This window comes from Dermacentor albipictus, chromosome 6, assembly GCF_038994185.2.
Source record: "Dermacentor albipictus isolate Rhodes 1998 colony chromosome 6, USDA_Dalb.pri_finalv2, whole genome shotgun sequence".
In the NCBI taxonomy this organism is placed as follows: domain Eukaryota; kingdom Metazoa; phylum Arthropoda; class Arachnida; order Ixodida; family Ixodidae; genus Dermacentor; species Dermacentor albipictus.
The window spans coordinates 53,341,808-53,484,307 of NC_091826.1; the positions used below are offsets into that span (position 1 = coordinate 53,341,808).

The following is a 142,500-nucleotide window of genomic DNA, read 5'->3' on the forward strand; positions in this document are numbered from 1 at the left end:
CGCAAGGGTGACGTGAGAGATGACGCAGTGTTTTATAACTCTTTCCTTCGATGGCTTTATATGTGTGGATTATTCTTTTCATCATGAAGTGAAGCGGCAGAACTGCTTTGCCCGGTGTATTTGTCAGGAAAAAGCACAGTATCAGAAACAAACCTGACGATCTATATATGCACACGTTAGTGCCGAAACATCCATATACACTTCAAGTAGAGTCACCGGTAGTCGAGAGAAAATTGGTGAAAGAATAAGAATAAAAGGAATGCGTGTAAAGAAGCGGCCTGTACAGCACGCATTCAAGCGCACATTTGATTGAGACAGGTTACCAGTTACTCGCCATGGTGGGGTAGTGGCTTAGGCGTTGCTCTACTGAGCCCGAGGTCACGGGATCGAATCCCGGCCGCGCCGGCCGTATTTTGGTAGGTGCTTAATGCAAGATACGCCCATGTGCCCTGCATCGGGTGGACGTTAAAGAGCCCTAGGTAGTCTCCCCCAGTGCGGCGTGCTTAATAATGATATCGATATTTTGGCACGCAAACCCTACAATATTCTTAGGCGACAAGTTATGCGTATTAAGGTTCGTAACAGCGTAACATAAGAGAACACAAGAAGGCATATAATGACGACACAGCGCTGATTGGAGCCGTTTTATACCTTCTTGTGTCCTTGTCTTGTATTGCGCTGTAACGAACCTTCTTATAAATCCCAACCAACTGGCCCAACTTGCCGTTTTGATGCAGTATATGACTAGTCATGCAGCGGCCTGGGTGAATCTACGAGTATAAATATTCATTGGAGAACGACTTTGTCTGTATAATAACGCATTCGAATCCGTGATTCGTTTTTTTCGATGCTTGTAACATGACTTCGAATTGATTATTATTTGCGTCCTTTTGTTGTATTGATATTTATTCTTGTGTGTTGGCATGCGTAATAAATGCTTTAATAATGGATATCTCTCCCCTCCATCGCCTCTCGACGCAACGATAAATTAAACAAGTGGAAGCTGCTCGCGTTTGAGAAAACTTCGTATAACTAGCTTCCTTTTAGTTTCTTGCCACGCGCGCAGATTTATTATTATAAGAATGAACATTTAAATCGATGTACAAAGGATCGCTAGTAATAGCCGCCCTAATAGGTGCACTGTGACTCAACGTTGTTACGTAGTTTTGTTGAGCCGTATTTGGGAAAGGTATGACAGCCATATTGTGCCCTCCCTAGCCTGACTTAATGCTCTGCCTGAGTAGTTTACACTGAAGAAAGTTTGAACGAAAGCTCAAAACGAGACACTCAGAACATGGTGCACGTAACAAAAACATTGGCTTGAAACAATGCTTACTATAATGCAGACTGAGATTGTATGACAGTCCTCATTATTACACCAGCCCGGATTAGCAACGTTGAAATATATCAAAGTCATTCCCGCAAATATATTTCCCTTTTTCGCGCCAAACAAATGCTTTTGAGTGGCATTGCCAGAATAGCACTACTGTGGTAGAAGCGGGAGTGTGTTTGTGCCTTGTGCGTGCATTTTATACATACCCAATAAGTGCTTCGTGTCACCTGCGTGTGTGTTGTCTTTCAGCTGATTCAGATGATCTACGCCTGCTCCGGAGCTGCGATATTCTCTTTTGTAAGCTCACTAACTTATTTTATAGATGCACATTGGCAGTCTATAAATTCGAAGTTAATATGTTACGACCAGTCGGGAGGTTAGCATACAAAAGCAGCTCGTTTCGGTCCGCCAACACCTGCTGCATATATATATATATATATATATATATATATATATATATATATATATATATATATATATATATATATATATATATATAATTTATTGTTCCGAGATACACAACGATGTTCTGCAACTTCGACACTAGCAAAGTACTTCGCCGCACCCTATATTAGCACTGTGCGCTGTAGTCCAGACTCAAAGTACGAGCTCAGAAGAATAATGCGCCACAACTGCGCGTAGTGCTGCGCCTTGTTCTGTCTCACATAACATTTTGAGCTTGGTTTTTATTTATTTATTTATTTATTTATTTATTGTTCTACCGAGATGCACAATGATGTTCTACAACCTCGACATTAGCAAAGGACTTCGTCACACTGTACATTAGCACTGTACATTGCAGCACCAACCCAAAGTATGAGCTCACGAGAAAAATAAGCATAGTACTTTTATCGGTGGTGTAAACTTGCAAACATTCGCTTACTAACTAAATGCCTAAGCGTGACTCAAGGCGGACGTAGAAAAGAAGAGGCATACAGGGACAGCACTGTCTTTGTGCGTTGGCTTCTTTCTACGTCTTTGTTCCGTCACGCTTACACATTCTATATTGATTCAAACCAACTATCCCGCCAACGTGATTTAACTAAATTAACCAGCATGGTGTCACGCGCGCACTGGTAAACGTGAACGCATCTCGCTCGGCGAGCGCACAAACTCGCAGTCAGAATTCAGGCTGGAGTAAGGAATCGCGGTAGCAGTAAGTGAATTGGCCTTTGTCCGTCTGTCGCTTCAGCGTGAACGAAACGTCGAAAGCACAGCGCATACGAAGTTACCGGCACCGCACGCACAATCAAGAGCATGAACAACTAGGCCACCGGATTTGCAGGTTTATTGTCCCAACTTTACGAACGCCACAAACCTGCATTTTGCTCTCCTTTCTTCTATTTATAATTTCCTTAAAGCGCCAGCTTTGAGGCCGAACCCGAAAGGTGCGCGAGCGGTCGCCCGCCCTTTCGCTTTGCCGTTATAAGCAAACTGTAACGTGTGTTCTGGACGCGCATGAGACCGCAGCCACGAGCAAAACGGGGCCGAACGGATGTGTCAAGTGAGCGCACTCTCGCCACCGGTCAGGCACAAGCGAAAGACAAAGACGAGCAGTCAAATCGAGCTGTTCCCCAGCTATCGTAAGCAGCCGCGAACATGCCGAGATAACAGAGCCCAACACTTCGCGGCGCTGGCGTCAGTCCAAGCCGGTCTAGGCCACGCTGCGGAGCGTTCGGGCACATTCACACCGGCGACTTGAGGAGGTCGCGCGACCATTTGCGACTCGCAATCAAAAAGTGACTGAAGGCGACTGATGTTCACACCGGCAAGCCCGGCTGAGCGCCACCCGCAAGTCGCAATCCCGGAGATTATCGTTCTCAGCGAGAACTCTCGGAATCTACGCGGAATTTGAATGCGACGCCGGAGGAGGCCGGATGTGGACACACGAAAGATCCGTTTCGGTGCGCCGCTGATTGGTTTATCAGTTTTGCTACCACGGTCGCGCGACTGAAGAATCGCGCAGAGAGCGACTCGCCCAAAATGGTCGCTTTTCGAGAAAGGCGACCGCTTGCGACCATTTGCGACGGGTCGCAAAGCGACCAACTTGGTCGCGCGACCTCCTCAAGTCGCCGGTGTGAATGTGCCCTTCGTGTTATGGCTCATTTGCACCGGCGACTTGAAGAGGCCGCGCGCCCATTTGCGACTCGCGATCAAAAAGCGGCTGAGCGCGACCCGCAAGTCGCAATCCCGGAGATTATCGTTCTCAGCGAGAACTCTCGGAATTTACGCGGAATTTCGCCGTGACGCGCGAGGAGACCAGATGTAGACATTGAAAGATCAATTCCGGTGCGCCACTGATTGGTTTAGCAGTTTTGCGACCGCGGTCGCGCGACTGAAAAATCGCGCAGAGAGTGACTAACCGTAACGCTTTTCGAGAAAAGCGACCGTATGCGACCATTTGCAACTGGTCGCTTGGCGACCAACTTGGTCGCGCGACCACTGTCAATCGCCGGTGAGAATGAGCCCTTAAGCGTGCTGCCGACTGGACGCGCATGCCTCGTACAGAGGATCGCGTGTACGAATAAAGAAATGGCTTAATTCGCATATAAACGTAAGCTGAGCTGCAACCGAGTAGCGGCGGCATGCAAGTAGATAAATGAATGAACTAATGAATGAGTATTGTTGCTGTACCCAGTACATCGTCATCGACACGCAACTCATCACGGGCGGCGCAAATCGGGCCTACTCACTATCGCCAGAGGATTACATCGCGGGCGCCCTGATGCTCTACGTCGACGCCATCAACTTGTTCCTCTACATCCTGAGAATAATCGATCAGTTGAAAGGCGACAACTGAATTGGATGTGGGTGCTGCGGCCTTTGTCGCCGTCTCCACCTCCGTGCGCTTTGCGGCAGGCAGGACTCACTGCAGTGCCCAACGAGGGGGCGAAGCGTTTGTGACGCCCAGTCGTCGTCAGCGCCTCCTACGATAAAGAAAATTTTAGAACTGCTTCGGTGCAAAAGACGCCCGTGATTTTAGTGAATAATTAGAAACCCCCATAGCCCCTCGCCAACTAAAGTTTCCCTCAAAGCACGCGCTCGGTTTGATTACCTGATCCACTCACGTTCTCCCTGCGGAAATATTGTACGCGATACATTGACGCGGAGTTTACGCGGTTCTGCGGTTTCCGCGAAAGTCGCACGCTAAGCGGTGATCCTCTCCTCCGCTCCAGCTTGGTCGCGGCGGAAGGAAAGGCTTACCGCAAGGCAATTTTGCCTTTGCGTGTAGCTAAAATTCTCCGATCCGATGTCCTTCCCGCTTTCGTCAGTCGTAGATGATGTTGAACTGATACAGTCCACATGATTTTCCCGAGAAATTTTATGCGAGCAGCATTTGGAAATAATAGGGTGCAATTAAACTATATATAGTATGCGTCCGAATCTGTGCCGTCGTAATACCGAATAGAAATTTTTGGATTGATACCACAAGTGGAAGCAGCTAGGGTTCGCTGCTTCATCAACACGCTTGTTAGTGTTACTCAGCTTGACTGGAAAATTTCATAGTGCGCAGTGAGTGCTGTGGCACTTATTATACAGGAGGGATGAGATAAGGACGTTGGCAGGTAGGAAGGCATCAGGCCGTTTGCATAAATGACTACAGAATCGGTAAAGCTTTCTTGTGCGCCGCCCAACTTCCTTTAGGCATCAGGGACAGCTGAATGGTGGAAGTTAAAGCTCTAGACGTCGTAATGTTAAAATGCATCGTAGCATTGTCAAAGGTGGGCATACATCCAGTATTAGTAAGTGCTTTGAAGGAGCGTTGGTTGTTTCGGAATAGTGTTGCGTACCAAAAATTAGTGCACATCGCATCCTTAAAGGGGCCCTGAAACACTTCTCGAGCATAGTGAGAAAATGTTGCCGATCGGTCGCAGAGGCTGCATACAGCACGGAATTTACAATCCGCTGTCAAACACAGCGAGAAATCGCTTGCTCTCGCTTCCTCGCTGTCGTCACGTGGCGTCGTCTAAAGCAGCCAGCCCACCAACGCTATCGCCTTATCTCGTGATCGCGAGAGCATTCCCAAGTAATGTACAATTGCTTAACTGGAATTAAATAAATGAAAAATGTTGACGTGTGCAATCGCAAAAAGAAAGGAAAATCGTTTCGTCTCTGTATATTGCGCTTAGCTGCGTCGGATGTGTGCGGCCTCCGAGATGGCCGCGGCGCATAAGTCTACCGCGGCTGCCATGGGGTGTCGCGACCATCGTAACGTGGCGTCATCTAAAGCAGCCGGCCCACCAACGCTATCACCTTATCTCGTGATCGCGAGAGCACTCCCCAGTAATGTATAATTGCTAATTTGGAAATAAATAAATGAAAAATGTTGACGTGTGCAATCGCACAAAGATAGGAAAATCGTTTCGTCTCTGTATATTGCGCTTAGCTGCGTCGGATGAGTGCGGCCTCCGAGATGGGCGCGGCGCATAAGTCTACCGCGGCTGCCATGGGGTGTCGCGACGGGTCATTTTGCTGCCCCGACACTCACCTTTCGGCTGGTGCTTTGGCCTCTCTTGGCTTCTCCGCTTCCAACCTACTATAGCGGAGACGAAGTGAAAGCTGTGCGATAAGTGCACTTATAGTGGAAGGATCTGAAAAATTTTTGCGGCATGAGGCTCGTGATATGACGTCCTTTATTAGTGGTTTCATTCTATATTTATAAGAGTATTTGAAAGCCTCTTTTAGAGAAATAGTTATCTCGGGGGCTCCTGTCTTGATATATGGCAGCAGAGAAATCATTTTCCCTGGCAACCACTGCCCTGATTTTGGAGATTTGTCGCATTTAGAAGAACAATGCTAAATGTAGTGACTGTAGGAAGCTGAATCTTTATTTAGGCGGGTATACGTTCAGCAAAAATTGTTGGAAATTGCAAATTTTTGGAGAACAAAACTATCGAATGTAAACCATGCAGCTCTGCAATGAAAACTGTGACGTGGTTCTACCAGCGCATGGACACGATCCGAAAGAGACAGACTTAATGTTCAAATCAGAAAGGCCTCCAAGCAAGCCCTCGGCATTGAAACCAGCACCAGCAACGAGAAGCTGGGGCACCTGGGCATGCACAACACCCTGGAAGAAATTGCCGAAGCCCAGCAGCGCGCCAAGCTTGCTAGGCTTTCGACGACGCCTCCGGGGCGCACGATCCTAGGGAAGCTAGGCCTTGCTCAAGGAAACAAAGAAAAAGACATTGCGGACCTCCCACGGGACATCCGTGCCAAGATCACGGTCCGCCCTATACCCAGAAACGTACACCCCGAAAACAACGGGGGCAGACGACAAGCGAGAGGACAATTCCTTCTTAACCATGCCTTGGCGAACTGTGAACGCTCAGCTTTTGTGGACGCTGCTGCATACGCGGGAAACAAAGCTTTCGCAGTGGCGGTTGTGGACGGCCGCGGATCCACAAGACATGCAGTCACTGTAATCGCAAGGAAGCCTGAACAGGCCGAACAGGTTGCGATCGCTGTTGCGCTCACCGACGACAATCTTTGCCATATCTACAGCGACTCCATAGCCGCTATCAGAGCTTTCCGAGAGGGCACGGTCTGCGCACAAGCTCTCAGAATTGTTACAAAGAAAGAGATTAAGAAACACGTCATATACTGGTTCCCGTCACACTTAGGACCAAAGATCGGCGACGTCCCCAACCTTAACGAGGCGGCACACGAGGCTACGCGCGCGCTTACAGACCGCGCGGCTTCACCCGACCACTTGGAGAACAAGGACGCCCACACTACATACAATGAAATCACTAAACACTACTACCTACAACGTAGAGAGTATAGCACGCCACACCGCACGCTCACTCGAGCTCAAGCGGTTACACTTACAAGGACACGAATAACATGTACACATTCGAAAGGTTTTGAAACAGGCTAGCGAGCCGTCCTCAAATTCAAGAAATGATCTCTGTGGTGCGCCATCGCAGTTTCGCTGAAATTCCGGCGAAATACTTCGATTCGTGCCGCTAGCGGACCCAGGGTTTGCAGCTTAGTTGAAAAATAAAGTTGTTTTTGTGTTTTGCCAAAGTGCCGGTCCCATGCCAACTTCCCCGTTAGGGTCAGGTGCTTCCAAACGTCTCGAACTCCCGCAGTTGCCGAGCACCCGGCCAGGAGCGCGCTTGCACCTTTCTTTTTTTTTCTTTTTACCGACAGATACCCGGCGGAGGATGCTCGCCTATTTCACCGAAACTGTTAGAGACAAGGGGCGCCCAGAGACCTTCGCAAATCTCTGTAGGTCCGCTCCCGCCCCCCCTTTTTTTAGATGAAAACCAACGTAAACAAACGAGCGCCTGGTCGTGGTACGTCTCAACCATTAGAAAAAAAATGCGGTGTTTTCGGCGGCACCAAGATTCCAACCTAGTACTTTCCGCCTACGAAGTGGATGCTCTACCATTTCATCACCACTTTTTTTCTTTGGTGGAATTCATTACAGTACCATGAAACACGATAAAACCTTCACCAATTGTGCATAGTCATAGAACGGCACGCACAATGACAGTACCACGCAGAAGAGGTGCAAGCACAAGCGAACGAGGTCCTCAACGTGGGACCGGTTGTAGGTACAAGGGTGCATTTCATACAGATGGCTGTGCTCCTAAAACGTCTTTAAGATGAATGTGATATTCAAGCATACTGGTACCCCATTTTGAGGAGGTGCTTATCCTTAACACCCTTCTAAAGCGGAACCACCCCTGCGCCACCACTGCGGTGGACGGGAAAGCGGTTGGAGACCCAACTCGACAAGCAGATAACCCTGTAAATGTGCGTGAGGTTCCGAAATTATGCTGATTTCTATAAAAAGGGAAATTCATGAGCCATTCCACTCTGCGAAGGTGGATGACCAGCGAAGCTGTGTAGCACATGACAAAGAGGTGACACGGAATTTTGAGGAACGATACGAGCACATTTATTGTCTTGATCGGTGGCCATTGTGACGAGCGGTACGCTCACACATTTATTTTTACACATCCGCGTTCATTCGCGCTATACATTCGCTATGTACGTTCGTGTTTCGATTTCGCGATATATTGAGCCAAACAATTTGAGACCAAGATTATCGCACCGACTGGCAGTGGTCCAGTGCCGTCAGCGCCTTATCAGAGGGAGGGACACTATGGGAACGCTGGCATAATGAGCCAGCGTTCCCAGCGTTCCCAACGTTCCCAAATGGAATCAGCTGTGGAAGACGACGACGACGACGACGACGACGAACGTGCGAGCAGTAGCACGACCCGCTACTGATGATGATAGTTATTGCTCACACATATTTCTTGATTCACCGTGAAATACAATCCCTACTGCGACAGTAGCGACCACAGCGCCACATTTCCCCGGAGTAATCTTGGCATGAAATTCTGCAGTGGGTGTGTGCGATGAATAGAATTCGGGAGCAGAGAGGAAGACAAAGAGACGCCGGCTGCCTAGTCCCACTGTTCCACCAGCGGATTGCAGCGTCCGTGTACCGACTTTATCAGGTGAGGCGTTTCCGCTTTCCCTTCCTCCAGTGTAGGTTAGCAAGCCAGAATCTTATCTGCGGTTAACCTCCCTTCCTTCCCGATCACGTTTATCTCTCAAGGACGCTGGGCGCTGGCGTGGTTTCGCAATGAATGCGCGTTGTCCATCACTACACTCCGCTCAGCGAGTGTACAGAGGGCTTGTAACCGTTTCTGGTGGAAGACTATAGGATGTCTATGGACAGCCTGAAAACGTACGATCTTGCAATTTATATAGACTGACATCTGCAGCTATTCCGAAGGGAATCTCGAAAGAGTACCCTTCGACAGTCTTAGTATCGAACCGAATCTACTTAATCGATGCAATTAAGACCAACAGTATCGTGGAACCCGTCGCGGCATCGCCGTATTGCTCTCGTCACATGATTATGAAGTTTATTAAATCACCAGTTGGATACAACCCGCTAGTCTTCGCCACAAGATAGCTAGTCGATTTTTCCTTCAGAGATAATATAGTAATTCTTCAAATCGCACACAGAAAATTATTTACGCTCCCAGCCCACACACCACGTGGGTTCTTCAACTCTTAGGCCTTTCAGCAGAATAATGGTTCAGGTTGTAATTTTAATCAATCATTTTAATGTACTGGTGCAGAATAAATAAATAAATGTCGATTATTGTCAGGGGAACATTTAGTGATAGAGAGTATGATCGCGACTGAACGAGGACGTAGAAAGAAACACACACAGAGACAGCGCTTCACTTTCAACTATAGATTTTATTTTCACCCGCATCGATGTATATATACCGTGGGAGCGGAAACAAGCCTGACAGAAAACATTCAGTGGTGCATATCGATGAACCGTACATGTGTGCAAGGCATGGCGAAAACACACACTGCAATGGTTACAAAGATAAACCGAGGAACCATATCTCCTTTTCAGATAGCAAAACTGAAGGCTTGCTCACGCACTTTTCCTGCAATTTAGCAATTTCGTAAGCATCCACAATCTCCCTTATCATCCTGCTTTGAGCCTTATACAGAATAGTAGTACTTTCAAACAATAGTTTGCAAGAACAATCTCGGCAATGAATACCCAAAGGACCCGAGATTACCCTAGCGACATTATATAGATGCTCCTTTATTTCAACTGCCGGTTTGACCAACATACGTTCTTCCACACGAAAGTAAAGGCACAGACAACGTTGTGAGTGAAGGTCACAAATTGTTTGCGATGTTCAGTAGAACATGCGTGCCCTTTGTTATCCTCTGTATTAACCTGTTTGCATAGCTTCTGAAGACGCTCAGGGGCAGCCAAAACCACGTCCACCCCCAATTTGCTGCTATTCTTCTCAAATTATGTGAAATGCAATGACAGTATTGTACCACAGCAACATTCTTAGTTCCAGCAGTGGCACTGCTTCCATTCGATGCGTTTTTACACTTCCTGCTTACGCCCTCCGCGACAGAGGTGAGCATACGCATCGGGTAACCAGAACCTGTCAGGCGCTTGGCCTGATCTCTGAAACCGGTTTCCACTTTCTGGTCACATGACTTCGTCAGTGCCACTGCTGGAGCTAAGAAAGTTGCTGTGGTACCATACATTCATTGCATTTGTCACATTTCATGTTAGTTTGGCCGTTGACTGTCTTATAAAGCACCATGAGATGGTGTAACTTACGGCGCTCATACAATGTTGGGAGACTAGACCTTGAACGGAGATCAGACAGTGACACTTGTCTTCAGAAGGCATTAAAAATAAACCTTAGTGTTCCTTTTTGACTATTTTCAGTTTATCTGTATCAGTTTTTGTATGTGCGTCCAATACGACATGAACGATGTTTAAGTAGAGGACGCACCATCGACGTACAAGCAACTAGTTTTGCATTACTCGTACAATGTTCCAGACGTTGCCGAAGCAACCGGAATCTTTTTGAGGCTGAGAAACTGTGTTTCAAGCACAAAATGCTCTTAGCCCATTGTCAGCGACCTTAAAATGACCTTGAGCCAAACGCCGGAGCATTCATCATGCAGTGTCACTCAAACGAGAATATCCGGGCAAGTTGCGAGAACAAAGTGAGATGAGCCGGGCAACCAGTCAAGACCACATTACATACGCTAGCTGCTTCCTAAACAAGTTGCAACAAATGTTGCTTCCGAGTTATTCCGAATGTTTGTTTACAATATCACTCAAGCTGTAACTTCTAGCACGCTGAAGATTTATTCGTCATTTCCAATAGGGCGACGTTCAAAATGCAGATACAGGGCACTGTACCCTTGACTGTCATCTTTTGGCACTGAGACAGAGTTGCCTGTGCTCCTTTCAACGCCAGTGGTGCGTGATTTCCGCGGTGCGTCCGGCAGCGTTCAAGCCGGTAGCGACCAGCCCACCGCGGATGGCTGTTTGACCGAGGCGAGACTTGTAATGAGGCTCTGCCTGTGAACGGAAGTTATTGAGTCCATGTGGACCAGTGCACAGTATGGCGGGGTACGACGTGGTGTGGTGGGGCGTGCCGTTGTAAAAGTGACCCATTTTAAGATTGTGGCTAGTATCATCTCCGACCAATCTGCTTTACCGGCAGCCATTTCATGCTTACATCTACTCTCTATTACGGGAGAGGCAGTCTTTTTTAATTATATTTAAGCCTGTCGACACGTGTAACGACGACGATAATAATTATATATGCACGCGATAGCGGATTCCTTATTATTTCTATTTCTTCGTTATGGTCACATTGGAGCACTTAGGGATATTAAGGTCTGGCACCGGTTATAAATTGTGTTAGAGAATTGCTTAACAGCAATTGATCCTCTTTCTATGCAATGGCCTGATATACGATGGACGATTCGTTTAGGAGTTTTGCAACGGCGCCCACAGAGCTGAGGAATGAAAAGCAACAAGCGATCGCTTGACTACAGTAGCTTTTACACAACAGCTCGCCTTCTCCACACAATCCGCCATTCCATGCTCAATAATCTGTTTGTCGTCCAATCACGTAAGCTTGGCAGCATTGGGCTCAGTCAGTACTCGGAAGTGAGACCGTTTAGGATCACCGAGTGCTGATGACGACCGTCTTGTACCCGCCACGATATATATATATATATATATATATATATATATATATATATATATACTGCGCAAACATTGGGGCTGCCCGACCTTCCCAACTTAGCTGTACTATAGCGCCTTATAGCTTGCGTACAGAATGCCGCACAGGCTAACCTGAATGCACAATTATAAGTTTTCCTTGCTGTAAATTTAATGTGGATGACTCGGTAATTCGAAGCAATCCCTACTTTGTTCGAGTGGCCGGCAATGATTCTAATGGCCTCCAATATATCTGCAGTGTTAGAGAGCACAAAAAGTGCAGAAGGCTATGCACATAGTTAAAGGCTGCGTTGGGCAAAAACCTCAGCTTGGCAATTATGAAGCTGGTAACGATGGTACGATGCCCAGATTGCGTACTTCGTCGAAAGTATGAAACAAGGAAGGAATCGCAGTTTAACCTGACCTGTTGGCACTTGTGTACCGATGCAGTTTCTTTCTCCGGGATTAGGGTAGAGCATCATGGGGACGAGAAGAGGGTGCAGACAAGGAAGGTTGTAGATATACACGCAACGGGTCCTGCTGCCTCTGAGTTCGGGGGGCCCCCGTTGCGTATTGCATGCTTGCCGTCTTGATTTTTGCCGGGAAAAGCTTGTTGCCACAATACAATAGTGACACGTTATGGCGACCACACGCCACTAAGACGTCAACGGCTTCTCGTATGCTCCGAAATCACGTTGCAGTATCCTTTCCCTAAATCTCACGTCGGCGAATTGGTGTGCGAACCCAAACGCGGTCACCGGGTCCGTATTACACAAAGCGCCGTCAAAGATCGTAGTGTTGAGTACTCGGTCGCATGCTCATTCGTGATACGCCAGTCGTCAAGTTGTCAAGCTTCTTCGGCGCTGGAGTTCGGCGAGAACATTCGGCTAAGTCCCTATACGTGACGACAGCTCTTGCGCAAAGCGGCATCACTGTAGTTCTTAGCTGGCGAAAAACAACCACTGTAAAAAAAAGCATACGCCTGATGCAGTGCTCTTTTTCGTTACCGCATAGTCATGGTACACAATGACGTCTTCTGTTTTGCCCGCGTACATTACAGATTCGTCGCCTAGGACACTTCTCTAAATTTTGTAGCAAGATGAGACAGCCAGTCCCCACCTACGGCCGCGCCCCTGGCCCCGGCCCCGCCCCTGGCCCCGGCCCCGCCCCTGGCCCCGGCTTCGCCCCTGGCCCCGGCAACGCCCCTGGCCCCGGCAACGCCCCTGGTCCAGGCTACGCCCCTGGCCCAGGCTACGCCCCTGGCCCCGGCTACGCCCCTGGCCCCGGCTACGCACCTGGCCCCGTCTACGTCCCTGTCCCCGGCTACGCCCCTTGGCCCGGCTACGCCCCTGGCCCCGGCTACGCCCCTGGCCCCGGCTACGTCCCTTGCCCCGGCTATGCCCCGAGTATGCGGAGGGCATCTCATGTCGAGGCGGGCAAACCTCCCGCCGAGTCCCCCATGGAAAACCCATTCGCCGACAAATACGTACGAATAGGTGAGTTCGTGACCATCGCTCCTCTCACAAGTCGTTCTTAGTTCCAACTACACCCGAAGACTTTTCGTAGGCGGAGCGCTGGTGGGCGAGAAGTGCTCACGAAAACGTTCGGCCCTCGTCTTGCGGTTCGCAGCACCCATTTGCCCATCACGCTTGTCCGTATGCAGCAAGCAAGCAGGCGATGCGCCTAGTAGGTGCGTGCCTACAAGATGTTGCGTAAATAAGACTCACAGATATACCGGACGATGAGCAAAACGAGAACAAGGTGAGAGCAGGAGCCAACATTTTGACAAGTGGACTTGTCTTCTTGCGCCTCGAAGAAAAGTCCACTTGTCGAAACGTTGGCTTCTGCTTTCGCCCTCTCCTTTTGATCATCGTCTTGAATTTCCATCTCCCGCCTTCCACGTGTTTTTCCTAGATAGACCGGAGTACGTTGTCATAGCGCTAGATCTCTCAGACTAAAATTTTGGGCATTTCGTGACATTTCGTGGTGGATTGATCGCAACGCCACATTTGGGTTCCTTGCTTGCCTGTTTTGCGAGAATAATTAAGCAAATGTACTTGTGGCGATGCCAAACGGGGAGTGGGGAATTGCCACAGACACTTGAGCGCACATTCTTGCTTTTTATTTTTTAACGCGACCCAAGGCCACTCTTGGCGGCGGTAGAGAGTCCCTTTGCATATACACGAATCAACAGCAAAGGGACGGTGCTCTGCGCTCCTCTGTGACGCCTGCATGACCATAACGTTCCTGCATACCACCTGCACTTACTGCTACTGTGCCGGCCCCCGCAGGGGCGTCTGCGTCAGCAGGCGTTTGGTGTGTTGCGACAACACGTACCCGAGCACACGAGGGTTGGACCCGTCCGCGTGTAGCCGTGCGCGGCTTAGCCGTGTACGGGGAAAGGGGGATCCTGGGGGTTGAGCCGATGCTGGGTGTTCGGACCTTTAAGGCCCCCCGGTGGAGGCAACACACGTCTTTGGCCTCTGATTCACTTAGACGGCAACCCCGGACTGACCCACCCGTAGGAAATTGGTAGTTGCCTTTTCCTGTGTCTCTCTCCCTCCAGCCTTCGTCTTTCTCTCACTTTTCATCTTTCCTGTCCTCTCCTAGCTTCTGCTTACTTGCAATTTTTCCAGGCAGCAAGGGTTAACCTCGTGTGAATAGTGAACCTAGGTTATTTCATATTTGGTTATAGTGGTAATGTACAGCTGGCGTTTGCAGGCCATGTTTCACAGGTCCTGCAGCGTCTCCTTGTAGGACTCCACGGTGAGTGGCTGGCATTACTGCCGAAATCTCACAATGTCTTTATGTATAGCTCCTTTCCTTCACTCCCTGATGCCCTCAGAAAAGAGGGCGCCCCGATGAAGTTTTTCAGTTTTCCGGACGCCAAGTCCACAACTTCCCACATTTCCATGTAGTTCACTCGGAAAAAACCCGGCAAACCAGTGCGCACCATTTCACGGTTCCTTGTATTAAAGAATTTGATTTATGTTTTTGGAGCCGGTTATACAGCAACCAGGATGGCAAGCGGTGATCTCCTCTATGAGCTCCGCGATAAGAAGCAATACGAGAAACTACCGAAACTAGTGTCATTTGGGGAGACCCATCTAACAGTAACCCCGCACCGTACTATGAACACCACCCGCGGCGTTGTGTCGGACGATGACTTGCTGGAGCTCACTGAGGCTCAATTCTTGGAGGGCTTCAGTGAACATAATGTAATAAAAAAAAGAATTAAGATTAGGCGATATGGCAAAGAAATCCAAACCAAGCACTTGATAATCAGCTTCGGATCAAGTGTCCTGCCCGAGTCAATCGAGGCAGGGTAAATTAAGCTCCGTATTAGGCCATCTGTGCCCAATCCGCTCAGATGTTTCAAATGCCGACGTTTCGGTCACAGTTCGCAAAGCTGCCGAGGCCGTCAAACCTGTGCGAAGTGCAGTGCCCATGAACATACTGCTGAAGCTTGCGAGAACACTCTTCATTTTGTAAACTGTGAAGGAGAGCACGCCGCATTCTCGCGGTCGTGCGCACCCTGGAAAAAATGAAAAAGAAATTGTGACGACAAAAGTAAAGGAAAATATAAATTTCGGGGAAGCAGGCAGGTGGTTTTCATACCTACCCGAAAAATCTTTGCCGATGTGACGCGTCAGGGGGCAGCGACACAACGGCTTCCGATGGCTGGCCGACCATCAAGCAATGAGTCGGCAGTTATGCCATCTGCCCCCGCGGCGGTTGCAGCTAGCGCTGCTCCGTCAACCCAGAAGAAGGGACCATCGACCCCGAAGGTGGGCGCAGCCAAGGCTGCCTCACCCTCCGAGGCCCCTTCCAGCGCTGGCAACAGCAGGCGTAGCCCAATCCCACAGGCAGCCCCATCGACATCCGGGCTGGTGGGCGCAGGGGTCTTGCCCTCCAAGGCGGGACCTTCCCTGGTAACTTCTCGCTCACAAGAGCACGTGTCCGGCGCCTCACAAGAGGCAATGGACACTACACCTATCCTCAAGGCGCACCAAGCGCCTAAGGAGCAGCGAGGCTCCCTCGAACGCTCCAAAAAGGGCGAAATTCCCGTTACAGGGCCTGGAAAGAGCTCTGTAATCTGAGGCATCACTTCTGTTCCTGTACACACAGCACCAATTTACTTTAAATATGAATACACAAATCATTCAATGGAACGTCTAAGGTCTACTTAGAAACCTCGGCGACGTACAAGAACTCATCCACAAACACAATCCAAAAGTGCTGTGTTTACAGAAAACAAACTTAAAATCCAAACACACAAACTTTCTCCGAATGTATGTTACGTTTCGCAAAGATTGCAATGATGCAGTCGCATCATCAGGTGGTGTTGCCACTGTCACTCATAAAAGTATAACGTGTCAACCTTTACAGCTACAAACGCCTAGCCCAACTGGCACGGAATCTTACGCCCACTCTATCGCCAACGTGTCAATAAGTGGATGGGCGCACTTTTTAATATATGCGCACCACATACGCACATTACGGACTACACCGATAGCGCACGAATGGTGGAGGCTGAATGTGTCGTGGTGGTCAACAAGAGTAATCAAATTACTAGACCCGCCGTGGTTGCTCAGTGGCTATGGTGTTGGGCTGCTGAGCACGAGGTCGCGGGATCGAATCCCGGCCACGGCGGCCGCATTTCGATGGGGGCGGAATGCGGAAACGCCCGTGTACTTAGATTTAGGTGCACGTTTAAGAACCGCAGGTGGTCAAAATTTTCGGAGCCCTCCACTACGGCGTGTCTCATAACCAGAAAGTGGTTTTGGCACGTAAAACCCCATATACTATTATTATTACGTGCTTCACTGCCATCGGCCATTATTTATTCCGTATACGTAGACGATATACAAATAGGCTTCAAATCCTACAACCTCACAGTATGCGAAAGACAGGTACAGCAGGGCTTAAACAAGGTGTCCAAATGGACAGACCAAAATGGATTTAAAGTCAATCCCCACAAACGTTCTTGTGTTCGCTTCACAAGAAAGAGAGGCCTGGTCCCAGATCCTTGTGTAGAACTGGGCGGACAACAAATTCCTGTCAACAAAGAGCACAAATTTCTTCGGGTTATACTTGACTACAGGCTTACTTTCAATCCTCACATAAAATATCTTTAAAAAAATGTCTTAGAACAATGAACCTGCTTAAAATCCAATCCCACACAACGTGAAGTAGCGACAGACAGTGTTTATTGAATATTTACAGGAGCCTAGTTCGATCACGACTGGACTATGGTGCCGTGGTTTATCACTCTGCCGCACCAAGCGCGCTAAAGATGTTAGACCCCGTTCATCATCTGGATATCCGCCAGGCCACTGGCGCCTTCAGAACAAGCCCTGTCGAAAGTCTATACGTAGAGTCAGATGAGTGGTCACTTCATTTTCAGAGAACGTACATCACTTTCCCTATTTTCCTAAAGTTCGCTAAAATAAGGAACATTCGTGTTTCAACACCGCTAACGACTTGCCATTTGAGAAACTGTTTCCTTATAAACCCTCCATGAGAGCACCTTTGTCACTGCGTGTAAGAGAGCTTAGCGAAGAAATGTATGTCCCAATTCTCGAACATCGCTTAATGCCTCCAGCTAAGCCATTACTCCCATGGGAGTGGCAGGTGATAGATTGTGACGTGTCCTTTGTAGAAGTCACAAAACACGCACCTGACCTCGAAATCGCCATGCACTTCCGGGAAACTTCAATGGAAGTACTCGTGCTCAGAATTCTACACAGACGAGTCAAAATCACATTCTGGCGTATCTATTGCTGCTGTTGGTCCCTCATTTTCTAAATCTGACGTCTTGAATCCCTTAACAAGTATCCTCACTGCAGAAGCCTATGCAGTACTGTCTGCAGTAAAACATAAATAAATTAAACCTCGACGGAGCAATAGCATTGAAAGACTCGTTAAGTCTTGTAAAAGCGTTAATTTCTTCACAAAAACATAGAAGTCCTGTCTTCAATGAACTCTACTCTCTCTTATGAAATATTTATCTATCACATAAACATGTAGTAATATACTGGGTGCCTGGCCATAGAGGCATCAAGGGTTAAGTACTAGCTGATAAAATTTCTGCATCACTGCCATCACTAACCACCTTGACTACGGCTGCTGTCCCTGTCACAGATCTTAAGCCTTTCTTAAGAAAGAAACTGCGACAACACGGGCAACGCATGAGGAACGCAGAGACAAATAATAAACTGCACGTTATAAAGCCACAGTTACGTTTTTAGCCCTCCCCAACAAAATATCGGCGAACAGATGTCCTACTCTGTCACCTCAGAATAGGGCACACCTTTTGTACCAACAATTTTCTGCTTGCTGGAAATGAACCGCCAACCTGTGGTCGATGTGGGGAGAGGCTGACCGTTCTCCACGTCCTCTTGTAGTGTCGCAAAGCCGAATCTGAACGAAACCATTTCCTCTTGCATGTCATTTTTGCGTCTCTTTCCACCCAGCTATGTTTCCTGGTAAAGAACCGGTTTTCAACACTAAAGCAGTCCTAAATTATTTAAATGATGTCGTCCTACATGTTATCAGCCCATTAAATTCCTAGCACATTCTCTTTCCAGAGGATACCGCTGTGATAGTTGATTTGTATAGCGCATGCCTCCAGTCCCTTGTCTCTCAAGGGCTCTAACGAGGCAGTGGTGCTCTAGTGAATTTTATCATCTCACATATTTTTTATATCATATCGTCATTTAGCAATGCACCTTAATGCTCATAGTACACGTCATTGGTCATCGCCATAATCTTATTACGCGTACATTTTACACACTTCACAGCGACTATTTTTAAGCCCCTTTACAGCCACGTCACACCAACTTCATAGAACCCATCACTCCAACGCGAAATCATTAACATTTGCGTGGCGCTCTTTGGCCATACCTGGCCCTTGCGCCAATAAAAACCCCACATTCATTCGTGCAACCGTGGCGACCGCCTGCCAGCTTAGAGCGCGCTAGCCAATCCATGCCAAGTCCGTCCCAGTCCGTAAGCTAGCTTCTTCTGCCCTCTGCGAGCTTTGAGCGCGTTAACTGTTCCACGTTAGATGCATCAACCTGGCGTAGATCACCTGGTGCATGCAAAGTAGGGATGTAGACGATCCTGTAACGGTAGAGGGATAGGGGTCGTAAACGTAAGCGAAAGGTCGCTATTGAAGATGCACTGTTGAGTAATATATGCTCACTTCCATTGGTATAAGCCCCTCTAGAAGGTCCCGCTACATCCACTGTTATCTTGGCGGGAACATTGATAACTGCGAAAACAAGTGTATCTTCAAAAGATGAGCCGCGAAGGCTCCTTGAAGTTCCCCCACCAGGTCGTCATGACGTCACATATATTCATAGCGTCTGCTCAAGCCTGCATAATTTCCTGTACATAAAGATCGACAAGGCTGCATCCTAAAGAAGCGAATAATTGGGCCGCTGCCACGACGACCCAATTACAAGAATGTAGTTCGATATTCGTGTCTTCACGGCGACGTAACAGAGATGAGGTTTCGGTGCAAAGTAAAAAAAATGTTTTGTCTTTATTTTCCAATTCCGTATGCTAAATCCGGGCACAAAATTAACAAACACGAACTTTTCAGAAAATATCTTCTCGGAATGAAATGATTTTGTTTTTTTATGAATAGTGTGTGGAAAGTTCCAAGGCTGCCTTTCAGTCGTGATAGCACACTTGGTCACGATATTCTTCACTCTCACCAAGCGGCGAATCACGGCAATGACCTATGCTTGTACACGTCCCTCTTGAAGACGGAATGTCAATCACAGATGTGTGAAAAGTCTGTACCAGATAACGTATGAGACAAAGCGGTAAGTTTTGCAGATAACCTTCAACAACGTTGCGGACAAAATTTTGCGCGGAAATTTTCTAGGCAATAGCTAATTTAAATCAATACATAATTGCTTAAAGATGGACATAAGAGACATGTCATGGTAGAGCTGATTTGATACACTGCTCAATGCATAGCCATTTGCTACTAATTACATTCCCATGCCATTTTTTGCTAATAGCCACAAGAAACGTGCTGCGAAATTCATTTATGTGCCATATAACTGTTTTCTTCGGTGCACTTCTTTTTCTCCAGAGCGAGAAGATCATTACCGGAAGGGCAGTGTGCGAAATGTTTGACTGTGGATCTCGAGTTCCCCGCAGGGGCGTCTGCGTCAGCAGGCGTTTGGTGTGTTGTGACACCACGTACCCGAGCACACGAGGGTTGGACCCTGCCGCGTTTAACCGTGCGTGGCTTAGCCGTGTCCGGGGAAAAGGGGATCCTGGGGGTTGTGCCGATGCTGGGTGTTTGGACCTTTAAGGCCCCCCGGCGGAGGCAACACACCCCTTTGGCCTCTGCTTCACATAGACGGCACCCCCGGACTGACCCACCCGGGGGAAATCGGTAGTTGCCTTTTCCTGTCTCTCTCTCCCTATTAGCTTCCTCTTTCTCTTACTTTCCACCTTTCCTGTCTCCTGCTCTCTTCTTTTTACTTCTTTTTTCCTGGCGGCAAGGGTTAACCCTGTGTGGATAGCCAACCTTGGGTATTTCATATTTGGTTATAGTAGTAACGTACAGCTGGCGTTTGCAGGCCGTGTTTCACAGGTCCTGCAGCGTCCCCTTGTAGGACTCCACGGTGGGTGGCTGGCGTTACTGCCGAAATCTCACATATGTTTATGGCTACCTCCTTCCCTCCACTCCCTGATCGCCCTCAGAAAAGAGGGCGCACCGATGAAGTATTCAAATTTTTTGGTCGGCAAAAAGAATCTTTCCCTCGTTTCCACGTTATCCATTCTGAAACACCAGCTAAACCAGTGCGAACAATTTCTCCATTTCTTGTATCGAAGTCCCTTACCGAAGTTTTTGGTCCAGGATATAAGGCGTCGAGGATGGCTAGCGGTGACCTCCTCCTGGAGCTCCGCGATCACAAACAATTTGAAAAACTGCCTAAACTTGTATCATTTGGGGAGACCCAAATAGTAGTAACCCCGCACCGCACGATGAATACCTCCCGCGGCGTTGTCTCAGACGATGATTTGCTGCAGCTCTCTGAGGCTGAACTCTTGGAGGGCTTCAGTGATCAAAATGTTATAAATGTCAACAGAATCAAGATGAGGCGAGATGGTAAGGAACTTGCGACCAAACACCTAATACTCACCTTTAACTCAAGTGTCCTGCCCGAGTCCATCGAGGCCGGGTATATCAAGCTCCGTGTTCGTCCATACATCCCTAATCCCCTGCGTTGCTTCAAATGCCAGCGTTTCGGTCACAGCTCGCAGAGCTGCCGAGGCCGCCAAACCTGCGCTAAATGCAGTGCTAATGAGCACACTTCTGAATCGTGTGAAAACTCTCTCCACTGCGTAAACTGTGAAGGCTAGCACGCTGCATACTCGCGGTCGTGCCCGTCTTGGAAGAAAGAAAAGGAAATAGTTACGATTAAAGTAAAAGAAAACATAAGTTTCAAAGAAGCACGCAGGCGGGTATCTTTCCTGCCAAAGCACACCTTTGCCGAAGTGGCGCGTCAGGGGGCAGCGCCACAACGGCCTCCGGCGGCTGTCCGTCCCACACCCAGTGAGGCGGCAGTGACGCCATCCGCCCCCTCGGCGACTGCAGCTAACGCTGCTACGCCACCACAGCAGGCGGGGCCAACGACCACGAAGGTGGGCGCAGCCGAGGCTACCCCAACCTCCCCGGCCCCGTCTAGCGCTGGCAACAACCGGCGCAGTCAGATCCCTCAGGGAGCCCCACCGACCTCCGGGCTGGTGGGCGCAGGGGTCTTGCCTTCCGAGGCAGGACCCTCACAGAAAACTTCTCGCTCGCAAGAGCATGTGTCCGGCGCCTCGCAAGAGGCAATGGACACTTCACATGTCCTCACGGCGCGCCACGCGCCCAAGGAGCGGCGAGGCTCCCTCGAACGCTCCAGAAAGGGCAAAACCCCGATTACAGGGCCTCGAAAGAGCTCTGTAATCTAAGGCATAAGATCCGTTTCCTGACACACAGCACCTATTCACTTCCAATATGGATACACAAATTTTTCAATGGAACATCAGAGGTCTTCTTAGAAACCTAGATGATATGCAGGAACTCATTCAAAAACACAATCCAAAAGTGCTGTGTTTACAGGAAACACACCTAAAATCCAAGCATACAAAGTTTCTCCGACAGTACATAACTTATCGCAAAGATCGCGATGATGCTGTCGCATCATCGGGCGGTGTCGCCATTGTTATCCATAAGAGCATTGCGTGTCAACGTTTACAGCTACAAACGCCTCTCGAAGCAGTGGCGGTTCGAGCTGTTCTCCTAAACAAACTCATCACCATTAGCTTTCTTTACATACCCCCACATTACAAATTAACGAAACATGAATTTCAATCCTATGTAGATCAATTGCCAGAACCTTATGTTGTTCTTGGCGATTTCAATGCGCATAGCACCTTGTGGGGAGACTCTCGCATCGATGCGCGAGGTCGTCTCGTTGAAGAGTTCCTTTTTTCTTCTGGAGCGTGCCTTCTAAATAAGAAAGAACCCACATATTACTCTCTTGCGAACAGATCCTTTTCGTCAATAGATCTTAGTATTGTTTCCCCATCTATACTGCCTGAACTCAAATGGGAAGTTACGAGCAATCCTTACGGGAGCGATCACTTCCCCGTACTGGTAAGAACATCTAAAGAAAATGAATTTCCCCCACAAGTTCCCTAGGTGGAAGATAGATACAGCCGACTGGGAGAAATTTCGAAATCTATCTAGACTCTCATGGGCTGATATGTCTTCTCTAGAAATCGATGCCGCTGTGGAGTATTTTACAGCGTTCATAATAGATGCCGCATCTAAATGCATATCTGAAGGAAGCGGTTTGGGATGCAGACGGCGTGTCCCGTGGTGGAACGAGGAATGTAGGATTGCTCGTAGGAAACAGAACAAAGCGTGGGGGTTGCTACGCACTTCCCCCACTGCAGAGAATCTTATCAACTTTAAGAAAGTAAAATCTCAAGGCAGGAGAACCCGCAGGCAGGCCAGAAGAGAAAGTTGGCAGAACTTTTTATCAAGTATTAACTCGTTTACAGATGAGGCGAAAGTCTGGAACCGCGTAAATAAAATTAGAGAGCGGCAAACATATTCACTCCCACTAGTAAATACACAGGGCGATACACTGAAAGACCAAGCCGACTCACTGGGGGAACACTTTGAGAGTGTATCAAGCTCAAATCATTATTCACAATCCTTCCTAAAATATAAACAAATAGAAGAATGCAAGCCACTCACCAATAAATGCCGACAGAATGAACCGTACAATTGCCCTTTTAGTGCTGCCGAGTTGAAAGCTGCCTTGAGCGCATGCAAGACCTCTGCACCGGGATCCGATAGAATCATGTATGCAATGCTCAAAAACTTACACAATGACACACAAGTAACACTACTTACACTCTTCAACACTATCTGGGACGCAGGGTACCTTCCAACGGCATGGAAAGAAGCCATTGTGGTCCCTGTTTTGAAAAAAGGGAAAGACCCTTCTTCAGTGGCAAGTTACCGCCCGATAGCCCTCACAAGCTGCATGTGTAAGGTATTTGAAAAAATGATAAATCGGCGACTCATCCATTTCCTTGAACAAAACAAAATGCTTGATCCCTTTCAGTGTGGCTTCCGAGAAGGGCGCTGCACAACCGACCATCTTGTACGTATTGAAGGACATATTCGTGACGCGTTTGCACACAAACAGTTCTTCTTATCGATATTCCTCGATATGGAGAAGGCGTACGATACGACCTGGCGCTATGGAATCTTGAGAGATTTGTCAGAAATAGGCATTCATGGTAATATGCTAAACGTAATAAAAAGCTACCTGTCCAATCGTACCTTCCGGGTGAAAGTAGGCAATGTGCTGTCACGTCCTTTTGCACAAGAAACCGGTGTACCCCAGGGTGGCGTGCTCAGTTGCACACTCTTTATTGTTAAGATGACAACACTTCGTGCTTCCTTACCACCTGCCATCTTTTACTCTGTCTACGTGGACGACATTCAAATAGGTTTCAAAACCTGTAACCTCGCAGTGTGCCAAAGACAGGTACAGCATGGTTTGAACAAGGTGTCAGGGTGGGCAGAGAAAAATGGATTCAAAATCAATCCCCATAAGAGTTCTTGTGTTTTGTTTACAAGGAAGAGAGGCCTGGTTCCGGATCCCTGCTTAGAAGTGTGTGGACAACAGATACCTGTAAACAAAGAACACAAATTTCTAGGTGTCATACTTGACTACAGACTGACTTTCATCCCCCACATTAAACATCTTAAAGAAAAATGTCTGAAAACAATGAACATAATGAAACTTCTATCCCAGACTACGTGGGGTAGTGACAGGAAGTGTTTAATGAATCTATATAAAAGCCTCATTCGATCGCGACTAGACAATGGTGCCGTCATTTATCACTCTGCCGCCCCGAGCGCACTAAAGATGCTAGACCCTGTTCACCATCTGGGTATCCGTTTAGCCACAGGAGCTTTCAGAACGAGTCCCGTACAAAGTTTATATGCAGAATCGAATGAGTGGTCACTTCATATCCAGAGAACATACATCAGCCAAACATATTTTTTGAAAGTCCACTCTAATCCCGAACATCTCTGTTTTAACACCATTAATGATATGACATATGCTACACTATTTCGTAATCGTCCTTCCGTAATACAGCCTTTCTCGCTGCGTGTGAGGGAGCTTAGTCATGAAATGCATGTTCCAATCCTCGAACTTCGCCTAATGCATCTAGCCAAGCAGCTACCTCCTTGGGAGTGGCAGTTGATACAATGCGATACATCTTTCATGGAAGTTACAAAAAACGCTCCAGAGATTGAAATCCAGATGCATTTCCGGGAACTCCAGCACAAACACTCCTGCACGGAGTTCTACACAGACGCATCGAAGTCACACGACGGGGTGTCCTATGCAGCCGTCGGGCCATCCTTCTCGGAAACCGATGTACTGCATGCGGAAACTAGTATCTTTACGGCTGAGGCTTACGCACTATTGTCGGCTGTGAAGCATATAAGGAAATCAAAACTCCAGAAAGCAGTCATATATACGGATTCCCTTAGTGTTGTGAAGGCCTTGATGCTTTCTCTAACCACAAAAATCCAGTAATTAACGAACTTTATTCTGCTCTGTGTAAAGCGTATATAGGTAATCAGCATGTCATCATATGATGGGTGCCAGGTCATAGGGGCATCGAAGGTAACGTTCTTGCGGACCAGATGGCCACGTCAGTTACATCGTATTCTGCTAATCCCACCGCTGCAGTTCCTGTCACAGACCTGAAGCCCTTCTTACGGAGGAAACTACGGAACCAGTGGCAACGGCTATGGGACGCGGAAACAAATAATAAGCTCCACGTGATAAAGCCACAGTTGGGTTTCTGGCCTTCAGTAACAAAATCACGCCGGACAGATGTCCTATTCTATCGTCTAAGAATAGGACACACATTTGGCACACATAACTTTTTACTCACCGGAAATGAGCCTCCAACCTGTGGTAGATGCGGGGAGAGGCTGACCGTCCTCCACGTCCTCCTGGAGTGTCGGGAAGCCGAACATGAAAGAAAGAAGCATTTTCCCTTAGCATATCGGCAGCACATCCCCCTTCATCCAGTAATGGTACTAGGCCCAGAACCACTGTTTGACTCCAGCGCAGTCCTGGGCTTCCTGAAAGATGTTGTATTACATGTTATAAGCCCCACACACTCATAGCGTCTCCTCTTTCCAGAGGATGCCACTGTGATAATTTCTTTTATGTAGCACATGCCTCTAGGCCCTTGTGTCTCAAGGGCTCTAACGAGGCAGTGGTGCTCTAGTGAATTTTAGAATCTTATATATTTTCTATTTTGCATCATTCTTTTACGATGGATTTTAATGTACATAGTATCCGTCATTAGTCATCGCCATAATTTTATAGCACTCGGATTTTACGCACTTTACAGCGACTATTTTTAGGCCACTTTACAGCCAAGTCACATCTCCCATAATACATCGTTAACACTACCACTTTTCATGGCGCTCTTTGGCCAAACCTGGCTCTTGCGCCATAAAACACTACACATCATCATCATCCAGCGCTGGCAACAACCGGCGCAGCCAGATCCCTCAGGGAGCCCCACCGACCTCCGGGCTGGTGGGCGCAGGGGTCTTGCCTTCCGAGGCAGGACCCTCACAGAAAACCTCTCGCTCGCAAGAGCATGTGTCCGGCGCCTCGCAAGAGGAAATGGACACTTCACATGTCCTCACGGCGCGCCACGCGCCTAAGGAGCGGCTAGGCTCCCTCGAACGCTCCAGAAAGGGCAAAACCCCAATTACAGGGCCTCGAAAGAGCTCTGTAATTTAAGGCATAATTTTCATTTCCGTACACACAGCACCTATTCACCTCCAATACGGATACACAAATAATTCAATGGAACATTAGAGGTCTTCTTAGAAACCCAGATGATGTACAAGAACTCATCCACAAACGCAATCCAAAAGTGCTGTGTTTACAGGAAACACATTTAAAATCTATACACACACACTTTCTCCAAAAGTATGTTACATTTCGCAAAGACCGCGAGGATGCTGTCGCATCATCTGGCGGTGTAGCCATTATTGCTGACAGAAGTGTAGCGTGTCAGCTTTTAAAGCTCCAAACGGCCCTTGAGGCCGTGGCCGTTCGAACCATACCTTTAAATAAAGTCATTACCATCTGCTCTTTGTACATACCACCACATTATCAGCTTCACAGACGCGATTTAGAATCATTAATGGATGAGCTCCCAGAACCCTATATGATTCTCGGTGATTTTAATGCACACAGTAGTTTGTGGGGTGATCCACACCGTGATGCGCGAGGCCGCGTCATTGAACAGATGCTTTTCTCCTCTGGAGCATGCCTCTTGAATACAAAGGAGCCTACGTATTTTAACCTGGCTAACAAGTCATTTTCTGCCATCGATCTTAGCATTTTATCGCCGACACTTTTACCCTATTTTAAATGGCATGTGCTTAACAACCCGTATGGGAGTGACCACTTCCCAATAATCCTAACTACGCCGAAACAAGCCCAACTTCCTCCGCAGGTACCGCGGTGGAAGGTTGACTCAGCCGATTGGGAGCAGTACCGCACTCTAACACATATGACCTGGTCTGAGATGTCCGGTATAACCTTAGATGACGCTGTTGCATATTTTACAGCTTTTATACTTGATGCCGCATGTAAATGTATTACTCAAGCGAGCGGCATGGGTTCCAAACGGCGTGTTCCCTGGTGGAACGATGCATGTAGGCAAGCACGGAGGGACCAGAACAAAGCGTGGGCGATGCTTCGCGATTCTCCAACAGCAGAAAACCTGGAAAACTTTAAACATATCAAATCCCAGGCAAGGAGAACGCGCCGACAAGCAAGACGAGAGAGTTGGGCGAAGTATATAGCAAGCATCAACTCGTACACAGATGAGAGCAAAGTATGGAATAGAGTGAAAAAAGTCAATGGGCAACAAACATATTCCCTGCCTTTAGTAAATAGCCACGGAGAAAGCCTGGAAGATCAAGCCAACTTTCTTGGTGCACATTTTGAATACATATCAAGCTCCTCGCACTACTCCGAAACCTTCCTAAAGTACAAAACGCGAATAGAACAGCAAAAGTTACAAAGAAAATGTGATAAAAGTGTGGCGTATAACGAAGCATTCTCCAGAGCAGAACTGCAGGCAGCACTGAATGATTGTAATACATCCGCCCCAGGCTCAGACCGCGTAATATATGAGATGTTGAAACAACTACCCTCCGAAACACAAAAAACCCTCCTTTAGCTTTACAATGTTATATGGTTTTCGGGCGAGATCCCCTTTGTTTGGAAGGAGGCTACTGTAATTCCAATTCTAAAGCACGGAAAGGATCCTTCCTCTGTATCAAGTTACAGACCAATAGCATTAACAAGTTGCCTCTGCAAAGTTTTCGAAAAAATGATTAACTGTCGCCTACTACACTTCCTCGAATCAAACAAATTACTCGACCCATACCAGTGGGGGTTTCGGGAGGGTCGATCCACCAATGACCATCTCATACGTATCGAGGCACGTATCCGTGAAGCTTTTGTTCATAAGCAGTTTTTCGTATCAGTATTCCTAGATATGGAGAAAGCATATGACACTACGTGGCGCTTTGGGATACTGAGAGACGTCTCACAGTTAGGTATACACGGTAATATGTTCAATATTATCGAAAGTTATCTGTCTAATCGCACATTCCGTGTTCGAGTGGGCAACGTTCTGTCACGGAAATTTGTAAATGAAACTGGAGTGCCGCAGGGCGGGGTGCTCAGCTGCACGCTCTTTATAGTAAAAATGAATTTTCTTTCTCTACACATACCACGTAACATCTTCTATTCAACATATGTTGATGATGTGCAGATAGGTTTTCAATCAAGTTCGCTCGCAATCTGTGAGCGACAGGTCCAGCTTTGTCTTAACAATGTCTCCAAATGGGCTGATGAGAACGGGTTCAGACTGAACCCACAAAAAAGCACATGTGTCGTTTTTTCTAGAAAAAGAGGCCTGCACCCTGATCCTGAAATTGTGTTGCATGGTGAGCGTCTGCCCGTAAACAGGGAACATAAATTCTTAGGCATAATCTTAGACGCGAAATTAACCTTTATACAGCACATAAAGTATCTTAAAAACAAATGTATGAAAATGAATATCTTAAAGGTGCTGTCACGCACAACCTGGGGCAGTGATAGAAAATGTCTCATGAACCCATATAAAAGCCTCATACGCACACGACTAGCCTATGGAGCCATAGTTTACCAGTCGGCTACTCCAACTGCTCTGAAGATGCTAGACCCTGTACACCACTTAGGAATTCGCCTATCAACAGGGGCCTTTAGAACAAGCCCAGTGGAAAGCCTTTACGTTGAATCGGATGAGTGGTCACTTCATCTGCAGAGAACATATTCGTCGTTCATGTATTTTCTGTGAGTGAACGCAAACAGTGACCACCCCGCGTATTCCACTATAAATGATTTGCTCAGTTCTCAACTTTTCCGCAACCGGCCCACAGTGGCAAAGCCTTTCTCACTGCGTGTTAGAGACATAGCTGAAGAAACAAGGGTTCCACTGCTTGAATACCACCTTACGCCCCCTGTTATACGGCCGCCGCCCTGGCAGTGGCAACCTATACACTGTGATACATCTTTCGTAGCTGTTACAAAGCGCGCGCCTGTCGCGCATATCCGTATGCACTTCCTAGAATTACAGCACAAATATTCCTCTCCTGAATTTTTTACTGACGCATCGAAGTGTTATTCTAGCGTGTCCTACGCAGCCGTAGGCCCATATTTTTCGGTTAACGGTGTTCTGCATCCTAGCACAAGTATTTTCACTGCAGAGGCCTATGCGATATTGGCCGCCGTCGAACACATTAAAGAAAATAATATCCCAAAGGCAGTTATATACACAGATTCATTGAGCGTCGCAAGCTCTTTGAAAACTGTCAAAAAATATCAAAACCCTATCATTGTATCTCTGTACTCAGCATTACTAACCACCTATGCATCCAAGCAGCAAATCGTGGTTTGCTAAGTTCCAGGGCACCGAGAGATAGAGGAAAACGTGTTGGCTGATCAGCTAGCCACATCCGTCCACGCGAACGCTTCCAATACTTCCACGACTGTCCCTGTAATGGACCTCAAGCCCTCAATAAGAAAAAAGTTAAGGGCCTTCTGGCAGCGCTTGTGGGACACACAAACAGAAAATAAACTACATGTTATCAAGCCGTATCTTGGTAACTGGCCGCCGGTATCAAAGAATCGCCATACAGAAGTGACACTTTGCAGACTCAGGATAGGCCACACATACAGCACACACACATACCTCTTGTCCGGTGGCGATCCACCCATGTGTGATAAATGTGGTGAGCCACTTACCGTGCTTCACATCCTGCTGCAATGTACTGAATTAGACGCAAATAGAAAAAAGCATTTTCCATTACCACACCGGCAACAAATTCCACTTCATCCTCTTATGATTATAGGCATAGAACCGCTCTTTAAATATCAATCCTTGTTAGAATTTTTAAAAGATGTTCAAAATTTTCATGTTATATCACCAGGAAGTCCGTAGCACGGCCTCTTACGTGAGGTCTCGGCTGCGGTAACTGCATTAAGAGAAAGCACCTGCCTCCCAGCTTTTGGGCTCAAAGGCCTCCCGGAGGCACAGGTGCTATTTCCATGTTCTTTCATTTTAGCACCATGTTCATTTATCATGCATACTATCTCCATAGACAACTACATGTATCACTATAATAATTTTATTCCATATATCATTTTACGCTTCTATGATACGGATTGATTTTAGGCCACTTTACAGCCATGCTACATCCCACCATCGCCATTCACAAATCAGCGCTTAACCCAACATTATAAGTCATGGCGCTCTTTGGCCACACCTGGCCCTTGCGCCACTAAACAACACACATTCATTGGATCTCGAGTTCAAGGTTCTCGAAACTTGGGCAAGCCACATGGTTTCTACCAAGGGAGGTTATACGTTCAGCACTGGCTAGCTTAAATTATGCAAGGCCAAGATTATTTCTAAAATCAGTTATTTAGGCTCTATATAGCGAAATTTCATACTTAAGATTGTGTTGATTATCTCACAAACTGTGATGTCCACCACTGGTTATATAGCTTGGTCAGTAAACATTATCCTAATGTCTCAAATTATCGATAATATGGAGCAGCAGACCTTCTAAAAAACCATAGTTATATTTCACTCCTTCCTTCCATCCTGTTTACCCGCTATGCAGTACAGTCAGTCCGATTCCCAAGTCAGGCCCAACATCTACGGAACAGCACAAGTTATATTTGGGCATATGCTGTAGCTTTGTTTGGGTGCACGGACTCCAATCTCCAGCATTTGTTCCATAACTTCTTTCGTTCTAATTCATATCATTATTTGCGCCGAGTTAATGAAGGTGATGACTCTCCAGGAATTTGCGTGGAACCTTTGCTACAAAATTCGGCTTTCGCTACAAAACGTTAGAACACATTATCGCGTCCCACGTCTACTCTCATCTTGAAGACAACAATTTTTGTTACCCGAAGCAGCACCGTTTCCAAAAACGATTTCCTTGGGAAAGCCAACTAGTAGAACTCAAGTCTGACTTCCACGTTGACGCAAACAATGATAAACAAATTGACTGCATCTTTCTGGACTTTTCGAAAGCCTTCGATCGCGTAGCCCATGGTCGCTCGAAATCAGAGCTCTCTGCGATTAAACTGGGCTCACTAACCGTATCATTGACTCGTAATTTTCTTTGTAATCACGAACAGTTCACTGTTGTTGGCAACGTATCCTCTCCCCTGTATGACGTTACCTCCGGCGTACTGCGAGGCAGTGTACTGGGACCTCTTTTACAGTGAAGCTCTATGGGGCTAGGATCTGTAATTTTAAAAAAATGTGTCCGAGATGATTACAAGAAGAAGTCGCGGCTGTCGCTCTGAATGTTGTCATCTTCGATCTACCTATCAAGTGCCTTACCGTTTCCGCGTGATGCCACCGGTCGTGGCGGTCGCTCTGAACATTGTCGTTTTATCGCCCATGTCATGACGCATGACCTTCATGGCTCTATATAGAGTTTGGGATGGCGGCGCTGCTTCGTTCCCACCTGGAGGGTCGAAAAGCATAATAAAACGCAACAGTGTTCCCACCAATCGTCGAGTTGAACGTCGACCTAGCACGCCCCGATGGCAAGTAGATTGCGTCTTTCCGGTTGGAACGGTTTGGAATTGAGTGCCACATGGACGTCAATGTCCCTTCCACGCGTCACCGGTCGTGTATAGATTCAATCTTTGGTGAGAACGTGTTTAGCACAGCGGTGCAACCAATCGCGATGTACCACGTTGACCACTACGCTACGGTTACTCTGGTAACAAATCGGACAAAATAAAGGCTGCGAAAACCACGAAGTTACGTTTATACGTATTTATTCAATCAATGTAGCGATAACAGTATAAATCAAGATAGCTGTTAATACAGGCATCCCAGTACCGCTTCGCTGGTTATCCTTCTTCACAGTGTGGAAGGGCACTAAATTTTTTATTTACATAAACCACTTACCGAATAATACCGTTCGATTAACGGTTCCGCAGACCACGTGGCCGCCCCAAACGATCTTGTACAATGATTGGTGTGCTACGTGGCTCATGTGGCTAAACGTGTCGAAGCGCGAAGTAGTTTCCTTTTTCTCGAAAAACTGTTAACTGTCACTTTTCTTATCAGTTTCATTCTAATATAGTCGACTGCACGACAGAATATAAGTACTATGGCGTTCTCCTTACGCTCAATCTTTGGTGGACCAATTACGTCACCTCCACTTCATCTAACGCCTCCAAATCCTTAGAATTCCGGCGCCGCAACTTAAGAGCTGCGCCTTCTCCACTACGAAAACTAGCTTGCATAACTATTGTGTGGTCACAAATTGAGTTCGCCTCTTGTCTATTGTCTCGTCACGAAAAATACGTTATGGAATTCCTTGAGAGCATGCCATGCTGAATAGCGCTAGCCATTTCATTTAACCAAATTAGGATAATCAGTCAAATCTAACCCCCGATAAAACTCGGCTTTTCGTTGCATCCAATAACCAGGCGCCGTGACATTTCCCTTCTGTTATTACTTCATGGATTCCTTCACACAGTCGGCTTATCCGTAATAAACCTGAAAAAAAAGCATCCTCGACGTCTCAAAGACTTAACAATCAGTTCAGCTACACCGCAATTTATGGTAATACACACGCCTTTAATTTTTCAGCTTTGGCCCGTGCGGTCCGTTTATGGAACGCTCTCTTTCGCAATCTTGTAATCGATCAGTATATCATTTCAACCGTTTATTACGTCTTGCCTTGTTTTCTTTCCTGCATATCTCTAGTAGCTAATAAAATGATTTCAGTGATCCTGATACGTTAGTTTCTTTTTTGGATATTGCAGTTGCTATTATCCTATGAATGTTCCATACTGCTGCAGACAAAATGATTATAATGCTGTTTTGTAAACGTGTTATTGTGTTTACTGCTTTTAATGTTGCTGCTCTTATTATTGCATTTGCTAATATCGTACTGATGCTTTATTTTTTGTTTGCTTCCAAATTTCTTACGAATATGTTAACGTATTTTTCCCCTTACACAACACCTTCTAGAAGACCTGTGAGATATTTGTAAATAATATAAAAATAAAATAATAATAAAACAACTATTACGATATCATAAAATTCAATAAGTCATAAAGAACTGCTTCTGCTAAGCAGAAAGAATAATACCATACATAGTTTCCAATACTAAGTTGTGTTGCGAGCAAAGCTGCGTCAGACGAAGCATTCCTATTCATGAACTTCCTTTTCTTTACTATTTTTTTTGTTACGCAGGTTTCATCCGAAAGGTCTACGCAATTCTCTCCGTGCAGATGCTGTTCACAACGGCTATCGTCGCTGCTTTTATGTTTGTGTAAGTAAGCGACGCCGTTAACACATTCGTTTTTGTTTTTTTGCGTACCTGAGTGTTCGTAAACAAAGAAAAAAAACGAATAGAATGATGCATATCGAAAGGAAAAGCGTTGAGTTCTATCTCGAACAGCAACTAATGTGGCAACGTAAAAGCAACACTCAGAAAAAAATATCTTCCAATCGAACAATACCAACGTTATCTTTATCCTTTGTAAGGGTAACAGGGCAGCCTGCATTACTTTCAGCGAATGCGTGATCGGATCTCGCGTGATCGCACGAGAGCGACAACGGACGGGGAGCCGGCGGCAGCAAAACCATTTCCAGAGATTCTAGGCGTGAACTGGCCGCCCATAACATCAGAAAAAAAACTCTGAGTTAACTGCACTACCCAGTTTCGAATTTATAGGGATCATGCCGCGGGGGCGTTCAGGAAAGAGACGAGAGCTTACTTGATGAAAATCGAGATAACGAATCGCAGGCTTCCTCAAGGCGGAATTCCGAAGTATGATAACCGCGCGCCCTTCTCAAGGGTCGTAGCAAGATAAGGACAGCCCAAGGAGCGATGGAACGGAAAATGATAGGCGCCACATTCGGAGATCGTCGCGGTGTTACTATTGGAAAGCACACGCGCGCAGCTTATAGTTTAGATAAAATAAGGTGGCACACTTTATCTCTCGAGCTCATATCTAAATGCACAGGAACAAAGAAATCGCTTGGCATGCCATTCAATGCGCCGAACTTAAAAAAAAGAAGAAGGAAAATAGTCATCTGACCTTATGGAGAGTATTTATTTCGTTTCGGTCAATTTTTTTTACATATATAGTGGGAAATTCGAAAAAAAAATTCCTACTGAAGCATTAAGTTTACGACTATGTCACCTAATAAAAAAAAATCGCGGTCCTGTGAGCTTTCGCTATTCAGACGTATAAAGTGGCCGACAATTGCGTAACATGTGTCGCTTCAAACTATACGTATAATCTATAAGTAGGTCTCTTGCGAAACGCTCGTAAGCATTGTTACAACTACAATTAGGCACTGAACTCAAGCATTGTCGTATGTTGAACATGTAGCACAGATTCGCTGGGGCAAGATGAAGACAGTCCGCATGGAGGTCGTGGTAGCAACGTTGTTAAGCAGTAACTTATTTCTCATTCGCAGGCTGGAACTCAACAAGTTTGCGAAGATGAATAGCTGGATTATCCTTCCCGCGTAAGTAGAACGAGTTTTTATGTGAACTCTAGGCCCCAGCATCGACGCACCGCTGGGGCTTTTGGAGGTTAACGCCAACCACGCATGCGCCACCGTATACTTCGCAATGCGGCTTCCGAGGTTACACCAGTGCTCATTTGCAGAAGGGCAGCGGATTGGGCGAGTTGGTGTTTTCCATGGTAACAATAAAATTCAAGCAGCGCTAGACGACAGGACCAGAAAGAGGAGGAGACAAACACGGCGCTGAACTTACAACTGACCTTTTTGAAGTAAGAAGCCAACTTATACGTACACAACTGGGCACGCATGCGCCTGGTCATACATCGGTGATCAGATACAAACTCCGGACAGCCAAAATACGCACGCGATGTATCTGCCTTGCAATCTACCCTTTATGCAGCAATGCCATTTCTTTCGCTGACAAGATTAAAGATGCTTCGCTAACGCAACTATTAGATTTTCTGATGATATGGAATGCTTCAGCGATTTCTCTGGTAGTCTTGTCACTATGAAAAAATAACAATTGTGTATCGTCAAAAGAAGGTACGCATTTACAAAAACTGCAATGCTTTGCCAGGTTAGTGTCTTTTTTGTCCCATGATTTGGCATGCTCCATTAGTCTAATATTGATGCAACGGCCTGTCTGGCCTATGTGAGTTTGACCACAAGATAAAGGAATTTTGTAGACAGCGCCCTTCCTGCAACTGATGTACTGATTGACATGATTTACCTTGCATGCAGCATTCCGTCTGAAGCCTTCCTGCTTCCTCTGAACTGCTGCCCCTATTTGAAGTAGTAGCTTAGCGCAAATAAAACCACAGACACAAGGAAGACAGACAAGGACCTTGTGTCTGTGGTTTTATTTGCGCTAACCTACTACTTCAAATATGGATGACCAACTACCCCAACAGTCAACCCTTCTGCTGCCCCTAATTTACCCAGCTTCATCGGAGCTCATTTGCTCCTTGCGACGAATGTTTATTACAGATTGGGCTATACGCTATGAGACTAGAAGGTTACGCGTAATCAAAGGAACGAAGCCATTATTCGGTGATGATGATCATTGGCATTCTCTTTAAAACGGTGCGGGGACGAATGTTCGCCCTACCTACGTATTCCCTTCATATTTTACTGCATTTATCACCATCTAGGATTCTGCCTATTCAATCTCCATCTTTCGCATCGGAAGCCTCTATCTCACTATATTGTCGATCATACCTACGCTGGCAACGACCGCGGTTCTATCAAGCTTTTTCCTGCTTTTTTTTCGTCAATATTCTAAAGTGCTCAACAGTGAATCCTTCCATTTTTTTTAATCCCAACGCCTTTGGAAGGTGGACATTTCCTACCGGTCTCGTTAGGTGAATAACTTGGCATTAAATTACGACGTGCTGAGCCCTTCCCATGCTTTTTATTATTTTTTTTGCAGAACACATTTTCTTCATTCTGTGGCGCATACTTTCTTCGGCAACTAGCTAGGGCCTCAAAAGGCAAGGCACTGTCCTTTTCGTTATCAGATTCTTCTCTCCCGCTTTCTTCCTTGCCGTCTTTGTAAATCTCTATTGTCCTTGTTGTCTCCATCTATTGCGTCCAATTTACACTCTTTGTTTCTCTCACTTGCTGTTTTACGACTCCTGGTCACATTATTTGCAGTTTCAGCTACCTTGTTCATAGTTGCCAATTTTCGTGACTTTTTCCTGCATTTGCATTTGCAGATATTTGTGCAGATATTTGTGCAGATATTTCTGCAGATATTTGTGGACCGTATGCGAACACTTATTTTCATCCATGTTCCTCCCTATTGCTCTGAGACTAATTTTGCTCTGCGCTTCAATGACTTTGAAAGAAGCCCAACCCATATCCTCTTGCAAAGCCTGTTTCTACTCCACAGTTGCTATTCCTTAACTTCTTGCTTCTAAGTTTTACAAGCTTATCGATTTCCGGCGATATAAATGAAAAGATTCGGTCCATAAGTTGAAATTCCATTTTGAACAGTCACTAGAATTTGACCCGCTCTTTAAAATGCGACAAATTTAATTCAAATTGATTCAGCGGGGATTTAGACGAGCGTTTCTGCATTTCACTTCACTTTATTTCCTTAAAGACCCTCATGTGAGGGTATTACATAAGGGGTGGTACACATATAAGTTAACAACAGTAAACAGAAAAATGTTGAACGAGCTATATAAAAAAATGATTATTGTGATGCAAGCGCAGGCGTAATTTGGGTAAGGAACATAGATGGGCATGTGATGGCAGCACGTTCTTGGGGAAGGTCGTTCCAGTCGCAAGCAGTCCGGGGGAAGAATGACGAAGCAAAAGTTTTTGTGTGTGCTCGGGGTCGAGACACCTTCTGCTGATGTCCGGTGCGAAGAGAGAAACGTGGCGGGGGAGGGCAGATGTAGGGTTCCTGTGATAGCTCGGAATAAAAGAATTTATGAAATAAGCTCAAACTAGAAATGTGGCGACGAAGTGCAAGAGTAGGTAGGTTGGACTGCGATTTCAGCGATGATATGCTGATATCAAAAGAGTACGAGCAATGAATGAATCTAGTTGCCCTGTTTTGAACTGATTCAAGTGAATTAGCAAGGTATACTTGTTTCGGGGACCAGATGGGCGATGCGTATTCTAATTTTGATCGAACTAGTGATTTGTATGCGAGTAGCTTAACATGCAGGGGGGCAGAGTGGAGATGACGCTTTAGGAAGCCAAGCGTTTTGTTAGCAGATGAAATAATATTCGCGATATGGCTATTCCACGTAAGATCATGGCTAAGGTGAACACCGAGATATTTATATGATTGGACAGGGTCGATAGGAACGTTAGAGATAGTGTAGGGAAACAGGAGAGGATTACTGTGACGGTGGAAAGATATATATTTGCCTTTGTTTATATTAAGTGTCATTAGCCAGTCGTTCCACCAGTTTTCTACCAGATTTAGGTTATTTTGTAGGGATTGTTGGTTAAAGGTGTCAGTAACTGTTTTGTAAATAACGCAATCGTCGGCAAACATCCGAATATGGCAATCTAATTTCTGAGGTAGGTCGTTAATATAAATTAAAAACAAAAGAGGCCCAAGGACGGATATTTGGGGTACCCCTGAGGAAACTGGTAGTAAGTTAGACATTTCTTTATTAATGATGACTGATTGGGAGCGGTGAGACAAGAATTCTTTTATCCCTGCTAGTATGTCACAATGCAAGTTTAGGCTGGAAAGTTTCAGAAATAGGCGGTTATGGGGTACCTTGTCAAATGCCTTAGCAAAGTCGGGGAAGATTGCGTCGGTTTGGAGATTAGCGTCAAGGTTGGCATGCAGGTCGTGAACGAAAATGGCTAGTTGAGTCTCACAGGAGTAGCCTTTACGAAATCCATGCTGTGATGAGTGAAAGAAATTATTTGAGTCCAGAAACTGCATTGTTAAAGAGCAAATGATGTGTTCCATGAGTTTGCAGGGTATGCTGGTAAGTGATATGGAACGGTAGTTAAGTGGTGAATCTTTTTTACCCGACTTGTGGACTGGGACGACCTTCCCCACTTTCCAATCGTGGGGTATGATACCTGTAGAAATGCACTGCGAAAATAGCAAGCATAAAAACTTGGTAGACGTGTGGCGAGTGTTCTTTAAGACCTATGTGTTGATTTCATCAATGCCGGTAGATGAAGAAGGTTTTAACTTATCTATAAGAAGGGATATGCCGGTTTCTGAGAATGTAACGGCTGGCATTGCAATTGTGGGGTCACTGGCTGTCATGAGGGGTGGTGGTTTTTGTTCTTTAATGAATACAGATGCGAAGGCAGAATTAAATATGTTAGCGCACTCAACGTCTGAAATAACACGTCCAGAATCGTCAGTCAGGGTAACAACGCGCGAAGATTAGGGCTTTAAAAGCTGCCAGAATTTAGTCGGGTTATCTGCAAGTATGTTTGGCAAATCGATGTGGTAAAAGGAATGTTTAGCGTTTTTTACTGCGACCAAATACGCCTCTTCAGCAGCGTAATATTTTTCCCATGCGCAGTCTGTTCTGCTCAGTTTAGCACTACGGAAAAGGCGTTTCTTTTTATTTTCTATTCTTCCCAGTGTCTTGGTGAACCATTTCTTGTGGTGGTTAGCGCGGAAGCTGCATTTGGGAATATATTTATTAGTCAATTCATTCATTTTATGTTTAAACATTGACCAATTTGTGTGGATGTCTTGTTCGTCAAATGACCCCTGATATGATGGAAAAAAGGCCTCCAATTCCGCGTTGAAGGCCTCATAGTTTCCTTTGTTGTAGAGAGAAATTGTTTTTTGGCAAGTTGTTTTTGTTATTGGGGTGAAGTTAAAGCATGCATGAATGACTTTATGATCGCTGATTTCACGGAGATAAGTAATAGTGTTCCGGCTGTCGGGGTGGCTAGATAGTATGAGGTCAAGAATGTTAGCAGTATCTCCGGCGATGCGTGTAGGCTGGGTTACTAGTTGGGCTAGGTTAAAAGTTAAGCAGACATCAATAAATTCACGGGATTCATCCTGTCTAAAAATAGGATAATTAGGGGCACACCAATCTATGCCAGGATAGTTAAAATCCCCAAAAAGAAGAATGTGTGCCTTAGGGTGTCTAGTTTTAAGTTCGTTTAAAATGTTGTGAAGTTTACGGGGGAATTCGGGGCTATAGTGAGGGGGTCTATAACAAACGCCAATTAATATAGATACTGGTGTGGCGCGACAAAGGAGCCATAATATTTCGAGGTCTGATGAGATGTTTATGTGGGAACACTGTAGCTTATTGCTTGTAGCAATAAGGACGCCGCCCCCTCGAGAGTTTGTGCGATCAGTGCAGAAAAGATTAAAGTTAGGTAGGTTACAAAGAACTGCAGCGTCACTTATGTTATCAGTCAGCCAGGTCTCTGTCAAGATGAGCAGGTTGCTGCCCGTTGAAGACACGAGGCTGGACAAAAGATCTCTCTTTGGAAGCAGGCTGCGTATGTTGGTGCAGATAACCGAGAGGCAAATATTCTCTCGAGGGGCGGTATCGCACAGATTAGGTTTGTGATCATGGCGAGGTAAGCGCTATGCTATTTCCGTAACCGTTCCTGTGGCGGCATCGAAAGCTGTGGGGGCTTCGGACATACTTGAATATAAATGTGGCATCGGAGCTAAAGCTCTTGTGTTTAAACTTGTTCCCGAAAAATTGTACGGAAAAACTCGACTTCATCCGTCTTACTGTTTGCCATGACATTTTATTACACTCTCCTGTGCTATCTCTTCGTCTGATCGCGGCAGCACGTCTGAGAGTGGAAATTTTCTCGAGAAACCTCCTTGACTTAGTGCAGAGCAAATCTATGCGAAACAGAGATGTATTGTAGAGTTTATTAGGTAGTGACATATCGAAATTTTGGGCTAGCTTAACGTTTCTTGTACATGTAAGACTGTCGGAGAAGGGGAGAGGGGGCTGGCAGAGGGACGAGCGATACTGCCGCCATTCCGTTCTACAGCATACAACACGCCTACTCACGCCCACTCACGCCTACACGCCTACTCATGTGAATAAATCTAAAGGCAATCGGCTCAACATTTAGATGTGTTATCCGAGTGATGTCGGACACATGACTTGCACCAAATGAAAGGGGTGGAATTCTGCCATCTGTCGCAGGCGATATTAAAAATGAAAGAAATCCGTCTTCGGAACCTGCAGGGTTCGTAAAGAAAGCGACAGTTCATTTAATTTCGGGGGTTTTCGTCAATGGAAGCCTTTCGCGAAACGGTTCACTTATTGCGTGGTGAGATAGGCGGGCTGCTAATTCGACCCGGAGGTTCTTGCCGTGCCACGTCACTGCGCTGCACTTCCTTCTCCTATTTACTTCCAGGTTGTTAGCAGGCTTCGTTCTGCTGCTTGTTCTTAAATGCGGCGGGGACCTGCAGCGCACCTTCCCGATCAACTTCATCCTGCTCTTTCTCTTCGTAAGTACTACTGAGGGGTAGGGGGAGGGGCTCGGAAGTCACGTGGCAGCCAACGAAAGATGGAATGCAAAAAATGGTGTGAACAAAGTTAAAGGGACATGAACAGAGAGAAATGGCAAGTTACGCTGGATTGGTACAAACATTGCATGACGTTCGAAAAAAATCCTAAGCTCAGTGCAATCGGAGGCTTGCTTAGTCCTGGCTTCAGATCGTGTTTTGCCCAAAACCATAAATTGATTGTACGTGGTGGTTTTACATTCGAGCCCCCGCACCAGATTTCTGTGACGTCATAGTCTCTTCGAATTTATTCTCCAGGAGAGTGTGCTTTCTAACTGGAAAGAAGAACGCCAGAGTAATTGCACTCAAGACAACTTGGGTACTTCCGAGTGCTTTTACTGCCCAGAAGCGGCCGGATTGCGGGAAAGTGTCGTGAAATCATCTACGTTCTGGTGATTTTATGTCTATAGCTTTGGCGCGAAACACGAAGAATAAAATTGCTACTCCATCGTTTTTTATTATTAAGCATTTGTTTACCGCTTCCTAAACGCCAACGTAGATGCCGCTGCTTTGTGTAAGTACCTGATGCAATTAAACAGTGTTACGCTTGGTAGACCTCGCACGTAGAGGTGGTTGATGGCACTGCCTCCTCTCGATGCGAACCATCATTTGCTGTCATCAAGCGTAATTTAGCGACGCCTGCGCAAGGCGCGACGTCGCTAAATCATCATCTCCTGCAGTCTGGGAGACGATGTACCGGAGCTCTTGCCTGCTACGACTTAGGGCAAGGTGGCGTGCTTCCTCCCTTATTGCACTGTCGTCCTTTCAAAGCGCTGTTGGCGTGCTGCACGCGATATTGGTTTCGCATTAGCAGTCTTGTTTCGCCCAAAACCACGCGATTTGTGCTTGTCATAAGCCCCGGTAAGTAAGCGAATCGTCGTTCTTTTGTTGGCCACACGATACGTTGGCTACGTAATTCCGTACGCCTCGAATTGTAAGGCTCCCGGTTCTCCTGGGATCCGCGACGAACCGCTGCAGTCGGCGCTTGCCGAGGAGCAGAAACCATTCGTGTGTTGTACTCTGATGGCAGCGTGCGAGCAGCTGGCATGCCAAACGCACACCGCCGTGTTGCTGCGTACGCCGCTGCAAGTCGAGTTCCGCGTGCTCGTCGTCGTGGTCGATCAAGAACTGCAGCAGCGCGTCAGAGGTCCCATGTCCAAGAAGCGCGCGAAATGCGGTGGCGGATGCGCAAGCGAGATGACTGTAGAGGCGTCCGAATATTCAAAACTTGCGAATAACGAATCCAATAGCGTCCTAACCGCTGCCGTCTTCGAATCGACGAGTCGTAAATGCCAATACATTTTACAACACTTTCCAATCATTCATAACGTCACACTGCGCCAGCCGACTCTAAAATCTGAGCCAAAGTACGCAGCGCGATAACTTACCGCGCCCATTGCGACGTTGATAACGTGCATGCAATTCATGACCGAAAGCACCGGCTGCGCACCTTTGCAGAGAGGGAAAGTATGCTAGATAGATAAATATTGTTTAGTGACAAGAAAAGCTGTTTCTTTACAGTGTGTGTACTAAAGCTTTTAACACTCCTATAGGCGCATAAAGTGCGGCTATGTATACTTAGTCGCAACAGGACTGCTTGTTGGCCTATTTAGTGCTTGCTAAAAAAACATGTTTTTTGCCGCAACTTACCAGACACAAAAGGAAGAGACATAAAGACAACATGGGCAGCACTTCCAACTGGCCTAATTTGGGATGTGACCCAAGAATATATATACACATACACGCATGCGCAGGCTGTTCATAAATCTACGTTACCCAGCGGTCAAACAATCTTGCTTCTTATTTGTAGAGCACGATAGATGTATCGCTAATGCAATTTGAACCTTTCTTTTTTATATGGTAAGCTTCCATTAGCTCATCAGTTGGACCAGTTGGAAGTGCTGCCCGCGTGTTGTTTTCATGTGTCTTCCTTTTGTGCCTGGTAACTTTCGACAGTATACTTAGTCCACTGTATAACATCTTCACCTTAAGTGTAAAGCCAACCACTTGATGGTGGCAAACGAAGTATTCTTTTAGGGCGACGTTTCCGCAGCAAGTAAACACGATTACATCTACAACAACCGACACGATAACTGCGTGAAACACACTTTAAGAGATATGTATGTTAGACTCCCGTTTCAGATGCTCCAGTTTGCACCTGACTGCCAGAATTATTACCCATTTATTGTAAATAGTAATAACCAAGTATAATTATCAGTACCGTTTCTCTCATCGAACGTGTAGTCTAAGGTCCCTGTCGCGTGCAATAAAATTTTTTCGAGCGTCTTGGGTAAGGAAATTGGCCGTCGCAGAAAGCAGCACCCTTAGCGACCTAATTTTTGAGAGCTGGCTTCATCACTCGAGGTGAAAATTCACGTTCATTGTATCCGATAAAACCCGGTTCAGAATCCCATAATCGTGCACATTTCTATCGCTTCTTTTCTTGCAGACGTTCTTCGAAGCGGTGTCATTGTCCGTCGTATGTGTGTAAGTCCGCGCTCTATCTTCGCGCAGCTCTGCTTAATGACGCTGGAGACACCCAAGCGGCGACATAGGTTGATCGCCAAAGGTTCGCAAGGTGCATGTAAGCGCGAGGGAACGGCTGGCGAAATTTTCCTCTAATTTCGAAATGGTTATAATAATAGCGAGCGTAATACAGATCGCCGCGACACCAGCACTGGTATTTCGCTCGTGACATCTTGCCCATTCCAGCCGTGACCTGCTAGACCTCATCGCCCATGCGATGGACCTCGGAGGCAACACTTAGGCGCACTGAGTTAATTTTCTTATAGGAGCACTCGTACATACTTGAACAGTTGGACTTTAGCACATGCTCTTCACACAGGGAACGATCACAGTTGGAAAGCGTGAAGGTTGCTTAAACGATTGTGGTAATATACTTCCCGGCTCAGATTGGTCTCAAAGTGCCGAACTGTGCGGGGTCGACGTCACTGTAACGCCATCACATCTAGAGAAATTGTCTCTCGTCATGTAGCAAAGATTCTGTCGTATAATACGATTTCCTACCAACGCTGTCTTCCGACACTCACCGTAGACGGCAAGGTAGACGGGTAAGCCGGCATTCCCGTTCCAACACTGCGAAGGACGTCAGAGAAGACCACTAAGGTGGATGTTCGGGCATGTTGGAAACATGAATGCGACTTTTTTGCGCACAAGATGAGGGCGAAGAAGATGCTGACACATACGAGCACAGTCTTTCAACAAATTTTGCAAGTCTGCGCTCGTGTGCCTCAGCCTCTCCTTCGTCCTCGTCTTCTGCGCAAAAAGCTGCATTCATCAAAGAAGACGTCTTCGCCAAGACAGCACTGAATTCAGAAACGATGCCATTTACGGTGCTGTCCAACCAAGATGGCGCCTTAGCGGCCACGGTTTCGCGCTGCTAAGCACAAGGTCGCGGGTTCAAATATCGGCCGTGGCGGCCGCATTTATATGGGGGTGAAATGCAAAAATGCCCGTGTCTCGTGCATTGGAGGTACGTTAAAGTCCCCAGGTGGTCGAAATCAATCCAGAGTCCCCCACTTCGGCGTGCCTCATAATCAAATAGTGTTTCTGGCACGTAAAACCCCAGAATTCAATTTAAATTCTTAGCAGAATGCTTAGAAATGAGATGGCAAGGTTGTCTGCGCACAAGAACGCGCAGTCATGGGTTCCTATGCGCTTAGTGTAAGTCGCATCGTGTTTTACAGCGACACCGTTATCCTCTAATTGGTCGGTATTTTTTGTGTCCACGTGCGGGATTCGGCTCACACAAAAACCAACGGCAGTTTCCGCATAAAAGAATTGTGTTTTTTCGTATATTCGAATTATAGTCCGATGCTAGTGACTCTGCAGGTTGGCCCTAAGGGAACTTTGCGAATTGTCTGACGCACTTCGATCAATTCAATTAGTTAAATAAAGCACTTATGCCCCCCGCAGGGGCGTCTGCGTCAGCAGGCGTTTGGTGTGTTGCGACACCACGTACCCGAGCACACGAGGGTTAGACCCTCCCGCGTGTAGCCATGCGCGGCTTAGCCGTGTCCGGGGAAAGGGGGATCCTGGGGGTTGAGCCGATGCCGGGTGTTTGGACCTTTAAGGCCCCCCGGCGGAGGCAACACAACTCTTTGTCCTCTGCTTCACATAGACGGCACCCCCGGACTGACCCACCCGGTGGAAATCGGTAGTTGCCTTTTCCTGTCTCTCTCTCCTTCGACCCTTCGTCTTTCTCTCACTTTCCAGCTTTCCTGTCTTCTTCTCACTTCTGAATTTCTGATCCTTCTTGCAGCTAGGGTTAACCTTGTGTGAAATAACCATGCTTGGCTATATCATATTTGGTTACAGTGCCTGTGTACAGCTGGCGATGGAAGGCCTCGTTTATTTGCAAGGCCTGTCACGTCCCCTTGTTGGGCTCCATGGTGGGTGGCTGACTCCACTGCCGAAATTACTCCAGTTTTTATGGCTTCTTCTTTCCCCAGGCTTCCTGATCACCCTCTCACAAAAAGAGGGCGCACCGAAGAATGTTTCAACTTCTTTAATAAGCCCACTGAAATGTTTCCACGTTTCCACGTGATTCACAGTGAAACCCCCGACAAAACCGTAAGAACTGTATCACCTTTCGTTGTCGCGAAATGCCCAACTGAGACCCTAGGTGCAGGATACAAAGTCACGAAAATGGCCAGTGGTGACATTCTCCTTGAAGTCCGTGATAACGCTCAGCATGAAATTCTGCAAAAGCTCATCTCGCTTGGCGACACCCAAATCTCTAAGTCCTGATCGTTCATTGAATAGTACACTAGGGGTAGTATCAGATCAGGACCTGCTGGAACTGACTGAGACTGAGCTCCTAGAAGGCTGGAAAGGCCAACACGTTACGAATGTACAGCGAATTAAGATCCGACGTGACGACAAAGAAATTCCGACAAAACACCTCATACTTACCTTTTGTACGAGCACACTCCCTCAACAAATCGAAACCGGCTACATGAAAATAAATGTAAGACCATACATTCCAAGCCCCCGACGCTGTTTTAAGTGCCAAAGATTCGGTCACGGCTCTCAGAGCTGCAGGGGCCGTACCACCTGTGCAAAGTGCGCATCACATGAGCACCCTGCAGATAACTGCAACGATCCACCCCACTGTGCAAATTGTGACGATGAACACCCGGCATACTCTCGCTGTTGTCCCTTATGGAAGAAAGAAAAAGAAATTATCACGCTCAAAGTAAAAGAAAATATTTCCATCAAAGAAGCTAGAAAACGCCTCTCGTTTGTGGGGCCTTCTTTCTCCGACGTGGCATGGCAGGGGGCAGTGCCACAACGGTTCTCGGCGGCCGTTAGGACCACGCAAAGTGGACTGACGGTAGCGCCACTCGCCCACTGCGGGATCAGCTAGTGCTGTTCCACAACCCACCAAGAGCCAGCAGTCCACCGGACCTGCGGGCTCCACGACTTCTAGGGCCTCTGTTCGCACAGAGAAGCCCGAAACCCCCGCGAACGTACACCGCGAGCGGGCATCCAGCGCCTCTATGGAGGCAATGGATACATCAATTGTGTCGGCGTCTCGGACGCCGAACGATCGGCGAAGCTCTCAGGAGCTGCCCAAAAAAGGCAAATACGGCATCACAGGGCATGCCAAGGTTCCTGTGGGATAACATAGTTTTCCTCTCTTGAACACACATCACCATGCACTTTCACTATGGATACACAAATATTATATTGGAATGTCAGGGGTCTTCTTCACAATCTAGATGATGTCAAGGAAGTCCTACATAAACATAATCCAAAGGTGCTGTGCGTTCAAGAGACTCATCTGAAAAGCACACAAACAAACATTCTTCGTAACTACGCCATCTTCAGAAAAGACCATGACGAGGCTAACGCGTCGTGCGGTGGCGTAGCAATTGGCGTAGACAAGTCTATAGCTTGTCATCATGTAGCCCTACAGACACCCCTCGAAGCAGTATCAGTGCGAGGAGTTCTTTTCAATAAGTTGGTTACTGTTTGCTCCATTTACATACCCCCAAACTATCACCTTCACAAAACAGACTTCTACAACCTCATAAATCAGCTTCCGGAACCCTACATACTCGTGGGTGATTTTAATGCCCACAACACCCTGTGGGGAGATTCCGGTTGTGACGCGAGAGGTCGGCTGATAGAACATTTTCTTTTGACATCCGGTGCATCCCTATTTAATGAGAAGGAGCCGACTTATTACAGTGTGCATCACTACACAAACTCATCTATAGACTTAGCAATTGGTACTGCTAGTCTTCTGTCTGACCTGAAATGGAATGTCATTAAGAATCCTTTTGGAAGTGATCACTTCCCAGTCACTCTAAACTTAACAACACAGTATGATTCTCCACCGCATGTCCCTCGATGGAAATTAGCCTCAGCCGATTGGAAAAGTTTTCAAGAATGTACGTATTTACCGCGGAACTTTTTAGAATACTATACTATAGATGATGCCGTACCATATTTTACTCATTTTATTATCGACGCAGCGCAAAAGTGTATACCACAAACAAGTGGTCTTTCATCCAAAAGACCTGTCCCGTGGTGGAACAACGATTGCAAAGAAACGCGAAAGAGGCAGAATAGGGCATGGGGCGGGCTTCGTCGATCACCAAATGCGGAGAATCTAATTGAATTCAAGAAGGCAAAATCACCGGGCAGGAGAACACGACGACGTGCTAAGCGAGAAAGCTGGGAAAGGTACATCTGTAGTATCAATTCGTACAAGGATGAGGGTAAGGTATGGAACAGGGTGAACAGATTAAAGGGCTGGGAAACACAACCGCTTCCTTTAGTAAACGCTCAAGGCGACACCGTGAAAGATCAGGCAGACTTCCTGGGTAAGCATTTTGAAGATATTTCTAGTGCATCACACTATGCGCCAACCTTCCTAACGTTCAAGGAACGCATAGAGCGAGAGCGCCTTGAACGAAAATGCGCAGCAGATGAACCTTATAACCGTCCGTTTAGTCTCGCTGAACTGAAGGCTGCTCTCAGTTCCTGCGGCAACTCAGCACCTTGTGGTGACCGCATAATGTATGCAATGATCAAGAATATGCATCCAGAAACATTGAACACACTTCTGTCTCTTTACAACACCATGTGGGTATCTGGGCATATTCTAACCTCATGGAAAGAAGCGATTGTCATCCCAATTTATAAGCAAGGCAAAGACCCCGCATTAGCCAGTAGTTACAGGCCAATAGCACTAACGAGCTGCATGTGTGAATTATATGAAAAAATGGTTATTCGGCGTCTAATCTATTTCCTGGAAAGTAACCGTCTACTTGATCCCCTTCAATGTGGTTTCAGGGAGGGTAGGTCAACAGGAGACCACCTTTTTCGCATTGAGGCAAATATTAGAGAGGCTTATATACACAAACAATTTTTTCTTTCTGTATTGCTGGACTTGGAGAAAGCCTATGACACAACATGGTGATTCGGAATCCTCCGAGACCTATCTGCGATGGGCGTACGCGGCAATATGCTAAATATGATAGAAAACTACTTGACTAACCGCACATTCCGTCTTAGAGTGGACAATGCCCTGTCCAGGCTATTCACTCAAAAGACTGCTGTGCGACAAGGGGGTGTGCTTAGTTGCACCCTCTTCATTGGCGAAATTTATTCCATCCGCGAAGTCATTCCATCCTCAATGTTTTATTCAATATATGTAGAAAATGTGCAACTAGGATTTAGGTCTTGTAACCTTTCTGTCTGCGAGCGCCAAGTCCAACTCGGACTGAACAAGGTCTCAAAATGGGCAAACGAAAATGGCTTCAAGCTAAACCCCTCCAAAAGCTTCTGTGTACTGTTTTCTAGAAGGAGAGGCTTGATACAAGATCCTGATATTATGCTGCATGGACAACACATAACACTCAACACTGAACATAAATTTTTAAGCATAATACTCGACTCAAAACTAACCTTCATTCCTCATATCAAGTATTTGAAAGCTAAATGCCTTAAAACAATGAGCATCCTGAAAATACTTTCACATACAACATGGGGAAGTGACAGGAAAGCCTCATAAACCTCTACAGGAGCCTTGTACGATCGCGCTTAGACTACGGTGCCGTTGTGTATCACTCAACTACACCCAGTGCTCTCAAGATGCTGGACCCTGTGCATCATCTTGGTATCCGCCTCGCCACCGGCGCCTTTAGGATGAGTCCGATTCAAAGCCTCTATGTCGAATCGAATGAATGGTTGCTCGATCTGAAGCGGTCATATTCTACATTTAATTATTTTCTGAAAGTACATGCTAACAAAAACCATCCTTGTTATCCCACCATAAACGATATGACCTCTGCAACATTCTTTCACAACAAACCTACATCCAGAGAGCCATTCTCGATCCGTGTGACAAAGCTGAGCGAGGAGATGGATGTTCATATTCATGAAAGTAGACTAATGGCTTCTGCCAAGCCGTTTCCACCGTGGTTGTGGCGAACCATTGACTGTGACACGTCATTTGTGGAGTTAACGAAGCACGCTCCAGAGGCGCACATTCATATGCATTTTCCAGAATTAAAATTTAAATACCCTTGTCCAGAGTATTACACAGATGCGTCTAAATCACATACCGGCGTGTCATACGCAGCCGTCGGCCCATCCTTTTCCGAGTCCGATGTTCTGCACCCTCAAACAAGCATCTTTACAGCAGAGGCGTATGCTGTATGGTCGGCTGCAAAACACATCAAACAGTTAAAACTACGTAAGGCGGTCATATACACAGACTCATTAGGTGTTGTGAAAACATCGATGTCATGCTTCAACCACAGAAGTCCAGTAATTGCAGATCTTTTCTCTCTCCACTGTACTATTTATGCCAACATGTCACGATATGCTGGGTGCCTGGACACAGAGGTATTGAAGGTAACGTCCTGGCAGACCGAATCGCTACCTGCTTAGACACAAAAGCTTGCAACATGTCCGCAGCCGTTCCCTTCTCAGACCTAAATCCATACTTACGGAAACAACTCAGAACCTACCGGCAGCATAAATGGGACTCTGAAACCCCTGAATAAACTCCAGATAGTTAAGCCACATTTAAGATACTGGCCATCACTGACCAAGTCTAGACGAAGTAGACTTGGTCAGAATAGGGCACACTTACGGTACACACAGCTTTTTGTTGAGTGGCGGTGAGTGTCCAATGTGTAGTAGATGTGGGGAGACACTCAGTGTTCAGCATGTCTGCCTAGAATGCCGCGAAACACAAGTCGAAAGGAAAAAACACTTCCCTTTAGCATACAATCAGTGTATACCACTTCACCTGGCACTGGTTCTAGGCAGAGAACCGCTATTTGACATGCAATCTACCTTAGCCTTTTTAATCGACGCTGACAGGCTCTACGTTTTCTGTGCAAAAAATTCGTAACATGGCCTCTTGCGAGAGGCCACGGTTGCGATGTGAACCTTTGTTATAGCACATGCCTCCAGACCCTTGTACTCAAGGGACCAGCTGAGGCTGTTGTGCTATTTGTCAACAACAATCACTTGTCCATTTTTATTCATGTAACGCTATTACACCATTGTTGTACATCCTATACTTACAGCATACCCTACTTCAGCCATTCTATTATTTTTATTCCTTGTGTATTTTATGCAACCTATAGCTCTCAGTTTTAGGCCTCTCTACAGCCACGTCACATCAGCCATTTTTCCATTCAGTACTTATCACCACTTCCTTCGCGCTCTTTGGCCATGCTTGGCCCTTGCGCCAATAAACACTACATATCATCATCAACGCACTTATGCCATGCGAAGGGCCTAAAAGGATGAGGCTATATGCTGCACTGACGGCTCCGTCACCTATTCCAATAACCGAAGATATGATTTAAACAGCGAAGCTCTTAGTCGCCCGTTCCGGCGGCGAGCGTAGGCGTTATCCTGCACAGGGGACGGTTCTTTTTTTATGCCTTTTTTTAGCATTCGCACGCGCAATAAGATTGAAATTTCAGAAATATTATATACTTTCCATAGTGTCTTCTTGTCGACGCCACCTGGCTTCACCTCACAGAGGCGCCTTGCGATCGTCATCTAGACGGTTCCAGACACATTTTAATGCTTCGGCTCGAAGCGGTCGTCAGCGGTCTCCTTTGCCGTCTACGTACACTGCCTCCACTGTTGACCAGACTGGGAATACACCATAAAAAATATGAACCAATATATGCTTCGGCTCGAAGCTGTGCTTAGCGGTCTCCTTTGCCGTCTACGTACACTGTCTCCACTGTTGACCAGACTTGGAATACACCATAAAAATATATGAACGAGAGGGGGGCGTGAGCTGCTTCTCGTTTCAGTCGTGTGTGGCATGGTAACGATACACGGGCCAGGAGCGAACTGGTGTGTGGTGATGTCATCACGCGTCGAGCTCCTGCAAACTGAGACACACACCACTTTACATGAACAAGTAGCATAATTATTTTTAGCGCGGTCGTGGGTTTGAGAATATTTTGTAAGGAGAGTACGCTCCTTCATTTTGTATCAGTTACTGCATCAATCACTTCCAGCCAGAAGTTATTGCGTGTAGATTGGACCCACAGTTGTTCCGCTTAAAAAATTACCGACGATTACGTTACTTCCTAATGCGAAATTTGAGCGCAGCAAATAAGCTGTTTCACCTTTTCGATAGATTGAGGCAAAGAAATCGAGCAACACATGTATGCGCTATCACAGAATTTTTTTTTTAATTTTTCACACGTATTCCTTTAACAAAGACTCTACTAACAGTTCTTGACAGTCATGAAGGAAGCTTTGTGGTCGGAGAAATAGACTGATATATGTTCGACTTGGTACACCAATGCTTGATTCTCAAAGACGAGATCTATACAAGTGCCTCACGAGGTTGTCACAGCCGTGGGACGCGTTACGAGCGAGAGGAACGGGATGTTCTCCCGCATAAGTGTTAGGAAATTGCTGTTTGTCTTTATGTCAACATTAAAGTCCCCCACTACTAACATCGGTGTGGATCGATGGACGGTTAATGCGAGTTGCAGGAAGTGCACGACGTCTTTCGTGAGTGCGGTAGCGGACTCACGAAAGCGGTACCAGTCGGTCGCTGCTAGCGCTGGGGGGATGAAAGGGGGGCGGAGCTGGTTACCAGGCCGACGATAACGCCGACGACGACGCGAAACCCAGGAACGGACGCCAAAGAGCCATTTGTGTAGCCAGCCCTCCTCCACAGTCTCTCCTCCTCCCTTCCATCATCCTCCCTCGCCCGGAGAGCCGACAGCGCGCATGCGCGGTGGCGGAGCAGCAGATTCGTCGGCGAGCTGGTTACGAGGCCGACGACAACGCCGACAACGCCGACGACAACGCCGACGACGACGACGACGCGAAACCCAGGAACGGACGCCAAAGAGCTGCGCTCTAAAATAAAAGGTCCACCTCCATTCCACTCTGTAAATGGGGAGGTGCAGTGAAAGTGTTCCTAGGTTATGCAAGTACCATCACCACAAGTGGCGTACCTCACGCACGCTTGCACGTGTGCGGAAGTGCAGCATACCTACTCATTCCTCTGGGCATTCTGCCGCACTTGAGTAATTCAATTTTTTCGAACTAAATTGCGTCAGACAATTCATAAAGTACTTCTTACGCACAAGCTGCAGACATGATAGCTTCTGACTGTAGTTCGCATATAAGAGAAGAACGACATCATCACGTGGCGATCTCACCTGATAATGTAATACAATGAGGTCATCCCGTCAAACATGACGTCTTCGTCAAGCGTGGATGTCCCTTGATGACGTCATGTGCTGCCTTTTGGAGGAGCAGCGAGCCGTGCGCTTCCCGCTTCTTTGCACTGTCTCCGGGATTGGTCGATATTTTTGTGTGAGCACCGCACACATGGACACGAAAAATCCCGGCCTGTAATGCAGAACTTTGTTGAGAAACAGCTACCGATAACAAAGTCCTCAGTTATACATAAGGTAGACTTAAAGTAACTGTCATACAAAGTTGCCGTCGATTGTGCTCGTGGCAAGCGGCAACAAAAATAACATGTGCGAGTCTTCTTTCTTGTTAGTTAATTCGCTGTTATCTGCCTCAACCTGCACTCAACCTCTTTGCTTGAAGGTTTAAGGAGTGTTATCGCGCCTTAAACGGGATAAGAAACAGTTGAGGGGACGATATATAGTGTGCATGGTGGAGCAGAGCGATCGTGTTAGTGCCGCTTCATGCGAAGCAATAATACCTTCTGATTTTTATTAACCTTATCGTGGGATAATTGTTCCTTCATAGGACGCCGTAAAGCTACACTGTGGACAATATACGTGACGTCATAAATAGCGGAGGACTCCAGATTTATTTGACCAATTGAGACACTGACATTGCTTACGGTGAAAAAAACGAACGCTTTAAGATTAAAAAAAAAATGAAAGAATACTTGCAAGCATAACTGACTCCAATAACTTTCAAACCACGCTTCAAGATATCATGTTATAAATCAATGTTTCGTTTGATTGTTCAGTATAATAACTGCTCTTGCTCCATAATTTTAAGTTATGGCTTGTATTTTTATATGGTATGTTCTTTTCTTTCTTTCGTTTCTTTTTTTTTGTTACACTATGTATTTTTGCCACGCTTACAAGTTTCTGTTTACTATTCTTATTATATTATATACGATGTTTTTGTCATGTTGTTGCCTTCCTTCCTTATTTTTCCTTGTTGTTTTCATTAAGTATTGACTTCCATGTATTTAGCTTAGGCGCTTTCTTTGAAATTTTTCGCTTCTTTTTATTTTTTTTCTGTAATCAACTATTGTGTGATTTGCACCTGTTTTTACCTTGCCCCTCCCCTCTGCAATGTACAACCGTACCTTGAGGGTATAATAAATAAATAAATAAACCTGGAAGGAAGCAAGCAACTATTCAAGTTATTTTGCTGCCAGTTAAAAAGCAGAGGTTTCTACACTAATTACTAGCCGAAACTCTCGCACTGTGATCGTTCAGACACCACGGGGGTGCTTTTCACTATATATATTCATCTGATTTTCGTGCTTGTGGCTTCGTTTATTACGCTTTATCTGCCTTCACTGGCCCAACATTTCAAAGCAATCAATACCTTTTTTTTTCATCCATCGCGCAGTAAGACGCTACAAAGACGCGTATTCTCTGCTCATCGCAACGGTTTCGCTTGTCCATGCGCCCATAGCATAATGGTTTCAACGTCAGGCTACTGTGCTAAAGATCCGTTGTTCGAATCCTGCTGTCGGACAAGTTCAATATCCTTAACCTAATTGCTTACGTCGCAGTACTTTCTTGAAGATGACTAGATGCAAAGCCACGAAGCTGCTCAAAGCCAGAAGGACGAACTACAGGCAATACCATTTACTTCCCAGCATTCCCACGCTGGCTGAACTGCCCTGCTTGCAGCTACCGTAGACAATAGTGCCACAGTCCCCTCTGGCAGCTATATGATACTGTATACGTGGTTAAAAGATAAGCGCTCATAGTCGCGTTGCAACAAACATGCCTAAAACCATGGCGCTTGCATGGCGCCGTCAAAGTTTGTTGGCTTTGTTGGTCTACAGCTTGGAGCTAAGCTGCAGTGGGCTCGAAAGCTGAGACACGACGTAGCTGATGGCATCGTGTACACCCGTGAGCAAAAGTATACGGACCACAAGGTTTCAGAAAAAAACGAAGTTTCTTTGCTATTAGCGTGCACAAAGTGAAATTGACGAATAGACTGGAAAGTTCCCAATGCTAAGTTTGGACTGTGGTCCTCAGTTTCAATTTGCATTCGGAGGCCGTGTAAAAAAAATCGGCTTTATCGCGCAATCACTGGTCCGTATAAATTTTCTCACGGGTGTACGTTGTGTTATTGCATGCCTCGTGGAAGCGAGAGGCAGCACGACGGGGAACTCGCTCGCCGCTGCTGCCGCTGTTCATCACGCCAGAGTTCTAGCAGTTCTAACAGCCAGTGTTCGCGGTCGTTGACGGAGATGTGTGCCTGTTCGGGCATGACAACATGCTTAGTAATGCTTACACCAGCCCTACAATACAAATCCACTAACCTTACGGCGTATAGCTGTACCATTATCTGCTATCGCAATGAATGCTTCAGCTTTTTGGTGAAACCGCGACTTTTTGTTTATGTTTTTCTTTGCACCTATATTTTGCGGATATTTCTTGCTTAGCTTGTACAACATTGTCAGCGCTAAAAATGAAACGGGAGCGCATGCGATTCGGGATCACGTTTTCTTTTCCAGGTTTCACAAGCGCGATGAAGTTTTCATGGCAGTAGCAGTAACAGCGGTGAGTCATGAAAGGCATGTTCGCATGGAACACCCATCATTGTCAGATTTACGTTACGATTGACAAGAGGGGAAATTAGCATAACAGAGATACAATAGCGTAAACTTACACGAGAATGCCAGAAAATGTGGATGTCGAAGGCAGTATTTGTGGTTACACCTCGGAAAAGTATGTCCACTGAAAAAAATTCATTGGATTTTATTGCAGTGATCACACGTCTACTGTTCTAACGCAAATGTGCGTCTATGGTAACAGCCGACTTCAGGTTACCGGTAAACATATTGCCGTTTATAGATTTTCGTCTCAGCAGAGGCATGGCCGCTCACAGCAAGGCTGATAGTGGCATTTTATAGAACAATGCCGCCCCAGAGCACCTTAGACAGGCGTCCCGCAGGGGCGTATGCGTTAGCAGTCATTTGGTGCGTTGCGACACCACGTACGCGAGGACACGGGGATTGGACCCTCCCGCGTCTAACCGTGCGCACCTTAGCCATGTCTGCGGAAAGGAGGATCCTGGGGGTTCAGACAATGCCGGGTGTTCGGACCAGTAAGGCCTCCCGGTGAAGGCAACACACCTCTTTGGCCTCTGCTTCACGTAGACGGCACCCCCGACTCACCCACCTGGGGGAAATCGGTAGTTGCCTTTTTCTGTCTCTATCTCCCTCAAACCTTACTATTTCTCTCGCACTTTCCATCTGTCTTGTCTCCTCTTCACTTCGTTTTACTTCCAATGCTCCAGGCAGCAAGAGTTGACCTAGCATAGCTTATCCATCCTTGGGTCTATTATATTAGGCTGTAGTAGCTACGTACAGCTGGCGTCTGCATTTCCTTCGGGTCTCGTAGCGTCCCCTGGTTGGGCTTGGTGGTGGGTGGCTGGCGTAGCCTACAAAATTAAACAACTATTTATGAATTTATCGTCCTTGCCCCATCTGCCTGATTGCCATTTTACCAGAAGAGGGTGCACCGAAGAAATCCTCCCCTATTTCGGTCAACGCAAAGAAACCTTCCCACTATTCCACGTCATGCATAGTGCAAACCCTGAAAAGACAGACAAGAATGATTCCTCCCTTCACGGTTTCCAAATTTCCAATTGATGAACCAGGTCACAGCTACAAGGTGACGAAAGTGGCCAGCGGGGGAGCTCCTCCTCGAGGTTCGCGAACAGAAACAGCATAAAAAGACGTACAAATCACAAATCAATGTACAAATCACAGTCAACCCACACCATCGATGAACACATTCAAATGTGTAATTTCTGACGGAGACCTCTTCACTTTGACCGAAGAGCTCCTAGAGTGCTGGAAAGAATAAAACGTAACACAAGTACAACGAATCAAGGTCAAAGCACTGTCGAAGAAACAGGCGTCCCTATTTTAGAGAATGTCCTAATGGCCCTTATTCAGCTTCCACCACCCTGGGAGTGGCAGGCTATCCAGTGTGACATCTCTTTGAATTATCAAAACAAGCAGCTGAGGCACATATACATTCGCATTTTCTTGAACGTAAGGGCGAAGTACTCCTTTGCTGAATTGTGTACATGTGCTTCGAAGTCTTCTCCTGGTGTTGCTTACGCAGCTCTAGGACCATCGTTTTTAATATCCGGTACACTGAATCCATATACAACAATTTTTACGGCAGACGCATACATGACCCTCTTTGGAGTTAAACACATTAAACAAACAAATATCACTAGAGTTGTGTTTACAGACTCACTGAGTGTGTTACGAGCCCTAATGAGTTTACGAAAATGAAAGAACAATGTTTTTAGCCAACTATATGCTTTGCTGGCCGCTGCTACAAGTCATTATACTTTGCTGGGTGCCTGGCCAGAGTGGCATAAAGGGCAATGAAGCTACTGGCGAGAACGCCACCTCAGTAGCTTTTAGCGACACCGACGCACACATGACCATTCCAGCCACGGACCTTAAACCAAACTTACGTCACAAGCTGAAGACGCACTGGTCTGCGCAAGCAGGCGTTTGGTGTGTTGCGACACCACGTACCCGAGCACACGAGAATTGGACCCTCCCGCGTGTAGCCGCGTGCGGCTTAGCCGTGTATGGGGAAAGGGGGATCCTGGGGGTTGAGCTGATGCTGGGTGTTTGGACCTTTAAGGCCCCCGGCGGAGGCAACACACACCTTTGGCCTCTGCTTCACATAGACGGCACCCCCGCACTGACCCACCCGGGGGAAATCGGTAGTTGCCTTTTCCTGTCTCTCTCTCCCCAGAACCTTCGTCTTTTTCTTACTTTCCACCTTTCCTGTCTCCTTCTCATTTATTTATTACTTCCGACCTTCCTGGCAGCAAGGGTTAACCTTGTGTGAGTACCAACCTTGGTTATATCATATTGGGTTATAGCGGCAACATACAGCTGGCGTTTGCAGGCCCTGTTTTTCAGGCCCTGCAGCGTCCCCTTCTTGGACTCCATGGTGGGTGGCTCGCGTTGCTGCCGAAAACTACACGTCCACATATGGCTACTTTCTTCCCTCCACTACCTGATCGCCCTCAGAAAGAGGGCGCACCGATGAAGTCTTCCAATTTTTTGGCCGCCAAAAAGGATCGTTCCCGCGTTTCCATGTCATCCATTCTGCAAAACCAGATAAACCAGTAAGAACTATCTCACCCTTCCTTGTTTTGAAGTGATTGACTGAAGCCTTTGGTCCTGGATATAAGGCGTCGAGGAAGGTAAGCGGTGATCTCCTCTTGGAGCTCCGCGATCAAAAGCAATATGAAAAATTGTCAACACTAGTGTCATTTGGGGAAACCCAAATAATTATAACCCCGCACCGCACGATGAACACCACCCGTGGTGTTGTCTCTGACGATGACTTGATGGAGCTCACTGAGGCTGAACTCTTGGAGGGCTTCAGTGACCAGAATGTTATAAATGTTAAACGAATTAAGATGAGGCGAGATGGAAAAGAGATCAAGATCAAACACCTGATATTCACTTTCGGCTCAAGTGTCCTTCCCGAGTCCATCGAGGCTGGTTATATGAAACTTCGTGTTCGGGCATACGTTCCCAATCCTCTCAGATGCTTTAAGTGCCAACGTTTCGGCCACAGTTCACAGAACTTTCGAGGCCGGATGACTTGTGCCAAGTGTAGTGACAATGAACATTCCTCCGAAACGTGCCAGAACACTCCACATTGTGTCAGCTGTGATGGCGAGCACGCCGCCTACCCACGCGTCTGCCCGTCCTGGAAAAGAGAAAAGGAAATCGTTACAATGAAATTCAAGGAAAACATATCTTTCAAGGAGGCACGTAGGCGGGTGTGATACCTGTCTAAGCGCAGCTTTCCAGATGTGCGTAAGGGGGCTGCGTCACAACGGCCTCCGGCGGCTGTCCGACCCACAAGCAGTGAGTCGGCAGTTACGCCATCTGCCCCCGCGGCGGTTGCAGCTAGCGCTGCTCCGTCAACCGAGGAGAAGGGATCATCGACCCTGAAGGTGGGCGCAGCCGAGGCTGCCTCAACCTCCCAGGTCCCTTCCAGCGCTGGCAACGGCCGGCGCAACCAAATCCCCCAGGGAGCCCCATCGGCCTCCGGGCTGGTGGGCGCAGGGGTCTTGCCCTCCAAAGCGGGACCCTCTCGGGAAACTTCTCGCTCGCAAGAGCAGGTGTCCGGCGCCTCACATGCGGCAATGGACACAACACCTATCCTCAAGGCGCACCAGGCGCCTAAGTAGTGGCGAGGTTCCCTCGAACGCTTCAAAAAGAGCAAAACCCCGGTTACAGGGCCTCAAAAGGGCTCTGTAATCTAAGACATCCCTTCCGTTTCCGTAAACACAGCACCGATTAATTTAAAATATGGATACACAAATCATTCAATGGAATGTCAGAGGTCTACTTAGGAATCTTGATGATGTTCAAGAACTCATCCATAAACACAATCCAAAACTGCTGTGTTTACAGGAAACACACTTGAAATCAAAATACACAAACTTTCTTCGAGAGTATGTTACTTTTCACAAGGATCGCGATGAGGCTGTCACATCATCGGGCGGTGTTGCAATTTTAATTCGATAAAGCATAGCCTGTCAACGTGTACAGCTACGAACGGCCCTTGAGGCAGTGGCGGTTCGAGTTATTCTGCTAAACAAACTGATAACTATTTGCTCGCTTTATATTCCCCCACATTATAAACTAAGCAAACATGAATTTCAGACCTTTATAGATGAATTGCCAGAACCTTATGTTGTTTCTTGGCGACTTCAATGCACATAACTCCCTGTGGGGCGACCCTCGTATAGATGCGCGAGGACGTCTTGTCGAACAGTTCCTTTTTTCTTCTGGTGCGTGTCTGTTGAATAAGAAGCAACACACATATTACTCTCTTGCTAACAGAACCTACTCTTCCATAGATCTTAGCATAGTCTCCGTGTCTGTACTGCCTGAACTTGAATGGGAAGTTACCGACAACCCTTACGGCAGCGACCACTTCCCTATACTGCTAAGATCACCTAAAGAAAACGAATATCCACCACACGCTCCTAGGTGGAAGATTGAGACAGCTGACTGGGAGAAATTTCGATCTCTTACTAGTATCTCATGGGCTGACCTGTCTTCGTTAGCAATTCATGCTGCAGTCGAGTTCTTTACAGCCTCCATAATAGATGCCGCATATAAACGCATATCATAAGTAAATGGCTTGGCATGTAAACGGCGTGTCCCGTGGTGGTACGACGATTGTAGGATCGCTCGAAAGAAACAAAACAAAGCGTGGGGGTTGCTACGCGCCTCCCCCACTGCGGAGAATCTCATCAATTTTAAAAAAGTAAAATCCCAAGGCAGGCGAACCCGCCGATAGGCCAGGTGAGAGAGTTTGCAGAAGTTTCTATCGCGTATCAATTCGTTTACTGATGAGGCCAAAGCCTGGAACAGGTTCAGTAGTATAAGAGGGAGACCAGCATATTCACTCCCTTTGGTAAACACACAAGGCGATACCCTACAAGCCCAGGCGGACTCACTTGGGGAGCACTTTGAAAGCGTGTCAAGTGCCAACCATTACTCGCAATCCTTTCTGAAATATAAACAAATAGAAGAATGTAAGCCACTCATGAGAAAATGTCAACAGAACGAACCATACAACTGTCCTTTTAGCATTGCCGAGTTGAGAGCTGCCTTGAGCGCATGCAAGAGCTCTGCACTGGGATCTGACAGAATCATGTATGAAATGGCCACAAACTTACATAAAGACACCCAAGTTACACTAGTCACAATTTACAACACCATTTGGGCTGCGGGATACCTCCCGACTGCATGGAAAGAAGCCATTGTGATCCAGGTTTTGAAACAAGGCGGCAAGTTACCGCCCGATAGCCCTGACAAGTTGCCTTTGTAAGGTATTTGAAAAAATGATCAATCGCCGTCTCGTGCATCTCCTAGAGTGCAGTAAAATGCTTGACCCATTTCAATGTGGCTTTCAGGAAGGGCGATCTACAACCGACCATCTTGTGCGCATCGAAGCGAGCATTCGCGATGCCTTCACGCACAAGCAATCTTTCTTATCTGTGTTTTTGGATATGGAAAAAGCGTACGACACAACCTGGCGGTACGGAATCCTCCGCGATCTTTCCGCCCTAGGTATCCGCGGCAATATGTTAAATATTATAGAAAGCTACCTAGAGAACCATACATTTCGAGTGAAAATACGTCCTGCACTGTCGCGTACATTTATATAGGAAACTGTGGTACCCCAGTGTGGTGTACTCAGCTGCATGCTCTTTGTCGTAAAGATGAACACGCTTCGTGCATCTTTACCACCAGCTATTTTCTATTCCCTCTACGTAGACGATATAAAAATAGGCTGCAAATCCTGCAACCTCACAGTCTGCGAGAGACAGGTACAGCATGGTTTGAACAAGGTGTCACAATGGGCAGAGAAAAACGGATTTAAAATCAATCCTCACAAGAGTTCTTGTGTTCTGTTTACAAGAAAGAGAGGCCTGTTTCCGGATCTTTGCTTAGAACTGTGTGGACAACAGATACCTGTAAACAAAGAACGCACATTTCTAGGTGTTATACTTGACAATGGACTCACTGTCATCCCACACATTAAACATCTTAAAGAAAAATGTCTGAGAACAATGAACCTAATGAAACTTCTAACGCAGACTACGTGGGGTAATGACAGGACATGCCTAATGAATCTCTATAAGAGCCTGATTCGGTCATGATTAGATTATGGCGCCGTGATCTATCATTCTGCCTCCCCGAGAGCACTAAAGATGCTAGATCCGGTCCACCATCTAGGACTCCGCTTAGCCACGGGCGCTTTCAGAACAAGTCCCATTGAAAGCTTATACGTAGAATCAAATGAGTGGTCACTTCATCTGCAGAGAACATACATCAGCCAAACATATTTTCTGAAAGTGCACTCTAATCCTCAACATCCGTGTTTTAATACCGCTAATGATATGACATATTCTACACTCTTTCGGAATCGTCCCTCCGTAAGACAACCTTTCTTGATGCGTGTGAGGGAGCTTAGTGTTGAACTGGATCTCCCAATCCTCAAACATCGCCTAATGCATCCAGCTAAGCTGCTACCTCCTTGGGAGTGGCAGATGATACAATGCGATATATCTTTCATGGAAGTTATAAAACACGCTCCAGAGATTGAAATACAAATGCATTTCCGGGAACTCCAATACAAACGCTCCTGCACGGAGTTCTACACAGACGCATCAAAGTCACGCGAGGGGGTGTCCTATGCAGCCGTCGGCCCATCCTTCTCGGAATCCGATGTACTGCATCCGGAAACAAGCATATTTACGGCTGAGGCCTACGCACTGTTGTCGACTATAAAGTATATAAAGAAATCAAAACTCGAGAAATCAGTTATATATACGGACTCCCTAAGTGCTGTGACGGCCTTAATGTAATTTTCTAAGCACAATAATCCAGTAATCAATGAACTCTATTCCGTCCTACGTAAAACCTATATATGTAACCAGCATGTCTTCATATTCTGGATGCCGGGTCATAGGGCAATCGAAAGCAATGTTCTGGCGGACCAGATGGCCACATCAATTGCATCGTATTCTGTAAATCCTACCGCAGCAGTCCCTGTCACAGATCTGGGGCCCTACTTGCGCAGAAAACTGCGAAACTACTGGCAACGCCCGTGGGACATGGAAACAAATAATAAATTGCACATAATAAAGCCACAATTAGGGTTCTGGCCTTCTGCAACAAAATCACGCCGAAGAGATGTCCTATTGGGCCGTCTAAGAATAGGACACACATTTGACACCCACAATTTTTTACTCACTGCAAATGAGCCCCCAACCTGTGGGAGATGCGGGGAGAGGCTGACCATCCTCCATGTCCTCCTGGAGTGTCGGAAAGCCGAATCTGACAGAAAGAAACATTTTCCGTTAATATACCGGCAGCACATTTCCCTTCATCCTGTAATGTTACTCGGCCCAGAACCGCTCTTTGACACTAACGCAGTCCTAGACTTCCTGAAAGATGTTGTGTTACATGTAATTAGCCCTATGCGTTCATAGCGTCTCCTCTCTACAGAGGATGCCGCTGTGAAAGCTATTTCGCATAGCACATGCCTCTCGGCCCTTGTGTCTCAAGGGCTCTGGCGAGGCAGTAGCGCTCTTAGACAATTTTAACATCTCGCATATCTTATGTAATGCATCATTCTTTTTAATGCATCATAGTGATCATAGTACATGTCATTAATCATTGCCACAATTTTATTACATGTAATTTTTATGCAATTTACCCAAACTCTTTTAGGCCCCTTTACAGCCACGTCACATTAAACTCACAGAGCCTATCACACCACGACATATTCATTACCACTAGCATGGCGCTCTTTGGCCATACCTGGCCCTTGCGCCATTAAACCTCAAACATCATCATCATCATCTCGCAACACTTCACCAGCAGCTAAGTAAGTTCAATGTGGCTGCAATACGACACGCTCGAGGAGGTTCAAAGCAGAACGCCTCGGCCAGTCACGGCAGCCATTCTGATACGGCACGCTTTGCCTGGAGTGAGTGAGTGAGTGAGTGAAAAACTTTATTGAGCTCTAGATTCATTGGTCTTCTGCGGTCTTCAAATGGCTTCGTCCATCTTCTTGCACAATGGTCAGTTGCCCTTAGTCCAGGGCTCCGCTGGATGCTGCTGCCGGTTGTGCTCGCCAAGTCAGACCTTCTTGGTCGACCCGGCGATCACAGGAGAGCAATCCCTCCCATTGCTCCGCACTCGGGTTTGGTATAACGGGTACCACGGCTACCTTCTGGCATGCCCACGTTATGTGATACAGCGTGGGTGTTTCGTGGCACCAGGCGCATTTGTCATTGCATTGTGTGGGATACATTTGGCTGAGTACGTTTAGCTTCGGGTAGGAGCCCGTTTGTAGATGCCTCCACGTGACACAGTCCTCTCTGCTAAGGGTGTTGTGCGTTGGTGGATACCGCTTTCTGCAGCCCTTGTAGCAATTTAGTATCGCTGAATAGTCATGGGTACAGGTTAGGTCCCCTCGAGGTCGCCTACGTGGGATGCTCGGTAATAAGTGTACTCTCGAGCTATCCTGTCCGCCTCTTGGTTTCCTGCCACTCTCGTGTGTCCCGGTGTCGTATTCCTAATTGGTTCTTCTTTTGGTTGTCGCCGTGTTATGTGGTCTCCGGAGCGGAGTATGCGGAGCGCTCCGTGTCCTATTCTGCCGCGTAGGTAGTTGCGGCACGCCGTTTGTGAGTCTGTAAGGATTGTTAGAGACTTGGAAAGCATGCGCGGCTTGGTGCCGGGTCGGCCTTTGCCGCGACATGCTCGTATTCAAACTTCGTCCCACATTTCTTTACGGGGCGCTGAAGTCTGACGCGCAGCGGGTCCCGCTCGTTTCGACAGTGCCTCGATTGCGCTTCGAAAATAGATCACGAATATCCCAAACTAGGCGCGATTTCGAGCGTTTTTAAAACGCGGGCGATTATTAAAATGTGACTGCCTTAAAATGTGCCATTTAGACGACTGCCCCCAAGGCACTAAAACAGCTAATTATTACTTTGTTAATTATTCGTCTGAAATTCACGTTATCAGCGGCAAAGTGGTCCACTTCGCCCAGGAACTCGCCTGTAAAAACGCCGCGTTCTCTGCAGTCACTAAATTTTATATAAAAACTATGTATGGTCTAAAAAAAGGCATTAGTATATAGGGACAGTAATATGTCTGCCTGCATAGCGGCGTGCGTGTGCAATTATATCTCCCCACCGCTACGCAACAACTCTCTAGCATGCGTAGTCGCACACTGACCTTCCCATGGGTTGATCGCTGCCATTCTGACTTCAGTTTCAGACGTCGCTTCAGTTCACGTTTTTCCCTTAATTTTTTTTCAAGGAATGTTGTAGACACAAACAAGACCCAGTTGTGCGCATCGCAATGACGAAAATTGCTTTTTTGAATAAGGCTGCATTCGGCGCGATGAGCCGCTTCAGTCCTAGCTTTAGAAGATAACGTATTGCTGGAATGTGCACTTTTGGCCTTTATTGCCCTGCGAGAGCCTAACGGGACCGCGCATCTCTTTTTCTCTTCACAGACCGTGTTCATCCTGCTGACGATTTTTGCGATGCAAACAGCCGTAAGAACGATTTTGTACTCTTTTTTTTTTCTTTCGGAAATGAATTGGCCCTAAGCCACTTAGAGAAAGCGCGTACAGGTAAAACCTGAGCAGCTTACATGACCGCCGTTCTCAGGTAGGCTCCATAATTACACTTTAGCGCGCCATGTCTGAGGCCATGATCTCACTTTAAATCATCATTGCCCTCGTGCTGCATAACATGCAAACGGAAAATTTGAAGGACGCCTAAGTGGAATCTTTAGCTCAGGCCCAGCTCCTATGCGACCTATTCAAATGCATGTAAAATGCAAAAGCGCGTTTCAGAGATAACGCCTGGACCAATTTTAATGAAATTTGTTACATTTGAGAGACAAAGTTAAATTGTAGTGATTGTCAGAAGCGGAATTTCGATTTAAGGCCTGCATTTTCTTAAATTAATATTAATGTATTCGCCAGTTCGAAAGACGGACGGACGAAGTTTACAAATTAATAGCTCTGAATCAAGAACAGATATCGCGGTTCTGTAAACGGCACCCATTAGATCGTTCAATGTGGACAAACTTGATGTGTCAAATTATATTGTAGGTTAATTTGTTACGTTGTGCACAAGGGTTCTGCAAAAGCTCTATTTCGTATTACCGAATTTTTGTAGATTCATATGCAACAAATCAATTTTGTTCGCTTTATATGTGCTATCAGATGCAATTCATAGAATTGAAATATCATTTTTCCTTGCTGAGTTGCAGAGTTGTAAATCTGATCGTTTCGTTTCCTGAAGATTTTCGATTTTTCCCCATTTTTAATAGAAAATTTACAGCCTCAATCGAAAATTCGGAACTGCTGGTCAACATACGTTTAAAGTTTTTCTTGTAAATGCCACAAACCTCGTCAAACTTGGTGCAGTTGCTGCCGAGAAAAACGAATTCTCCTTTTACATGTATTTACATAGGAGCACCGGAGCAAAGCTTCCTCTTATATATACGTTGCGATTGGCGCATGATGGCCTTAGTTGCTTATGCGCCATTAAACTCAACCTTCCTCTTACGCTTCGCCTTCAACAGTGGAACGCGATACCATACAAAGATCACTGAGTGCTTCTCACGCTTCGGGGCAACTGCAGCTTATGTAACCGTAATGTTCACCAAGTAACGCTGCAGCGACGAACGCTATATGCACGGAGGCAAGCTTTGTGGTGGGTTTTTTTTTTTCGGTGCGCATGGAATCGAGAATGCCGCGCCGCTACTGCTTAGACGGACCTCAAACAGCAGCTGGAAAACGCTATCGCGCTAAAAGGGGTTTCTGTTTGAGTTTTCACGTAACAGAATTATGTTTTCTCGCGTATTCAAATTACAATCCGACACTATCATGTCTGTATATTGTGCGTAAGTGGTACTTTACGATTTATTTTTACGTATTTCACCTTGAGGAATTAGATTACTTCAGCAGTTTCCTTGCGCCACATGGAGGGCGTGCGTGGTTGAAAACTCTTTCCGGTGACGCGACGTCTGACGCCGACGCAGAAATTTCTGTGAAGCACGTGGCATATCAAGGTGTCTTCCACGCTGTTTTCATTACGTCCGCGGTAGCAGCTGTGTGACGGGTGCAGCGATGTCAGTTACATTCTGCGCACACACGTGTGCTCCGGCTCACCCGCGCGCAACGAGAATCAGCGGCTTCTTTATTATTTTCGACCTTGCACATAGCGCAACTTGTCCATTGAGATCAAACGTTTATAAAAAATGGCTGTGGCTTAGCTAAGGTGAAGCCCAGGATGCGAAGCATACTAGCCTTTATTTTAGTTGTTGAACCACTGTTTAGCCTGGTGAACTGCTGTTGCTTGGCTATATTTGGTTCGGCTAGAGGAAGAAACAACTCATGCGTTACTCTGCTTCGCCATCAAGAGTGGAACGCGACAGCGTTCCCGTCGACCCGCCAAGGGATGTAAGACAATGGGCTACGGCGCAGCGACTACGCGCCCCGCATTGGACGCGGTGAGCGTCGAGCAATGCAGCGTTCGGCGCGGCAACGAAATGTGCGCCTGAGCAAGCGACGCACGCCTGAGCCTTAGATACAGCTAGTTTCTAAGGCAACACCGCATTGACTAGAGGCGCTTTTGTACCGCTTTGAAGCATCGTACTCGTGGCTCAGTGGTAGCGTCTTCGTCTCACACTCCGGAGACCCTGGTTCGATTCCCACCCAGCCCATCTTGCAAGAGTTGAGCCAAAGCCACCTAGAAACAAGCGCAGATGCTTATATACCGCCGCGAGCGACGGCGCGAGTTGGAGCCCCATTTCTCCTCTGTCGTGACGTCACGGTGTCACGTGGTATGGCATGGGGTCAAAGGTCATTGAAGGCGACACCGCCGCGCCTGAGGAGCTGGATTGAGCTCTCGTAATATGCTTCGCATAAAATAAACTGGATCGCAAAATGGGCAGACTAGATATAAGCCTATGAGAGCCAGATATGATAGCTTCGAACTATAATTTGAACGAGTGAGCAAACATAAGTCTTGCATAAGAAAGCTGAAAAAAGTAAAGGTGCCCAGGGAGATAACTGTTCGTGTATCGTCCGAAAAAGTCAGATATATATATATATATATATATATATATATATATATATATATATATATATATATATATACACACACATATATATATATGTGTGTGTGCGCGCGCGCTGACGGGATGTTTCAATGGGCCGAACGTAGGGATGCGAAGCAAAACTTCGCGGTTCTCTGCGGTTCATTTGCCCAAATGTTTCGGTCACCAGACCGATGTTTATATATGGACTTAGAAAATTTAGTAATCTTGATGTAATAGTTCTGCAGAAACCCGCAAGGCGGAGAAAAGTAATTAATAAAGGAGAAATTAGCCATCCATTATTATTTAGTGATATTGTTTAAGTGCTGTGCACCAATAAAGTATACGTACCCATTGGTGCTTGAATGGTAAACCATATACGTGCCTAATGCGTTATCTGACAGTCTCACAATAGTCTAGACAATACGTCCTATGGACATACACGCTTGTTCTTACACAAATGGCGTGTACGCGAGAAGAAACAGTTAAGCGACCTGGAGATGTTGATGTTTGATCAAGTATGGACGTTGAAGGGACGTTCGTGAGTTTACAGGGCAATGAAGCGCAGGTACGACTTCTGTCGTATGATGGTGCATTGTGTACATCCACGTACGAAGAAGAAAATGCATGGCAGGGAGCATCTTAGCGATGGACAGGGTTGAAGAACATTTTCTCAAGAAAAGCGGTATACAATCTAGCCAGTTGACACAGACCACATAATGCTGGTTTGTGTCGGACCCCTAGCTTCATCAAAATGTTTCTTTATCTTTGACTTACCCCGTAACTTCGCCGCGTCTGTGGTGTGATGAAAAATTGTTAATTATACTGCTTGATTTCGTTTTTACCTAAATGCACAGTCCCTATAACTGAGCAACATACATTATTCTTCTTTATCATGCAATGATACTACCCCGTGCGCCCTTCCTTTTTTTAAATTCCTGGAAAGGCTTGTGGATGAAACGAATAGACAAAAACGACTGCTTCTCAGAGACGTCAAGGCTCATTTAGCCCATAAGCGTCTTCTCTCTGTCTCTGTCTGCAGATCGATTTCACGGGATACACTGCCGTCGCCTTTGTCCTCCTTATACTCCTGATCATCTTGGGAGTCGTGGTTACGTTTTTCCGGTCGAAAGTACGTACAATACGCCAAGAATTTAAACATCTCTCACCATCCTCGCCTTGTTCCCTAAAAAAGACGCAAGGGTGACGTGAGAGACGGCGCAGTGTTTTGTAACTCTTTCCTTCTATGTCTTCATACGTGTGGATTATTCTTTTCATCATGAAGTCAGGCGGCAGAACTGCTTTGCCCGGGGTATTTGTCAGGGAAAAACACTGCATCAGAAACAAACCTGATGATCTATGCACACGTCGGTGCCGAAACATCCATATGCACTTCAAGTAGAGTCACGGGTAGTCGAGAGAAAATTGGTGAAAGAATAAGAATAAAAGGAATGCGTGTAAAGAAGCGGCCTGTACAGCACGCATTCAAGCGCACATTTGATTGAGACAGGTTACCAGTTACTCGCCATGGTGGGGTAGTGGCTTAGGCGTTGCTCTACTGAGCCCGAGGTCACGGGATCGAATCCCGGCCGCGCCGGCCGTATTTTGGTAGGTGCTTAATGCAAGATACGCCCATGTGCCCTGCATCGGGTGGACGTTAAAGAGCCCTAGGTAGTCTCCCCCACTGTGGCGTGCTTAATAATGATATCGAGATTTTGGCACGCAAACCCTACAATATTCTTAGGCGACTGGTTATGCGTAGTAAGGTTCGTAACAGCGCAATACAAGACAAGGACACCAGAAGGCATATCATGACGACACGGCGCTGATTTGAGCCGTTTTATACCTTCTTGTGTCCTTGTCTTGTAATTCGCTGTAACGAACCTTAATATTGTTACGTAAGAAGACGCAAATGAAAAGCTATATACAAGTATATTTACAACGTAATACGCCGCACTTGGCCAAGAGGCAACAGCCCGCGCTAGCCTCCAATCGTTGTCGTCGTCTTCTTACTGCTCGCCTCTTTGTCATCGGTAATACTATTCCGTAGCACTATCAATCCCAACCAACTGGCCCAACTTGCCGTTTTGATGCAGTATATGACTAGTCATGCAGTGGCCTGGGTGAATCTGCGAGTATAAATATTCATTGGAGAACGACTTTGTCTGTATAATGACGCATTCGAATGCATGATTCGTTTTTTTCGATGCTTGTAACATGACTTCGAATTAATATTTGCGTCCTTTTGTGGTATTCATATTTACTCTTGTGTGTTGGCATGCGTAATAAATGCTTTAATATTGGATATCTCTCCCCTCCATCGCCTCTCAACGCAACGATAAATTAAACAAGTGGAAGCTGTTCGCGTTTGAGAAAACTTCGTATAACGAGCTTCCTTTTAGTTTCTTGCCACGCACGCAGATTTCTTATTATAAAAATGAACATTTAAATCGATGTACAAAGGATCGCTAGTAATAGCCGCCCTAATAGGTGCACTGTGACTCAACGTTGTTACGTAGTTTTGTTGAGCCGTATTTGGGAAAGGTATGACAGCCTTATTGTGCCCTCCCTAGCCTGACTTAATGCTCTGCCTGAGTAGTTTACACTGAAGAAGGTTTGAACGAAAGCTCAAAACGAGACACTCAGAACATACTGCATGTAACAGAAACATAGGCTTGAAACAATGCTTACTATAATGCAGACTGAGAGTGTATGACAGTCATTATTTCACCAGCCTGGATTAGCAACGTTGAAATATATCAAAGTCGTTCCCGCAAATATATTTCCCTTTTTCGCGCCAAACAAATGCTTTTGAGTGGCAGTGCCAGAATAGCACTATTGTGGTAGAAGCGGGAGTGTGTTTGTGCCTTCTGCGTGCATTATATACATACCCAATAAGTGCTTCGTGTCGCCTGCGTGTGTTCTCTTTCAGCTGATTCAGATGGTCTACGCCTGCTTCGGAGCTGCGATATTCTCTTTTGTAAGCTCACTATCTTATTTTATAGATGCACATTGACAGTCTATAAATTCGAAGTTAATATGTTACAACCAGTCGCGAGGTTAGCATACAAAAGCAGCTCGTTCCGCCCACACCTGCTGCATATATATATATATATATATATATATATATATATATATATATATATATATATATATATATATATATATATATATATATATATAAGATGTCATTTTTTTTTATTCCGAGATACACAACGATGTTCTGCAACTTCGACACTAGCAAAGTACTTCGCCGCGCCCTACATTAGCGCTGTAGTCCAGACTCGAAGTACGAGCTCAGGAGAATAATGCGCCAAAACTGCGCGTAGTCGTGCGCCTTGTTCTATCTCTCATAACATTTTGAGTTTGGTCACACGATGATTATAGCTCACTTCAGTTTATGAAAACACAACTATACCTAATGTAATGCAAAAATAGGAGCAGTAGACTAGTTGCCTAGATCATCGTCCAGAACCATAGTTTGGTCAGCTTACGGAACAAAAATGCGGACACACGTCCCACTACAATAGCAAAGCATTCAAAAGCAGTCCATTTCGAAAACACCCGCTGCACATTTTTCTGTTATATCGAAGCTGCGCACCTCTACTCCACAAAGCATTTATCGCGTACTGGGCAAAACCTCAGCCAATCACAGTGAGAGGTACGTGCCGCGTATGCCGCTGCGTTCCTTGCAATGCCACCAGATGACGCTCGCCTCCGCGCGTCGGTGGCGGTGCTGGCAGTGCGGAGGAAAGAAAAAAAAGAACCAGAAAGCTTGTCTTGACGCGTAGCGCTCGCCGAAAGCGTTTCCCGGTAAAGATTGCGAATGCATACGCTGCAGTGGCTGGGAAGTGGAAACTGTGGCATATGAAGCAGGGAGGGACGTAGCTACCCTTCCACGTGTAAAAGAATCGTTCTAGCGTTATTGAAAGGCCACGCATAGTTGATACTATCAAAGAGCAGCGTGAATGCATGTTGAGTGGCGACGGGAACAGCAACGTCAAGATGCACAACGGCGTCGTGCTCGGGCTAGGTAGGACGCAGCGGTTCCTGCCCAGAGCAAGCAACCCCCACTCACAGTTAGCACGCCTGAAGAGCAGCGCGAATGCGATGAGCGACAAAAGGAATAGCAAAGTCAATATGCACAACGGCTTCGTGCTCAGGTTCGGCAGGACCCAGTTTAGGGCTACGTCACATTTGTCTGTAGGATCAGGTGATACCACAGCTTTGCTGGCCAACCAGTTTTACAGCGTGAATAGGAGCCACCTATTTATTTATTTATTTATTCATGTATTTATTTATTTATTTATTCTTCTTCCGAGATGCACAACGATGCTCTACAACCTCGACATTAGCAAAGGACTTCGTCACACTGTACATTAGCACCGTACATTGCAGCACCAACCCAAAGTATGAGCTCACGAGAAAAATAAGCGTAGTAGTTTTATCGGTGGTGTAAACTTGCAAACATTCGCTTACTAACTAAATGCGTAAGCGTGACTCAAGGCGGACGTAGAAAAGAAGAGGCGTACAGGGACAGCACTGTCTTTGTGTGTTGGCTTCTTTCTACGTCCTTGTTCAGTCACGCTTACACATTCTATCATGGACTGAAACCAACTTGCCCGCCAACATTTTTAACTAAATTAACCAGCATGGTGTCAGGTGCGCAGAGGTAAACGTGAACGCATCTCGCTCGGCGAGCGCACAAACTCGCAGTCACAATTCAGGCTGGAGTAAGGAATCGCGGTAGCAGTAAGTGAATTGGCCTGTGTCCGTCTCTCGCTTCAGCGCGAGCGAAACCTCGAAAGCACATCGCATACGAAGTTACCGACAACACGCCCACAATCAAGAACATGAACAACTAGGCCACCGGATTTGCAGGTTTATTGTCCAACCTTTACAAACGCCACAAACCTGCATTTTGCTCTCCTTTCTTCTATTTATAATTTCTTTAGAGCGCCAGCTTTGAGGCCGAACTCGAAAGGTGCAGGCGCTGTCGCCCGCACTTTCGGTTTGCCGTTATAAGCAAACTGTAACGTGTGTTCTGGACGCGCATGAGACCGCAGCCACGAGCGAAACGGGGCCGAACGGACGTGTCAAGTGAACGCACTCTCGCCGCCAGTCAGGCACAAGCTAAAGACAAAGACGAGCAGTCAAATCGAGCTGCGCCCCAGCTATCGTAAGCCGCCGCAAACATGCCGAGATATCAGAGCCCAACACTTCGCGGCGCTGGCGTCAGTCCAAGCCGGTATAGGCCACGCTGCGGAGCGTTCGTGTTATGGCTCATTCGCACCGGCGACTTGAGGAGGCCGCGCGACCATTTGGGACTCGCGATCAAAAAGCGGCTGAGCGCGACCCGCAAGTCGCAATCCCAGAGATTATCGTTCTCAGCGAGAACTCTCGGAATTCACGCGGAATTTCGCCGCGACGCGCGAGGAGACCGGATGTAGACATTGAAAGATCACTTCCGGTGCGCCACTGATTGGTTTAGCAGTTTTGCGACCGCGGTCGCGCGACTGAAAAATCGCGTAGAGAGTGACTGGCCCTAAATGGTTGCTTTTCGAGAAAAGCGACCGTATGCGACCATTTGCAACTGGTCGCTTGGCGACCAACTTGGTCGCGCGACCACTGTCAATCGCCGGTGTGAATGAGCCCTTAAGCGTGCTGACGACTGCACGTGCAGGCCTCGTACAGAGGATCGCGTTTACGATTAAATAAATGGCTTAATGCGCATATAAACGTAAACTGAGCTGCAATCGAGTAGCGGCGGTATGCAAGTAGATAAATGAATGAACTAATGAATTAGTATTGTTGCTGTACCCAGTACATCGTCATCGACACGCAACTCATCACGGGCGGCGCAAATCGGGCCCAGTCACTATCACCAGAGGATTACATCGCGGGCGCCCTGATGCTCTACCTCGACGCCATCAACTTGTTCCTCTACCTCCTGGAAATAATTCAGCAGTTGAAAGGCGACAACTGAATTGGAAGGGGGCGCTGCGGCCTCTGTCGCCGTCTCCACCTCCGTGCGCTTTGCGGCAGGCAGGACTCGCTGCATTGCCCAACGAGGGGGCGAAGCGTTTGTGATGCCCAATGATCGTCAGCGCCTCCTACGATAAAGAAAATTTTAGAACTGCTTTGGTGCAAAACACGCCCGTGATTTTAGTGAATAATTAGAGACCCCCGTTTACGCTCACCGCCAACTAAAGTTTCCCTCAAAGCACGCGCTAGGTTTGATTACCTGATCCATTCACATTCTCCCTGCGGAAATATTGTACGCGATACATTGATGCGGAGTTTACGCGGTTCTGCGGTTTCCGCGAAAGTCGCACGCTAAGCGATGATCCTCTCCTCCGCTCCAGCTTGGTCGCGGCGGAAGGAAAGGCTTACCGCAAGGCAATTTTGCCTTTGCGTGTAGCTAAAATTCTCCGATCCGATGTCCTTCCCGTTTTCGTCAGTCGTAGATGATGTTGAACTGATACAGTCCACACGATTTTCCCGAGAAGTTTTAAGCCAGAGCATTTGGAAATAATTGGGTGCAATTAAACTAGTATGCGTCTGAATCTGTGCCGTCCTAATCCCGCATATAAATTTCTGGATTGATACTACAAGTGGAACCAGGGTTCGCTGCTTCGTGAATTCGCTTGTTAGTGTGACTCAGCTTGACTGGAAAATGTCATAGTGCGCAGTGAGTGTTGCTGCACTTATTTTACAGGAGGGATGAGATAAGCACTTCGTTAGGTAGGAAGGCGTAAGTCCGTTTGCATAAATGACTACAGAATCGGTAAAGCTTTCTTGTGCGCCGCCCAACTTCCTTTAGGCATCAGGAACAGCTGAATGGTGGAAGCCAAAGCTCTAGACGTCGGATTGTTAAAATGTATCATATAGCATTGTCGGTGGCATGCGTACATCTAGTACTAGTCAATGCTCTGAAGGAGCGGTGGTTGTTTCAGAATAGATTTGCGTACCGAAAATTAATGCACATCAAATCCTTAAAAGGACCCTAAAACACTTCTCGAGCATAGTGAGAAAATATTGCCGATCGGTCGTAGAGGCTACATACAGCACGCAATTTACAATCCGCCGTCAAACACAGCGAGAAATCGCTTGCTCTCGCTTCCTCGCTGTCGTCACCTGGCGTCATTTAAAGCAGCCAGCCCACCAACGCTATCACCTTATCTCGTGATCGCGAGAGCATTCCCCAGTAATGTACAATTGCTAATTTGGAATTAAATTAATGAAAAATGTTGACGTGTGCAATCGCACAAAGATAGGAAAATCGTTTCGTCTCTGTATATTGCGGTTAGCTGCGTCCGATGTGTGCGGCCTCCGAGATGGCCGCGGCGCATAAGTTTACCGCTGCCGCCATGGGGTGTCGCGACGGGCCCCTTTGCTGTCCCGACACTCAACTTTCGGCTGGGGCTTTGGCCTCTCTTGGCTTCTCCGCTTCCAGCCCACTATAGCGGAGACGAAGAGAAAGCTTTGCGATAAGTGCACTTATAGTGGGAGGATTCGAAAAATTTTTGTGGCATGAGGTTCGTGACATGACGTCCTTTAACAGTAGGTTCATTCTATATTTATAAAAGTATTTGAAGGCCTCTTTTAGAGAAATTGTTATCTCGGGGGCTCCTGTCTTGATATATGGCAGCAGAGAAATCAGTTTCCCTGGCAACCACTGTCCTGATTTTGGGGATTTGTCGCATTTAGAAGAACAATGCTAAATGTAGTGACTGTAGGAACCTGAATCTTTTTTTAGGTGGGTATACATTTAATAAAAATTGTTGGAAATTGCAAATTTTCGGAGAACGAAACTATCAAATGTAAACCATGTAGCTCTGCAATGAAAACTGTGACGTGGTTCTTACAGCGCATGGACACGGTCCGAGAGAGAGAGACTTAATGCCCAAATCAGAAAGGCCACCAAGCAAGCCCTCCGCATTGCAGCCAGCACCAGCAACGAGAAGCTGGGGCACCTGGGCATGCACAACACCCTGGAAGAAATTGCCGAAGCCCAGCAGCGCGCCCAGCTTGCCAGGCATTCGACGACGCCTCCGGGGCGCACGATCCTAGGGAAGCTAGGCTTTGCTTAAGGAAACATAGATAAAGACTTTGCGGACCTCCCACGGGACATCCGCGCCAAGATCATGGTCCGCCCTATACCCAGAAACGTACACCCCGAAAACAACGGGGGCAGACAACAAGCGAGAGGACAATACCTTCTTAACCATGCCTTGGCGAACCGTGAACGCTCAGCTTTTGTGGACGCGGCTGCATACGCGGGAAACAAAGCTTTCGCAGTGGCGGTTGTGGACGGCCGCGGATCCACAAGACATGCAGCCACTGTAATCGCAACGAAGACTGAACAGGCCGAACAGGTTGCTATCGCTGTTGCGCTCACAGACGACAATCTTTGCCATATCTACAGCCACTCCATAGCCACTATCAGAGCTTTCCAAGAGGGCACGGTCTGCGCACAGGCTCTCAGAATCGTTACAAAGAGATTAAGAAACACGTCATATACTGGTTCCCGGCACATTTAGGACCAAAGATCGGCGACGTCCCCAACCTTAACGAGGCGGCACACAAGGCTGCGCGTGCGCTTACAGACCGCGCGGCTTCACCCGACAACTTGGAGAACAAGGACGCCCCCACTACATACAATGAAATCTCTAAACACTACTACCTCCAACGTAGAGAGTATAGCACGCCACACCGCACGCTCACTCGAGCTCAAGCGGTTACACTCAGAATGCTACAGACAGACTCATACCCCACGCAAAACAGACTACACCATTACATGCCTGAGCTCTACGGCAAGTCTTATTGCACCAATTAGATCCCTTAACGTATATCATTTACCTGGCCGTGCTCGCAAGCTCACATAAATTACGAACAGGACAAGCGCAAGTTTGAAGAAGCAATCCGGAGCGAAGAACCCACTCCCCAACTCTGGGCCGTCCAGCAGGTCCACGACGCCGCCAGGAAACTCAACCTCCCGGTTCCGTCGTGTGAGACACCCACTCCATGTGAGCCCAAAGCTTTCGTGGCCTGCAGGACCTCGAATAAAGTTGACTTCCTTCCTTCCTTCCTTGTGCGTAAATTTCCCATAGACTAAGCGCAGAATCGCTGGCGTGCTTTCTACATGGACTGTTTAGGCGGAGCCTATAGTGACGAACCACGCGTGTTCCTTGAGAACTGGGTCCACCCTTCCGCGTCGGTGACACCGGATGAAAAACGGTAGACCGCAGCTGCGACGATGATGATGATGAGTTGGAAGCATACCCACTGACGGGGATGGGCCAAGACTGGGGCACACTTTACTTGTGTGTTGAGGTGATGAATTTAAAATCTATAATTTTGTTGCATAAATTGAAGCGAGGAAAGTTCAAAACGATTCAGTTTACTGTCATTCAATCAAGGGAAAAAGAGTCCATATAACTGAAGCAGTAAACGAGGAATGAAATGAATCATACCGTCAACAGTGAAATCAGTTTGATTCAATAATGACTCCGCTTGTCAAGCAATCATGATAGCAATGACGATTACCTTAAAGAGACACATACCAATTACAACGGATTGGCTAAGGAGCGGGCTGTACATTTAAAGTAAAATAATATTCTACGAATAAATACAGGGCTATATAAGCGTTAACTAATAGGAATGGCAGATGAACCGTGCAGTATTGATTAAAGGTGGACGAACTATCGCGTCATGTTCGTTCTCTAAATTAGCTGATTCATGACCTTTCCCTCACAGCGGGTATGCGCCAAAGTTACTCGGGACAGTAGCAAGAACAACTTGGATAGGATAGGATACACTTTATTGCTCTAATTTACAGAGTCATTCAGTGGTCAGACCGAGTCCTTCCATCTTCTTGTCGATGGTGACTCCCGTCTTGCAGGGTTGGCGCCCCTATTCCAGGGCACCACTGAGCGTGGCTGCTCGTCGAGCATGGTGTACCAGCCCCCGTTGGAGGCATGGGTTGCCACTGGAGAGCACACTCCTACTGCTCCGTACTTGGATTTTCTATATTGTGGAATGTTTTGTTTTTGCTGCATTCCCACGTGATATGATAAAGGGTGGGTTTTGCGCCACTCTATGGGCATATGTCGCATGGTGTGGCGTTACTGTATTGGTTTGGGAACATATTGCTTAGTATGGGTGAAGATTTGGGAAGGTTCCTGTTTGCAGCTTCCGCCAGCAAACTGCCGCTTGTTAATTAAGCATGGTCTGGGGCGGGGAGTAATTGACCCTCGTTCCTCTATGATAATTTAGTATTTCGGAGTACGTCGGGACCACCGTCATGAAGTCCTCAGGGTCTCCATTTAGGTCCTCTCGGTTAGTGTGCTCGCGAGCGGTCCTATCGGACCTCTGGTTGCCCTCAATTTCAATGGGTCCCGGCATCCAGAAAATGTTGCGTCTAACTCGTCCTTCGTATATACCGTGTTGTTCGCCTTAGTTGCTAGATATTTCTCTACATATTTTGTCCTAGCATTCCGCTTGGCTGCGTGTAGGTTTGGGTCCATGTTTCTTGGCAAGGACCCTACCCTCATGGTGCCGCGGTACTCATCTGGCAGGTTTGCCGTTCTCTATTTTTCCCTTTCTATTTCTTGATGTCCCAGCCTTTTAAGAAGCTTCCTGCCCGTGGTAGTCTGCTGGAGTCTGAGTATCTGCGACCCTAATTTTGCTTCTTTGAGCTCCTCGAACGTGTTATGGAGTCCGAGTGCTAACAGCTTCTCTGTTGAGGTTGTGGCCGGCAGATTTGTAGGCTGTAGATTGTAGTAGATTTGTAGGCTGTAGATTGTAGTAGATTTGTAGATTGTAGCTGTTTTGTAGGCTTTCCTTATGAAGGCGTAAGCCGGGTCCCTCTCGCCTTTGTTTGTGTTGTAATAGGGGAGGAAATACGCAATTCGGCTGATTACGCGGCTCCTAACCAGCTTGACTGTGTCTCCCTCCCTCATGCCACTTCTTTTTTATGGTACACGGCTGATCATGCGCGCCACCTGTTTTGACGCTTGCTTGAGTAGGCTTATAGTATGTGTGTGCAGCATTGGTTACTCTGCACCCATATTCCCAGAATACTGAATTTGGCATCACAAATCTTTCCGAAAGAAAGAAGAAACTTTACTGCTAGAATAGAACTGGCAGGACTTTTCAAGTTAACCAACAAGCATAATATAGCTGACCCAAGGCAGTACAATATTTATAGAATTCAGCATGCACTCAGGAGCGGAGGAAACCTAAAGGCAATGAATAAGAAGCTAGGAATAGGCAAGAAATCAGATGTATGCGTTAAAAGACAAAGCCGGCAATGCCATTACTAATATGGATATGATAGTACAAGTGGCTGAGGAGTTCTATAGATATTTATACAGTAGTATTGTCACCCACTACAATAATGGAAGAGGGAATAGTCTAGAGGAATTTGAAATCCCACAAGTAACGCCAGAAGAAATAAAGAAAGTTTTGGGAGCTATGCAAAGGAGGAAGGCAGCTGGGGATGATCAGATAACAGCAGATTTGTTGAAGGATGGTGAGCAGATTGTTCTAGAAAAACTGGCCTCCCTGTTTATGCAATGCCTCATGACCTCGAGCGTACCAGAATCTTGGAAGAACTCCAACATAACTTTAATCCATAAGAAAGGGTAGGCCAAAGACTTGAAAAATTATAGACCGATCAGCTTACTGTCCGTTGCCTACAAAGTATTTAACAAGGTTATCGAAAATAGAATCAGGAACATCTTAGACTTCTGTCAACCAAAGGACCAGGCAAAATTTCGTAAAGGCTACTCAACAATAGACCATATTCACACTATCAATCAGGTGATAGAGAAATGTGCGGAATATAACCGACCTTTATATAAAGCTTTCATTGATTAGGAGAAAGCGTTTGATTCAGTCGAAACCTCAGCAGTCATTCAGGCATTACGGACTCAGAGTGCAGACGAGCCGTAAGTAAAAATACTCAAAGATATCTATAGTGGCTCCACAGCCACCATGGTCCTCCATAAAGAAAGCAACAAGATCCCAATAAATAAGGGCGTCAGGCAGGGAGATACGATCTCTCCAATGCTATTCACAGCGTGTGTACAGGAGGTATTCAGAGATCTGGATTGGGAAGAATTGGGGATAAGAGTTAATGGAGAATACCTAAGTAACTAGTGATCCATTGATGATACCCACGAAACACGCAAGCAGCTATTTGATGTCTAAAAGATGTCTTCAACGGCTAATTCAAAAGCCTAGTAGCTGTCTTGATCAAGACATTTTGTAGCCATGGACGTCTAGAAGTACTTCAGTTAGCCCTGCTAACGTTACGCTAAAAGTTGGCTAATGGACAGCTTGACAAGAACAACTGAAGACTTTTATTAGACATTCCCTCAAATTTTTGCGGCAGCTCTTACAGTAACACGACGTTTGCCCACAGTTACAATTTATTTTAAACGAGGCATGGACATCAGAAAAAAAAATAGTTTATATTGTCGGATAGAGTGATGCAGAGGTATTTTTTCCAGATGTGAAACATGGCAATAGTGTAGTACAGCCTCATTGGTCAATTTGTGCTTTTTAATTAGACCAATCAATTGAATGCCACCTGTCAGAATTATTTTGCAAATCAAACAAGATCTGTATTGTATGCTGATATACTTCCAATGTTCACTCATTGACCTAAACAAGAACATCTCTGCGTGAAACACACCATTATTGACAAAACTTCGCCCTGCTGGGTCTCCACCAAATTGAAATAGTTTCTAGCAAAGAAAAATTTTGTCAGTGATGCTGCAGTTCAGGCAAAAATTATATCCTGGTTTCAGCTACAGGGGGCACAATAGCCTTACACCAGTATACGAAACAGAACACTGTGCTGCAATGAGTTAAGAAATAAAGGATAGTACACATCTGGAAAAACACTCTGCGAACCACTCTAACTAGCAATATAAATATATTTTTTCTGATGTCCATGCTTCATTTAAAAGTAAATTGTAACTTACTTTCCGGGTGCCTCTTGTAAGGTAACGCCAAATGCTTGCACAGCATCACGCAGAAATAATGGCCAGTTCTTCGGCATACCATCCATTAGTGAATTCCTTGTATGTTGCATGTGACAAGATACTGAAAGATAAATCATAATATGCTGTTATTTTTTTTTTCATAAATTGTATGATGAGCTTTTCATGCATAAAAGGTGATTGCAAGCTAAAATGCTGCAAGGCATCAACTTCACACCATGATACATACTCATACTTTATTACCTAATAGATTAGAAAAGATGCAGAAAGTGTAATTAAGAAGAGTGACAAATAGCAGCAAAGGTGATCATCGATAAATCTTGAAGATGATTGCCGCCGCTGCCAGAGTAGGCCAGCCTTCGTAGGAGAGCACTGGCTGCCCACAAAAGCTTGCTGTCACAGGCCACCCGTGACGGTTCTTGTAGACATAGGAAAGCAATACCTGCACAGAACAGGAAAAAAAGGGCAAGGGAGGAAATGGGAATGTTGAAATTGGAACTTCAATTAGCAATATGTGCTACGTAAGAAGTTTGGCCCACATTAAAAATAAATTTAAGCATTCCTTTCTCTTAAATTACGGGTATCTTAAGGTATGTATGCGATGATGTTTAAAATGACTAGTATATTTCCTATCATGAGAAGCCAACAAACACTGACACCAAGGACAACATAGGGGAAATTACTTGTGCTTAATAAATTAAATAAACGATAAATTAATGGAAATTAAAGTGGATGAAAAAACACCTTGCCGCAGGTGGGAACTGAACCCACAACCTTCGCATTTCGCGTGCTATGCTCTACCAATTGAGCTACAGCGGCGTCGTTTTCCCATCCACTTTCTTGGGTATTTATGTGTCCTAGCAGAACACTGAGAGTGTTAGCCAGCGCCTCAACTCAGAGGCCTTGTTCCTGGCATATAGTCATTAAGTTGCATAGCAGAGTCAAAATCAGCCTTTAAATTATTGTATGGTGTTTTGTGGCTAAAAAGCCACTTATCAACCTGTCAAACAAGTCTGAGAAGCTTCCTGCAAAATATAATCAGTTTAAAACAGTAATTCACTCTGCAGGTAAATGATGTACTAACTTAATTAAGTTAAATAGCGTCTTATATTGTTGAACTAAAAGCAAGTTTGGCATTTTGTGCTGCCTAGCTGTTGCCTTTCTTTCAAACTTAAACATGACACAGTACAGAGTAAGCAGGTAGCATGCAAAGGAGGACTGGTGATAAAGTAGTGTTCCAAAGTAACACTCCTAGCTGGATCAATCACTTTTGTTGATATATTTTCAAGTGACCCTAATTGGCTTCGGGCAATACCTCACACAAATGATGCAACACCTTGGATGATGCTTCATACAAAGTTGAAAGTATCTCATGATGTGATCAAACGATAACATTGCCCGCTGACTTGGAAGTGTTAACATGCTGTTTGCGTGAGAAAGTGCGAAGTGATTCGTATAGGTGGCAAATTATCAGTGTATCTATACTCTCACGTAATTCTGAGCATCTATGCTGACTTGCAACTGAGAAGCTACTGCACACAAAAAGGTGTATTCAAGTAATGGTCCATGCAGAATAATTGCCCACCTAGTAAAGAGGCAAATGTGGCAGGCTAATGGGCCAGGGCAAATAGATTGATAAATTCTGATAACACATCCAATGATATTCTTGAAATAAGTGATAAAAAACAGCACAGGTAAAATTGCAGTCATGACAAAATTTTAAAAGCACCTCTGCAAACTGCTGGAACCCTCAGCATCATGCCTGTTCTACACGCACATATGTTGCAGCGCAATCTATATCTCAGACGCAGGTGCATCCACAGATCACTTTGTGATCTCCTCACAATAAGGTTAAAAAACAGTCTGGCACAAGCTACTTGATGCGATTCATTTTGCAAGCACCAGCCAAGTGCTCATGGTGGTAGAACGAAATTGAAGTTTGTCCTTGTATGGAAGCCTAGGCCCATGTTTTATCAATTCTAGCGGCAAAGCACACCTTTTACAGCACACATAAATCTTAAATAAGACTGCTTGCTGATGCTGTACAGTAAGTTCCTGTAAAGAAACTAAATCACAAACATTTAGAATACCAAACTAATCAAATACTGGCTTGAATACATTTGTGCATTAGGGAAGCAAGGTGTAATGTACACTGTTGTAGAAAATTTTTACTCATGTATGGAATACTTCTATGACACAGCAGAGTTAATTTGTGAGTTCTTACATAGCAATGACTACCTACAGGTAAATTTTGTAAGGCTTAGGGAAACTAATTATTAGTAGAACTGTGTATGTACACTGGCACTGAGAAATTGGTTATAATAGTGGCAGCTTATAATGGACCAGAGCTAAAAAATGGCCGTTGGTGAGACACCAACTAGCTATTTTACCACGAAGCGCTCCCTGGCCTTAACCCACATAAAAAGCACTGGGAGGACCAGAGAGGGTACAGTACATTGGCTTACACTGATCATGATGAGGTCCCGTCATCCAGCTAGCGCCAAGGTACAAGAAGGATGTCCAGCCGTCTATAGAGTGAAAGGGACAAAATAAGATAGCATCAAGTCAGTTGAAAGGCAGATTTGCAATTACACATAAGGTGACCCAGTCACAGTCATTCATTAATAAATGCCAAGCTGTCGTGATTTCACTCCCAGATGAAGCACCTACTAGGTTAAAGGTTTTGCTGCTTATTTAGAACAAAAGTGAAATTTGTACATCAGCAGACGATTTAATTTGGAATTGTATAGATGAAGTAAACATTGCAGTTATATTTTTTGTTTTGCTATAAAGTGGGATAGCTACAAACTGCATAGTCACTGACACACGCGCGCACACGTAAGTACAAAAGGACACAAAATAAGGCGAGTTCAGTCTGGTTCAGCATTACAGCCAGCGCGTCATCTTTGAATGCACTCCTTTCGGTTGGCTCGTGCTACGTTAACCACAGGCTAACAAGCAGGGCAAAGTTCTGACTGTTGTTGCGGAAGTCGTGGAGCGCGGTAGTGCTGAACGGCTGAACACAAGCAGAACCCTCGTATAAAAGTAATGACGAAAACTCGCAGGGCAGAAGAGCCCATATATCAAGAATTGCCGCGGGTAACACCTAAATATATTCACATTGTTGACGAAAAACGAAGCGCAATGCATTTCACTTACCGGAGAAAGTGTTATCCGAACGTGCGACGTACAAAGACGCACCGAGACACGAAGGCGGCGAACGCAGATCCCGCCATTGTGGTAGTAAGCCGTCGGCGAAAACACGCAATACAGCCGATGTCACGAAGCACTGATGCAAAACACACGGCAAACAGCATCAGCACAGCTAAATGACTCCAGTTAATGTCCACTATAAATGTACAGAACGGCTTGAACAACTGGCATAACGAACCCACGACCGAGACATTGCGGGCGGGAGTGGCCGTTTTTTTCAAACTTCCTGCCTCCCAGTGTTTCCAGCACAGAATGAGATGTCCGACAAATTCGGATTGTGCCGCCGAAGTGGTCGCAGCGCGGTGGCTCTGTGACACCGCTGTGCAACGTTGCCGCTGTGCAACACCGGCATTTCGCTCCTGCTGCTGCGCGATCATAGAATGGTTTCCAGGCGTCGCGTGCGCGCCCTGTATGGAAAACAATAACACGCCCTTGATTGTTGAAGTTCTGGTGTTAAATTATTTAATATTAAAGCCAATTAACTTATGTTGCTTCGAACGAGTTCGATTTGTCTGAGGCATCTTTTATTCGCTAACGTCGACGGCCGACGGTAACCGCACATTTAACACGTCGTTTGGCATTTTATGCACTTTTAGACAAAAAGATCTAGAAAAGTTCTTGAGTTAGACATTCTGAATGCGTTTACCAAAACAGACTCTAGTGACACCCGTAGTGGGTTTTGCCGCAGATAGAATATATGCTAGCATATTCCAAGTGCTGAGGTTATGTTTAGAAGAAATTCTATTTTCAGTCTTATCATAGACCAAGACGTCTATAGCCGTTTGTAGCCATTTCAAGAAGTTTTTAAGAGGTTTTGTGTTTCGTGGGTATTGCCTTGCTTAGTAACTCGGGGGACCAATTGTAATGCATGCTCACTGACCTGGACAGGCAAAGCACAACTGTGGGTCTAAAAATTAATCTGCAGAAAACTAAAGTAATGTTTAACAGTCTCGGAAGAGAACACCAGTTTATGATACGTAGTGGGGCACTGGAAGTGGTAAGGGAATACATCTACCTAGCCCTGGTAGTGACCGCGGATCCGGATCATGAGACTGAAATAATCAGAAGAATAAGAATGGGCTGGGGTGCGTTTGGCAGGTATTCTCAGATCATGAAGAGAAGGTTGCCATTATCCCTCAAGAGAAAAGTGTATAACAGCTGTGTCTTACCAGTACTCACTTACGGGGCAGAAACCTGGAGGCTTACGAAAAGATTTCTACTTAAATTGAGAACGACGCAATGAGCAATATAAAGAATGGTGGGAGTAACGTTAAGGGGATAAGAAGAGAGCAGATTGGATGAGGGAATAAACGTGAGTGAATGACATCTTAGTTGAAATCAAGAAAAAGAAATGGGCATGGGCAGGACATCTAATGAGGAGGTAATATAATCGATTGTCATTAAGTCTTACGGACTGAATTCCATGAGAAAGGAAGCGTAGCAGGGGGCGGCAGAAATTTAAGTGGATGGATGAGATTAAGTTTTCAGGGACAACATTGCCACAATTAGCATATGACCGGGGCAGTTGGAGATGTATGGGAGAGGCCTTTGGCCTGCAGTGGGCGCAGCCAGAATGATGATGATGATGATGATGATGATGAAATGATTGCACCAATCTTTCTTGCACTGTCAATGAGATTTGCGAAGAAGTTAGCAAAGGGACTGCGGACCATCCGGCGTCTCTTCGTCTTCCGTCTTCGTCGCGCTTTGTATTCATGGCGCATGTCCACCGGGTAGTTTCATGTGAAGATTACTGTTACGGGAAATTTGGCACCGGGGTCCTTAAGCCAGAGTTAAGCCAAAGTATGAATCGAGTTTTTCTTATCATTTAGCCTGCTAATAAAGCACGACGCAGTGTCTTTTATTATTTTTTGGCTTAGCAGCTACGTGCCTCTCCGCCATATAGCGAGGCTCAACTCAGGAGTTTGGTACACAGCAGAGCATTTCGACAGGGACGAAGTGCGAAAGACGATCTTGCGATCACTCGACGAGTACTCACATTTCTCCCCCTTTATTTTTATCGCTTCGACTATCCCTCACCGTGGGTTTGTGCAGTTGAATAAGGAATCATCACCACAATTTACTCTTCTCTTGCCGAAGATGAATTCCCGAAGCAAAAGCATACTTCATGGCCCATGGCCATCTGCCTGTCAAAGTATTCAGTATGTACCAGCATCCTTGGTCATGACCGAAAGGAAATGTGTCAAACCGTGCATCAGTACATCATTGCTACGGACAGGATGGCATGTTGAAGACCGTTTTTTTTTCATATCTCATTTGTAAACATTTTTTTGTACATTCGCGGCTTCATGAAAATAAATTTGCATGATCACTTTTACAAATATTTTTGTTGTACTTATAAATAATGTTTAAATATGGGCAACACTGACCAGTAAAGTAGCAGACAGGATAGAATTCTATTATGTTTCCAATGCGAACCTCAGCCAATCTTGCCTCGTGGTTACGTGCCACGAGCTAAACACGGCCGACGCCGAGAATTTGACTTGGTCCCCAGAGGGCCCGTGTGACAGCAGAAGGGCTCGGCCTCTCTGTCTCGACGTGGGAGCGGCCCGTATCAATCCCAGACTGATCCCTCATGACCTAAATAAAGTTCTTCATACCATACCGACAACTTGCACATACATGTTAAAGAGCCCGAGGCGGCGAAAATTATTCTGGAAGCCTCATATCTTCACCGACAGGTCTTGCTTTCGACAGAGTTCGGGCTACGGCTTGTGCAGGTCGCCTTACTCGTCCGCGCTTTTTATACCGTCTCGAACGGTTAGCACCCAGCACGTCAGCTGGACGACACATGAAATCAGACACGCCAGACAGGATCAGAACGCAAATTACAGGTCGGCTTATAGTTTAGCCACCTGTAGCACCCAGACACGCAATCGAGGGGAAGTGAGGGGGGTGGTATAAAGAACCGGTTCCTCCCCTTCGCAAGCGAAAGAGAAATATAAGTGAACGCAGTGATGAAGGCAGTTCTCTCCAGCCAGAGTTATGCGCACCTGCACAGGTAAAAAGGAACAAACTTCTCCAAAATTCTTAACAGACAGGCATTACCATTATATCTAAGCTCATCGCTCCGACCGTGGCAAGAGAGCCTGGTGTGTGTTTCGCAATTTCGTTTTTATTTCCTCGAGATAATCGGAGGAATCTTGTTTTGGATGCACGCACAGTGATCGATTTCGGACTGAACTGCAACGTACCACGGAAGCATCATCGGCGCACAGATATATCGGGCCAATTAGTCTTGCAGTTCTTCATAGGAGCTCTACGGGTGAGCCTCGTCCATTTCCTATATCGAAAGATTTGCGAACTTCTTTCCAGGGCCGCCTTGCAAGGCACCTGACACCCGACTACAACACTACACCAAGCTTGCAATTTCCCCTGCCAATGCACGCACACAACCCCGCAGGGGCGTATGCGCAAGCAGGTGCTTGGTGTGTTGCGACACCACGTACCCGAGCACACGAGGGTTGGACCCTCCCGCGTGTAGCCGTGCGCGGCTTAGCCGTGTCCGGGGAAAGGGGGATCCTGGGGGTTGAGCCGATGCCGGGTGTTTGGACCTTCAAGGCCCCCCGACGGAGGCAACACACCTCTTTGGCGTCTGCTTCACGTAGACGGCAGCCCCGGACTGACCCACCCGGGGGAAATCGGTAGTTGCCTTTTCCTGTCTCTCTCTCCCTATTACCTTCGTCTTTCCCTTACTTTCCGCCTTTCCTGTCTCCTTCTCATTTCTTTATTACTTCCGACCTTCCTGGCAGCAAGGGTTAACCTTGTGTGAGTAGCCAAGCTTGGTTATGCCATATTGGGTTATAGTGGCAACACACAGCTGGCGTTTGTAGGCCCTGTTTTTCAGGCCCTGCAGCGTCCCCTTGTTGGACTCCATGGTGGGTGGCTGGCGTTGCTGCCGAAAACTACACGTCCACACATGGCTACTTTCCTCCCTCCACTACCTGATCGCCCTCAGAAAAGAAGGCGCACCGATAGAGTCTTTCAATTTTTTGGCCACCAAAAAGAATCGTTCCCGCGTTTCCATGTCATCCATTCTGCAAAACCAGATAAACCAGTAAGAACTGACTCACCATTCCTTCTTTCGAAGTCATTGACTGAAGCCTTTGGTCCTGGATATAAGGCGTCGATGATGGCAAGCGGTGATCTCCTCTTGGAGCTCCGCGATCATAAACAATATGAAAAATTGTCAACACTAGTGTCATTTCGGGAAACCCAAATAATTATAACCCCGCACCGCGCGATGAACACCACCCGTGGTGCTGTCTCTGACGATGACTTGATGGAGCTCACTGAGGCTGAACTCTTGGAGGGCTTCAGTGACCAGAATGTTATAAATGTTAAACGAATTAAGATGAGGCGAGATGGAAAAGAGATCAAGACGAAACACCTGATACTCACTTTCGGCTCAAGTGTCCTTCCCGAGTCCATCGAGGCTGGTTATATCAAACTTCGTGTTCAACCATACGTTCCCAATCCTCTCAGATGCTTTAGGTGCCAACGTTTCGGCCACAGTTCACAGAACTGTCGAGGCCGGCTGACTTGTGCCAAGTGCAGTGATAATGAACATTTTTCCGAAACGTGCCAGAACACCCCACATTGTGTCAACTGTGATGGCGACCATGCCGCATACTCGCGCGCCTGCCCGTCCTGGAAAAAAGAAAAAGAAATTGTGACCATAAAAGTAAAAGAAAATATCACTTTCAAAGAGGCACGGAGGCGGGTGTCATACCTGTCTAAGAGCAGCTTTGCCGATGTGGCGCGTAAGGGGGCAGCGTCACAACGGCCTCCGGCGGCTGTCCGACCCACAAGCAGTGAGTCGGCAGTTACGCCATCTGCCCCCGCGGCGGTCGCAGCTAGCGCTGCTCCGTCAACACAGCAGGGGGGACCATCGACCCCGAAGGTGGGCGCAGCTGAGGCTGCCCCAACCTCCCCAGCCGCTCCCAGCGCTGGAAACAGCCGGCGCAGCCAAATCCCGCAGGGTGCCCCATCGACCTCCGGGCTGGTGGGCGCAAGGGTCTTGCCTTCCTAGGCAGGACTCACTCGGAAAACTTCTCACTCTCAAGAGCACGTGTCCGGCGCCTCACTAGAGGCAACACTACACCTGTCCTCAAGGCGCACCAAACGCCTAAGGAGTGGCCAGGCTCCCTCGAACACTCCAGAAAGATCAGAACCCCCGTTACAGGGCCTCGAAAGAGCTCTGTCCCCTAAGACATCACTTCCGTTTCCCTAAACACAGCACCAATTTTCTTTAAATATGGATACGCAAATCATACAATCGAATGTCACCGGTCTTCTAAAGAATCTTGATGACGTGCAAAAACTCATCCATAAACACAATCCAAAAGTGCTGTGTTTACAGGAAACACACTTAAAACCAAAACACACAAAATTTCTTCGACAGCATGTTACTATTCGCAAAGATCGCGATGATGCTCTCGCATCATCGGGCGGTGTTTCAATTATAATTCCAAAAAGCATAGCCTGTCAACGTTTGCAGCTAGAACGGACCTTGAGGCAGTGGCGGTTCGAGTTATTATGCTAAACAAGCTTATCACTATTTGCTCACTTTATATACACCCACATTATAAACTAAGCAAACATGAATTTCAGTCCTTTATTGATGAATTGCCAGAACCCTATGTTGTTCTTGGCGATTTCAATGCACATAACTACCTGTGGGGTGACCCTCGTATAGATGCGTGAGGACGTCTTGTCGAACAGTTCCTTTTTGCTTCTGGTGCTTGTCTGTTGAATAAAAAGGAACACATATATTACTCTCTTGCAAACAGAACCTATTCTTCCATAGACCTTAGCATAGTCTCCCCCTCTGTACTGCCTGAACTTGAATGGGAAGTTACCGACAACCCTTACGGTAGCGACCACTTCCCTATACTGCTAAGATCACCGAAAGAAAATGAATATCCACCACACGCTCCTAGATGGAAGATTGAGACAGCTGATTGGGAGAAATTTCGATCTCTGTCTGGTATCTCATGGGCTGATCTGTCTTCGTTAGGAATTGATGCTGCAGTCGAGTTCTTTACAGCATTCATAATAGATGTCGCATCTAAATGCATATCCGAAGTGAGTGGTCTGGCATGCAAACGACGTGTGCCGTGGTGGAACAGCGAATGTAGGACCACCCGTAAGAATCAGAACAAGGCGTGGGGGTTGCTCCGCGCTTCTCCCACTGCAGAGAATCTTATGAACTTTAAAAAAATAAAGTCCCAAGGCAGGCGAACCCGCCGACAGGCCAGAAGAGAAAGCTGGCGCAAGTTTTTATCAAGTATTAACTCGTTTAGGGATGAGGCCAAAGCCTGGAAAAGAGTAAATAGGATTAGAGGGCGGCAAACACATTCACTCTCACTGGTAAACACACAAGGAGATACACTGCAAGACCAGGCCGACTCACTTGGGGAATATTTTGAGAGCGTGTCGAGTCCAACAAATTATACACAATCCCTTCTCAAATACAAAGAAACAGAAGAACGTAAGCCATTACCAAGAAAAGGTCGAGAGAATGAGCCTTACAACCGTCCCTTTAGAATTGCTGAGCTAAAACCTGCGTTGATCACATGCAAGAGCTCTGCACCAGGACCTGACAGAATTATGTACGACATAATTAAGAACGTACACACTGATACACAACTGACTTTACTTGCACTTTTTAACGCTATTTGGGCTGCTGGATATCTTCCACTTCCATGGAGAGAAGCGATTGTGATTCCCATTCTGAAGCAAGGTAAAGATCCTTCGTTGGCGTCAAGTTACCGCCCGATAACTCTCACAAGTTGCATTTGTAAGCTGTTTAAGAAAATGATTAATCGGCGACTCATAAATTTCCTGGAATTAAACCAAATGCTTGATCCCTTTCGGTGTGGCTTCAGGGAAGGGCAGTCCACAATTGATCACCTTGTGCGCATTGAGGGAAACATTCGCGACGCCTTTCTACATAAGCAATATTTCCTCTCCGTGTTCCTCGATATGGAGAAGGCGTACGACACAACGTGGCGCTATGGAATCTTGAGAGACTTGTCGGGAATGGGCATCCGTGGCAATATGCTCGCCCTAATAGAAAGCTATTTGTCCAACCGTACCTTCTGAGTAAAAGTCGGTAATGCACTGTCACGTCCTTTTACGCAGGAAACTGGTGTACCCTAGGGAGGTGTGCTCAGCTGCACTGTTTTTATTGTTAAGATGAACACACTACGTGCTTCACTGCCACCGGCCATTTTTTATTCCGTATACGTCGAGGATATACAAATAGGCTTTAAATCCTGCAACCTCGCAGTATGCGAGATACAGGTACAGCAGGGCCTGAACAAGGTTTCCAAGTGGGCTGATGAAAACGGATTTAAGATCAACCCCCACAAAAGCTCTTGTGTTCTTTTTACTAGAAAGAGAGGCCTGGTTCCAGATCCCTGTGTTCAACTGTGTGGACATCAAATACCCATAAACAAAGAACACAAATTTTTACGTATTATATTAGACTCCAAGCTTACATTCATGCAGCACATTATATATCCTAAAGAAAAATGTATAAGGACAATGAACTTACTTAAAATTCTATCCCACTCAACATGGGGTAGCGACAGGAAGTGTCTGATGAATGTTTATAAGAGCCTAATTCGATCACGATTGGACTATGGTGCCGTCATATATAACTCTGCCACTCCGAGCGCACTAAAGATCCTAGATCCTATCCACCATCTAGGTATCCGCTTAGCAACTGGTGCTTTCAGAACAAGCCCGATTGAAAGCTTATACGCGGAATCAAGTGAATGGTCGCTCCATCTACAGAGAACTTACATCAGCCCTACATATTTCCTAAAAATACACTCCAATCATCAACATTCATGTTTTAACACTGTTAACGATATGACCTGCACTACACTATTCCATAATCGTCCTTCTGTAAGAAAGCCTTTCTCGCTTCGAGTGAGGGAGCTTAGTGATGAGATACATGTCCCACTCCTCGAGCTTCGCCTAATGCATCCAACGAAATTGTTACCGCCTTGGGAGTGGCAGGTCATAGAATGTGACATATCCTTTTTAGAAATAACAAAACACGCACCAGAGATCGAAATACGAACTCATTTCCTAGACCTCCAGCACAAGCACTCCTGCGCAGAGTTCTACACAGACGCTTCGAAGTCTAATGCCGGGGTGTCGTATGCTGCCGTCGGCCCATCCTTCTCAGAATCCGATGTACTACACCCGGAAACAAGCATATTTACGGCCGAGGCCTATGCATTACTGTCTGCCGCGAAGCATATAACAAAATCAAAACTCCAAAAGTCAGCGATATACGCAGACTCCCTAAGTGTCGTGAAGGCCCTGATGTCACTCTATACACACAAAAATCCAGTACTTAATGAACTATATTCCGTCTTGTGCGAAGCGTACAGATCTAACCAGCATATCATTATATGCTGGGTGACTGGCCATAGGAGCATCGAGGGTAACGTTCTGGCGGACGAGATGGCCACGTAAATCGCATCGCAAGCTGTTAACCCTACCGCTGCGGTGCCTGTTACAGATCCGAGACCTTTCTTGCGAAGGAGACTGCGAGACCACTGGCAACGCATGTGGGACGCGGAAACAGATAATAAGCTCCACCTGATAAAACCACAGTTAGGATTCTGGCCCTCTACTGCAAGATCACGCCGAACAGATGTCCTATTCTGTCGTCTCAGAATAGGACACACGTTTGGCACCATAATTTTCTACTCACCGGAAGTGATCCTCCAACCTGTGGTAGATGCGGAGAGAGGCTGACCGTACTCCACGTCCACCTGGAGTGTCGGGAAGCCGAATCTGAGAAAAAGAGACATTTTCCATCAGCATACCGACAGCACATTCCTCTTCATGCTGCAATACTCCTTGGTCCAAAACCACTTTTTAATACAGACACAGTGCTACGTTATCTTAGAGATGTGTTCTTACATGTTATTAGTCCCATGAATTCGTAGCGCCTCCTCTCTCGAGAGGATGCCACTGCGATAATTGTTTTGCATAGCACATGCCTCCAGGCCCTTGTGTTTCAAGGGCTCTAAGGAGGCAGTAGTGCTCTAGGATTTTTTACAATCAGATATATTTTACCAACCGTATCATTCTTTTTAAATGCATCTAAATGTTCATAGTACAAGTCATACGTCGTCGCCGTAATTTTATCATACAGATTTTACGAACTTCAGAGCGTATATTTTAAGGCCTCTTTAAAGCCACCTCACACGAACTTCATAGTAATCATAATTACACCGCAAAGTCATTAGCACAGACATGGCACTCTTTGGACTAACCTGGCCCTTGCGCCACAAACACCACATATCTTCATCATCAATGCACGCACACAAGGACAACCGTAAGTCTGCGCAGCCTGCCTTTGGATTTTACGTCGAAGATATGGGAACGGCAGCTGATCCCACGCTAAAAGGGGATTGTCAGGTCTGCATGCCGAAATCGCAGACCACGCGAGGCAAATAGCTCCGGCGTTCGCTATACGCCAAAGAGCTGCCACGTACGCTACGCGACGTACGCTCTAGTTCAATGCGACAAAAGACCTGCGCCCTAAAGTTCGCACATTCCTCAAATTATTGATAACGCTTGGCTCTGAAGAAGGTACAAACATGCCTGCGGATTATAACTGCTCGAGAGCTGCTTCATCGGCAGGATCTTATGTCCATTCACTGGGTGGCAGCCATCGTGGACGAAGTTACCTCCGTGTTTACGGGGAAGACCTGGCGTATGAAAATCGCGATGTGAAGCGAGCAGTCCATTCCTGGGCAAGAGGACATCTTCTCAAAGAAAACTGTAGCAGATCCAACAAGTGGTAATCTATATACAGCGAAGATTTGTGTGAGTGAATAAAGAGTTCAAACACCAGCACACTCACGCACGCACGCAAACACACACACAAGCGTGGTCGCAGACAAACCACACCAAGCTTTTTGTTAAGCAGAGTTGCTGACTAGTTGCGAACGCATTGAACGCATCATGGTTTCAGAGGAAGCGTGCACATACATACGCAGCGCAATTAGAATCCATTCTATCCGCAAGAAGCGTTTACTTCCTCATTACTGTGCAGCGACGAGTGACCACTGCCACAGACGGACGGGAGGTGAGGTTGATTGGTTGGTTGGTTGGTTGGTTGGTTTGGTTTGGTTTGGTCGGTCGGTCGGTCGGTCTGTCGGTCGGTCGGTCGGTCGGTCGGTCGGTCGGTCGGTCGGTCGGTCGGTCGGTCGGTCGGTCGGTTGGGTTGGGTTGGGTTGGTTGGTTGGTTGGTTGGGTTGGTTGGTTGGATTGGTTGTTTGGTTGGGGTGTTGGTTGGTTGGTTGGGTTGGTTGGTTGGTTTGGTTTGGTTGGTCGTTGGGTTGGTTGGTTGGGTTGGTTGGTTGGTTGGTTGGTTGGTTGGTTGGTTGGTTGGTTGGTTGGTTGGTTGGTTGGTTGGTTGGTTGGTTGGTTGGTCGGTCGGTCGGTCGGTCGGTCGGTCGGTCGGTCGGTCGGTCGGTCGGGTCGGGTCGGGCGGGTCGGTTGGTCGGTCGGGTCAGGTCGGTCGGGTCGGGTCGGTCGGTCAGTCGGTCGGGTCGTTTGGTCGGTCGGTGGGTCGGGTCGGTCGGGTCGGTCGGTCGGTCGGGTCGGTCGGTCGCGTCGGGTCGGTCGGGTCGGTCGGTCGGGTCGGGTCGCTCGGTCGGGTCAGTCGGTCGGGTTGGTCGGTCGGTCGGGTCGGTCGGTCGGTCGGGTCGGTCGGTTGGGACGGTCGGTGGGGTCTGTCGGTTGGGACGGTCGCTGGGGTCGGTCGGTTGGGTCGGTCGGTAGGGTCGGTCGGTTGGGTCGGTCGGTGGGGTGGGTCGGTTGGGTCGGTCGGTTGGGACGGTCAGTTGGGTCGGTCGGTTGGGACGGTCGGTTGGTCGGTCGGTTGGTTCGGTTGGTCGGTTGGGTCGGTCGGTCGGTCGGTCGGTCGGTCGGTCGGTCGGGTCGGGTCGGGTCGGGTCGGGTCGGTCGGTCGGTGAGCGCTATTTTAGAGGTAAATCTCCTTCAAAAGTTGTGTGCAGTCGTTGCCTATACCTTCCCCTTCCAGAATATCCCGCAAAATGTTGTGGTCTCCATAGTCATATGCTCCTGTAATGTCTTCAAAGGCCACATTTAACCATCTCCATTCTAGTTTTGATATTGCTAAACGTTGAGAGAGGATAAATAAGTTATCGGCCAGACGCCTACTGATTCTGAAGCCATTCTAAATTCTCCAAATATGCCATTTTGTTCTGCCCACACCTCGGACGTTTAATTTAATTGCCTGCATTGCTAACCTGTTATTATTAACATGGATGGATGGATGTTATGAGCGCCCCCTTAAAATGCTCGGTGGGTTGCGCCACCAAGCTCTTGCTATTTACTGCCTTAGGTCCTACCTAAGCTAAGAAAAAAAAGGAAATGAGCGCCATCTGGTTCCTATTAAAAGCGAAGCTTTTAAAGGGACTGCATTCAAGCCAGTGCCATTATTGCAGTCATACTGTTAAAAGTACATAGGTAGCAGACGGCTTGGCGTAATAGAATCATCGTGCTGTGTTGTCATTCGATATCCCAACGTCCCTAAATCGGCAAGCGTATAAGTTGTCGCAAAGCATACAGGGGGAAGCTTTTGTTAAGGACTGTATTGAATTCAACGCGCCGCTATGGTGAGGCGAAGCGAACATTATGCTACCCCAGATACATATCTTGAACTACTTGCGAATGAATTCGTACATATATATAACTTTGTTGGTGCTTTTTAAGCACCGGATCCGAAGAACTGCGTATACATGTAGAGTTCAAAGAATACAAGCACGTAGGAAAAAATAGCCAGGCATTAGTTACGTTTCAGCCGCGGCACCGGCCTTCGTAGGAGTGGTTATTTATTTATTTATTTATTTATTTATTTATTTATTTATTTATTTATTTATTTATTTATTTATTTATTTATTTGGTACATACTGCTAGCCTTAACGAAGGCTTTGGCAGGAAAGGGTACGTTCATAAAAGGGAAAATACATCATTCACACACGGTTCAACGATAATCGTTCACAAGAGGCCTTGGCTTTGGTTTAAAAACAAGCTTATACACACTCACGTACAGCGATATAGACAATGCACATTCATAGTGAAAATAGAACATTATGTAAAAACCACATTTCATCATGTAGCAACAAAGATATGGTTAGACAGTTTAGACAAAAAAGAATGAAGGGTTGTACAATCGACAACTTCTTGTGGTAACATATTCCATTCTCTGATAGCTTGGGGAAAGTATGAATATCTGAAGGTGTTATTGTGAAACCGATACTCAGATAATTGTTTATTGTGTTTCGTTCTTGAAATTCTAGCGTTAGAGTGTACTAAAAACTTATTTTTGTCCATTTTTAGGGCATTGCTCTGGAGAATAAACAGGAATTTTAGTCAGAGATATCTAGCACGATCGCTAATTGTTGGGAGTCCGGCTAAGCGTAAAAGTTCAGTTGGGGAATCATGACGACAGTATTTATTATAAATGAATCTTACTGCTTTTCCTTGTACGTTCTCTAACTTCGCTATGGCACATTTAGTGTATAGAAACCAGCATATGGCGCCGTATTCTATAACGGAGCGAATGAGTGACGTGTACGCGAGTAGTTTGGTGTTGGGTGAAGCGTATCTGAGGGACCGATTGAGGGAAAAAAGCGCCGAGAGTGGTTTTGTTGCCACGTAGGACACGTGTTTCTTCCATTTTAGATCGAAAGAAATAATTATACCTAAATGCTTGTATTCTTCTACCCTATGTAGTTCTCTTTGCTGAATTTCGTATGGAAAGGTTAGTGGCTCTTTCTTTCTCGTTACTGTCATGCAGACAGTTTTTTCTGTATTTAGCGTCATCTGGCAGTCTTGACACCATTTTGCTATATTTTTAAGTGCGTCATTCAGACCTTTTTCAGAATTTCAGAATTTCAGAATTTATTAATTTATTCATTTATTTGCATAAATGCGCCCCACCGGAAAGCCTCGCTACGTGCCTGGTGCCTATGTGGCCTAGGTAGGTGCCCTTTAAGGGCAACGTGTACTTATACGGCGCCTCACCAGGCCACATGTCAAGCTTTGGTTACACGCTGGAAGTCGTTACTTACCCTTCAAGGAGTGTTCTACCTCAAGATTTTTCTTCAAATTGGTTCGTTGTTAGCCGAAATATAGTTGAGTGCCGCGAACCCACGATTTCAGGAGACGGGCGTCACCGTCACCATAGACAATCTGTCCACTTGCCACCGTCTAATCTCCACAAACCAAACTCCTTGCCTGCGTTCTCCAATGCCGGAGCTGGAGGATGACGTCACGCCTACGTCGCGGGTCCCGCGTTCATTCCTTCTTTCTTTCTTTCTTTTCTCGCTTTATTGCTGTGCGGCGCACTTACGCTGACGGTCTCAAGCGCGATCTATTGCGTTTGTCTCGTTTCGCGCAGCGCATGATTTTACGTGCTGTGCCAACGCCTCCTAAAATAGCCAAAGGCCGGTGCACTTCGATCCGTGACGTCATGCTACTTTGCCCGACTGCCATAGAATCGAATGGAGACGACGCTCCCGAGTACCCGTCGTGGTTGCTCAGTGGCTATGGTGTTGGGCTGCTGAGCACGAGGTCGCGGGATCGTATCCCGGCCACGGCGGCCGCATTTCGATGGGGCCGAAATGCAAAAACACCCGTGTGCTTAGATTTAGGTGCACGTTAAAGAACCCCAGGTGGTCAAAATTTCCGGAGTCCTCCACTACGGCGTGCCTCATAATCAGAAAGAGGTTTTGGCACGTAAAACCCCAAATATTATTATTATTATTATTATTATTAACGCTCCCGAGTAAGCCACCATGATTTTCACGTCACCGATTTCGTTACACCGGGCTTGGCAATGCAAATTTCGGTCCAAGTAGCATGACGCGTAATAAAGCAGGGTACAATGGCCTGCGGTCTAGGAGGTGCAGACTGGACACGAGAACACCTGACTACACCTGCGCGAAAACACGCGATAAGCCTTTATTACACGAACACTGAGACAGACGCAAGCGAATCACGTGGCATTGTGGCGCGCTGGAACACCGTAGAAAATTGCATAATTTCGCCCTCTGCGCGGGCCACTGCGTGACACGGAAAGAAGCAGACGAAGCGGAAGCACAACTCTCCTGCTACGGTACGAAGCAAAACAAAGACACGCAGGCATTCGTTTTGTAAGTTTTATTATTTCTTCAAACTCTACTGAAGCGACAGATCACACAAATAAATTCCCCTCTTGGCTGACGAAATAAAAGATCGAAGAACCCGGAACTGCTGTCATAACACGTGACCGCACAGCCTGTAACCATGGCAGCAGCTGCCGTGCCGAGATAATGGCCCGAGAGGAGAAGCCGGAGGGCAGTGCGCGTGCGCAATGGCGACGAGACGAGCGGGCATCGTCCTTGCATAAGCTACGCAAATAAAGTGACTGATGATTTTCGAGTACGGTAAGTTTTATTAAAATCAAGAGCAATCGCTTCACGGTACCCCGCGCTATAATATCTTGATTTCGCCAGCCGAGAGGGGAAGGGGAACAGTTATCTTTGCCTGTTCCTCTGCCGTGTTGCCAGACTAAACGCCGCACGCAACAGCCGCGTCACATCAGGGAGGAGCTTTGCGCCGATGCTCACTCTGTTTCACGTGCCATCATGCGAACCAGAATTAAAATTTGGAGTAGGGTCTTAGCACGCACATGCTGAAAGAATTTTTCCAAGTGAAACTGTGTCAAAACAAGACTGCCTCTAACTTTTCATTACAAACATACAAACTTACTTCACTCAATCAAAAGTTAATTATTCAGTTTGAGGTAATTGGGCTGCTAATAGTGATAATCATCATCTCACTTTGTGTCCTCCTGGCCACATAACTTATGTGAACAGGTGGTCTTCACGTGCATCCCAGTGCCTAATTTTAAGAAAACCATAATGCTTAATTTTGGACACCCGGTAAAAAGTAGTCGGTTGCGGAAGAAACATATTTGCTAATTACAAAACATTAATTTAATTTTTAATAAATACATCATGATGGTGCAGTATTAGGTAAGCATACATAGAAGAAGTGCTACTCATTGCTTTATACAAATGCTTATTTTTTGTCTTATAATGAAGAATAATTTACAAGTTGGTTCGTAACATTTTAGTAAATCTAATGAATAGCCCCAAACGTGAGAGAAGAAAAGCTCGCATTTTTGTTGTTTACCATTTAAGCCAGAAGTAGGTTTCGTTCACTTCTTACGACATATTTACAGCGTTAAAGCGGGAACACACACGTTGACAGATAGGACTGGCGTTATAAACAATTTTTGCTGTAAACAGAATCCGGCTCTGGTGAGCAATAGCGAGAGAAACTGAAAGAAAACACACCCACTCAATGCGCATGCGTACTCCGCAGGCACAATCTATTTATTGTTTTATTTTTATTTTATTCTTACTTTGTTATTTTTTTTAGAGAGAGACAGGGCAGCTTAATGGACTCTCATGCAGGTTCAACTTCTTTTTTTGAACGTAGAATGCTGCATGAACATTATTTTGTTATCTTTAACAGGTACTTACCAATCCCGTGCACACTGTTCAATATTTATGCACACTCGAACAATCTGCAGTCGTATTAAATTAAACTATGAGGTGTTCCTTGCCATAACCGCGATCTGTATTTGAGGAATGGTCGACGTACTGGGTGACTCAGGAAACTTGAACGACCCGTTGTTCTTTAACCTGCACCTAAAGTCAAGTACACTGGCGTTCCAGTAATATACAATGTGGCCTAATATCGCAATAGAGGTCGTCTTCGTCAAATTAAGAGTAAGCTTTAGTTTGGGCCCGACTCCGATGCCAACTAGTCAAATACATATAAAAGGCAGAAATGCATTTGTCAGATAACCTCTGCACCGATACGAAATAAAGTTTGTTGCATTTAAGAAACAAATTAATACTTTCGCGTCTCTTGAAGTGGAATATTAATTTACAGCTTAAGACTATTGAAAACAGTGTTGTTTTTAATTGTAAGTTTACAAAAAAAATGGCAGCACGAAGCTTACAAGTCCGTAACTCTGCAACACAAAACAGGTACCGCTTCTCTGTAAACTGCAAGCGCTGTAGCGCCTAAAGAGTAATAATTCAGTGCAATCAAAGAAAATTTTATTCTGGGGTATTTCTTGCCTAAACCACGATTTCATTGTGAGCCATGCACACCGTAGTGAGGCACGCCTCTTCAATTTTCACTACTAGGGGTTCCTTAACGTGCGACCAATGCATAGTACGCGGCCGCTTCTGCATTTCGCCCTCATCGAAATGCGGCCGACATTCCCGCGCCATTATTAGGCTTAGCAGTACAACGGCATAGCTACCACGCCATCACGCCGGGAGAAATTCATTATATAAGTATTACAGTTTGCGTGAATACGTTGCAATGCTGACAAGGGTTTTGCAGTAGTTTTACCCGCCTATCATTGGCATACGTGAGAGCTACGTATATTACATCAATATATTTTTCCGATTAATATGACCTATTAGAAGCTCTTCATAGTTATTATTACAGAGCTACATTGTTTACATTCTATCGTTTCGTTTTCAAATATTTGCAATTTCAACAATTTTCGCTAAATATATACCCGCTAAAATCAAAATTCGGCTCCCTACAATCACTACATTTTAAGGTTGTTCTTCTGAATGCGACAAACCTCCAAAATCAGTGCACTGGTTGCCAGGAAAAATGATTTCTCTGTTTCCATGTATCAAGATAGGAGACCCCCCCCCCCCCCTAGATAACAATTTCTCTAAAAAAAGGCTCTCAAATACTTTTCTAAATATAGAATGAACCCACTTTTAAAGGTCGTCATATCACGAACCTCATGCCGCAAAAATTTTTCTAATCCTTCCACTATAAGTGAACTTATCGCACCGATGCCCAGCTTTCGAAGCGGAGAAGCCAAGAGAGGCCAAAGCCCCGGCCGTAAGTTGAGTGTCGCGGCAACGAAAGGGCTCGTCGCGACACCCCGTGGCGGCCGCGGTAGATTTATGCGCGGCAGCCATCTCGGAGGCCGCACACATCCGACGCAGCTATGCGCACTATGCAGAGACGAAACGATATTCCTAGCTTTGTGCGATTGCACACGTGGGCATTTTTTCATTTATTTAATCGACAAATTAGCGATTATACATTATTGGGAAATCTCTCTCGCGATCACGAAATAAGGCGGTATCATTGGTGTGCCAGGTGCTTTCGATGACGCTGGGTGACGACGGTGAGGAAGCGAGAGCAAGCGATTTCTCGCTGTGTTTGACAGCGGATTGTAAATTGCGTGCTGCACGTAGCCTCTACGACCAATCGGCAACATTTTCTCACTATGCTCGAGAAGTGTTTCAGGGTCCCTTTAAGGATGCGATGTGCACGAATTTTTGGTCCGCAAATCTATTCCGAAACAACCAACGCTCCTTCAGAGCACTAACTAGTATTGGATGTACGCATGCCACCGACAATGCTCTATGATGCATTTTAACAATCCGACGTCTAAAGCGTTCACTTCCACCATTCAGCTGTTCCTGATGCCTAAAGGAGGTTGGGCGGCGCACAAGAAAGCTTTACCGATTCTGTGGTCATTTAGGCAAACGGCCTGATGACTTCCTACCTGCCAACGTGCTCATCTCATCCCTCCTGTATAATAAGGGCCATGACACTCACTGGGTACTATGACATCTTCCAGTCAAGCTGAGTAGCAATATCAAGCGTATTTATGAAACAGTGAACCCTGGTTCCACTTGTGGTATCAATCCAGAAATTTATATTCGGGATTACGGCGCCACAGATTAAGACGCATACTAGTTTAATTGCACCCTATTATTTCCAAACGCTGCTCGCATAATACTTCTCGGGAAAATCTTGTGGACTGTATCAGTTAAACATCACCTACGATTGAAGAAAGCGGGAAGGACATCGGATAAGAGAATTTTAGGTACACGCATGGGTAAAATTGCCTCGCGGTAAACCTTTCCTTCTGCCGCAACCAAGCTGATGCGGAAAGGATTATTACCGCTCAGTGTGCGGTCTTTACGAAAACGTAGAATAGCTTAAACTCGGCAATGGTTTATGTATAACAATCAAATATTTCCGCAGAGAGAATGTGGGTGGATAACGTGAACAAATCGAGCTTCGAGTGAAGCCCGAGTTGGAGGCGGGCGTATACGGGGGTTTCTAATTCACTAAAATCACCGGCGTCTTCAACACCGAAGCAGTTTTTTTTTAATCGTAGGAGGCGCTGACGATGACCGGGCTTCACAAATGCTTCGCCACCCTCGTTGGGTACTGCAGTGAGTCCTGCCTGCCGCAAAGCGCACGCAGGTGGAGACAGCGACAAAGGGCGCAGCGCCCCCTTCCACTTCAATCGTCGCGTTTCAACTCGCGGATTATTCGCAGCATGTAGAAGAAGATGTTGGTGGCGTCCATGTACAGCATCAGCGCTCCCAGGATGTAGTCGTCGGGCGGTAAGAAGCCCGCCCGGTTTTTACCACCCACGATGAGTAGCGCTTCGATGATGACGTACTGGGTACAGTAATAATATCATTCATTCATTCATTCATCTATTTGCATACTGACATGCCGCAGCTACTCGAATGCAGCTTATTTTAGGTTTGTTTGCGCATTAAGGTATTTCTCATTCATTCATTCTTTCATTCTTTCGTTTATTTATTGATTCATTGATTCATTCATCTATTTGCATATTGACATGCCGCAGCTACTCGAATGCAGCTCACTTTACATTTTTATATGTGCATTAAAGGGAAGCTGAAAGGTTTTCCAGAAAAATATGAGTGAACATCTGTACTTAATGGTTTTCAACCCTCCGAATTCGAATATTGTATCGAAATTGAGCGAAAGACAGCGCAAATATATTTTATTTCGACGAAAAGTGCAGCAGCGGACACGCCCAGCTCGCGCGTCTCGTTTCCGCCCGTGATTGGTCGGGCGCCTCGTGACGTCAACTCTAGTAACCGACCGCTGCCGTTACACATGAAGCGCGGTGCCAGGTAGTTTGGTGCTGTTTTTCTGAGACGGTAATGGAAAATTTAGAGAGACTGCGTTTTTCTGAGGAGTTCGGCGTTACTCCCTACATGTACTAGCCGATTGCGAAGAGCCAGCCTCTAGAAGAAGCAAACGATGCTGGTGCGAGCAGTGCTTTCGACGCGCACGAAAGCAAGGTCTGGGATCTCCTCGTGTTGGAAATGCTCTTTGGTGAGTATGTTTTTTGCAAAGCGATCTAGTGATCTCGCCGATCTTTCGCCGATCTAGTGAGCTCGTTTCCGGTCAAACAACTGTAGTGATGTGTTCCTGCATGCTTCCTCGTGGAACGTAAGCGGGGATGCGATCGTCGGCATTTGTGCGCTGTCCAAAGCTGTCGGCAATCTACAAAGACGGTTTAAACGCGTGAAAAGCTTCCCGGTTCATGCAGTACGTGTAGTGACCTTCATCTCTTGACTACCACGTTAACTACCACTCACGTTGATTACCCCTCACGTTGACTACCACGCACGTTGACTACCATTCTACCTACACGCAGACGCACCAACAAAGGAATGCATGGTCGATCGAAGCAGATTACTATGGCACGCACGTAGAAACAAGCGCGGTCAGGCATGGTCGCGGACGCTGCGAAGAAACGAAACACTAGAGTAGACGTCACAACACCGCAGTTTCCGGTCTCCGCTCCCATCGTCAGCGTCAGCAGCAGCGCGCGGCATTCGACGGGGGGGGGGAGGGGGGGGGAGCTACAGCGCAATTTCAACCGACGAATACGTCGCTTCTAATTGAAAAAAAAACCCAAATTTTACCTACATGGTTTATAAGGTTCCTGCATCCGTCTATGAGCGTCTTATTGAATTCGACAGACTCTTCAGCTTCCCTATAAGCTATTTCTTTAGTTGTACACGCGATATTTTGTGCGAGGCATGCACGTACGTGGGAGCACAAAAGCATGATAGAGTGTCATGTTACACATAACTGAAAATCACCTTGAGAAATATACGAAGAGGTGTATTATTCAGTTAAACAAGCCCTGTAATAGAGCAAGGTTCTTCATAAAAGCCGATGTCCGCTTTAACCTAGGAGGACGAATCAGTAGTATTTGCGTATTCTAAAAGAATTCCTTCTTGGGCTAGTTAGTTTTGCCAGCCGAACAAACAAATTAGCGCGGTAAAAGCGCTTTTCTTGGCCTCCCTTTCTTGTGCCTGTGCCTTTTCTTGCACCAGTTCAATTGTTCAGCCAGTAATATTTGCGAACAAGCGTACATGTAGACAAACAACTCAACTGCAAAACGGGCACGTAAGACAACAATTTTGCGCGTTCCGGCGCTCCAGCATGTAAACAAAGTAATAAATTCACCTACTTCATGGAGCTACCCTCTCCCATCTCCAAGCTCTGGATCCCTACTCTACTCTTACGTTTCTCATTTTCTCCACTCCCGACAAGCTCAGACCACGTTCTCCCCGGTCATCTCTTTGACCCGCGGAAAACCTCAAGGGACCGTCCCCTCTCCAACCCTTCTGAATCTCGGCCTAGCCCCTCTCGAAAAGCCTTTTCTAAGATTCCCCGACTACGGTCCAATCTCTATGCTGATAAATATAATCGTTTGGCCTACTCAACGCTCACCTGGGAAGGTGGAACTCACACTATGCTCCTGCTTCAACCTCATTTCTGAATTCCTTTCGCACTGCAGTATGCAAGCTGCTCCACAGAAAATATGAGTTGCTGCTCCTTTCCCCTACTAAGTACCAACTCTCTGTGAACCCCCTGCTTTATCTTACTCGTGCCGTTACTTCCTTCCTCCACACTTCATTCTGCCAGTTTTAGGCTTTCCCCTCCAAGACCACTCTTTTACGCGAGCAGTACAGTCCACCGGCACCACACGCCACCAAGTAACCCACGTAGTCCGACGAGTAGTTAAGCGGCGCCTCGACGAATGTAGAGCCAATCGGCAACTGGGCCGCGTGTCCAGCTCTGCGCAGGACCGTTTGCTACTGCAGCGGGCTGGCATTCGGCCCCTCGAATTTCCTCTGCACACCCTTCAACGACCCCTTCCCAGCAATCTCCGCTGTGCCCCTTTTCTCTCTAACATGACGCCACATCTTTGTGTGGGACGACGACAAGCCCGCGCTCACTTCGACCCTTCCCCACTGGACACTGTCAAGGGCTACGTTGACGCAGCGTATTACCAAACTCAAGACTCCACCGCTTGTGTCGCAATGCCCATCCATCACTTCCGCTGCTGGCCGCTTCTCAATTCTTACCTCACCTCTATCCCTTGAGGTGGCCGCGATCATTCACGCGACGCGGCGACCGAGTGAAGCAGCCGAGCCAGCTGGCGTCCCCTCAGAGCTTATTGACTTTTCATTGCTATCAATAGGGGCAAAAGGGGTCTATGTAGCTAATGTCACCATTTCACCCAAGCGTCATGCCGGTCGTGCATTTTTGACCGAATAAATAAATGAATAAATAAGTTAATGTAGATGCTAATGAAATAAAAGCTTGTTGTTTCAAGCTAACCAATAACTTTCAGGATTGCCCATAAAATTTAACGAGATGTTCAGTTTTCCTCTTGAAACGGGTGACGCAAAGATAGATTTGTGCGGAGAGAACAACCGCTTTCAACGCACAACATCGCCTTACGTCATCATATAAGCGAACCTAATTGGCTGTCGCATCTATGGAGCTTCTGTAAGAGTTAGACAGCGTGCATCTAACATTCTATACTTAGGTTGTCACTTACTATATTAATCAGCTCTACTTATTTTATAATTGCAACGATAGGGTTAGTTGTCTTTTCACTTGGTCAATATACATAGTTCCTGCAATGTCATACTTTACTGTCGGAAGCCAAGTAAATTAAGTAGATTTTTTTTTTCGTATTGTCGTGGTTTCTAACGTTTTGGGGTTTGTGCTTCGCAGACACCAGTACGTGGCAAAATCGGTGGCCATAAGCGCTAAATTCATTCTTGCTGCTTTTTTGTTCGTCGTGCTTATATATGCAGCAAGTGTTGGCGGAACGAGCTGTTTTTGTATGCTAATCTCGCGACTGGTTGTATCATATCAACTTCGAAGTTATAGACTGTCAAAGGGCATCTACAAAAAGAGATAGTCAACTTACAACGCAAAATACTGCAGATGCGGCACAGGCGTAGATCATCTTAAGCGTCTGAAAGAGAACACACAGGCAGGCGACAGGAAGCAATAATTGAGTATGTATTTGATGCACACAGAAGGCACAAACACACCCGCGCTTCTACCTCAGTAGTGCTATTCTAGCACAACCTCTCAAAAGCATTTGTTTGGCGCGAAAAAGGGAAATATATTTGCGGGAACTACTTTGATATATTTCAGCGTTGCTAATCCGGGCTGGCGAAATAATGAGGACTGTCATACAATCTCAGTCTGCATTATAGTAAGCATTGCTTCAAGCCAATGTTTTGATTACGTGCACCCTGTTCTGAGTGTCTCGTTTTGAGCTTTCGTTCATACCTTCTTCAGTGTAAACTACTCACGCCCGAGAATTAAGTCAGGCTAGGGAGGGCCCAATAAGGCTGACATACGTTTCCCAAATACGGCTCAACAAAACTACGTAACAACTTTGAGTCACAGTGCATCTACTGGGGTGGCTATTACTAGCGATCCTTCGTACATCGATTTAAATGTTCATTCTTATAATAATAAACTTGCGCGCGTGGCAGGAAACTAAAAAGAAGCTAGTTATGCGAAGTTTTCTCAAACGCGAGCAGCCTCCACTTGTTCAATTTATCGTTGCGTTGAGAGGCGATGGAGGGGAGAGATATACGTTATTAAATCAATTATTACGCATGCCAACACACAAGCGAAGAAATATGAATGCCTCAAAAAACATCAAATATCAATCAATTTGAAGTGATATTACAAGCATAGAAAAAACATTACGCATTCGAATGCGTCGTTATACAGACAAAGTCGTTATCCAATTACTATTTATACTCGTAGATTTATTCAAGCCACTGCATAACTAGTCGCCCAAGAATATTCTCATATTCTTGTAGGGCTTACGCGCCAAAGTCTCGATATGATCATGAGGCACGCCGAAGTGGGGGAATCGAGATTAATTTAGACCACCTAGGACTCTTTAACGTCCACCCAATTGACGGTACACGGGCGTATTTTGCATTAAGCACCCAGCAAATTGCGGCCACCGCGGCAGGGATTCGATGCGACAACTTCGAGCTTAGTAGCGCATTACGCCACCGCGGCGGCTAACTAGTGTCCCGTCTCAATAGAGAATTTTATTACGTCCAGTATTCCTGCAACCATGGGCTGTTTGCCGGATGAGCGGGGACGTAAACGTGAGTGGCCAGATTAGTGGCGCCAGCTGGTGGTGCAAAGCTCAACCACATAAACACAGCTAAATACTATATTCTGCTGAGCTGCTCGTGTAAATTTTTGACAGCGGCGTAATCGTGTTCACAATTACGCCGCTGCCGAAAGTTTGCATCAGCAGCGAAGTAGAATATAGTAGGTTACTGCAATTTTAGCTCTGCGTTTGTCTCGTTGAGCTCTATGCCACCAGGTGGCTCCACCTCTCCGGCAGCTCACACTTAGGCCCCCGCCCATCCGGCAATTGGGCCACACCACCCCCGTTTGCTGAAATAGCGGACGCACTAAAGGTCTCCAATAAAACGCGCGCTGGCTTGTATTCCGTATGGGCCTCTTTTTTTCGTGCAGTCACTTTTATTTTATTTTTTTCGCCAATTTGGTCTCGGCTACCTGTGACTCTACTTGAAGCGCATGTGGCTGTTTCGGCACTAACGTGTGCATAGATCGCCAAGGTTGTTTCTTACGCTGTGTTTTCGGTTTCCACCGGTTTCCACGCACATCAGGGTTTCGCACGAATCGGTTTCCACCTTGGTCTCTGGCTGTGCTGCTCTTGTAAACACAGTGTAAACAGTCTTTCGTCTGTGCGTTCCCACAATTAACATTTTGGTGGAGGTTTGCGGTCCTCGTCCTCGGCACGGAGCTCCGCAGCGGTCGCGACATGGAGCTGGCTACCATACCTCCCGGCGATGAGACCCCGCCAGCGTCGGCTACGACTCGGAAGACTGCTCGATGTCGTGACGCTTCCACAGGCTCACGACCCTGGCCTGTTTTCCGGCTTCGACGGCACCGACGTCAAAGAGTGAATCATCCTTTACGAAAGCGGCAGCGCTCATAAGAGGTGGGATACAACGATCATGTTCGCTAACGTCGTTTGTTACCCCACGCCTCTGGTACCGAGCCCACAAAAGCTAATTAACAAGCTGGGGCATTTTCAAAAAGAAACTTCCTGAACAGTTCGGCGACCCCTTCGGGCGCACAGTCTCAGCCAAAAAAAGTCCTTGCTACGCGTGCTCAGAGCCTAAAGAGGTCTCATACACAGTAGACGTCCTGGCGCTTTGCCGCGAAGCTGAGGGCAAGATGTCCCAAACAGACGAAGTGGCGCATATATTAAAGGGTATCGCAGACGACGCCTTCAACTTGCTGGCTTTCGGCAACGTCTCCTACAATTGATGCCATCGTCAAATAACATGCCATAGCTTCGCACAAGCGAAGAGACTGCGTATCACACCTGACATCGTGCGCCTCCCCAATACCGCTGCTATGTCGACTTGTGCGGACCATCCTCACCAGCCAATTCGGCCTGACAACCTAACTAGTGTCGTTCGCCGCCAGCTCGAGGCAGCCTCTTCCACGCTGTGGCCTCGTCACGATGCAGATTCCCGTGTCGCCTTTCACGTCATGAAATCCTGCAGCCTGGTTAATCCAGGTGGAGGCCATCTTCAACCTTCGGCGCATTACCTAGCAGCGCGCGAGGTTCTTCCAAGCTGTCTCGGCACCCCTACAGAGGTGGCTGAGGGGGCGCTGATACGTTGAGTACGCACCCCACGAGACTACCCCCCTTTTGACAACTTCAAGACTAAGGCGCTGCAGCGCAAGTCTTTGTCTGTGCGCAGGCGCCTCCAGTAGCGTCTCAACGAAAACAAATTCGGCAACCATCGACCGTCGGAACTTCGACGTCGTACGCGGCGGCTCCTCAGTGAATGTAGGCTGGACGCAAACAACCCGCTGCTGCGTGGATTGTTCCTTCAGCATGTGCCAAGGAATATTGTGGCCACCTTGGCTGGAGAAGGCATGTCCCTCGACAATCTTGCAGAGCTGGCCGACCGCATAGGAGGTACGGTGACAACAACTACTGTTTCCCTGTCGCACCTCAAAGATCGGCAATCTCGCCTTGAGCAAATGATTGGCGTACTTGCTGAGACCCTTACTGCACTGGCAAGTGGAGTACTGCAAGTACTGCAAGTGGAGTTACTGGCAATCAAACACTGCCTCCGATGTGCTCCCGTTCCTTCGTCAGTGCCTTGCACTGCGAAGGGTACGGCGCAGTGGGGCGTGCCCGCAACGCTCCGCCTTCTACACGTCACAGTGGCGCACAGTTCCAATGTCATTTTGCATGTTAACGTAGACGCCACGACTTCTACATTTGGTGCCTACGACGCGCTCTAAAGCCAAACGCGCTTGTCCTCGGCGAGCCGCAGTGCGCTTAGCCAGTGGACTCGTGGCGGCACCCCGCGGCGGCCGCGGTATCTGCGCCATGTAGCCGACGGTAGCGTGACGTCAGCTATCAGCCAATATAAGCCGTCTAAGGCAATAACGAAATAGCCCGTCCGCTTGCGAGCTCCACGCACCGCGTACGATAGCAAAACTTGGCTGAGATGTTGACAGCTACGTACGCTGCCCTCGGAATATGTTATTTCACTAAGCCCGAGGGGTGGTTCAGGGCTCTTTCAAGCGCACTTAGCGCCGAACCTCTGCCACTTAACATCCTTTACTAAAGATGGCAGTAGCTTCTTTCTCGGTAGACCCAGTATAATATAGCTATGTGTTAAGGCGCGGATATCCACACTTTCGCGGAGCAGTTTCTCATAGAGAAACGAGATGGCGCTTTCGGCGGCACGCCGCACGTCGCCTCAGCGACAGCGCACGGATACTAAACCATTGCCACTTCCACCTTGTTTCTTTGCGACAAGTTGTCGGAAATGCAACTGAGTTTTCGCTAACGCACTGTTCTCCAGTCATGCCGGATTGAATCACGTGGATTGAAGTCGTGTGCAGTAGATGGCTGCAAAATAGTCACAGGCATATTAGGAAATGGAATGAATCTGTGTAGCCAAGTTCGCGGACCGTTGCTGCAACTGTCCGTACGTGTTACCGGCACTCCGAGATATGCGGCTCTTTTGATGATACGTAAATTTCCACGTCTGCCAGCGTAGTATCGCCACGCTTCAAAGAAAGTGCTTCAGTCCCGGCACGTCGGCAAGAGTGAGTATCGCTCGTTAAACAATACCGAAGGTAGTAGCGCCACTTCCTCTTATCGTACGTTTCGCGCACGGTATGTACACACATCTAGCCCAACTGGCACGGAATCTTACGCCCACTCTATCGCCAACGTGTCAATAAGTGAATGGGCGCACTTTTGAATATATGCGCACCACATACGCACATTACGGACTACACCGATAGCGCACGAATGGTGGAGGCTGAATGTATCGTGGTGGTCAACAAGAGTAATCAAATTACTAGAGATAATACATCTGTGTTACAAGGTATTACAAAGTACAAACTGGCTACATTCCAAGCCTTGCGCGCGGCTAGAAAAATATCTATCGGAACTGAGCACACCCACGAGCGATTAAGCAGAAATGATCAGGTAGTGACCGCACCAAGAAAATTTACCGAGTCAGAAATATGACAAGCTGCTGCTTCAAAATACTTGCCAAATAAAGGATGCAGAGCAAAACACACTAATCCTGAATCAGTTCACGAGTGGTAAGTTTTGATAGCGTGGAAAACATTCAGCGTCGTTTTTAAAACAAGCACCAAATACGCTGCTCGCGACGTTTGAGCATAGCTTCTGCATGCTCTCTGAAGCTGTGACCAAAGCTTCGTATCGTCCACCCAGTCACCATCTACGGTAACTCCCGAAACAGAGGTTCGCTAAGCCGCTCAGGCGCCATACACACCCATTGTAAACGCAACTGCAACGGAGGCAGATGAGGCAAGCAATGGACGCTTCACCACGTGATCAAACATGGCAGCGCCCACAGAGTCGCCGCGAAGAGGGTCAATAGTCCGGTGTTTCCGGCGTGCAGCGGAGTGGCCGGCGAATTCGGATCATCGTTCTCACTAAGATCGCCTAAACTGCGCCCGTGCCAGTTTAAGTCGCAGTCTTTGCCGCAGAGCAAGCGTAGAAGTACGAATCGCGCGAGCGCTTAGTTGGTTGTAGGACGCACAAATTCCGCAAGCTCACTACCGTGAAGCCGAGATGTAGCAGACGTGCGGGTCCTGTTCGCTCCTACAAGGGAACGGCGCAAGCAAGATAAGCAGACGACACTGGCGCTGATTCTCAACAATCTACGTCGCACGTCACTTTCGGCCACGGGTAATGGCTGCGTTTGTTTTGAGTTTCGGTACGAAAAACGCTGACTTTACCGCGTGATTTTTTGACAAGTTCACTCGAAGTTCAAGCGTAAAATTTTCCATAGAGACAACTTTATGTCAAAGTTACCTGAAAGTGGGCTTTCTACGCGGCCAAAATTTTTGTTGCACTTGGCCTTTAAATTTAGCACAGAGAAGCGGGAAATTACAATCTTTAATGAAGAAATGAGTAATGACGTGGTATCCATTCAAGAGGAAGTCATACGTATACTCAAGCAACATAAATACCTGGGTATATGCATAAGCGAAGGAAAGACTTAGTGGAATGTCCACCAAGATAATATAAAAATGATAGGGAAGAGAATGCAGCAATTATGAAACATAGAGCACTGGGCACTAGAATAAATACGACGTGTTGGGAAAACTTCGGGGAAGTGTAATGGTGCCAGCGTTTGCGTTCACAAATGCAATTCTGTGCTTTGAATCATAAATCATGTCGGAGTTGAAGATAAATCAGATGTCGGTGAGCCAATTAGCTTTGGGGACCTAGGGAAAAACTACAAATGAGGCCGTGCAAGGTGATATGGGCTGGGCTTCTTTTGAAGTCAGAGAAGCGCAGAGCAAAATGACTTTAAGAGGAATACTAAGAAACATGGACGAAATGAAATGTTCGGATAAAGTACGCAAATATCTGTACCTCAATACTGTCGACACAGAATGCAGGAAAAGGTCAATAAAGTTAGAACTCAAGTACAGTGTAACTGAAAGTGTAACTAAAATCACCAGGAGTCGTAAAGCAGCACAAAGACTGTGAAGTGGATGCGAAAGACGGAGATGGCAAGAAATAGGGACGAAAAAAAATCTGTATTGTAACGCAAAGGGGCGTCCCTTACTGTCTGAGGCTAGCTGCATGTGGATAAAAAACAATACCGGAACAAATATGCGGCCCAACATGAGGAAACTCTGTGCCGCAAAACAAAAGAAAAAAATAAAAAGAAGAAAATAACGAAGCTCGGGAAGGGACTAAGCACGTCGTAAATGAATGCCAAGGTATTCACCGAGCGAGACCGGTAGGAAGTGGCCACCTTCCAAAAGCTTCGGGATTCAAAGAAGATGGAAGAATTCACTGGTAAGTAGTTTAGAGTATTGATGAAAAAAATCAGGGAAGAGGTTGATAGAACAAGAGTCATTGCAAAGCGTAGGTGCTTGAGAACATAATAATAAAGGCTTCCGATACGAAAGATCGAGTTCAGATAGGCAAAAGTCTAGATGGTGGTAAAAGCACTAAAACATGAACGGAATGAGCAGGCTCGGTGAATACTCGTCTCCGCCCCCTTTCAAAGGGAATTTCAACCGTCATCATCGTCATCAAATAATGGCTTCGTTCCTTTGATTACGCATAACGTTCTAGTTTCATATTATACAGCCCAATCTAATAAAAATTCGTCGCAAGGAGCAGCTACCCTAGCCCCGCGGTCCTACATCACTTCTACCCAAGTTTATATCCCACAGATGCCTGTAAAGCTTGCGGACAGCGAGCAACGCTGCGACATATGCTATGGGAATGTACCGGCAACCACGGTAATGGGACCACATCCGTTCGCGACGCGACCGTAATCGCGGCCGTTACCACAGAAGCCTCGAGCTCGCTTCTCCCCGACGCCGCCCCGGCTGCGGGTCCCGCCGGAGACCTTCTCCATCGGCGCCGCCCCCGCTGGGAGGCGGCTCAAAAGTTCAGAGTTGGCAGACCAACTCTGGGCCGTCCGGCAAGCCAAAGATGCCGCCCGAGTCCAAGGACTTGGAGCCGCCACCTGAGGCCACCACAACGAAATTGCCGGCCATTCATTAATAAAGTTTCTTCTCTCTCTCTCTCGCAAGGAGCAAATGAGTGCCGGCGTAACCTCGGAGACCGCATTGTGAAATTTACGGTGTGTTTGTATGGTCGGCACTAACCTTAAAAGTAGCAGCGGTGCATAGGTGCTGGGGCATAAGAGTTTCTGGCTTGGTGGCCGTGACAGTTGACAAATTTGTTCTACTTACCCGACAACACCCACGAGAAGTCTGTGCATCTTCGTGAACTTGTTGAGTTCCGGCCTGCGAATGACAAATAAGGTACTGCTTGTTAACGTTGCTACCATGACACCTGCGCGCACTCCTTGAGTTTGCCCTAGCGAATCTCCGCAGCTCAACACACGAGATATTCGAGACAGCCTAAGAGATGTAGGCGTAGCCACAACCAAAATGGCTCCCACTTAAGCCGTTTGATTTCCTGCACGCGAGAACTCACCATCAGCCTATATTTATGTCTACTGCAGAACCAAGGCCTCTCCCAGCGATCTACAATTACGCTTGTCTTGCGCTAGCTGGTTCCAACTTGCGCCTGCTAATTTCATAATTTCATCACGCCACCTAATTTTCTGCCATCCGTGACAGCGCCACCCTTCCCTTGCCTCCCAGTCTGCGACTCTGATGCTCCACCGGTTATCTACCCTACGTATTGCATGGCCTGCTCAGCTACCTTTTATTTTTCTCTTAATGTCAACTCTAATATTGGCTATCCCCGTTTGGTGTCTTATCCTCACCGCTCTTCACACACATTCAAATCCTCATTATCTGTCATTGCTTGCATCTATATACATTCGCATGATAACCAACTGAACCTGATAAAAAGAGGCCTTAGCACATATGTACGCCAACCACTTTTTATCATCATCATCTGACCATCCGATTATCATCTTCACTTCCGATGTCGTTTTCCCAGCACGGCTCTATTCTGTGATGCGGCTTCTCCGCAAACACCGCGATTTGAATAAGTACCAGCGGTGGTCGGTGTAGTTTTCGATTAGTAAGAGAGATGGCGCGAGTGTTGCGCTGCTGCTAACACCACCTAACGGCGGGGTTACTCGGAAGCAAAAGTGCGCAACCCGCACCTATTTGTCTCGGGGTCGGCGAACGGTACCGTATTAGAGTAGTCGGACGATCCCACCGCTGTCAACCAGATGTAGGAGTCGTCGGACTATCTCGCAGCTGCCACCATTGGAAGGAGTTGACGGTCGCAGAGAGAAACTCGGTGAACAGGATTTATTTGCATATTTTACATTTTAAGCAAAATACATGGGTAGTCTAGCGCGACTCCCATATGGAGCCCGCAAGACTAACATACAGCAAACAGCTTACGAGCACACTGCTCACTTGTACGTCTCTAGCATGACAACGAGCACTCAGCTCCCGACGACGCGCACACTCTAGCAGCCGGCAAACGCTGCTTATATCCTCTCCGCTTGACTTCATAGTTCGACGCCATTGTTCGACGTCACCGTTCGAGGGCCCCGTGGACGGATTCCCAGTGGACGGATTCCCAGTGGACGGATTCCCCGTGGACGGATTCCCAGTGGACGGAGTGCCAGTGGACAGAAATGTTCGTGTTGCACCCACACACAGGCTTCAGTGCCGCACAGCTCTCGGTGTCGACGTCAGAGGGCTTCGGAGAACTCTACTCCGCCCCGGGTGGCGCTGCCGAGTACAACATTCCTGAGCTGACCGCTCGCCACGTGGCTGCCGGTCATCCGCAGTTCTCTGAAGGGCGCCCCGTCTGGTGGGCTTGGAACACGTGCAGCGGGCTTAAAACTGGCACGTTGCCAGCCCCGTACGGCCATTCCTAACAACGGGCGCGGGCCCGCCGCTGCTTCGCGGGATCGTCCTGCGGAAGGACTTGGAGCAGGAGACCGGAATGGACGAACGCGATCATTCAACAAAACAGACTGGTGGGCTAGTTGGTATTGTACGGTGCTATATATACTGTAGCCAAGTGCAATAAAGCATACGCCCGTCGTAGCGCTGTGTCCGCTCTGCCTTCTCCCGTGTCGCGCGTTTCTTTGCGCTAAAAACTACTGATGATCGTTCGAACGCGCCAGCGTCCACGTGACCGTACACGCGAACGATCAGGCGTTGGTGTCCCGCACGGGGACGAAAACATTCGCTCGATATCCAGTCGCGGTTAGTCGGGCTTTCTCGATTTGTCGCGCGCCCATCTGCGGGTTCTGTGGATAGCATTTCTGCTAGCAGGTATTAGTGTGTGAAAGATGCAATAAATGTCCTTGTGATTGTTTGATACTGTGTTATCATTTCTTTGTCCCAAGAGCGCCCAACAAGTTTATCCCCTTCAAAATGGCAGTTATTCCCGAGTTATTAGCGGAAGATTCCCGGTGTTCTTGAAAAGCATACAGAGTAGTCTCGCAACTCCCTACCTATCGCGCATATAGCATTGCTGCATACTGCATCTCTTAAAGCAATCTGCAGCAGGAGAAATATAATGGTTTAGTTCAGAGATTAAGTGTTGTTGTAACATTGTGAACGAGTGTTTCGCTAAAGATTCACTCCTGAATTAGTGGCATATTTCGGAGCGATGTAAGGTACGCAACTTTTTGACCACTTTAGGTACCTCAATAGCCAAAGCTCACACGACTACGATCTTTTTTGTTAGGTTACAAAGTTATAAACGGATTTTGTCAGTAGCTATATTTTATAATGTTCAATTTTGCAAAAGAAGATGACCTAAATAAAAGAACTACTCTCTATAAAGTCAGAATACCATTTTTCTTTTTCAATTTCGGCGCATTGGATGCCGAGCTAAACAATTTGTTAAATATGAGCTCATGAGATAAAGCGTGCCCCTAATCTTACCTAAAATGTAAGCTACCTGCATCTGCTTTCTCAAAGTACCACCGCATTTCGGTCTCCCAAAGTGGCGCCTATCATTTTCCGTTCCATTGCTCCTTGCATTGTCCTTATCTTCCTTCGACCCTTGAGAAGGACGTGCGATTATCGTACTTATCTATTCCGCCACGAGGAAATCTGTGATTCGTTTTCTCGATTTTCATCAAGTTCTCGTCTCCTTCCGGAACTTCATCGTGGCAGCATCCCTATAAATTGCAATTGGATAGTGCAGCATACCCAGAGTTTTTTTTTCTTATCTTATCGGCAGCCAGTTGACGCCTTACGGTACCGTATCATTAATTGAAATCTCTAGAAACGGTTTCGCTGCCGGCGACTCCCTGTCTGTTGTCGCTTTCACGGGATCTCGCGAGATCCGATCGCTCATTCGCTAAATCTAATGCAGGCTGCCCAGTTACGCTCACAAAGGATAAAGGTATCGTTTGTATTATTCAATCGGAAGCTTTCTTTTCTGGGCACCTCTTTTACGTACGCACAATAGTTGCTGTTTTATATAGAATTTAAAGCTTTTCTTTTTCATATGCATCATTATATTCGTTTCTTTTTTACTTACGGACACTTCTGTACACAAGAAAACGTATGTGCTGTGTTACTCACACGAATAGAAAGGCAGCGACCACGGCCGTGGTTATCAGCAGTTGCACGGAGAGAAGCGCGTACACTTTACAGATGAAACCTGCACAGAGAAACAAGAGTGAAGCTTAGGAACAGGAATGGTTCGTATGACGCCGGTATGTTCCAAACACAACTTAGTGTTGCACGCTGTTTTTTTTCTTATTTAGCAGCAGCGGTCGCTTATGTCTTAGTTATTTCCATGATATCGTCATATGAGTTCCCGGCGAGTCATCACTTTCATGACCTCTGCGCACATTATGACACGAATTAAAATGAAAGAAGTTATTGGACAGGTGCTGGGCATTCGAGTCCATGCATCCTAATAAACCTACAGCATTTGCCAAATAACGCTTGTGCTGTTCGGTACATGTTGGCCCTGACTAGTGACTATACTATACTGCTTAGTGGGTAGTCAGGATGGAAGGAAGGAGTGAAATATAACAATGACTTTTGAGATGGTCTACTGCTCGATATTATCGAGCATTTGAGACGTTAGGATAACCTTTATTGACCAAGCTTCATAGCGAGTGGTAGACATCACAATTTGTGTGATAATCAATACAGTCTTAAGTCTGAAAATTCGCTACATAGGGTCAAAAAATTTCATTTTAAAAGTCGTATTGGGCCTTGCATAACTTAATCTAGTCAGTACTCAACGTATAACCTCCCTTGGTAGAGACTATGCGCCTTCCCCAAATTTCGAGAACTTTGAACTCGAGATTCACAGCCAAACATACCGCACACTGCTGTTCTGGTTATCATTATCTTCTCGCAGTCTGAGAAAAAGAAGTACACCGAACAAAACAGGTACATGGCACATAAAGGAATTTCACAGCACGTTTCTGACACTATTAGTAAAGAGTGGTCTAAGTGGAACATAATTATTAGCGAATGCTTATACATTGAGCAGTGTATCAATTCATGACATGTCCCCTAATGTCCATCATCAAACAATTTTGCATTAGTTTAAATTTGCTATTGTCCAAAAAATTACCGCGCAAAATTTTCTGTCCGCAACTTCGTTGAAGTTTATCAGTAAAAATTACCGCTTTGTCTCATACGCTATCTAGCAGAGACTTTCCACCCATCTGTGATTGACATTCCGTCTTCAAGAGTGCCGTGCACAAGCATCGGCCACTGCAGGGATTTCGCCGCTTAGTGAGAGTGAAGAATAGTGTGGCTAAGTGCGTTATCACGATTAAAAGACAGCCTTGGAAGTTTAAACACGCTGTCCACACAAAGACAAAATGATTTTAATCCGAGAAGATATTCTCTCAACAGTTTGTGTTCGTTAATTTTGTGGCTGGATTTAGCCTGCTAAAATGGAAAATAAAGGCAAAACATTTTTCTTTTTACTTTGCACCAAAACCTCATCTCTATTACGTCGCCGTGACGTCACGAATTCCGAACTACATTGTTGTAATTGTGCCGTCGTGGCGACATCAAATCGGTCAATACTTGCTCTCTCTAAATCCTTCGCTCCGTTAGGATACAACCTTGTCGATTTTTATAGATAATAAATTAGACAGGCTTGAGTAAACACTATGGAAATCTGTTACGTCATGGCAGTCTGGTGGGAAAACTTCATGGCGGCGTCGCCACCTGTGTTTTTCTTTTTTGCACTTTTTAAAAATTATTTTGTGGTTATCAGATCTCCTGGTAGGGTAAGAACGTATGTTTTGGGATATTCTAGAGGGGCAACATACCAATACAAGCCAACATATTTTTCTCGGCCGTGCTCCTTTAACAGCGACCATGCTCTAGCCGTTGCTACTTACGTTATACTCTATGACCTCTATTCCTGTACCGGTACAAGACCACCTACATCCCAGCTTTGCGCGCACTATAGGCAATCTATACCAGGCAGGTGCATCCAACGGGGAACAGTTAACATCTTCAGAGCTGGCAGTCGGCAGGAGTAGCAAGCTTATCAGCTGGGACGGACATGGATTGGCTAGTTTGCTCTAAGCTGACAGGTGGTCGAGATGGCAGCAGTAAGCGGTGGCGGAATGCAGGAACATTATGGTCATACAGGAACGTTACGGTCATGCAGGCGTCACACTGGAGCACAGAGCATCGTGCCTTTGCTATTCATTTGGGTACGTGCAAAGGGACTCTCTGCCACCGACAAAAGTGGCATTGGGTCACGTTGAAAAAGAAAAGGCAGCAGGTGTGCGCTCAATTGTCTGTGGCGATTCCTCATTCTCTGCTTGGCATCGCCACAAGTAAACAGGCAAGTAAGGAACCCGAATGTGGCGTTGCAGTCAATCCGCCACGAAATGCCACGAAATGCTCAAACTTTTAGTCCGAAAGATCCAGCGGTATGACGAAGTGTTCCGGTATATACATTTCATTCTTATTTACGCAACACCTTGTAGACGCGCACCTGTTAAGCGCATCACCCATCCGCTTGCTGCATACAGACATGCGCGATGGGCGAATGGGGCGCTACGCCGGGCAAGACGAGGGCCGAACGTTCTCGTGGGCTTCGAGTGAGCACTTCTCCACCCGTCAGCTGTCCGCCCACGAAAAATCTTCGGGTATTCGTCGAACTAAGAACGACTTGTGAGAGCAGTGATGTTGATGTGAACTCACCTATTCGCACAAACTTGTCGGCGAATGGGTTTTCCATGGGGGGCTCGGCGGGAGGTATGCCCGCGTCGACATCATATGGCCTTCCCATACTCGGGGCTAAGCCTGGGCCAGGGGCGAAGCCGGGACCAAGGGTGAAGCCGGGGCCAGGGGCGAAGCCGAGGCCAGGGGCGAATCCGGGGCCAGGTGCGAAGCCGGGGCCAGGTGCGAACCCGGGGCCAGGGACGAAGCCGGCGCCAGGGGCGAAGCCGGGGCCAGGGGCGAAGCCGGGGCCAGGGGCGAAGCCGGGGCCAGGGGCCAAGCCGGGGCCAGGGACCAAGCCGGCGCCAGGGGCCAAGCCAGGGCCAGGGGTGAAGCCGGGGCCAGGGGTGAAGCCGGGGCCAGGGGCGAAGCCGGGGCCAGGGGCGAATCCGGTGCCAGGTGCGAAGCCGGGGCCAGGTGCGAAGCCGGGGCCAGGTGCGAAGCCGGGGCCAGGTGCGAAGCCGGGGCCAGGAGCGCAGCCGGGGCCAGGGGCGAAGCCGGGGCCAGGGACGAAGCCGGCGCCAGGGGCCAAGCCGGGGCCAGGGGCGAAGCCGGGGCCAGGGGCCAAGCCGGCGCCAGGGGCCAAGGCGGGGCCAGGGGCCAAGCCGGGGCCAGGGGCCAAGCCGGCGCCAGGGGCCAAGCCGGCGCCAGGGACCAAGCCTGCACCAGGGGCGAATCCGGGGCCAGGTGCGAAGCCGGGGCCAGGTGCGAACCCGGGGCCAGGTGCGAACCCGGGGCCAGGGACGAGGCCGGCGCCAGGGGCGAAGCCGGGGCCAGGGGCCAAGCCGGGGCCAGGGACCAAGCCGGCGCCGGGGGCCAAGCCGGGGCCAGGGACCAAGCCGGCGCCAGGGGCCAAGCCAGGGCCAGGGGCGAAGCCGGGGCCAGGTGCGAAGCCGGGGCCAGGTGCGAAGCCGGGGCCAGGAGCGCAGCCGGGGCCAGGGGCGAAGCCGGGGCCAGGGACGAAGCCGGCGCCAGGGGCCAAGCCGGGGCCAGGGGCGAAGCCGGGGCCAGGGGCCAAGCCGGCGCCAGGGGCCAAGGCGGGGCCAGGGGCCAAGCCGGGGCCAGGGGCCAAGCCGGCGCCAGGGGCCAAGCCGGCGCCAGGGACCAAGCCTGCACCAGGGGCGAATCCGGGGCCAGGTGCGAAGCCGGGGCCAGGTGCGAACCCGGGGCCAGGTGCGAACCCGGGGCCAGGGACGAAGCCGGCGCCAGGGGCGAAGCCGGGGCCAGGGGCGAAGCCGGGGCCAGGGGCGAAGCCGGGGCCAGGGGCCAAGCCGGGGCCAGGGACCAAGCCGGCGCCAGGGGCCAAGCCAGGGCCAGGGGCGAAGCCGGGGCCAGGGGCGAAGCCGGGGCCAGGGGCGAATCCGGTGCCAGGTGCGAAGGCGGGGCCAGGTGCGAATCCGGGGCCAGGAGCGCAGCCGGGGCCAGGGGCGAAGCCGGGGCCAGGTGCGAACCCGGAGCCAGGGACGAAGCCGGCGCCAGGGAGGAAGCCGGCGCCAGGGGCCAAGCCGGGGCCAGGGGCGAAGCCGGGGCCAGGGGCCAAGCCGGCGCCAGGGGCCAAGGCGGGGCCAGGGGCCAAGCCGGGGCCAGGGGCCAAGCCGGCGCCAGGGGCCAAGCCGGCGCCAGGGACCAAGCCTGCACCAGGGGCCAAGCCGGGGCCAGGGGCGAAGCCGGGGCCAGGGGCGAAGCCGGGGCCAGGGGCAAATCCGGTGCCAGGTGCGAAGCCGGGGCCAGGTGCGAAGCCGGGGCTAGTGGCGAAGCCGGTGCCAGGGGCCAAGCCGGGGCCAGGGGCGCAGCCGGGGCCAGGGGCCAAGCCGGGGCCAGGGGCCAAGCCGGGGCCAGGGGCAGAGCCAGGGCCAGGGGCGAAGCCAGGGCCAGGGGCGAAGCCGGGGCCAGGGGCGAAGCCGTAGGCGGGGGCGGGCTGCCTCATCTTGGTGCAAAATTTAGAGAAGTGTCCCAGGCAATGAATCTGCAATGTACACGGGCAAAACACAAGACGTCATTGTGAACCATAATTATACGGTAAAGAAAAAGAGCACTGCATCACGCGTATGCTTTTCTTTTTTTTTCCAGTGGTTGTTTTTTGCCAGCTCAGAACTGCAGTGATACCGCTTGGCTCAAGAGGTGTCGTCACGTATCGGGACTTAGCCGAACGTTCTCCCCGAACTACGGCACCAAAGAAGGTTGACAACTTGACGACTGGCGCATCACAAATAAGCACGCGACCGAGTACTCGACACGACCATCTGTGATGACGCTTTGTGTATTACCGACCCGGTAACCGTGTTTGGATTCGAACACAATTTCACCAACGTGAGATTCAGCGAAAAGCTGCTGCAACTTTATTTCGGAGCATACGAGAGGTCGTTCATGTCTTAGCGACGTGCGGTCACAACAGCGTGTCACTCTTGTACAGCGGCAACAAAGTTTTCCAGGCACGAAAGCAAGATGGAAAGCATGCAACACGCAGCGTGGGCCGCCGAACTCCAAGGCAGCAGGACCGGTTCCGTATATATCTACAACCTTCATTGTCTGCACCCTCTTCTCGCCCCCATGACGCTCTGCCATAATCACGGAAAAAGAAAGTGCACCGGCACACATGTGCCAGCAGGTCAGATGAAACTGCGATTCCACTCCTTGGTTCATCCTTCCGCCGAAGTATGCGATCTGGGCATCGCAGCCCCGTTACCACATTCATAATTTCCAAGCCAAAATTTCTGCTCAACGCAGCATTTAACTGTGCGCATAGCCTTCCGCATTTTTGTGCTCTCTAAAATAACGATTTGGGCGGACCGCGGCAGTGACGGCCAAATTGAACTCGCACTACAAACGGCCATTCACAAAGTTGAAGAGTGGCGCCAAGGAACGGGCCTCAAATGCTCCGCGAGCAAGTCCGAACTACTACTTTACCGGCCCACGCGCGGACGCATGCCACCAAAGATCTACACAGGACCCCTGGAGTACGACGAAATCGGCCTGTACACCCATGACGGAAACGCAGTCCCCAAAGTAAACAAGATCAAAATCCTCGGAATGATCATTGAGGCCGACGGAGCTAACGGCGAAACCGTGAGGAAGATCGAGGGCAAAGTCACCAGCGCCACGAGACTCATAAAGAGAATAACCAATAGACACGCGGGCATGAAGAAAGAAAACGTCATTCGACTGATCCACTCATTCGTTGTCAGCCACATCGCCTACGTAGCCACCTACCACAACTGGTACGTCGCGGAAAAGTGCAAGATCAACACGCTCATAAGAAAAAGGTGTAAGATAGCCCTGGATCTACCGGAATCGTCGAACACCGAGTTCCTGGCTCAGCTGGGCGTATACAACACCCTAGGCGAAATAGCCGAAGCACAACGCATCTCGCAGTTCGATCGCTTGTCGACCACCAAGATGGGAAGGTACATTATGGACACGCTCGGCATAACGTACAACCAGCACGGCCAGAAAATGCAAATCCCCAACAAAATCAAAGACACCTTTACGATGGCAACCATCCCAAGAAACATGCACCCCGTTTACAACCGAGGTAGAAGAAAGGCAAGAGCCGAGGCTCTGCTCCGTTCATTCGGCAGGGAGAGAAACGCGCGCTTTGTCGACGCAGCCGAATATCCGAACAGCCAAAAAACCACCGCCGTAGTCATAGACGCAGAGTCCAAAATCAGAACCACATGCATTGTATACACCGAACACTCGGAAATAGCGGAGGAAGTAGCGATTGCGCTGACTCTCACAGAACAGGACTGCGAAGTCATACTAAGTGACTCGCAAACGGCAGTGAAGAATTACGCCAGCGGTCGGATTTCCAAGGAAGCCTTGTCCATTTTGGCCAAAGCGGGCAGATCCAAAACCGCGAGCTGAAGGATCACATGGTTCCCCGCGCACGTCACCACGGAAGGCGACGCGCTTCCGAACCTAAACGAGACGGCGCACCGGACGGCGCGAGACATGACCCGCCACGCCGGACTGGGCAACGCCTCTCGCCCGATAGCGAACGCTTCTCGAGCAGAACGGGACAGGCTCACCAGATACAACGACATTACCAGTGCATATTTGAACGCCAGAAGGACATACCCACCGCCGAGTCCCAAATTGAACAGAAGACAGGCCGTCGTCTGGAGAAAGCTCCAGACGAACACCTTCTGTATTCCATTCCGGTGGGCCGCCGCTCTGCCCAGCTCAGACCTCGGAATCAAGACGTGGGCAGTACAGCAAGCCCGTGAGGCGGCATTGAGGCCGGGCCTTGACGTTCCCCCGCGGGACACCTGAGTCTGAAACGTATCTTCCCAGATAAGCATCAGGACGACACGTGCAAATTGTGCCAGGCAGGACCAGCAACACTCATACACATGCTGTGGGAGTGCAATGTAGTTATAGGAGGGATGGCAGTTACTCCGAAGACCCTGTCGTCGAGGTGGGCCGCCGCTCTGCCCAGCTCAGACCTCGGAATCAAGACGTGGGCAGTACAGCAAGCCCGTGAGGCGGCATTGAGGCCGGGCCTTGACGTTCCCCCGCGGGACACCTGAGTCCGGGTCGCGTTAAACCTTGCCGGACGTACAAGAAAGTTGTATCCATTCATCTATCCATGTCCCCCCCTCCCCCCCCCCGTAGGTTTCTCTTCGAGGTGTAACCCGTATGACACGCGAGAGCCCGGCGTTGAGGCGACGCGAAGTGGTCATATCAGGCAGAGCATTCGTACGTAGCACAATGTCTAGAAGGCATGTTGCCAGTACGTAAAGTGTCGGGGATCTGCGGCGAGGGGAATAGCCTACGTGCGCCTTCTATTCCCTGGTTGACAATGTTGCCAAGAGCTTTAAAACCGCGCCAGCCTCGAGTACGGCTGAAAACATATGACGCAACCTTAAGCTATTCAGAAAGAAAAGCGGTATACATGTTTCGTGGAAACTCTTTCTTTGTTTCTTTATTTTAGCGTTAGGTTAGACGTTTTGAGATCGAGAGATCGTTGAGATAAGGAAGCTGTGAGCTTCGTTTAGATTGTTTGTTTCAGGAGCTGAGCAATATTCTGAAAGAAATGGTTCTCCCACACATAATTTCTGACACTTTGTTTTCTCGATATGTCGTTTTCTTTTTAAGCAGATATGCGTTTTCATTTTTTTAGACACGCTTGCAACGTCAAGCCTATAGGTTATTTGTTAGAAGCCTGTAGTGGCGCGCTTGAATATCAATTAACTTTTCGGAATTGGTTCGGAGATTTTTTTCTTTGAAAGCGAAACACGATCTTTGGCGGGGCCGTTGTTTAACCGCACAATTTTATGAAGTGTTCGTACCGTTTCGTTAAGGCATGTCTTGCTCGGACACAGAAGCAAAGTGTTGGTGCGTGACACGAACGTGTATTCACAAAACGGCAGCGTTTTAGTATCGCGTAGAGCGCGCATGCATTTACGTAGAAATAAGCTCGAACTCGAATCTTCACGTAGTTACGAGTGCGTAAATTACGCTGGATTATTATTTTTTCGTTATTTTTTAGTGCGGGTCGTTTGTGGACGAGAGAAACAAAATGTTAGTGCATCAGTCGCACAAAAGTGGGTGATTCGGATTATGTGGATTGACCTCAAAAGAAAGCTTTGACTTCACGGACAGTGCTGAATGTCTCGCACGACTTTCGCAGAGAATTCTGCGAAAGTCGTGTCTGTGTCCGTCTTTGTCTACCTGTCTCTCTGTCTAACATGTTTTGAGAATATAGGTATCAGAAGTTCCTACATTTTTTTACAATAGAGCAGACATGCCCATCCAAAACCCCAACACTATCAAAATCTTTACATTTATTGACACGACGATGGTTGACACGACGATGGCAGTGCACCCCGCAGTTTTTTTTTAAACAAAGCGGACATAATAAACTGATGGAAACAAAATATTATAAGAAATCAATGAAGAAAGTCATAGCTAATAAGATCCGTAGTCCCACCTAACTACGTTTACATTTTGCACGATGATTGTCGAATTCTTAAGTCAGCAAAAGCGCAAATGTTAATCAGGTAAAGCGAGACGCTTCGAGCATCGTTTGGTACGTTGCCACGGTATGAGTGAGCCCATGGCGTAGTTCCTTTACGTTAATCATTATCAGCCTATATTTATGTCCATAACAGGATGACGGCATCTCCCAGCGATTAGCCATATCTTGTGTTAGCTGATTCCAACATTGCGTCTGCAAAGTTCCTGATTTCATCTACCCACCTAATTTTCTACGTCCTCGTCTGCACATCCCTTCCCTCAGCGCCCATGCTGTAATCCTAATGGTCCACTTGTCCATCTGCCCTACGCCTTACGTGACTTGCGCAGCCATTCCTCTTCTCCTGAAGTCATATAGAATATCGGCTGACCCCGTCTGTTCTCTGATTCCCAACGCTCTCTTCCTGTCTGTTAACGTTATACATATACATATACATATACATATACATATTTCGTTGCATTGCTCTATGCGTGGTCTCTAACTTACTGTCGTTCAGCTTCATTGTTAACCTCAAAGTTTCTGCCCTATATCTCAGCACCGGTAGACTGCAATGATTGTACACTATTATTTTCAACGAGAGTGATAAGCTCCAAATCGGCATTTGGTAATACATGTCGTATGCACTCCAACCCGCTTTTATTCTAATGTAAATTTCCTTCTCATTAACCGGTTTCCCTGTGAGTAATTGACTCAGATAAACGTACTCCTGTACAGACTCTACAAACTGAGTGGCGATCATGATTTCTTGTTCCGTTGCCATGCTGTTCAACATTTACCTTCCGCATAATAATCTTCAACCCTATTCTTACACTTTGCCGGTTAAAATCCTCAATCATTCGTTGCACTTGATCCCGAGTGCTGCTGAACAAGACCACGTCATCTGCAAAACGAAGGTTGTTGAGAAATTCACTGTTGATCCTCACTCCCAAATCTTCCCACTCTGATAGCTTGAATGCTTCTTTTGAACATGTAGTGGAATAGCATCGGAAAGATTGTCTTCTTGTCTGACCCCTGTCTTGACAGACAATTTTTTTTTGCTTTTCCTGTCGAGAAGCAAGGTAGCTATGGAATCTTCGTAGAGATTTCCCAATATATTCCCTTAGGCCTCCTGTACTCCTCGATTACGCAATGCCTCCATGACTGCTGGTATCTCTGCTTAATGAAATGCCTTTTTATAATCTAAGAAAGTCATATAGAGAGATATTATACTCCGCAGACTTCTCAATTAATTGATGATGAAATGAACGTGATCCACAGTAGAATATCCCTTCCTGAAATCAGGCTGTTCCCGTGGTTGACTGAAGACAAGTGTTGCTCGGATTCCATTGGAAATTATCTTGTTGAATGTTTTGTGCAATACTGAAAGCAAGCTATTGTGCTTATAATTCCCCAATTCCTTAATATCTCCCTTCTTATGTAGTAGTATAATGTTTCCATTCTGCCAGCTCCATGATACACTTGAAGTCGTAATGCATTGCGTATAGAAAGGCACACGCTTTTCAAGCGTAACATCTACTCCATTATAGAGTACACCGATTGTTATTCTATCTTCTTCTGCCGGTTATTCCCTCGACATGTCTGGCAAGGCCCTTCTAACTTCATCGCTAGATACAGATGCAGTCTTGGCATCCTGTTCATCACTGCTTCCAATAAAGGTTGCGTGACTGCCCTTAGTACTGAACAGGTCAGTACATAATTCTGATAATTTTACTATATCATCGAGATTGCGGGTCATTAACTGCTTATCTTTCACTGCATACGTACAGCTTTCCCTGTCCTGTGCCAAGCTTTCTTCTTATTCCATCCATCTTTGTAACCATTGCAGTATGTGTTTTCACCACGACTTGCACACGTGTACGGTTCATCGATATGCACCACTGAATGTTCTTTTTTCTGCCACGCTTGTTTTCGCTCGCACGGTATATATACATCGATGCGGGTGAAAATAAAGTCTATAATTGAAAGTAAAGCGCTGTATCTGTGTGTCTGTTTCTTTCTACGTCCTCGATCAGTCGCGATCATACTCTCTATCACTGAATGTTCCCTTGACAGTAATCGACATTTATTTATTTATTTTGTGCCAGTACATAAAAATGATTGATTAAAATCATTACCTGAGCCATTAATCTGCTGAAAGGCCTAAGAGTCGAAAAGCCATGTTGTGTGCGGGCTGGGAACGTAAATAATTTTCCGTGCGGGATTTGAGCAATTACTATATTATCTCTGAAGGAAAAATTGACTCGCTATCTTGTGGCGAAGCGCTAACGGGTTGTATCCAACTGGTTATTTAATAAACTTGATAATTCTGTGACGAGAGCAATACGGCGATGCCGCGAAACGGGTTTCACGATACTGTTGGTCTGAAGTGCATCGATTAGGTAGAGTGGGTTCGATACCAAGACTGTCGAAGGGTATTTTTTCGAGATTCCCTACGGAATAGCTGCAGATATCGGTCTATATAAGTTGCACGATGGTACGTTTTTAGGCTGTCCATAGACATCCTGTAGTTTTCCACCAGAAACGGTTACAAGCCCTCTGTAGACTGGCTGAACGGAGTGTAGTGATGGACGACGCGCGTTCATTGCGAAACCACGCCAGGGCCCAGCATCCGTGAGAGATAAACGGGATCGGAAAGGCAGGGGGGTTAAGCGGATAAGATTGTGGTTTGCTGGGGTACGGGAAATGAGAAATGTCTCACCTGATAAAGTCAGTAGACCGACGCTGCAATCCGCTTGTGGAACAGTGAGACTAGGCAGCCGGTGTCTCTGTCTTCTTCACTGCTCGCGAACTCTATTCATGGCACACACCCACTGCAGAGTTTCATGCCAACGTTACTCGAGGAAGTGTGGCGCTGGGGTCGTTTCTGCCGCAGCAGGGATTTACTAATTCTTTTTTTTTTCAAGTGATGCTGCTTAATTATAGCTGGGCCGCCGTGCATATTTCGTGTCCGTCAACAAATCTGTGCGAGCCATACCTATAATCATCAGCAATTGTTCGTGCCCCTGCTCGCGCGTTCGTCGTCGTCTTCTTCCACAGCTGAATCCGTTGGGAACGTATGGGAAGGCTGGCTCCACGTCATGCCAGCGTTCCCATAGTGCCCCTCCCTCTGCGAAGGCGCCGACTGCCGGTCGATGCGGTGATCTCGGTCTCAAATTCTTTGCCTCAGTATGTCGCGAAATGAAAACACGAATGTAAACAACTAATGTATAACACAAATGAAGGCGGATGTAGGAAAATAAACGTGTGAGTCTACCTTTCGTCACGATGACCACCGATCAAGACAATAAATGTGTTCGTAGCTTTGCTCAAAACTCTTTCAGCGGGTCAAGGACTTCGTGCGTGAGGAAGTTGCCCGCCAACTTTCCTTAGTCCTCTTCACTCAGGAGCCCACCTGCCGTCTTCCAAACACGCTCCGCACCCTCATTCCCGCAGAGTTCGCTCAAGTTGTCCCTTCCGCACACCATCAGCCCCCTGCAGCCGCGAATTTCAACTCTGCTCTGGCAGTGCAGCCTGTCACCATGCCTCTCACCTATGCGCAGCCAGTGTTGCCTGTAGCCGCGCCTCTCACGCACGCGCAGGCAGTACGCAAGCCTCCGCCGGCGTCTTTCGCGACCCAGGCCCAACCGGTGCCACCGGAAGCCTATGCTGCATCGTGGACCACACCGAGAGCTAATCCTTGGAGGATGCCTGACAATCGTCCCGTCTGTTATTCTTGCTGCACTCCCGGACACGTCGCCTGATATTGCCGCCGTCGCCCTCAAGCGTTCGGCGACGCCTCTCGGTCATTCCAGTACGGCAGCCAGCCCTTTCGCCAATACGCCACTCCTTCCCCCCAACCGTATGCTCGTGCTCACCTTCAAGAATTTCCTTTGCGTCACTCGCCATCCCCTCGCCGGCGCCCGCTCTCCCCAATGCGTCGGCGACCCGCACCACCTGACCAGGAAAACCGAACGTCGCAGTTAAAGAGGCAAGAGATTTGCTAGAGCTCACTGAGGCTGAACTGTTGGAGGGCTTCAGTGAACAATATGTCATAAACGTCAAAAGAACCAAGATGAGGCGAGACGGTAAAGAAATTGCGACCAAACACATAATACTCACCTTCAATTCAAGTGTCCTGCCCCAGTCAATCGAGGCCGGGTACATCAAGCTTCGTGTAAGACCGTACGTCCCAAATCCCTTGAGATGTTTCAAATGCCAGCGTTTCGGCCACAGCTCGCAGAGCTGCCGAGGCCGCCAAACATGTGCGAAATGTAGTGCCCTTGAACACGACACTGAAGAATGTAATAACTCTCTCCACTGTGTCAACTGTGACGGGGATCACGCCGCGTACTCGCGGTCGTGCCCCTCCTGGAAGAAGGAAAAAGAAATAGTAACTATAAAAGTAAAAGGGAATGTATCGTTCAAAGAGGCACGAAGGCGGGTAGCATACCTGCCAAAGAAAACCTTTGCCGATGTGGCGCGTCAGGGGGCAGCGTCACAACGGCCTCCGGCGGCTGTCCGACCCACAAGCAGTGAGTCGGCAGTTACGCCATCTGCCCCCGCGGCGGTTGCAGCTAGCGCTGCTCCATCAACCGAGGAGAAGGGACCGTCGACCCCGAAGGTGGGCGCAGCCGAGGCTGCCTCAACCTTTCAGGTCCCTTCCAGCGCTGGCAACGGCCGGCGCAGCCAAATCTCCCAGGGAGCCCCATCGACCTCCGGGCTGGTGGGCGCAGGGGTCTTGCCCTCCAAGACGGGACCTTCACTAGTAACTTCCCGCTGGCAAGAGCGCGTGTCCGGCGCCTCACAAGAGGCAATGGACACTACACCTATCCTCAAGGCGCCCCAGGCGCCTAAGGAGCGGCGAGGTTCCCTCGAACGCTTCAAAAAGAGCAAAACCCCGGTTACAGGGCCTCGAAAGGGCTCTGTAATCTAAGACATCCCTTCCGTTTTCGTAAACACAGCACCAATTTAATTTAAAATATGGATACACAAATCATTCAATGGAACGTCAGAGGTCTACTTAGGAATCTTGATGATGTTCAAGAACTCATCCATAAACACAATCCAAAAGTGCTGTGTTTACAGGAGACACACTTAAAATCTACACACACAAACTTTCTCCGAAAGCACGTTACGCTTCGCAAAGACCGCGAGGATGCTGTCCCAGCATCTGGCGGTGTAGCTATTATTGCTGACAAAAGTGTACCGTGTCAGCATCTAAAGCTCCAAACAGCCCTTGAGGCCGTGGCCGTTCGAGCCGTACTTTTAAATAAACTCATTAGAATCTGTTCTCTGTATATACCACCACATCATCACCTTCACTGACGCGACTTAGAGTCATTAATAGATGAGCTCCCGGACCGCTATTTTATTCTTGGTGATTTTAATGCACACAGTACTTTGTGGGGTGATTCACGCTGTGATGCGCGAGGTCGCGTCATTGAACAGGTGCTTTTTTCCTCTGGAACATGTCTCTTGAACACGAAGGAGCCCACATATTTTAACCTGTCCAACAAGTCATACTCTGCCATAGATCTTAGCATTTTATCGCCGACGCTTTTACCCTATTTTAAATGGAATGTGCTTAACAACCCGTATGGGAGTGACCACTTCCCAATAATCCTAACTACGCCGAAACAAGATCAACTTCCCCCGCAGGTCCCTCGGTGGAAGATTGACTCAGCCGATTGGGAACGGTACCGAACTCTTTCATACATGACGTGGACTGAGATGTCTGGTATAACCATAGATGATGCTGTTGCATATTTTGCAGCTTTTATACTGGATGCCGCCTGTAAATGTATTACACAAACGAGCGGCGTGGGTTCCAAGCGGCGTGTTCCCTGGCGGAACGATGCATGCAGGCAAGCGTGGAAGAACCAGAACAAAGCGTGGGCGATATTTCGCGATTCTCCTACAGCTGAAAACCTGGAAAACTTTAAACATGTCAAATCCCAGGCAAGGAGAACGCGCCGGCAAGCAAGACGAGAGTTGGGCGAAGTTTATATCAAGCGTCAACTCGTACACAGATGAGACAAAAGTATGGAATAGAGTGAAGAAAGTTAACGGGCAACAAACGTATTCCTTACCTTTAGTAAACAGCCACGGAGAAAGCTTGGAAGATCAAGCCAACTTTCTTGGCACACACTTTGAACACATATCCAGCTCCTCACACTACACCGAAACATTCCTAAAGTACAAAACACGAATAGAGAACCAAAAGCTAGAAAGGAAATGTGCAAAAAGTGCGCCATACAATGAACCATTCTGCATAGCAGAACTGCAGGCAGCACTGAACTGCTGTAATACATCCGCCCCAGGTTCAGACCACATAATATATGAGATGTTAAAACAACTACCATCCGAAAAAAGAAAACCCTCCTTTCCCTTTACAACGTTATATGGTCTTCCGGCGAGATCCCCTCTGCTTGGAAGGAGGCTATTATAATTCCAATGCTGAAGAACGGAAAGGATCCTTTCTCTGTATCAAGTTATAGACCTCATCATCATCATCATCAGCCTGGTTACGCCTACTGCAGGGCAAAGGCCTCTCCCATATTTCTCCAACAACCCCGGTCATGTACTAATTGTGGCCATGCCGTCCCTGCAAACTTCTTAATCTCATCCGCCCACCTAACTTTCTGCCGTCCCCTGCTACGCTTCCCTTCCCTTGGAATCCAGTCCGTAACCCTTAATGACCATCGGTTATCTTCCCTCCTCATTACATGTCCTGCCCATGCCCATTTCTTTTTCTTGATTTCAACTAAGATGTCATTAACTCGCGTTTGTTCCCTCACCCAATCTGCTCGTTTCTTATCCCTTAGCGTTACACCTATCATTCTTCTTTCCATAGCTCGTTGCGTCGTCCTCAATTTGAGTAGAACCCTTTTCGTAAGCCTCCAGGTTTTTGCCCCGTAGGTGAGTACTGGTAAGACACAGCTATTATACACTTTTCTCTTGAGGGATAATGGCAACCTGCTGTTCATGATCTGAGAATGCCTGCCAAACGCACCCCAGCCCATTCTTATTCTTCTGATTATTTCTGTCTCATGATCCGGATCCGCAGTCACTACCTGCCCTAAGTAGATGTATTCCCTTACGACTTCCAGTGCCTCGCTGCCTATTGTAAACTGCTGTTCTCTTCCGAGACTGTTAAACATTACTTTAGTTTTCTGCAGATTAATTTTTAGACCCACTCTTCTGCTTTGCCTCTCCAGGTCAGTGAGCATGCATTGCAGTTGGTCCCCTGAGTTACTAAGCAAGGCAATATCATCAGCGAATCGCAAGTTACTAAGGTATTCTCCATTAACTTTTATCCCCATTTCATCCCAATCCAGGTCTCTGAATACCTCCTGTAAACACGCTGTGAATAGCATTGGAGAGATCGTATCTCCCTGCCTGACGCCTTTCTTTATTGGGATTTTGTTGCTTTCTTTATGGAGGACTATGGTGGCTGTGGAGCCGCTATAGATATTTTTCAGTATTCTTACATATGGCTCGTCTACACCCTGATTCCGTAATGCCTCCATGACTGCTGAGGTTTCGACAGAATCAAATGCTTTCTCGTAATCAATGAAAGCTATATATAAGGGTTGGTTATATTCCGCACATTTCTCTATCACCTGATTGATAGTGTGAATATGATCTATTGTTGAGTAGCCTTTACGGAATCCTGCCTGGTCCTTTGGTTGACAGAAGTCTAAGGTGTTCCTGATTCTATTTACGATTACCTTAGTAAATAGTTTGTAGGCAACGGACAGTAAGCTGATTGGTCTATAATTTTTCAAGTCTTTGGCGTCCCCTTTCTTATGGATTAGGATTATGTTAGCATTTTTCCAAGATTCGGGTACGGTCGAAGTCATGAGGCATTGCGTATACAGGGTGGCCAGTTTCTCTAGAACAATCTAGACTATATACCTATAGACCTATAGACTATATACCTATAGACTATATACCTAGACTATATCTATATATCTATATCTATATATCTATATATCTAGACTATATACCTATATACCTATATAGACTATATACCTATAGACCTATAGCATTAACAAGTTGCCTCTGCAAAGTATTCGAAAAAATGATTAACTGTCGCCTACTACACTTCCTGGAATCAAACAAATTGCTGGACCCATACCAGTGCGGGTTTCGGGAGGGTCGATCCACAACTGACCATCTCATACGTATCGAGGCACGTATCCGTGAAGTTTGTGTCCATAAGCAGTTTTTCCTATCAGTATTCTTAGATATGGAGAGAGCCTATGATACAACGTGGCGGTTTGGGATTTTGAGAGACCTCTCACCGTTAGGTATACGCGGAAATATGTTCAATCTTATGTTGGTGTTCCAAGATTCTGGTACGCTCGAGGTTATGAGGCATCGCATATACAGGGTGGCCAGTTTTTCTAGAACAATCTGCCCACCATCCTTCAACAAATCAGCTGTTATCTGATCATTCCCAGCTGCCTCCCTCCTTTACATAGCTCCCAAGGCTTTCTTTACTTTTTCCGGCGTTACTTGTGGGATTTCAAATTCCTCTAGGCTATTCCCTCTTCCATTATTGTCGTGGGTGCCAGCAGTACTGTATAAATATCTATAGATCTCCTCAGCCACTTGAACTATCGTATCCATATTAGTAATGGCATTGCCGGCTTTGTCTCTTAACGCATGCATCTTATTTCTTGCCTATTCCTAACTTCTTATTCACTGCCTTCAGGTTTTCTCCGTTCCTGAGAGCATGCTGAATTCTATGAATATTATACTGCCTTAGGTCAGCTATCTTACGCTTGTTGATTAACTTGGAAAGTTCTGCAGTTCTATTCTAGCGGTAAAGTTTCTTTCGGAAAAGATTTGTGATGCCAAATTCAGAATTCTGGGAATGTGGGTGCAGTGTAACCAACGTTGCACACACACTATAACCTACTCAAGCAAGCGACAACACAGGTGGCGTGCATGATCACCCGTGTACCACAAAAAAGAAGTGGCATGAGGGAGGGAGACACAGTCAAGCTGGTTAGGAGCCTCGTAATCAGCGGAATCACGTACTTCCTCCCCTATTACAACACAAACAAAGGCTGACACATTCATATGGAAAGCCCACCAAACAGTTCTTCATCTGCCGGCCAACACCTCGACAAAGAAGCTGTTAGCCCTTGGACTCCATAACACGTTCTAGGAGCTCAAAGAAGCAGAATTAAGGTCGCAGGTACTCAGACTCCAGCAGACTACAACGGGCAGGAAGCTTCTAAAAAGGCTGGGACATCAAGAAATAGAAAGGGAAAAATAGAGAACGGCAAACCTGCCAGATGAGTACCGCAGCACCATCAGGGTAGGATCCTTGCCCAGAAACATGGACCCAAACGTACACGCAGCCAGGCGGAATGCTAGGACAAAATATGTAGAGAAATATCTGGCAACCAAGGAGAACATGTTATATACGAAAGACGAGTTAGACACAACATTTTCTGAATAACGGGACCCACTGAAATTGAGGGCAACCAGAGGGCCGACAGGACCGCTCGCGAGCACACTGACCGAGCGGACCTGAATGGAGACCCCGAGGACTTCATGACAGTGATCCCGACGTACCCCGAAATACTAAATTATCATAGAGAAACGAGGGTCAAATACTCCCCGCCCCATAACATGCTTAATCAACAAGCGGCAGTTTGCTGGCGGAAGCTGCAAACAGAAACCTTCCCAAATCTACACATACTAAGCAAAATGTTCCCAAACCAATACAGTAACGCCACAACATGGGATATATGCCCATGGGGTGGCGCAAAACCAACCCTTTATCATATCACGTGGGAATGCAGCAAAACCAAAACATTCCACAATATAGAAAATCCGAGTACGGAGCAGTGGGAGAGTGTGCTCTGCAGCGGCAACCCATGCTTTCAACGGGGCTGGTACACCACGCCCGATGAGCAGCCACGCTCAGTGGTGTCCTGGAATAGGGGCGCCAACCCTGGAAGACGGGAGTCATCATCGACAGGAAGATGGAAGTACTCAGTCTGACCACTGAATGACTCTGTAAATTAGAGCAATAAAGTGTATCCTATCCTATCCAAGTTGTTCTTGCTGCTGTCCCGAGTAACTTTGGCGCGTACCCGCTGTGAGGGGAAGGCCGTGAATCAGCTAATTTAGAGAACGAACATGACGAGATAGTTCGTCCACCTTTAATCAATCCTGCACGATTCCTCTGCGATTCCTATTACTTAACGCTTATATAGCCCCGTATTGATTCATACAATATTATTTTACTTTAAATATACAGCCCGCTCCTTAGCCAATCCGTTGTAATTGGTATGGGCCACTTTAAGGTAACCGTCATTGCTGTCATGACTGCTTGACAAGCGGAGACATTATTGAATCAAACCGATTTCACTGTTGACCGTATGATTCATTGCATTCCTTCTTTACTGCTTCAGTTATATTATATGAACTTGTTTTTCCTTGATTGAATCACAGTATACTGAATCGTTTCGAACTTTCCTCGCTTCAATTTATGCAACAAAATTAGATTTTAAATTCATCACCTCAACACACAAGCAAAGTGTGCCCGAGTCTTGGCCGATCCCCGTCAGTGGGTATGCTTCCAACTCATGATCATCATCATCATCATCATCATCATCATCATCATCGCAGCTGCGGTCTACAGTTTTTCATCAGGTGACACCGACGCGGAAGGGTGGGCCCAGTTCTCAAGGAACACGCGTGCTTCGTCACTATAGGCTCCGCCTAAACAGTCTATGTAGAAAGCACGCCAACGATTGAGCGCTTAGTCTATGGGAAACTTACGCACAAGGAAGGAAGGAAGGAAATCAACTTTATTCGGGGTCCTGCAGGCCACGAAAGCTTTGGCCTCTCATGGAGTGGGTGTCTCACACGACGGAACCGGGAGGTTGAGTTTCCTGGCGGCATCGTGGACCTGCTGGACGGCCCAAAATTGGGGAGCGAGTTCTTCGCTCCGGATTGCTTCTTCAAACTTGCGCTTGTCCTGTTCGTAATTTATGTGAGCTTGCGAGCACGGCCAGAGTGAATAATTTACGTTAAGGGATCTATTGCAATCGGTGCAATAATACTTGCCGTAGAGCTCGGGCATGTAATGGTGTAGTCTGTTTTGCTCAAGCGGTTACACTCAAGTGTAACCGCTTGAGCTCGTGTGAGCGTGCAGGGTGGCGTGCTATACTCTATACGTTGTAGGTAGTAGTGTTTAGTGATTTCATTGTATGTAGTGGGGGCGTCCTTGTTCTCCGAGTGGTCGGGTGAAGCCGCGTGGTCTGTAAGCGCACGCGCAGCCTCGTGTGCCGCCTCGTTAAGGTTGGGGACGTCGCCGATCATTGGTCCTAAGTGCGGCTGGAACCAGTATATGACGTGTTTCTTATTCTCTTTCTTTTTAACAATTCTGAGAGCCTGTGCGCAGACCGTGCCCTCTTGGAAAGCTCTGATAGCGGCTATAGAGTCGCTGTAGATATGGCAAAGATTGTCGTCGGTGAGCGCAACAGCGATCGCAACCTGTTCGGCCTGTTCAGGCTTCCTTGCGATTACAGTGGCAGCATGTCTTGTGGATCCGCAGCCGTCCACAACCGCCACTGCGAAAGCTTTGTTTCCCGCGTATACAGCCGCGTCCACAAAAGCTGAGCGTTCACGGTTCGCCAAGGCTTGGTTAAGAAGAAATTGTCCTCTCGCTTGTCGTCTGCCCCCGTTGTTTTCAGGGTTTACGTTTCTGGGTATAGGGCGGACCGTGATCTTGGCTCGGATGTCCCGTGGGAGGTCCGCAATGTCTTTTTCTATGTTTCCTTGAGCAAAGCCTAGCTTCCCTAGGATCGTGCGCCCCGGAGGCGTCGTCAAAAGCCTAGCAAGCTGGGCGCGCTGCTGGGCTTCGGCAATTTCTTCCAGGGTGTTGTGCATGCCCAGCGCCCCAGCTTCACGTTGCTGGTGCTGGTTGAAATGCGGAGGGGTTGCTTGGTGGCCTTTCTGATTTGGGCATTAGGTCTGTCTCTTTCGGACCGTGTCCATGTGCTTGAAGAACCACGTCACAGTTTTCATTGCAGAGCTCCATGGTTTACATTCGATAGTTTCGTTCTCTGAAAATTTGCAATTTCCCACAATTTTTCCTAAACGTATACCCGCTATAAAAAAAATTCAGCTTCCTACAGTCACTACATTTAGCATTGTTCTTCTAAATGCGACAAATCTCCAAAATCAGGGCAGTGGTTGCCAGGGAAAATGATTTCTCTGCTGCTATATATCAAGACAGGAGCCCCCGAGATAAAGATTTCTCTAAAAGAGGCTTTCAAATACTCTTATAAATATAGAATGAACCCACTATTAAAGGACGTCATATCACGAACCTCATGACGGAAAAATTTTTCAGATCCTTCCACTATAAGTGCACTTATCGCACAGCTTTCTCTTCGTCTCCACTATAGTGTGCTGGAAGCGGAGAAGCCAAGAGAGGCCAAAGCCCCAGCCGAAAGTTGAATGTCGGGGCAGCAAAAGGACCCGTCGCGACACCCCGTGGCGGCCGCGGTAGACTTATGCGCCGCGGCCATCTCGTAGGCCGCACACATCGGACGCAGCTAACCGCAATATACAGAGACGAAACGATTTTCCTATTTTTGTGCGATTGCACACGTCAAGATTTTTCATTAATTTAATTCCAAATTAGCAATTGTACATTACTGGGGAGTGCTCCCGCGATCACGAGATAAGGCGATAGCGTTGGTGCTTTATACGACGCCACGTGACGACGGTGAGGAAGCGAGAGCAAGCGATTTCTCGCTGTGTTTCACGGCGGATTGTAAATTGCGTGCATAAGTAGCCTCTACGACCGATCGGCTACATTTTCTCACTATGCTCGAGAAGCGTTTTTGGGTCCCTTTAAGGATTCGATGTGCATTAATTTTCGGTACGCCAATCTATTCTGAAACAACCACCGCTCCTTCAGAGCATTGACTAGTACTAGATGTACGCATGCCACCGACAATGCTATATGATACATTTTAACAATCCGACGTCTGGAGCTTTGGCTTCCACCATTCAGCTGTTCCTGATGCCTAAAGGAAGTTGGGCGGCGCACAAGAAAGCTTTACCGATTCTGTAGTCATTTATGCAAACGGCCGGATGCCTTCCTACCTGCCAACGTCCTTATCTCATCCCTCCTGTATAAGTGCCACAGCACTCACTGCGCACTATGACATTTTCCAGTCAAGCTGAGTCACACTAACAAGCGTGTTGATGAAGCAGCGAACCCTAGCTGCTTCCACTTGTGGTATCAATCCAAAAATTTATATTCGGGATTACGACGGCACAGATTCTGACGCATACTAATTTAATTGCACCCTATTATTTCCAAATGCTGCTCGCATAAAACTTCTCGGGAAAATCGTGTGGACTGTATCAGTTCAACATCATCTACGACTGACGAAAGCGGGAAGGACATCGAATCGGATAATTTTAGCTACACGCAAAGGCAAAATTGCCTTGCGGTAAGCCTTTCCTTCCGCCACGACCAAGCTGGAGCGGAGGAGAGGATCACCGCTTAGCGTGCGACTTTTGCGGAAACCGCAGAACCGCGTAAATTCCGCATCAATGTATCGCGTACAATATTTCCGCAGGGAGAACGTGGGTGGATCAGGTAATCAAACCGAGCGCGTGCTTTGAGCGAAACCTTAGTTGGCGAGGGGCTATGGGGGTTTCTAATTATTCACTAAAATCACGGGCGTCTTTTGCACCAAAGCATTTCCAAAATTTTCTTTATCGTAGGCGACGCTGACGATGAACGGGAGTCACAAACGCATCGCCCCCTCGTTGGGCACTGCAGTAAGTCCTGCCTGCCGCAAAGCGCGCGGAGGTGGTGACGGCGACAGAGGCCGCAGCGCCCCCTTCCAATTCAGTTGTCGCCTTTCAACTGCTGAATTATTTGCAGGATGTAGAGGAACAAGTTGATGGCGTCGACGTAGAGCATCAGGGCGCCCGCGATGTAATCCTCTGGCGATAGTGAGTGGGCCCGATTTGCGCCGCCCGTGATGAGTTGCGTGTCCATGACGATGTACTGTGTACAGCAACAATACTCATTCATTAGTTCATTCATTTATCTACTTGCATGCCGCCGCTACTCGATTGCAGCTCAGTTTGCGTTTATATGCGAATTAAGCCATTTCTGTAATCGTACACGCGTTCCTCTGTACGAGGCATGCACGTACAGTCAGCACGCAACACGAACGCTCCGCAGCGTGGCCTAGACCGGCTTGGACTGACGCCAGCGCCGCGAAGTGTTGGGCTCTGATATCTCGGCATGTTCGCGGTGGCTTACGATAGCTGGGGCGCAGCTCGATTTGACTGCTCGTCTTTGTCTTTCGCTTGTGCCTGACTGGCGGCGAGAGTGCGCTCACTTGACACATCCGTTCGGCCCCGTTTCGCTCGTGGCTGCGGTCTCACAAAACACACGTTACAGTTTGCTTATAACGGCAAAGCGAAAGGGCGGGTGACAGCTGGCGCACCTTTCGGGTTCATTCTCAAAGCTGGCGCTTTAAGGAAATTGTAAATAGAAGAAAGGAGAGCAAAATGCAGGTTTGTGGCGTTCGTAAAGGTGGGACAATGAACCTGCAAATCCGGTGGCCTAGTTGTTCATGCTCTTGATTGTGCGTGCGGTGCCGGTAACTTCGTATGCACTGTGCTTTCGTGGTTTCGCTCGCGCTGAAGCGACAGACGGACAAAGGCCAATTCACTTACTGCTACCGCGATTCCTTACTCCAGCCTGAATTCTGACTGCGAGTTTGTGCGCTCGCCGAGCGAGATGCGTTCACGTTTACCAGTGTGCGCGTGACACCATGCTGGTTAATTTAGTTAAAACACGTTGGCGGGCTAGTTGGTTTCAATCCATGATAGAATGCGTAAGCGTGACTGAACAAAGACGTAGAAAGAAGCCAACGCACAAAGACAGTGCTGTCCCTGTATGCCTCTTCTTTTCTACGTCCGCCTTGAGTCACGCTTACGCATTTAGTTAGTAAGCGAATGTTTGCAAGTTTACACCACCGATAAAACTACTATGCTTATTTTTCTCGTGAGCTCATACTTTGGGTTGGTGCTGCAATGTACGGTGCTAATGTACAGTGTGACGAAGTCCTTTGCTAATGTCGAGGTTGTAGAACATCGTTGTGCATCTCTGAAGAACAATAAATAAATAAATAAATAAATAAATAAATAAATAGGTGGCTCCTATTCACGCTGTAAAACTGGTTGGCCAGCAAAGCTGTGGTATCATCTGATCCTACAGACAAATGTGACGTAGCCCTAAACTGGGTCCTGCCGAACCTGAGCACGAAGCCGTTGTGCATATTGACGTTGCTATTCCTTTTGTCGCTCATCGCATTCGCGCTGCTCTTCAGGCGTGCTAACTGTGAGTGGGGGTGGCTTGCTCTGGGCAGGAACCGCTGCGTCCTACCTAGCCCGAGCATGACGCCGTTGTGCATATTGACGTTGCCGTTCCCGTCGCCACTCACCATGCATAAACGCTGCTCTTCGATAGTCCCAACTATGCGTGGTCTATCAATAACGCTATAACGATTCTTTTACGCGTGGAAGGGTAGCTACGTCCCTCCCTGCTTCGTATGCCACAGTTTGCCACTTCCCAGCCACTGCAGCGTATGCAATTCACATTCGCAATCTTTACCAGGAAACGCTTTCGGCGCGCGCTATGCGTCAAGGCGAGCTTTCTGGTTCTTTTTTTCTTTCCCCCGCATAGCCAGGGCCGCCGCCCAAGCGCGGAGATTTCGCCTCATCTGGTGGCACTGCAAGGAACGCAGCGGCATACGCGGCACGTATCTCTCACTGTGATTGGCTGAGGTTTTGCCCACCACACGATAAATGCTTTGTGGAGTAGAGGGACGCAGCTTCGATATAACAGAAAAATGTGCAGCGGGTGTTTTCGGAACGAGCTGCTTTTGAATGCTTTTGCTATTGTAGTGGGACCTGTGTGCGCATTTTTGTTCCCTAAGCTGACCAAAGTATGGTTGTGGATGAGGACCTGGGCAACTAGTCTATTGCTCCTCTTTTTGCATTACATTAGGTATAGTTGTGTTTTCATGAACTGAACTGAGCTAGCATCATCGTGTGACCAAGCTCAAAATGTTATGTGAGACAGAACAAGGCGCAGCACTACGCGCAGTTGTGGCGCCTTATTCTCCAGAGCTCGGACTTTGAGTCTCGACTGCAGCGCACAGTGCCAATGTAGGGTGCGGCGAAGTACTTTGCTAGTGTCGAAGTTGCAGCACATCATTGTGTATCTCGAAATAAATAAATAAATATATATATATATATATATATATATATATATATATATATATATATATATATATATATATATATATATATATATATATATATACCAGAAAAAAAGCAGTTCTGGGTCCGGGTAAATATTCACAGTGAAGTAGACGCGCGTATGAAGCGGTTTATTGACGTTTCGGCCGGGGTCCGGCCTTCATCAGATGAAGGCCGGACCCCGGCCGAAACGTCAATAAACCGCTTCATACGCGCGTCTACTTCACTGTGTATATATATATATATATATACACGCAGCAGGTATTGGCGGACCAAAACGAGCTGCTTTTGTATGCTAACCTCGCGACTGGTCGTAACATATTAACTTCGAATTTATAGACTGCCAATGTGCATCTATAAAATAAGATAGTGAGCTTACAAAAGAGAATATCGCAGCTCCGGAGCAGGCGTAGACCATCTGAATCAGCTGAAAGAGAACACACAGGCAGGCGACACGAAGCACTAATTGGGTATGTATATAATGCACGCACAAGGCACAAACACACTCCCGCTTCTACCACAGTAGTGCTATTCTGGCACTGCCACTCAAAAGCATTTGTTTGGCGCGAAAAAGGGAAATATATTTGCGGGAACGACTTTGATATATTTCAACGTTGCTAATCCAGGCTGGTGAAATAATGAGTGTCATACACTCTCAGTCTGCATTATAGTAAGCATTGCTTCAAGCCAATGTTTCTGTTACGTGCGCCCTGTTCTGAGTGTCTCGTTTTGAGCTTTCGTTCAAACCTTCTTCAGTGTAAACTACTCAGGCAGAGCATTAAGTCAGGCTAGGGAGAGCACAATAAGGCTGTCATACCTTTCCCATATACGGCTCAACAAAACTACGTAACAACGTTGAGTCACAGTGCACCTATTAGGGCGGCTATTACTAGCGATCCTTCGTCCATCGATTTAAATGTTCATTCTTATAATAAGAAATCTGCGCGCGTGGCAAGAAACTAAAAGGTAGCTAGTTATACGAACTTTTCTCAAATGCGAGCAGGTTCCTCTTGTTTAATTTATCATTGCGTTGAGAGGTGATGGAGGGGAGAGAGATCCATTATTAAAGCATTTATTACGCATGCCAACACACAGGAATAAATATCAATACCACAAAACGACTCAAATATTAATCAATTCGAAGTCATGTTACAAGCATCGAAAAAAACGAATCACGCATTCGAATGCGTCGTTGTACAGACAAAGTCGTTCTCCAATGAATATTTATACTCGTAGATTCACCCAGGCCAGTGCATGACTAGTCATATACTGCATCAAAACGGCAAGTTGGGCTGTTGGTTGGGATTCATAGTAAGGTTCGTTACAGCGCAATGCAAGACAAGGACACAAGAAGGTATAAAACGGCTCAAATCAGCGCCGTGTCGTCATGATATGCCTTCTGGTGTCCTTGTCGTGTATTGCGCTGTTACGAA

The 142,500-nt window shown here is 47.1% G+C and overlaps 5 protein-coding genes across 11 annotated transcripts in view; 2 read left to right on the forward strand and 3 right to left on the reverse strand.

The window, feature by feature from the left end:
• Window positions 1-4,707, forward strand: part of LOC135906835 (protein lifeguard 1-like) — a 50,696-nt gene extending 45,989 nt beyond the window's left edge. Inside the window, exons 10-11 of one of the 2 annotated variants that reach the window (XM_065438429.1) lie at window positions 1,583-1,630; window positions 3,972-4,707. In XM_065438429.1, the coding sequence (XP_065294501.1) occupies window positions 1,583-1,630; window positions 3,972-4,133 (210 nt within the window). In that variant the 3' untranslated portion in view covers window positions 4,134-4,707. The remainder of the gene's footprint in view (window positions 1-1,582; window positions 1,631-3,971) is intronic. The other variant, XM_065438430.1, reaches the window with a different exon arrangement.
• Window positions 4,708-8,662: 3,955 nt separating this feature from the next.
• LOC135906834 (protein lifeguard 1-like) lies at window positions 8,663-73,179 on the forward strand. 5 transcript variants are annotated; one of them, XM_070540573.1, is made up of 12 exons: window positions 8,734-8,811; window positions 11,125-11,236; window positions 12,940-13,375; window positions 33,327-33,405; window positions 34,563-34,613; window positions 40,461-40,554; window positions 43,061-43,098; window positions 54,842-54,887; window positions 64,440-64,481; window positions 68,082-68,171; window positions 69,972-70,019; window positions 72,864-73,179. In XM_070540573.1, exons 3-12 carry the CDS (start codon window positions 12,979-12,981, stop codon window positions 73,023-73,025), a joined length of 1,047 nt encoding a protein of 348 aa, XP_070396674.1. In that variant the 5' UTR covers window positions 8,734-8,811; window positions 11,125-11,236; window positions 12,940-12,978; the 3' UTR covers window positions 73,026-73,179. The 5 variants fall into 5 exon arrangements, with proteins under 5 accessions (XP_065294497.1, XP_065294499.1, XP_065294498.1 ...); XM_065438425.1 differs by lacking the exon at window positions 11,125-11,236 and having other exon boundaries at window positions 8,663-8,811; XM_065438427.1 differs by lacking the exons at window positions 11,125-11,236; window positions 69,972-70,019 and having other exon boundaries at window positions 8,663-8,811.
• Window positions 73,180-93,505: 20,326 nt separating this feature from the next.
• On the reverse strand, window positions 93,506-104,017 carry LOC135906885 (uncharacterized; the record flags this gene model as incomplete). Its single annotated transcript, XM_065438521.1, has 3 exons — window positions 103,975-104,017; window positions 93,865-94,077; window positions 93,506-93,822 (listed from the first exon to the last, which is right to left on the reverse strand). Coding segments are annotated over exons 1-3 (573 nt in total), but the record flags the coding sequence as incomplete, so codon positions are not given.
• LOC135906895 (elastin-like) lies at window positions 101,400-128,958 on the reverse strand. Of its 2 annotated transcripts, XM_065438530.1 has the most exons (7): window positions 128,852-128,958; window positions 128,608-128,686; window positions 118,759-120,742; window positions 116,146-116,224; window positions 112,855-112,908; window positions 105,470-105,517; window positions 101,400-101,871 (listed from the first exon to the last, which is right to left on the reverse strand). In XM_065438530.1, the coding sequence occupies exons 3-6, from the start codon at window positions 120,701-120,703 to the stop codon at window positions 105,505-105,507; spliced, it is 2,091 nt and encodes a 696-aa protein (XP_065294602.1). In that variant the 5' UTR covers window positions 120,704-120,742; window positions 128,608-128,686; window positions 128,852-128,958; the 3' UTR covers window positions 101,400-101,871; window positions 105,470-105,504. The 2 variants fall into 2 exon arrangements, with proteins under 2 accessions (XP_065294602.1, XP_065294601.1); XM_065438529.2 differs by lacking the exons at window positions 128,608-128,686; window positions 128,852-128,958 and adding an exon at window positions 127,452-128,229.
• Window positions 128,959-138,184: 9,226 nt separating this feature from the next.
• Window positions 138,185-142,500, reverse strand: part of LOC135906893 (protein lifeguard 1-like) — a 52,646-nt gene continuing 48,330 nt past the window's right edge. Inside the window, exons 10-11 of the mRNA XM_065438528.1 lie at window positions 141,447-141,494; window positions 138,185-138,797 (exon numbers count right to left, since the gene is read on the reverse strand). Coding sequence (XP_065294600.1) covers window positions 138,636-138,797; window positions 141,447-141,494 — 210 coding nt within the window. The 3' untranslated portion in view covers window positions 138,185-138,635. The remainder of the gene's footprint in view (window positions 138,798-141,446; window positions 141,495-142,500) is intronic.

What these genes read in the sequence shown, in the direction of transcription:
- LOC135906834 (XM_065438425.1), top strand. Translation starts at nt 8,710, where the DNA reads ATGAATAGAATTCGGGAGCAGAGAGGAAGACAAAGAGACGCCGGCTGC. An exon ending in AGCTGGATTATCCTTCCCGC is followed by an intron (nt 34,614 to 40,460) that starts GTAAGTAGAACG and finishes ATTTACTTCCAG; the next exon opens with GTTGTTAGCAGGCTTCGTTC. An exon ending in TTACGTTTTTCCGGTCGAAA is followed by an intron (nt 68,172 to 69,971) that starts GTACGTACAATA and finishes GTTCTCTTTCAG; the next exon opens with CTGATTCAGATGGTCTACGC.
- LOC135906895 (XM_065438530.1), bottom strand. Translation starts at nt 120,703, where the DNA reads ATGAGGCAGCCCGCCCCCGCCTACGGCTTCGCCCCTGGCCCCGGCTTC. An exon ending in CGACAAGTTTGTGCGAATAG is followed by an intron (nt 116,225 to 118,758) that starts GTGAGTTCACAT and finishes TTCTCTGTGCAG; the next exon opens with GTTTCATCTGTAAAGTGTAC. An exon ending in GTCGCTGCCTTTCTATTCGT is followed by an intron (nt 112,909 to 116,145) that starts GTGAGTAACACA and finishes TGTCATTCGCAG; the next exon opens with GCCGGAACTCAACAAGTTCA.